Below are 144,179 nucleotides of genomic sequence, written 5' to 3' on the forward strand. Positions count from 1 at the left end.
CTTGTCTGGGTTTTGTTGTAATAGTAATGACTTCAATACAATCATGTGCCAATGGATCTACTCCATTGAGTGGTAATAACGTGGCAGGATTTAATGTGCTGCAGCGTCTGATTTCTATGTGTGGTTGAAACAATGTCAATTCATAACCTGACAATCTTGCTATGGTCAGGTGTTGAGTCTGTGTTCGATTCAAAAGGACTTCCACGGAATGTGGAACCTGTACTGTCAATGGATGTCCTAATACAATGGAATCACTCTGTCTAATTGCTAAAGCTGTCGCTGCGACTGATTTCAAACACGCCGGGAGGGCCTGGGCTACTGGATCTAATGTGCTAGAAAAGTAAGCACACGGTTTGTGTGAACCTGCTTGTTCCTGAGTGAGGACTGACAAGGCAGTACCTTCACGTTCTGTGACAAAAAGTGTAAAAGGTTTACTGTAACATGGTGTTGCTAAAACAGGTGCTTGACATAGGGCTTTCTTCAAGTCTTCAAAAGCTTGTGTATGTTCCTGAGTCCAAGGGAGGACAGTCGAAGTCGCTGCCTCCTGTGTTGTCAACTGAATGAGTGGTTTTGCTAGAAATGCATATTGGGGTATCCATTGTCTGCAGTATGAAGTGAGGCCTATGAAAGCCCGCACCTCCTTTTGTGTTCTGGGTGGTGACATGTTTACAATTAACTGAATGCGATCAGGAGTGAGCTGTCTCCCCACTTTGGACAGCAAGTGACCTAGGTACACAACTTGCTGAACACAGAATTGCAGCTTCGAAGGGGACACCTTGTGCCCCTTGTCCGCCAGGAAGTTCAAAACAGTCAGTGAGGCATGTTCACATTCGGGTTCGCTTCGAGCGGTGATCAGCAGATCATCGACATATTGAAGCAGGGCAGTGTTAACTGGCATGTGAATACTGTCGAGTTGTTTTTTCAATGCTTGACTATAAATGCTGGGGCTTTCTGTGAATCCTTGAGGTGCGCGTGCAAATTTGAAAGATCGTCCATTTAAACTGAATCCGAACAAGTATTGGCTTTCCGGATCAATCGGGACACTGAAGAAGGCGTTCTTGAGGTCAATTACAGTGAAGAACGTCGCTTCTGAATCAATAGCTGTCAGTAATGAAGAGATATCTGGGACCACAGGATACTGTGGTACAATGCATTTATTCAATTCGCGCAGATCAATAACTAATCGATAAACAGGTGGTGCATTTGGGTCAGTACGTTTAAGAACTGGAATAATAGGAGAATTACATACATTGGAGTCAGTTTCCACAACCACTCCTTGTGCAATGAGCTCGTCAATGATTCTCAGCAAAGCCACTACAGCATCTGGAGGTAACTTGTATTGTCGAATACGTGGTAATATCACTCCTGCTTTGAGTGTGACTCGATATGGTGTAATGTGCATACAACCTACATCAGTGGGGCCTTGCGCCCACAAATGTGCAGGGACATCCTGTAACCTGCGATCCATGTCTCTCAATACATAATGGCCTTTGAAATCTCGCAAAAACAATCGCACTCCTTCCGGAGAACAGCATATAATAGCTCCTAGAGCTTTTAATGTCTTTATGCCTAACAGGTTTTCTGGGCATGATTTCGTGAGCAATAAATCTGTAGTCCGTGTCAAAGGACCAACTGCAAGAGGAAGAGGTTGTGATACCTCATTAATAATGGGTTTTCCTGAAAATCCAAGGGATACGTTCTGTGAGCCTGAGAGGGGTGCCCCTGGTACTTCATTGTGACTTATCGTGGTTCTGCTTGCCCCTGTATCAATGAGAAACTTTCTGTCTTGTCCCAATACTTGACTGTGTACATAAGGACCCCTTTGATCTACAGGAACCTCAATAAGAGGCAAGCGGAATTCCCTCTCTAGGCTGTTTCATGTGTATCGTTGATAATCGGGGTAATCATTTTGTGCATACTGGTACATCTGCTGTGTCGTGTTTTGTGTTGCAGTGATAGGCTGTTGTTGGGGTATCGCTACGGTCTGTGATGAAGCTGGCATAGGCGGAATATGTTGTATATTCTGGGGTACTTGTTGTTGAACCTGATCTTGCCTAGGTGGACGCGGCCTCTCCTTGGTCTTACCCGTGGCGATATTGTGTTTCAGAACTGCACAATCGTTTATATAATGACCTGGCTGCTTACAGTAGTTACATGTTCCCTTTACAGGAACCGTTGAATTACCGGGCTGGGTCGCACCCTTTTTGTGACCGTCGGCAGGAACCGACTGAGCAACTAACATTTTCATTTTCGTATCTTTCATACGTCTTTGTTCGTGTTCTTGTTCTTCTCTAAGTCTATTCTGATGGTACTGTAACATTTGTAACATTTGTGAAGGAGTATTAGCTTGCCAAGTGCTTTCTACTTTCAGTACTCTGTTCTTAACCTGCGGCAGGGAATTCTCGACTAATTTCGTTACAAAAAGATGTGGATATGACTCGCTACTTGCTTTCAGACCGCTGTTAATACCAAAACATTTCTCAAATCGGGTGTAGAAATCACTAGTGTCTTCATCTGGTTTCTGTTTGCAGGCTGAGATTGCACCCCAATCTTCCTTTTTCGTACTCAATAAACGTGGCAATACTTGTACTAACAACCCTGGTAACGCCTTGACTTTGTCTCCAAGCCCTAGGCCTGGAACTCGAGTATTTTCTTCATCTTCTAATGCAGCCCAATCAATCTTTGTGTCTCCCACCTCCCACTCTTTTTCTTTGAGTTTCTCGTATATACCTGGAGGCAATAATACTTTCAATATTTTCATAAGGTCTGGAAAAGTGTAATCGCCCATTAATAACATATCCTTTATTTCACGGTGAAAACCTGCGGGATCTTTATCATGACTAGGTACTAGTTTCTTCATCTCCAATAATTCCATTTTAGTTATGGGTGTGTACACAAACACGCGTCTAAGCGTATTGTCTGCGTTCTGTACTGGGTGCACTTCTCGCAACGGATTCTGTCTGTCCATGTAATACATTTTTCTTTCCATGACACGTGTTGAGTTGATCTGTGGACATAAGAAGGTACTATACTTGTGACGATGTTCTAGAATTACTTTAATTAGGTCAGTACCTAGACCACTCCATCTGTTCATGAGCAGTTCTATTAATATATCAGGAAGGGGGCCTGGATCGGAATGTTGGCTTCTATACAATAAGAGCAAGTGTTGTATCATGTATATACCAGCTAAACGCTGTTCACTCGGTGTCAGGTTCAAAAACGTATGTGCTAACGCATCGTCACCATATTTCTCAGAATTGTCAGCCCATTGCACGGCTGACCTAGCTAGTTCTTGTTCGTCCATAGAATCGAGTACATGGTACCCCATTCGCTCTTGAAGTACTTTATCAGTGGCCTGGAATAAGTGTTCGGGGGTTCTCGGATTACACATGGCTTCCTGAAAAACCCTTTTACTTTCTGGACGTACTGGGCGCATTGAGTTATTGAATGGCCTTCCTTTACCTACATAAGCTATCAGTTCTCTAGCTGGTAACTGTGTGTGCTCTGGTGTCTCTTCTTGTTCGTTCTCCTCCTCAGAGGATTCAACCTTGTCTGAATCTACTTCCGGTAGTGGCTGTCTTTTCTCATGCATTTTATTTATTGCAGTTCTGATTCTTCGGTACATATTTTCTATACAGGCCTGTTTGTCATGATTCCCATCTGCTATATTCTGGCCCCACCTGTGGAGTGCTTTTACGTCATCCGGGTTCATACCCGGCCTATCCACTTCTCTTATGAAACAGTTTATAAGAAACCGTAATATCTTGGCTTGAGTATCTACTTTCTGGTAGGCCATGGCCTCCTTAATACTTTCGGGCCCTACTCCTGTCTGGACAAACCGATATATTCGATCTAGATGATCTATCATACCAGGTAGTGTTAATAAGAAGTTCGTGACTCTCCGCAATCGTACTGATGCGAGCAACATTCTTTCATCATTCTTTTTACCAGGTACTGGATCATATCTACAGTCTGCAAGACGATCTCCATAGATGGTAATATCGCCTGTTCTAGGTGTACGTTGTTGTGCTTGTTCTCTAAAAGTCATCCGATGGGCGAGTGGCGGGGTCTGGAAACCTACGGATCCTCCGGACGCGCCACCTGAGGCGCCGGCTCCGAAGGGGTTAGTTGGGGCCATATCAAGGGGTGCAGGTCCAGGGAGAGGTGGAAGGAGGATTGGAAGACCAGGAGGAACAGCGGGAGGAGGAGTAGCTTGTCGGGGAGGTGGGGGCTGACCATCTTGACCGCCAGGCGGAGGTGTGCGTGGCGGTACGGTATTAACATATACAGGAGCTACATCGTCTAGATAGGAAGAAAGGAAAACGTCCTTTGCTGTTTTCGGGTGCTTTTTAGTCGGGAGCAGTGGGGGTGGTAGGTTTTTCGGGACTTCCGGGGTGGCTTTAGGCAAACCCTCAGTCAAGAGGGGATACATGCCATTCATGAGTGTGTTTCGCTGTCTGTCTACTTGTTCTAATTTTGCTCGGATACCTTCCTCAACTAATGCGTTTTCTCGGGTCTTTTCAGGCTCCTCCTTATTTTTCTCTTCTAGTCTGTGTGCTTTTTCTGTGCGCCTATGCGATTCTTTACGCCATAGTTCAATGGCATCTTTCTGTGACTGTCTGGCTTTCTTTTTCCATAATGCTTCCTCGACTCTCATGATGCAATCTGCATCCCATGTCCCAGCAGCGGGCCATCTCTGATTCTCTGATAGGTCTTTAGTGTAATCCACCCATAAGTCGAGAAATAAAACGGCATCTAGGCCATGTTTGTGGTACACAAAGTACCCTGGAGTGTCCCTAGGTGGAATGGGGACGGCTTCTTCTAGTACTCCTTTTCTAGTTTTAATTTGTCTTAATTTGGAGAATAACGGCATCCTGAAATCTAGTTGCTTGGTCCTTACTCAGATATGAACACACTGAACACAATAACCACAATAAAGAAGATCGGACATTCACTCATACCACGACATCTGAATGACACATTAAAACATTTCACAACGAACAACGATTATAACCAAACCTACTAACTGCGTGAAACTAGATATACTGCTAAACAGTACAGATACACTGCTAAACAGTGCAGACCAGGTCTGTGTACCCAAACCTGTCTTGACCGGCGCAAACTAATGCGCACGTCTAGATGCGTCCCTAGCAACGGTACTCACCGGGAAGCACGGAAACAGAAGGCCTCGGAAACTCTGGGCTGGACTGGACTCGGACTGGATTCGGACTCGACTCGTGACGCAGATACTTCGGAACTTCGGAACCTGGTGGGCCTCCGTATACCTCGGATCTTGCTCTCTCAGCTAGGCTCTGGTCGGGATCCTCCGCACTCCTCACCGCCTCGTCTGGGTGTCGATCGCAGCCTCAGTCACCTCCGTTGGCCTGAGGGAGATACAGGAAATCCTGCGGGTACGCGTAGTTGTCCGTCCGGCTGTGGCAGGGGGCCAGGCCTGCAACGCACCGCCGGCGCGTGAGATGGGGGAGGGGTCCCTATTCGGGCGCCAGTTCTGTGGTAAAATCTAATTACCCATGCTTAATTTATACGGTAAAGTCAATACGAATAACTCAGATAAATAAGAGGCAAAATCCGTGATATTGAGGTTTACTCAAAAGGGTTTTATTCCTTAAAGAGGAATTGGGTATTTGGCTCGAGCCAAGGTGGCATACCATTCCGTCACCACACAGGTTCGGGAAGGGACTGACAGACAACATTTTATTGACAGTTATTCATATATATAGTCAATGTATTACAGTAAAGACATATGTGGAAGGCGTAACAGCTGAGAAAAGAGATAAAATGCTCATACGTAACAGAATAAAGGCGTTGCAATAGGCGTGTACTAGAAACGTCATTTATCATGAGGTCACAAGTAGGTGGATCCATAAGAGAATCCCACAGTGTCAGCAGAATTACATGGCAGAGATGCGCGCGCAGCAGCATGACGTGCGATTGACGTATAACTGGAGGGTGAAGGGGACTTGACATTTAGCTCTACAAGTGCAGACATAAGTCTGGGATGTCAGACCAACCTAATCCCAAATCGTATCTGATATCTTATGTTAAAGGAACTGTAGTATCTGGAAGGGAAAGGTCTCTCGAACGGAGGCTATTCTATACTAGTTGTGAATGCGTGTATAAGCGTCTTGTGTCTACGTGTCTACGTGTCTGCATGAGAGGTGAGGGGGCATGAGCCTACCATGGCAACGGAGTCTATGAATTACTTGCACGGAGACAGAAAAGCCGGGCCCATTGCTCTTGCAGCTGGGAGGATGTTTACTTGAACGACGAGACAGGAATGTATTTTCGAGGAGTGGAACAGATAATTCGAAGGTTGAATACAGTCTTGGCAGGCAGAAGGCTGAGCTAAGCGCCGTGAGCCGCGCAAGAAGTAAGGCAGGGGTCACTGGTACAGAGGGAGCCTGGGCTGAGGCCCTCAGAGTCAGAAGGCAGGAAAAAGAGGCTCGATGGCAGAATCAGGGCCTACTTCGCCAGAGCTGAAAAACGTGTAAAACATACCACAAAAAGACGTTGGCATAGCATATTTAGAAACTGAATATTCAATCCGTTCATGGCGGATCTGAAAGAGGACATGTTAAAGATGGACGCAAATGTATTTGCGTCTTCATAGCTGGCACAGGAGGGAAATTACATGCACTTCAAGCTAGTACATGGAGACGGTGGGGTACACGTTAGGGAACATTTCTTGACCAAAAATCTATATTTCCTCAGAGGCGAGAATATCCGGTCAGGGGAATTAATGAGCCCGAGACCCGCCGGGGCAGGAATCGAACCCTGGTCCCTGGCCAGAGATCTGCATCGAGGTCTGCCCGCTCTAACCATTGAGCCACACTTCTCATTAAAGGCCCTAGGCTAACAAAGGCAATGCCACAGTCAACCATTGAAGGTTCTCGTCTCCTGCTCTAGAACTGCAGGCTACCATTGTCAAGGCTGTAGTCTATCACTAAAGGCCCTAGGCTAACAAAGTCAATGCCACAGTCAACCATTGAATGCCCACGCCTACAGCTCAAGAACAGCAGGCTACCACTGGCAAGGCTGTACTCTATCACTAAAGGCTCTAGGCTAACAAGGGCAATGCCACAGTCAACCATTGAAGGCCCTAGTCACCTGCTCAAGAACCGCAGGCTAAAATTGAAAAGGTCTCAATCTACAGCTGAAGGACATCTGACTAGCGTTGTTTATGCTGCAGCATTTCAGCTATTTTACAAACTATTCAGATCAAAACTGGTAGATTCTGTGGGACACATCACATTAAATGAGCCGTGTTGGCACTCACAGTTTTAGACTAACTGGTGTCCTAAGTGGTTGAAGAGCTGCAGGAGCAAGACTCCCTAAATAGTGTCCATTAAACATGTCTTGTGGTATGACCCTTGTCTTGACCTAGAATCCACTTACTTTCTAACATCAATTAGATTGGATAAAAATATATGATCTCATTTCCCCAATGCTCATACAGCTTGCAATGTGGAGGTGCTGTGGTTGTAGGAAATCAGACATGAAATAGCCACATTGGTGTATTTCCACTCATGGCTGCTCCGCTACACCACACTACACAGAGGGTGCATTTGCTTGCACCGACTGCTGACTAATATACCACGTCCCACACACCATGCCTGCATCACCCAAAACAACACACAGCACACCCTCATCGCCCACCAACAAACACACATCCCAGGACAACATTTCATGCATGCCCTTCAACAACACCAAATCACCTAGTAAACATACCATGAAAATCGGGTACACCCAGGACACAGACACCCCAGATCTTTTCTCTGTATGGAAAGCTGGCTGACCTCTGAGTTGGCACCTTGCATTGCCATAGTCTTCCCAACAGAGAACACGATTGCACAACTGGACCACTAACCAGAAGGAGGAACAGCAATATTATTCCAAGATTCTTTAAACTGCATTACACCAAGAACGCTACAGCCTAAACGGAGCACCTACACTACAAACTACAAATCACAGCATCCTACACCCATCAGTGAAACCGTTGTATACTGACCACCCGGACCATGAGCCACTTTCACACATTGCCACTGACTTTTTTACTCCCTCTCCATCAATTCTAACTGGTATGTCATCATAACTATGAGTTTTCAACTTCCATCTGAAAGATAAAAAGGACACCAACATCTCTGCACTCCTTGAAAGCCTAGAGAACCTGGAATCAGCACAACATGTCATTGAACATACACACCAACAAACACACTCTTGACCCTGTCTTCACCACGATCAACAACATTGAAATCATCACAACCAAGCCTCTCACCTGGACCGACCATAGTTTCATACAGTGTCCAATCATCATTCCTTGCCCAACAAAGCCTGCCATCCGAAGCCTGACCAGACACAGCTAGAGCAGCATCTAAGAATCCAATTTGCTCAAAGCCCTGCACCTGAACCAGCCAAAACTTATCAATGACCTCAACACCGACACCAAACATATCAACAAATGGATCACAACACCTGCTAACTCCCAGGCACCTCATAAACACAATCCACATAGCATGGAACAAAAGCACGTGAACTGGTATAATGAGGAACTCCATGCAATAAAACAACACTGCATAAAATTAGGAGGATAAAGGAGAACAAACCACTGTGAAAATAACAAAGAGATATGCAGAGGAACCTTCAGATGCTACCATCAGCAAATTAAAAGGGTCCTAGCAGAACACAGAGAAAACAGCTTCAATGGTGACAAGTAAATCTTCAGAAACATCAGATTTCCCCTCATGAGCATTCACCACAAATAACAACATCTCCTAGCATGAAGTATGTGTCAGCCTTTCAAACCTCTTCATCAACAGAATAGAAGCCATCTATAAAAACTTCAACCTCACAACTAGACCTTTATTCATTCACACTGAGCATACCCAAAAACACTCATGGAAAAACCTTTATCACTTGGGAAAATGTAACCATTTAAGAAACAGCCAACCTCATGATGACCATCCACTTTGGTTCTCCAACAGATATCTTCACCCATCACATCTATAATATAGCTGCCTCCCCTATCAGCAAAGTCCTCACCCGCATGGTGGACAACCCCAACACCTGTGAAATGTTCCTGAATGCCTGGAAACCCAGAAGGGTCAATGCACTGCAAAGGAAAACTTCAGCAAACCCCACTCAACTCTCAAGCCACCGCCCTATCTCCCTTTTACCCTACACAGCCAAGGTCATGGATTAAGTCAGCAATAAGCAGCTTGGTCACTACCTCAGTGCACAGCAACTCCTGGACACCACACAATCTGGTTTCCATCCCAACCACAGTACTCAGACCACCCTCATCGCAGCCACAGACAACATCCCGGCTGAAAGACCCAAGATGTCTTATTATTCCCCCGGAATCATCATATCCTCACCGGATGCCACACTTTAGCCAAGGAACGGGTATTGGCTATCACCATCCAGACCCTGGCTTTGAGGAGAACATTCACATCTAGCGGCAGGGAATTCGCTCACGCAGATTGACCTGCAGGACCTCTGGGAACATATCAGGAAGCCCGGGCCCAACACAGAAAGAGGTATCACTTTCTAATTCTCACCTTAGAGTCCTCCTTTGAGAAGAAGGGCGCGGATGCCAGCTACAAGGAAGAGCAGTGTGTAGCTAATCTTCATGCTGGGTGCTCCATTGCAGAAGTCTGTTTGGCAACAAGAAACTGTACCATTAACTCCGTTTACAGTACCATGTCCTTCCCTGCATTCTCCTGCACAGAACTTGGCAACATCTACAACTGAGCCTGTAAACAAAGACACAAAGACAGGAAGTTGTATTTAAAAAATGTGTTCAGTTTTCTAATAGAATATTTTGCATGGAGACAGACAAGCATACATGCGGCAGTAGGCAGGGATCTCCTTGCCCATTCACTCTGAAATTTGTCTGTAGTCCCCCATGATCTCCAGCTTTATCCTTCATCACGATGCATCCCCTGTTATTTCTCAGCAGCTTATCGAGAGGGACAGTAAGAAAGGATATTGTGGGAGGTGTGATGCATGTTCTCTAGGTTCTCCAGTTTCCACTGGAGGTGATTGTGATTGGACAGTGCCTTGGTGGTGCAATGGTTTACCATGGGGTTCTATCACTTTGGATTACACTGAACTCTAATTGCAGTGTCTGTGAACTCTAATAATACACCGGACTCCCCAGAGGTAGCTCAGGTGATTAGTCCCTGCTCATTGAAGTCTTCTCAGGGCTGAATATTCTTTGCACACGCCCACTGTGCATCCCCAGTTGCACTCACTTTGGGGCATTGAAATTCTTCTCGGTGCTCACTCACTCATAAGATGCAAGGAAGGCACATTTGGATCTAAAGAGGAGGGTATGCAAGCAGTATCTAGCAATGTTCCCCAGCTGAATGCTGCCAAAACTGTGATTCTGCTATTTGGCACCACTCACACCATTTGGTACCCAAATTGGGGGCCTCCCACACTTGGTCCTGCCCCTATCCCGAAGCCTACAGCTAAAAATTTGGGAGTACGACTGTAAAACTATCTATCTATGAGTGACCTCAGGCTCCGGCTACCACACACTGAGTCTTCTTCGTAGAGTATTCCAGCTGCTTCCCTTACCAGTCCACAGGACCTTGATTCAAGCCCTGGTCATTAGCCGGCTTGATTACTGTAACGCTCTTTTAGCCTCGGCCAATGAATCCCTTTTAAGTAGAATGCAGATGATCCAGAACGTTGCTGCGCGTTTAGCTCTTAATATGTCTTTTTGAAATTCTTCCTGGCCTTTACTGAGGCAGTGTTACATTCTATATTTAAGGTTATATGTATTTCCCCTTTAAGTTTTCCTGTCATCTAGTTGCATGCCTCTGCATGCGATATGTTATTATTCCAATGATGTTCTAAGTTCTACCTGTTTTAGCTATGCCTTAAACTACGGGTATAGTCAGTTGTATTTGGATTCATGAAGCTACATGTTCTTCATTTGCCGTGTTGCAATAAAAGGAACTTTTTTCAAAATTGGATTATTCATCTATTTAATATTGGCAATGAGGGAAGCCACTCAGCAACACGGATATCGAGTGGTAATTTGAACCCACCCATTTTTACATTTTATGTTTTTTCGGAAATGACAGTATCGTGAATTCATGCCTACCACATTCAACTTGGATGGTATGTTTTTTTGTATTCTTTTTTCATTAATGTACACTGATGGTACCTGCGGCTGGATTTAACTTTTTATAAGAAGTGTTTTGATCGCACCTGCGGCTGATTTAATTCATTTTCTCAAATATTTAAAAATCCTACTTTAACAATATTTTTTAAATACGGTTGTACATGCTCCTTCAATTTATTTACGATCATTTAGACTTCTGGCTATATCTTCATGTTAAACCTTCATTGTCTTCTTTCACCGAGGATTTACCGTGTACGCAAAGTTTTGAAAATAAATACCTTTCATCCGCGACTCAGCAACATTCCAACTACAGCTCTGTGGCATGACAAGCTGTTTTTTTTTTTTTTATTTATTTTTATTGCAGAATTAGAAACAAGACCTCAGTATAGGCCAACCAGTACACTTACGGCATCACAAAAGTTGAAGTGACATAGAGATCGTACACAGCCATTTAGCCCACTTCCCGGAGGCTGGGCGGCGCGCCAAGTCTTCCGTGCTCAAGAAGATACCACAGTGTCCGCCTTTCCCGGGCGTTCGGTCAGCTTCACCATTCAGTATCAGCTTTTACCCCCCTAAAATCCCACCCTCCATGTACCCTCAAACAGACACAGATTTCTCATGGGGACATCGTCAACAACTCTTACCCACTCCAATGCAGTCCCACCCATTTCTCTCCAGAGACCTCCTCCTGGATCTCCCTAGTAGTACTTCCCGGGTGCCTGCCTGCGGTCCTCGGGAGCCCCACTCATCGTGGACCAGCCCTAAGTCCCATCCACCGGTACTCTCCTAAACTGTGTCGCAGTGCTTAACTACCTCCCTTAAAACACCCCCCGTCTCCACCCCCCCCCCCACTGCTGCTGACGTGGGCATACATAATCCGTTCCAACCCTGGAGCAATCTACTTATCAGGAGTTGCTTGCAATAACTTAATCTACATGGAGCCCTGTTCAATCATTGCTCCTCCACTTCATCCTCTATCATGTAGTCACGCAGTGCCTGGACCACCATCTCCCAGGCTCTGGCCATTTCCAAGCATTTCTCATTGCCAGATCTAGTAGCCTGTCGCATTCTGATAATACTTTCACAGCCTGCCCATTTCAACAGCTCATTCATCTATCTCCTCACTGATGGGCCTTCCTTGGACTTCCAGTGCCAAGTTATCTCTCTCTGAGCCAACATGAGTCTCAGGTCAATAAATTTACTCGTGATTTTCGTCTTTTTAGTATGGGGGAACCAGAGCAGTAGATATGCCGCCATGTCAAAATCCACTTCCCTATCCGTTACCGTATTCAGGAGTTCCCCCACTTCCGGCCAGTACGCCCCTAGTTTCGGACATCCCCACAACAGGTGATCCAGATCAACCTCGGGCGCCAAGCATCTCGGGCACATTGCGTCAAGCACTTGAAAGTACCGCTTTATCCTCTCCGGGGTCAGGTATGCCCTATGTACGATGAAGAAATGCACCTGCTGAAATTGTGCGTTCCTTGTACCCTTCCATGTCCGTCGCAGCACATGGCTCCAGACAGTGTCCGGTATGGGCTTGGCTATACTGTCCTCCCATCGCGACTTCAGTGCTAGCAGTGGCACCAGTCCCTCACTCAACATTCTAGTGTGGAGGCAAGTTACCGCTTTAACAGTGCCCCCGGCCATCACCACGTACTGGCATGCCATGGTCACTTCCGGCTCGGCCAGCCCTCCCTTCCAATGCCTCTGCATCGCCGCAACCACTGCTGCGTGCAGTAGGAAAGTCCCGTCTGGCAAGCCAAACTGCTCCTGCAACGTCTGATAGGGGACCAACACCCCATCAATGTACAGATCCCCCACCATCTGCAAGCCCAACTCTTCCCATTCTAACAGCCGGGACCAATCGCCCCCATGCGGCAGCGCGGTCAGCATCCCCAGCGGTATCTCCGGTGCATATGGCCGGTCTCTTTTCGCTCTTTTTAGGCTCCTGTGCCAACATAATTTAAGTGTCCTTTCCTCCACCGTAAAGTCCCTCGTATCCAGTTTCTGTTGCATGACTATATATGACAAGACACACCTCTGAATACCAGTCTCATGGTCGGGTTCAGGACCCCTGAATTCTCTAGCAATATTTTGCGTTAATATCTGCAGTTGTGCCGCCAGGTAGTATAATTCAAAGTCGGGGACTGCCATCCCCCCTTCAAACTTGGGTCTAGTCAGGGTACCCAACGCCACCCTACGCCGTCCATGACCCCAAAGGAAGCCAGTCACCAACATCTTCAGTTCTTTAAAGACCCGCTGTGGGATCCATATCGGCAGTGTTCGGAAACAATAAAGTAGCCACGGAAGTGCCACCATCTTCAATAATGCTACTCGGCCCAACACCGACAGAGGGAGGGAGGCCCAAAAATCCATGCAAACTTTAGCACGCGAATGCAACGCCCTACGTTCCCCTCCAATAGGTCTGCAGCCTCATGGTAAATGCGCACACCCAAGTAGGTGAAGCAGGAGGGCTCCCACACCACCTCTCTCGCTAGTGGGGGACAGGGTGTACCTGCCCGCAATGGAAATACACAGGTTTTGGTCCAACTCACCCTAAGGCCTGGCAGCTGCCCGAATCTAGCCAGCATATCCACTGCTCCCTCTAGGGATTGTCCAGTGTCCGCTAGGTACAATAGCATATCATCAGCGTATAATGATATATAATGCGATTCTGTCCCTTGCGCGATCCCACTGTACATGGCCCCTGACCTTGCCTGTGCCGCCAGGGGGGACAGTGAGCAGCCCTGTCTCGTTCCCCTACAAACAGGGTAAGCCGAAGATACAATCGGCCCCAGTCGTACCCTTGTCCTCGCCGACGAGTAAAGCACTTTTGTCCACCTCCGAAATCCTTCCCCGACTCCGAATTTCAGTAACACCTCATCTAGGTACTCCCACTCGAGGCTATCGAAAGCCTTTTCGACATCAACTGCTAACACCACGGGGTCAAGAGCCGAGGCCCCAGCACCATCTAAAATCCGGACCAGTCGACGTATATTCATCGAAGTGTTCCTAGTCGGGATGAATCCCGCTTGGTCTCTATGCACTAATGTGGTCATGTGAGGCAGTAACCTGGTGGCCAGGATGTGACTCAATATCTTATAATACACCGTCAGCATAGACAAAGGTCGGTAGGATGTCACATCCAACGCATCTCTGCCTGGCTTCAACAGTGGCACCACTAGTGCCATCCTCATTGACTCAGGCAAGCATCCCAACCGCTTTGCCTCCGAGTACACCACCAATAGTTTGGGTGCTAGGATATCAACAAATTGGGCATAGAATTCTATCGGTAAGCCATCCACCCCTGGAGTTTTATTTCGAGCCATCTGTTTAATAGCCACTCTAATCTCTGCCAATGTTATGGGACCCCCTAGTTCCTTTGCCTCCTCGCCATCCAGCACCGGCAGTGAAATCAAGTCCAAGTATTCGCCTATCTCAGAGACCTCTGCTTCCAGTTGGCATTCATATAATCCCGTGTAATAGGACTGAAAGCGCGCCAGGACTGCTGATTGCGAGTAGACTACTTCCCCCTCCTCTGTTCTTATACTCATGACCGGACACCCCCTAGGCTCTGGATCGGCAAGCTTGGCAAGGAGTGTACCCACTTTATCTCGTTCCGTGTGCACCTTAATGGTGTACAACTTATAATCATAGACCCGCAGCCGTTCAGTCTCAGTCGCCACCACCTCCTTAGCCTCCATCAATCGCTCCTGTAGATCCGGTCGCTCAGGCCTTTGCTGTTCCAGCCCCCTTAATACCTCTTCCGCTTTCGCCAGATCATTCAAGACTGCCGTCCTCGCATTCGAGAATCTACCCATGCACACGCCTCTCACCACCACTTTCATCGCATCCCATTCTACTGATCTCGACGTGGCTGAGCCTTCATTCACCTCAAAATAGTGGTCAATGCCCTGTTGAACCGTGTCACTAAACACCAGATCTTCTAGCGTATCAGGCCGCAGCCGCCATGATGGAACCACCAACCTCGCCTGCTGCCACTGCACTGACACCAATAAGGGGTTATGATCCGAAATGGTCCTGGTCAGATATTCAGTATGAGTCACCACAGCCGCCAAGGGGCCACTACACAGCACCGAGTCTAGTCTAACATGCAATTCGTGTATTGTGGAAAAGTAGGAATAATCCCTAATCTCAGGATGCTGCTTCCTCCACACATCTACCAGTCCCCACCTCTCCTGCCAATCCTTCCTATGAGCTGCCAGCCTGTGCACTGGGGAGTCGGCTAATGGCGGATGCGATCTATCCACCAGCACATCAGTGATCGAGTTAAAGTCACCCCCCAATAAGACTGGGCCAGCCAGGAAATAGGCCAGCGAGCTTGTCAAACCATCAAAAAAGCGGGCCTGATCGGAATTGGGGGCATATACACTACACAGGACCACCTCCCTACCGTAAAGTCGTCCCTCAACCGCCACATATCTACCCTCAGGATCAACCCGCTGGTTCGTGACCTGGAATGGTGTCCCCGCCCTTATCCATATTAGCACCCCTCTGGCAAATGCTGAGTATGTAGTGCCAAACACCTGACCCCGCCACCTCTTCTGTAGGGCACCGCATTCCTTCTTGGTCTAATGAGTTTCTTGTAGCATTGCTATCTGAACGCCACGCCGCACCAAATAGGCATGCACCTTATGACGTCTCACCATCGTTCGAAGTCCACGAACATTCCATGTAATGCATTTTAAATTAGGTAACGTCCCCATAATGTACGTTTCTGCTCAGTATTATTAACAGACAGTTGTCCCCCGCATCGCAGCAGTTGTATCCCCCCTTCAAAACACCCCACAAAATTCCCCAAACCCCTCTCCCCAGTACAGGACCTAATAACCCAGCTTCAGCCCCGTTCCAAACCATCAACACCACACACATTACACTAATCTGTGGTCGTCACCACAGAAGGCCTTAAGGGCCACAAGATGGTGAAGGAGCGCCGATCCAGGGTAGGCAGAGCTCCCACCCCGCGCCCTCAATCCCATGCTGCTTCCACAGCCCCATACCTGATAGTCCACCAAAAATCTGGAGAGTCTGTCCCAATAGGCATCTAGGAGTTGCTCAGGTCTCCGAAACGTCACTCGTTAAACAGTCCATGCGAGGTCTGCGGGGTGACCGCTGGTCCCTTTGCACTCCCCGTGTCCGATTTGTCTCCTCCAGATTTCTCTCCCTCCTCCTCCGAGTCCGACCCCCCTGATGTTCTCTTCTGCTGTGACCCGTGATGATCGCCGTCGCAGCCAATGCTCCCTTCCTGTCAGCCGCCATCTGAGCTTCTCGCACGGCCCTCTTGAGTTTGTTTCGTGTGCGAATGCGCTGCGGCTTCCTAATCTGGACCGGTTTTTGCCTTTCCCTTCCACTTTTGTTCGTGCGATCCATTCCAGCACGGTACAGTTCAAGCCACGACCATGCCTCATCCGGGGTCTGGAAGAAGTGGGTCTTGTCATCCAGGATCACCCTTAATTTGGCAGGGAAGAGCAAGGAGTATTGGATCCCCTCTTCCCTCAGTTCTTTTTTCACTGACAAGAAGGACGCTCTGCTTTTCTGAACTTCCTGCGCATAATCCGGAAAGACCGTAACCTTATTATTGTCCACTAGGAAGGGGCCCTGAGATCGTGCCCTCTGTATTGGCAGATCGCGGTCCTTATAGTGCAGTAGTTTTACCACCATCTGCCGAGGTGGTCGGCCCTCCAGGGGCTGTCTGGTCGGAACCCTATGTGCTCTATCCAGGGAGAAGAAGGGAGACAGACCCTCCGGTGCCACAACCGTTTTAAACCAGTTCTCCATATAGGTCACAGCGTCACCTCCTTCAATTTTTTCTGGTAGGCCCACCACCCTCACGTTATTCCTCCAGTTACGACTTTCAGCATCCTCCGCCCGTCGTTCCAGAGTCGCCAAGCGGCCAAGAATATCCGTCAGTTTGTGTTCTGCAGTCACCACCGCTGGTTTCAGCTCCCGAAGCAATTGTTCATTCTCTTTCACTCTGTCCAAGAGCTTGGCATGGTCTGCCCTCAGTAGTCCCAGCCCCGTTGCGACCTGCGCTATGTCTTGGTGCAGCGATTCCTTCGTCGCGGTGATCGCCTCCAGGATGGTGTCAAGACGCAGGTTCAGCCTCTGTTCTGGCGTCGATGCCTCCAATGGGGTTTGGGTTCCGCCATCTTGGACTAAGACGGTCGCGTCGTCTCGTCCCTGTGGCTTATTCAAAGCACCGCCAAGAGCGGCCATCTTGACCGTGTCAGGTATTGCTCGCGGGCCACCGCCAAAGGCCACGCCAGTTCACAGAGCTCCTAGCACAGGCACACCGCCCACTGACACCTCCCAGTGGGGACTAGTGTTTGTTAATACAGGGGCTCAGCACTCACCATCAAGGACCGTCCATGCCCCTTCCTCCTTTCTTCTGCACCCTCAGAGCACAGTGTTATCCACGGGCTGCTATAGATGGTTTATGGCCGTGTGCTGCATGGGTCCACCAGCGCTCCAACAAAGACCCAGGGAGCTTCCAAACCAGCCACAGCGAGCCAGCAGCACAACCCCGAAAGAGCAGGTGGGCACCTTTCAAAGCCGATCCCGCCGGCCGCCCAAAGATAGTACACTGTAGTAGGCTGAAGTTACTGTCCCAGCCCTCGCTCTGCGTTCGTTCCACCACCACACTATGAGCTGTCCAGAGGGGTGGGGTTCGCCGCTGATAATGGCTCCCCGCAGTCCCTACCGGTGTGCAGTGCAGGTCCAAATCTGGTCCCTGCCACTCACTGTAGTTGCAGCGCCTCTCGGTAGCCAGAGTCCTGAAGCGTTCGCGCACTGGGTCCGCTCTCGCTGCTGCGTCGGAGCCCGCCGCCCGCCTGCACCGTTCCTCGTGCAGGTGGCTGAATCTGCCTTCCCATGCGGCGCCCTCCAAAGGATCTCGGCCAGTGCTCCGGGTATTGGACCGCTGCCGGCTGTAGGCGTCGCTGCCCAGGAGCAGCCCGCTGTTTTCTCGGCCACTATGTCGGGGAGCGGGAGGGGAGGGGCGCCGCACTCACCGAACCCTGGGGTTACGATGTCCTCGCGTCTCTGGTTCAGCGCCGAAGGTACCCTCTGTCGAGCCCCCGCTCCGCTTGCTCTGCCAGACAGCCGCCGGAACTCCGACTCAGTCCGGGTGCGCTCCGTCCCTGGGTCCTTCAGGCCTCTCACGCCGCCATTTTCCTTTGTTCTCGGCCCGGCTCCTCCGAACTCCGGGACCGGACCTCCGCACTTTCTCCGAAGTCCCGTTGGCGCTCAGACTCTCCCCTCCGCTCGAGCAACACCTCGTGCGGTAAATCCGCACCTCCAGGGACACCAATGGCAGGGATACCAGGATAAATGTCGGGACTCGGCGCGGAGCTGCACGCTCACACCGCCATCCCGGTCGGGCTCAAACCACGCCCCCGTGGCATGACAAGCTGTTAATAACAAAGACAAGCGCTGCATATATGTAGCTGCGCGAGGCACTGTGGATGACAAATACAAGGCTGCGTGTGCGTAGTGGCGTGATGATGTAAGACACCACAAACATCCAAGGCAAACTATGGGTCATGGGTGATCCTAATGTAAGTGAAACTATAGCTACAGCCAAGGCTCAAGAACAATTTGATTTGTAGATGGACACTGTCAGGAAAAATACGGAAAATAAATCTTCAGACGAAGAAGTTTGTGCCAGTGGACACAAATTTGAACCTAAGCAGGATAACACACAATTTTAGGAAAATGCAATGGTAACAGGTTGAAACAATATTCAAATCAGAAATAAAATGAAGGGTTTAACAATTTTGGCATGTGTTACAGATGTGGAAACAAGACTCACTATGTTTCCTTTCCAGGCTGTCCAGCTTTAAAAAGTGAATGTAAAATTTTCAATAGAATTGGACATTTTAGTAACATGTGTAGGGATAGACAGCCACAATCTCAGAGGCGAGGAGCAGTTTCTTTCCTATCTGAAGAAAATATATGCATGATTAGAGATGATTCTCATAATGTTCACAAAGGTTTTGTGGTGTCAATTTTAGATAACAAAACACAGGTACATTTGAAATCTCCAAAGTGTACGTTATGTGTGGTATGGATTTGTTTCTAATGGTTGATTCTGGGTCCCCATGGTCCATTATTTCTCATGAATATTTCATTGATACTTTGGTGAATGCTATCTCATTTGATAGCTTACAAGAATCTGATATTGTGGCTGAAAGTTTTTGTGGTACGAGAATTGACATTTTTGGTTTTTTCCCTGTAGAATTACATTTTAAACATAGAAAAGCCAATGTAAAACTTGATATTTCTCAGAAGGGAGTAAACGTATTAGGGTGGCATGATCAATGGAAATTGGGAATCAAGTTGAATTCTTGTTCCAAAGAGCCTGTGTCCTCATGGGATGACTACCTAATGGATACAGTCACAGTAGTGGAATATGCTGTTAATGATAATTAATTACAAACTGAAAAGAGATCTATTCTGGTAAAAAATGTTGAGAATGTTTTCAGTGCCAAATTAGGGAAACTCAAAAACTTCTCACACAAAATTGTGCTAAAGGAGAATCATACACCTGTAGTTCAAAAACTCAGAGGTGTTCCCATGAACATCAGGTAAGATCTTAAGATGATGTTAGATAAATTATCTAAGGAAGGCATTGTTAAACCCATAGAATCGTCCGAATGGGTATCTCCCACAGTTTTAGTACGCAAACCGGATAAAAAATTAAGAGTGTGTGTGGATTAAGGGCATTAAATTCAAACATAATTATTGGCTGTCATCCACTGCCAAACATAAATGAATTGATTTCTTTTTTAGATGGTGCACAACTATTCTCTACACTTGATCTCAGGCCAGCTTACCACCAAATAGAACTGACTGAGGGTTCTAAAAAATATACAGTTTTTATCACACCACAAGGTTTACTTCAATAAACACGCATGCCATTTGGATTGGCATCTGCTTGGTCAGTCTTTCAAAGAGTCATGTTCCACATTTCCAGAGCTCTTGATAATTACGTGAAATGCTTCCAAGATGACATACTAGTTTTTTCTACGAATATAGTTGAACATAAAAGCACTTACAAGAAGTTTGTAAAAGGTTAGAACAAAGTGGCTTGACTTTAAAAGCACACAAGTGTAAATTGTTTCAAAAATCTGTCAAGTACTTGGGTCATACTTTATCGGGAAATGGTGTTATTCCAAAAAAATCAAATGTGGAAGTCATTATCAAGGCTCCCTCACTAGACAACAGGGGTCAACTTCTTTCATTTGCTAGTATGTGTGAGTATTACCGCAAATTTGTTTACAATTTTGCCACAAAAATGGAACCTTTGAGAACCTTTTTAAGACAAGGTGTCAAATATGAATGGTCTGAGATTCAACAACGTTCTTTTGAAGAGATTAAAAATGATATCATCAATGCCACCACGCTCAAACCTTTCCGCATCAACAAAGCATGTATTATTATGGTCGATGCTAGTTTGTATGATTCAGGTGGTGTCCTCTCAAACAAAGAGGGAAAAGAGGAATGGAATGTAGCTTTTTCCTCCAGAACGCTAAATCAATGTGAATGCAAATATTCTGTCATAGAAAATGAAACCCTAGCTTGTGTTTGGGCAATAGAAAACTATAGATTGTATGTATGATGAACCAAATTCACTCTTAGAACAGACCATAAGCCCCTGGTTAACATGTTGTATGCTGGTGGGGGTTCGAAATCCACAGCCAGAATTGCCAGACTAATTTCCAAATTACAAGAGTACAATTCTGTCACTGTGTATGTTCCTGGAAAGAGAAATGTCACAGCTGATTGTCTACCACCTTTACCATGTGATGAAAACAAAGTTAGTGTGATTAATGAACATGATTTTTTGCTGATCATTGAAGGTATACTCCAAGAAAAATGTCAAGACATTACTGAAGTGCAATGCATGAATGTGAACAGAAAGATGATAAATGGGGTGAATTACAAGATTACATCAAAAATGGTTGGCCTATAAAAAACAAGATAAGGCCTGATCTCAGAAGAGTTGGAATTAGAAAGTGAGTTTATTTTCAAGTCGGGAAAATGTATTCCCCCAGAGGATATTTATGTATTCATTTTAAAAATTGCACATAAGACTCACCCTGGTATTTCTTCAATGAAACATTGGTTTAGAACATATTTTTGGTGGCCTGGTATCGACAAGTTTATTGACTGGGTAGTTAGAGAATGTTCTGAATGTGGTTCAAGTGAACGAATGCTTAAGACACACACTCCACCATTAAAGATGGTTAAGTGGCCATATGAACCGTGGAAAAAAATTGCGTTTGATATTTCAGGTCCTTTCCATATTTTGCCAGAATCTTCACTATATGCCTTAGTGATTATTGATTATCACTCTAAGTGGCCTGAAGTAAAATTTGTTCCAAAGGCTACTACAAGTTCTGTTATTAATTTTGCTGAAGACATTTTCACTAGAGAAGGTTGTCCATCAATGTTAGTCACAGATAATGGTGTACAATTAACCTCTTCGGAAATGTCAGAGTTTCTCAAAGAATGTAATGTCACTCACAGGTTAACATCACTGTATGAACCACACGAAAATGGTCAGGTGGAATGATTTAATCGTGTTTTGAAGAGTTTCATAGTGGATTCCCTTAAATTTGGTGCACATTGGTTGAGTGCTTTAAGAGAACTGTTGTGGATCTACCCCATCACACCTCACACCACCACTGAAGTTAGTCCTTTTAAACTTTTTAAAGGGAGAAACCCTGCATCAAAAATGTTCCCATGGTGGCTGAGAAAGAAATCACACTACTTTATTTCTGATACAGAGCATGTAAGTGATATTGCAAAACAAGTGGAGGTTAAACAATTAAAAAACGAAAATTGGTATGATAACAAATGGAAGACAAAACAACATTCTTTTCAGGTAGGAGATTGGGTGAAAATCATCAAACCTGGTTTGACAAGCAAAGGTACAAATAAGTTTAGTGAAGCCATCCAATTAAAAAAAATATTTACGAATAGTGCAATGACGCAAGATGGTAAGATTTGGAATGTCGGAAGGATGGCTAAGTGCCCCATGATGGCTAAGTGCCCCATATTTAATCTTCCTGTAAAAAGTAACTCTCATGCTAATATACATGTTAACAGATATGATTCCGTTGCCCGCAGAGTCAAGGATTCAAGACGTACTATACATGTGCCAAAAAGATATGACGATTTTATGTAATTTATCAATTGTTGTTATTCTCTTAATGTTTTTTTATTAAATAAGGGAGCTATGTTACATTCAATGTTTAAGGTTATATGTATTTCCCCTTTAAGTTTTCCTGTTGTCTAGTCGCATGCCTCTGCATGCGATATGTTATTATTCCAATGATGGTTTAAGTTCTACCTGTTTGAGCTATGCCTTAAACTATGGTTATAATCAGTTGTATTTGGATTCTTGAAGCTACATGTTGTTCATTTGCCGTGTTGCAATAAAAGGAAGTTTTAAAACAAAATGGATTATTCATCTATTTAATAGGCAGCTTCACTGGCTCCCAATCCCGCAGAGAATTAAGTTTCAAATTTGCTGCCAAGCCCTCAAGGCACTCTATGATGGGAGTCCGAGCTACCTGGCGGAAAAACTTAAGTTCTACTTCCCGGGCAGAGTGCTTTGTTCAGAGTGCTTGATGTCCCCAGCTATAGGAAAATACGAACCAATGCATGGGGGACACATCAGATGTTGTGCCTGGTGGCCCGTATGGGCATAAAGCCTGACTGGGTCACATGAACAAACAAGTAGATTACTTTAAATAGACATTTGGCACTGTGACCTCCACGTTCAGGAAGGAGATGAGACAGTAGGAGGAGCATCGATTGGGGGGATGGGCAGGTTTAGGGATGCGTCTTTTTCGGACATACTGAGGGGAACAACTCCCCCTCCGGGGTCGGAAAGAAAACCTTGCTGAGAGTCTCTTCCAGACGTTACATGGAAGCCTTAAATTCAACCTGAAACCCAATGGGGTCCAGTGTCTTACCTGACTGTAGTTGAACCAGTGCCTCTCCAAGTTCCTCAACAGTAATGTTTCTTTCTTGGAGCTCCCTGTCCTCTATCGTCAGATACTTAATTGGGGGATCAGCCATTAATTTGGGCTACTCAGTTGCTGAATGTGTAGTGGCTGGGGAATACAGCACAGCGTAGTAAGTTGCACATCTTTGAGAAATGTTGTGCTCGCCTCTCCCCTAATTTTCCTTAGCATCCTTTGTAAAAAAACAATGGGTGCCCGTCGGTTTGTGTTTGTGCAAAGCCAGTGGCATATTTTGGTAGCCTTGTGGCCGACTGGTAGGTCTGGCTGAATATATCTGTCTGAAACCTGAGATTCCCTCACTGAGCTAAACTTGCTAACAGCTTGTCAAATATTGTGGCAAGTCATCAATCAGTACCAAAGTTATTAGTACATGCCAGGTTCTATGGCCAACCCACGCCCGCTATGGCTAAAGGCTGTGCACAGCATCTCGCGTCTCTCATCTCCAGTTTTCACTGCTTGAACAAAGAATACTTCACCTGATTGATTCGGAATTTGGACATAGATTATAAAGTTTTTTTCGCGCAGTGCCATCACCCGATTCGGTAATTATATAGACCGTGTGGCACATCAGCTTCCTGGACCATGAAGAAGTCCCCCTTGTTCTCCTGATTGGAGTCATCAGCCCCTATCCATGTCTTCCCCACGTGTGAGGCAACAGTGGGTTTAAGGTTGCTCCCTTCTTGTCCTGATAAAGACCCCCCTGCGCGGTTTAATTGGCCTCTCCCCCTTTTAGGGGTCGAAATATCGACATTCCCAACTTTACATACCAGGACTGAGAATTTCTTCCACATCTAGATAACACAGAATTGACATGCTGTATCTGACAACCTGTGGAAATCCCAATAAGCATCAGCCAGGCTTTGTTTGACTGGTTTGTTTACACTGTGTACATAAACTCACTTGTAATCCTTATTTTCTTCCTTTCTACACACGAGCACTGAGTCACATGATTTAATGTGTTTTGAAGTGATTACTTGATATTCCATATAAATCATTTTAATATTAATTCATTAAGGTGTTTTGGAGTTAATGATATTGGGTACAAAGTAATACATGTCTTGAATATTACCATTGGGACCAACTGTTTTCTGTACCAATTCTCACCCAGGTCCTACGGCCTTCTGTGAATTGGCAAACATTGTTCCTGGGCTCCCTTGGTGAATCGGCATACATTATTACTGTGCCCCCCCCCCTTGGTGAATCGGCATACATTATTACTGTGCCCCCCCCTTGGTGAATCGGCATACATTATTACTGTGCCCCCCCCTTGGTGAATCGGCATACATTATTACTGTGCCCCCTAGGTGAATTGGCATTTATTATTACTGTGCCCCCCCCTTGGTGAATCGGCATACATTATTACTGTGCCCCCTAGGTGAATTGGCATTTATTATTACTGTGCTACTCTTGGTGAATCAGCATAGATTATCACTGTGCCACCCTTGGTGAATTAGCATACATTATTACTGTGGCCCCCAGATGAATCAGCATACATTATAACTACCCCCCCCCCCCCCAGGTGAATCGGCTTACATTATAACTGTGTCCCCTTGGTGAATTGCCATACATTTCAACTGTGGTCCCCAGGTAAGCATGGGCGAATTTTGCGAATCTCGCGTTCGCGAATTTTGCGGATTTGCGAACTCGCAAATCCGCAAAATCCGCGAATTCTCGCGAATTTGCGGATTTTTTTTTTGTGTTTGCGCGGGTTTCTGCGAGTTCGCGAGGGTTTTGTACAATGTCGCAAATTGCGAACTTACCTGTCGGGTCGCAAGTTTCGCGAACTTGTTGTTTCTACGTGTCCAGCCTGTTTGGGACACTCTTCTTCATCACTGCCACTCTCTGTCACCACTGCCACTCTCTGACTACTCATGCCACCCTCTGGCCCACCCATGCCACCCTCTGTTTCATCACAGCACCCTCTGGTTGTCCAGTCAGTGTACATTATTGTGGCAACAAGCACACCTTCCCTGCCTCAAGTGACCTGAATTAATTTGGGGCTGATTAATGTGTCACAGAATATTTTTTTAGCTGGCACCTGCTTCCTTACTGCTTCCTGATTAGTGATCTTTTGAACTTGCTAAGTGCTTTCATTGTTGCAAAATTAGTTACAACACCTGCCCTGCCCCAACTGACAATAATGAATTAGGGGCTGATTAATGGATTTGAACCTCCAGCCTGGCTCCTGCTTGTCTCCCTTAGCTGTAATTCAGGACCTTTGTGGCATATGTGTAACTATTCTGAGGTTCAGAGCAGGGTCACATAATAGTTGCAACTGGCAACTGAACTCTGGAGGGGCCCCTCAGGAAGCACTACAGGAAATGGCTACTAATGATGAGCCTGAACTTTTGAACCTGGTAAGTAGTTTCAGTTTTGCTAAAATCGTATTTCTGCAATTTTGCACTTATTCGCGGGGCGCGAAGTTGTACTGGGAAGCCGCGAACTCACGCGAACAGTGCGAGCAAAATCCGCTGCTCGCGGATTTGCGGATTTTGCGGGAGATTCGCGAATCTCGCGGATTGCGAATTTACCGAAAATCCGCAAAATCCGCGAGCGAAACGGATTTTCCGCCCATGCTTATCCCCAGGTGAATCAGCATGCATTATTACTGTGGCCCCCAGGTGAACCGGCATACATTATTACTGTGCCCCCTAGGTGAAATTTTCTTTTGAAAAATCATCAAATAAATACGAAATAATCAGTATAAATAAAAATACCTTGTCGATCTTGACAGACAGCGTCTTCGACATTCCTTAAGTGTGGATATAAATATAGGTGGCCAGGCACTTTCATGTGTTTTCTCATTTAAATAGGGTCCAGCCTATCCACCTGTCCTTAAGGGCCTGACTCCTTAGGTTTTCCAACCCCTAGGTGAATCAGCATACATTATTACTGTGCCCCCCCAGGTGAATCGGTATACATTATTACTGTGCCCTCCAGGTGACTAAACATACATTATTACTGTGCCTCCAGGTGAATCGGCATACATTATTACTGTGCCCTCAGGTGAATAGGCATACATGATTACTGTACACCCCTTAGTAATCAGAATACAGTATTACTGTGCCTCCCCATGTGAATCAGCATACATTACTGTGCCCCCACCAGGTGAATCGGCATACATTATTACTGTGCCACCCTTGGTGAATCAGCATACATTATTACAGTTCAAGTTCAAGTTCAGAGATTTGTATAGCGCGCTACTCACCCATAGGGTCTCAAGGCGCTTGTGGGCGGGGGTGCATTATTTATCGAATAGCCAGGTTTTAAGTTCCTTTCTGAAGGAAATCTGGTTCTGTGTGAGGCGGAGGTAAGTGGGGAGAGAGTTCCAGGTCTTGGCCGCCAGGTAGGAGAAAGATCTTCCTCCCATGGTGGATCTGTGAATGCGCGGAACTGCAGCAAGTGCTTGGTTGGAGGATCTTAGTTGGCGGGTGGGTGTGTAGAAGGACATTCCTGTGTTGAGGCATTCGGGTCCTAGTTTGTAGAGGGCTTTGTGGGCGTGTGTTAGAACCGGCTGTCTCTAGTTGGCTGAGGTATGCACTTCTGACAAATAGGGACACACCTTTTCTAGTCAGGGCAAGGGTTTCACCCTTTGATAACCCCTGCTCACCCCCTTGGTAGCTTGGCAGAGCAGAACAGGCTTATCTCAGAGGCTGTGTGTTAAGCATTTATGACCACATACAGTAATAAAGTGAATACACTACAAATGGACACAACACAGTAGTATTATAAAAATAAGTATTTTTATATAAGGCTTAGCACAAGACCAATTAAACAAAAATGTACACAATCTTAATAAATACTTTGGGAAGGAAAAATAGTTCAAGGTAGTTTCTTCTTTAGCACAAAGTCTTTCAAAGTAAATCTTCTTCTTGGAAACACAGTTTGTAGCAACAGGGTAACCCACATGGGGGCTACACGACGTCGAGGCAAAGTTAATCCAAAGGTTCGGCGTCGACTGCGAGGAGCGCTACGTCGAGCCCGGAGTCACACGGACCCCCAACAACACAGTACCTTGGAAAATGAAGCACACGATGGTCAGCGGCGTCGAGCAATCCGGCGTCGCGTCTTCGGTGTCGATCAGGCCTCAGCAGGCGTCGTCGTCGATGATGCGGTTGCAAAGTGTGAGCAGCGCTCACGGCGTCGAGAGGGCACGAGGGCGATGCGATCAGCAGCGGTGCAGACACGAGGTCCCTTGGAGCTGGAGCCGTACTCCCACTCACTGGCGTTGCTGCTGGCGTCGTTCGGGCCCGGCGGCCGGTCGTCGAGGAAGCGGGACACTGGGGCCGTTACCCACTACGTCGGGCTGGATTCGGCGACGTCCGTCGGCGTCGAGATTGCTGGTTCTTTCAGAGGTGCTGGATTCACAGGTTCCAGCCAATAGCACGTGTAAGCAGATGAAGTCCTTTAGCCCTGTGACTTCAGCAGGAGACTGGCACTCTTCCAGTCCTTGGAGATTTTCTTAGCAAGCGTGAGAGTACACACACAGTTCCTCTCTCCTGGTTCCTTGGCAAAAATAAAGAAGCACTGCAGGATTCCCCGAACAACAGCACACTGGCAGAAGGGGTAGGCAAGTCCTCAGATCAGCAGGCCTCTTGTCCTTGGTTACAGGGTTCCTTGTCAGAAGTGATCTAAATTCTTGGTTCAGGGGTCCTCTTATACCCCTTTTCGTCTTTGATCCCTTTGTCCATGCCGGGGACTTTCCCAACATCCGGGGTCTGTTGTGGGTGGAGCCAGGCAGAAGTACCTGGCTCATTCACTGAGCAGTGCTGGGTCCTCAGACGCCCAGCAGGAGGTGGAGCCAGCATTGATACTGGCAGGAGCAGAGCTATCGGCCTCCTGGCAGGAGGTGGGGCTACGATCGTCCATGGCAGGCACAGAGCCATCAGCCGCTTGGCAGGAGGTGGAGCCAGCATTCTATCAGGCAGGGCAGGCTATCAGCAACTACTCTCCCCCCACTCTCAACGCAAATGTCCCACTCATCCCACACTGACTCATCCAGACCTCCGGAGCCACCCAGCTCCTGTCACACACACGCAAGACCAGCAGAAACCAGAAATGGTTAGACAAGAAAATAGACACTTTCTAAAAGTGCTATTTTCGAACCCAGAGTCCAAAAACCATCCACACCAACGGATGCGTAAATAAACCCAGAGTTCAGGGATACCAAACTTCACATTGCACCATGCTCCCCGAGCCAGCTAGGATCATAGCACTAATAATCCCGGCGGCCCATTCTAACTAATGGAGAGCAGGTTACCTCGCAATAGTGAAGAACGAAGATGGCGGTAGTTCACTATTAGGACATGCCAACTTTGTCAGGCGTGTCCTACCTTATACTTACAATGCACCCTGCCCGTGGGCCTACCATAGGGGTGACTAACATGAAGTCAAGGGAAGGTTTGAGGGGCTGGCAAGTAGGTATACTTGCGCAGCCTGCGTGACAGCACTAGGCTGCACGTGGGTCTCGCAATGACCGACCCGTAGACATTCTTTTACGAGTCCGCTCTTGTGGGTGGCACAACACGTGCTGCAAGCCCACGAGCGGCATTTGTATTTACAAGCCCCGACACTCCGGTGCACTAGACTAGGGACTGACAGTAAAACAAATAAGCCAAACATGGATACAATCGATACAACAATTTAACATCGGAAGCACTTGCGCTGTGGCACTGATCAGCAGTGGCACGGCGCCCAAAGCATATACCAGCAAAACATCGAAAAACAGTGGAGGCAAACAGAAAAAATGGAGGAGAGACTCAAGCCAATGATGTCAGGTCTAACACGTGTCCCCTCCAGCTGAAATGTGGGGAGAACTACCCTTGACCTAGGGAGTCCTCATCACTAAGGCGGAAAAATCTGGACAGACCATCAGCATTGGCGTGATCGGTACCAGGGCGGTGTTCCACCGTAAAGTCCATCCCCTGTAGGGAAATGGACCACCTCAACAGTTTCGGATTCTCACCCCTTATTTGCATCAACCATCTGAGGGGCCTGTGGTCTGTCTGAACCCGGAAGTGAGTCCCAAACAGGCAGGGTCTTAGCTTCTTCAGTGCCCAGACCACAGCAAATGCTTCTCTCTCTATCGCACTCCACCTCGTTTCCCTGGGAAGTAACCTCCTACTGATGAAGGCTACAGGCAAGTCTCGGCCCTCTTCATTTACCTGAGCTAGAACAGCCCCCACGCCATGCTCTGAAGCGTCCGTCTGGACAATAACTTCTTTCGAAAAGTCGGGTGCCTGGAGTATAGGTGCTGTGCACATTGCAGTTTTCAGGGTGTCGAAGGCCGTTTGACAGGCATCAGTCCAGATCACGTTTCGTGGCTGCTTCCTGAAAGTCAGCGAAGTCAAGGGGTGCACAATGTTACCGTAATCCTTGACAAACCTCCTGTAATAAACCGTGAGTCCTAAGAAGGCTCTAACCTGAGTTTGGGTTTTGGGCAGTGCCCATCCAGGATGGTATCAATCTTGGGTTGCAGGGGGGCAACCTTGCCGCTCCCTAATTGGTGCCCCAAGTACACCACAGAACCCTGCCCAATCTGGCACTTACTGGCTTTGATTGTGAGGCCTGCTCCGCGCAGGGCCAACAACACTTGCTGGAGGTGGCGTTAGTGTTCCTCCCAGCTGGCGCTGAACACTGCGTTGTCGTCCAGGTAGGCGGCACTGAAATCCTCCAGTCCAGCCAAGACCTGATTGACCAACCTCTGGAAGGTGGCAGGGGCATTCTTCATCCCAAAGGGCATCACCCAAAACTGGTATAGCCCATCTGGTGTGGAGAATGCTGACCTCTCCTTTGCCCCATCAGTCAAGGCGATCTGCCAGTACCCAGACGTCAAATCAAACGTACTAAGGTACCGGGCAGCCCCCAACCGATCGATGAGCTCATCAGCTCTGGGGATGGGGTGCGCGTCAGTCTTCGTGACTGAATTGAGTCCTCGGTAATCCACGCAGAACCGAAGTTCTGGTGAAGCACCAGGCGCTGCAGCCTTTGGGACCAAGACCACTGGGCTGGCCCAAGGACTGCTAGAGGACTCAATCACCCCTAACGCAAACATTTTGGAGACCTCCTCCCTAATGTATGCTCGGACCTTGTCAGTCACCCTGTAAGCCTTGTGCTTCACAGGAGGGCTGTCTCCGGTGTCAACGTCATGGACGCACCAATGAGTGACACCCGGAACCAAGGAAAACAGATCCGGGAATTGTCCCAACAGATGGCGACAATCCTGTTTCTGTTCAAGGGTCAGTGTGTCAGAGAGGACCACACCATCCACTGACTCGTCTTGCTCTTTAGCACACAGGAGGTCAGGAAGAGGCTCACTCTCCTCCTCCATTCCATCATCCGTAGCTAGGAGCATGCCCACTTCGGACCTTTTTAAGTGGGGCTTAAAACGGTTGACATGTAGGACCCGCAAGGGGTTCCTAGGAGATTTCAAGTTCACCAAGTAGGTGACATCGCTCTTCTTCTCCACAACCTTAAACGGTCCAGTCCACCTGTCCTTGAGCGCACAAGGTTCCACAGGGGACATGACCCATACTTCTTGACCAGGCTGAAGCTCTACCAGAGTGGCATTCCGGTCGTACCAACGCTTCATCTCCTCCTGGCTGGCCTCCAGATTTGCCTGAGCAAGTTCTCTGAAGCGCCGAGTCTGGTTCCGAAAGGCCAGCATGTAGCTGTATACATCCTGCGGAGGTTTCCTGGGAGATTGCTCCCAGCCTTCCTTGACCAGACTCAAAGGCCCTCTTACCGGGTGACCGTACAAAAGCTCAAAGGGGCTGAACCCTAGAGACTTCTGCGGCACCTCTCGGTAAGCAAACAACAGGCATGGCAAGAGGACGTCCCATTTCCGCCTCATTGGTTCTTCAAGACCCATGATCATGTTTTTAAGGGTCCGGTTGAATCTCTCAACCAGCCCATTTCCTTGGGGGTGGTAAGGAGTGGTGAACTTGTAGGTTACCCCACACTCCTTCCACGGAGACTTCATATAGTTCGAAATGAAGTTGGTGCCTCGGTGCGACACCACCTCTCTGGGGAACCCCATCCGGGAGAAAACACCCATCAGTGCCCGTCCCACCACGGGGGCCGTCACTGTTCTGAGAGGGATGGCTTCCGGGTACCTTGTGGCATGGTCCACCAAGACCAGGATGAACCTGTTGCCCAGGGCTGTCTTGGGGTCCAGGGGCCCAACAATGTCAATGCCTACCCGTTCAAAGGGGGTACTGACCACTGGAAAAGGTTGGAGGGGAGCCTTCTGCTTCCTTCCGCTTTTCCCACTTGCCTGGCAAGTGTGACATGTCTTGCAATGGATGTCTACATCCCTTCGCATCTGAGGCCAATAAAAATGGGTGACAAGCCTGTCATAGATCTTGTCCTGCCCCAGATGTCCAGCTAACGGAACGTCATGAGCCAAACCCAGTAGGAAGGCTCTGAAGCGCTGGGGTACCACCAGCACACGGGCTGACCCAGGCTCAGCAGCCTTAGGCTCGCTATACAGGAGATCGTTCTCCCAGTACACAAAATGTGACCCTGACTGATCACCTGAGGATTGGGCTGAGGCCTGCTGCCTCATGCCCACAAGAGAAGGGCACACTTTCTGTTCCGCACAGAATTCCTCCCTGGAGGGACCACCATCCTGCTGCCAATGGGTCAGCTCGGGCAGGTCTCCCAGTTCGGCAATTTGTTCCCCTGTGGGCTCCAGGGCATCCCCCGCAGGGTCTACCTCCTCCTGGACCACGGGAACTACGGGGGCTGGTTTCCCGTGCCTCCTGCCTCTTCTCGTCACAGCTGGGTCCTGGGCCGTACTTTCAGGCTCTGGGACCCCATCAACACCCTTACTCGCTGTCATCGATCGAGTGGTTGCACACACCCACTCCGGCACGCCCAACATCTTCAAGTGCGCCTCTCTCTCCACCTTAGCCCAAGGGGAGTCTTCTAAATCATTGCCCAGGAGACAATCGACAGGCATGGCGGGCCTCACAGCAACCTGAAGAGTACCTGAAACTCCCCCCTATTCAAAGGAAACCTGAGCTACCTCACACTCTTTCTGCGAGTTGTCAGCAGCTATCACAGGGTAGAATGCGTGGGGAACCACCTGCTCTCTGGACACTAAGTGACACTTGACAGCTGTCACACTCGCTCCGGTGTCTCTGAGAGCTTCCACTCTATGGCCATTAATGGTCACCCACTGCCTATATTTACTAGTGTTACTAGGCAGAGGGGGTGGAGGGACCATTTGCATGTCTCCTAGCGAGACCAGGGACATTTCTGCGGGACCCCTCCCACCATGGACAACCATCTCCTCCCCTGCCAGGGCTACACTCGCCAACTGACGGGGGGGTGCACGCGGCTGTGCATTCGAATCCTTTTTGGGACACTGGGGGTCATAAAACCGGTGTCCCACCTGCCCACAACCGTAGCAGGTTAGGGGGCCCCTATGAACAGGTTTACCCGTTGGGGCCCCTGGCTTCTTCTCAGGGGGAGGCTGGGAACCTTTCCCTTGGTTCCCTTGGGGATTACTTTGGGGCCCTTTCTGAGACTCCTTCTGTTTACCCTTGTCCCCCCCACTCTTCGGCTGGGGACCCTGCCCACCTTTGGCTGAGTCTCCCACTGGACCCTTGTGGACCCTGGTACTGACCCAGCAGTCCGCCTCCTCAGCAAGTTTTCTAGGGTTAGATATCTTGCTATCAATAAGGTGCTGGCGCAGCTCTGGAAAACAGTTATTAGACAAATGCTCCCAAGCAAATAAATCATAAAGAGCTTCATTACTTTCCACTTTGCTGCCCTTTACCCAACCATCCATGGCTCTGCAAAAATAAGACACATATTCAACCCACGTCGTACCAGGCAACTTCTTACATTTTTTAAAAGTTTCTATGTACTTCTCGGGGGTTAGGCCATACCGTAACATTAAAGCATCTTTCATATGAGCATACGACACCCTATCCTCAACAGGCATGTCTAACAGGGTATCTCTCCCCTCATTCACAAAGCGACCCCACAACCCCACTCCCCAATCCTTCTCAGGGACCCGGTGGGCCAACAATGCTAACTCATATGCTTTAAACCATTGACCAATATCTTCATTCCTCTGATAATCTTTTATCACATCTTTCGGGAAATAAAACCTACTTTCCGCAGGCCCAGATGGGATGCTGCCACCAGAGGGATTCCACTCTAACTTCTTAGCTTGGATGCCCAACTCCCTCAACTTGGTATCACGCTCCAAAGCTAACTTCTCTCTTTCAAAATCTAACCTTTTGGTCTCCAAATCAGCTTCTCTTCTACCTCTTGCATTTTCTAACTCCAACTGCCCATTTATTTTCAGCCTTGCCATTTCCATGTTGTATGCACGCTCCTTCGCCCTTTCTTCCCGTTCTTCAGGGGAAAGACCTTTGGAGGAAACACTGCTTCCGGGAGAGGACTCAGGCCCATTCACTGGCGCCTCCTCTTCCCCTTCCACTGGCGGTACCACCACTGGATCAGTGGGCTCTCTGGATTCTAACCAGGCCTCCAGGGCTTTGAGATATTCCTCCTTCAACGAGAGGCCTTTGGTAGGGACTTTAAACTGCTTGCAGAAAGATTTCAGTTTCTTCAAGCCGTAGTCGTTTATCTTCGCTCTGTCGAATTCCTCCTCAACAACAACAGGGGTAGTGACTCCGTTGTCACTCATGGTCAAAACTGGCAGTGTTAAAAAAAAAATCAAGTTTCAGAAAAGCGGAGAACCAAAAATAGGATCCTTCCCAATTAGATTGTGACTGCGCTATGGTCTGCTTTCACTATGTAGCGCACACTAATCACTGCACATGGGTCATAAATGCAAGGTTCAAATCCTCACCGCTGCATCCAATGTTAGAACCGGCTGTCTCTAGTTGGCAGAGGTATGCACTTCTGACAAATAGGGACACACCTTTTCTAGTCAGGGCAAGGGGATCACCCTTTGATAACCCCTGCTCACCCCCTTGGTAGCTTGGCAGAGCAGAACAGGCTTATCTCAGAGGCTGTGTGTTAAGCATTAATGACCACATACAGTAATAAAGTGAATACACTACAAATGGACACAACACAGTAGTATTATAAAAATAAGTATTTTTATATAAGGCTTAGCACAAGACCAATTAACGACAAAAATGTACACAATCTTAATAAATACTTTAGGAAGGAAAAATAGTTCAAGGTAGTTTCTTCTTTAGCACAAAGTCTTTCAAAGTAAATCTTCTTCTTGGAAACACAGTTTGTAGCAACAGGGTAACCCACATGGGGGCTACACGACGTCGAGGCAAAGTTAATCCAAAGGTTCGGCGTCGACCGCGAGGAGCGCTACGTCGAGCCCGGAGTCACACGGACCCCCAACAACACAGTACCTTGGAAAATGAAGCACACGATGGTCAGCGGCGTCGAGCAATCCGGCGTCGCGTCTTCGGTGTCGATCAGGCCTCAGCAGGCGTCGTCGTCGATGAGGCGGTTGCAAAGTGTGAGCAGCGCTCACAGCGTCGAGAGGGCACGAGGGCGATGCGATCAGCAGCGGTTCAGACACGAGGTCCCTTGGAGCTGGAGCCGTACTCCTACTCACTGGCGTTGCTGCTGGCGTCGTTCGGGCCCGGCGGCCGGTCGTCGAGGAAGCGGGACACTGGGGCCGTTATCCACTACGTCGGGCTGGATTCGGCGACGTCCGTCGGCGTCGAGATTGCTGGTACTTTCAGAGGTGCTGGATTCACAGGTTCCAGCCAATAGCACGTGTAAGCAGATGAAGTCCTTTAGCCCTGTGACTTCAGCAGGAGACTGGCACTCTTCCAGTCCTTGGAGATTTTCTTAGCAAGCGTGAGAGTACACACACAGTTCCTCTCTTCTGGTTCCTTGGCAAAAATAAAGAAGCACTGCAGGATTCCCCCAACAACAGCACACTGGCAGAAGGGGTAGGCAAGTCCTCAGATCAGCAGGCCTCTTGTCCTTGGTTACAAGGTTCCTTGTCTGAAGTGATCTAAATTCTTGGTTCAGGGGTCCTCCTCTTATACCCCTTTTCGTCTTTGATCCCTTTGTCCATGCCGGGGACTTTCCCAACATCCGGGGTCCGTTGTGGGTGGAGCCAGGCAGAAGTACCTGGCTCATTCACTGAGCAGGGCTGGGTCCTCAGACGCCCAGCAGGAGGTGGAGCCAGCATTGATACTGGCAGGAGCAGAGCTATCGGCCTCCTGGCAGGAGGTGGGGCTACGATCGTCCATGGCAGGCACAGAGCCATCAGCCGCTTGGCAGGAGGTGGAGCCAGCATTGTATCAGGCAGGGCAGGCTATCAGCAACTACTCTCCCCCCACTCTCAACGCAAATGTCCCACTCATCCCACACTGACTCATCCAGACCTCCGGAGCCACCCAGCTCCTGTCACACACACGCAAGACCAGCAGAAACCAGAAATGGTTAGACAAGAAAATAGACACTTTCTAAAAGTGCTATTTTCGAACCCAGAGTCCAAAAACCATCCACACCAACGGATGCGTAATTAAACCCCGAGTTCAGGGATACCAAACTTGACATTGCACCATGCTCCCCGAGCCAGCTAGGATCATAGCACTAATAATCCCGGCGGCCCATTCTAACTAATGGAGAGCAGGTTACCTCGCAATAGTGAAGAACGAAGATGGCGGTAGTTCACTATTAGGACATGCCAACTTTGTCAGGCGTGTCCTACCTTATACTTACAATGCACCCTGCCCGTGGGCCTACCATAGGGGTGACTAACATGAAGTCAAGGGAAGGTTTGAGGGGCTGGCAAGTAGGTATACTTGTGCAGCCTGCGTGACAGCACTAGGCTGCACGTGGGTCTCGCAATGACCGACCCGTAGACATTCTTTTACGAGGCCGCTCTTGTGGGTGGCACAACACGTGCTGCAAGCCCACGAGCGGCATTTGTATTTACAAGCCCCGGCACTCCGGTGCACTAGACTAGGGACTGACAGTAAAACAAATAAGCCAAACATGGATACAATCGATACAACAATTTAACATCGGGAGCACTTGCGCTGTGGCACTGATCAGCAGTGGCACGGCGCCCAAAGCATATACCAGCAAAACATCGAAAAACAGTGGAGGCAAACAGAAAAAATGGAGGAGAGACTCAAGCCAATGATGTCAGGTCTAACAGCGTGGGTGAGGAGATGGAACGTTATTCTCTTGTTGACGGGAAGCCAGTGGAGGCCTTTCAGGTGGCCGGTGATGTTAGCTTGGCGAGGGATGTCCAATATGAGTCTGGCTGATGCGTTTTGTATGCGTTGGAGTTTTTTCTGTAATTTGGCTGTGGTTCCGGCGTAGAGAGTGTTTCCATAGTCCAGTCGGCTAGTGACCAGTGCGTGGGTTACCGTCTTTCTTGTTTCGGTGGGGATCTAACGGAAGATTTTTTTGAGCATACGGAGTACGTTGAAGCAAGAGGATGAGACGGCGTTAGCTTGTCTGGTCATCAAGAGGGAGGAGTCGAGGATGAATCCCAGGTTGCGTGCGTGGTCTGTGGGTAAGGGTGCTGTGCCCAGTGCCGATGGCCACCAAGAGTCATCCCAGGCAGAGGGTGAAGATCCTAGGATGAGAACTTCCGTTTTGTCTGAGTTAAGCTTTAGGCGGCTGTTTTTCATCCATTCAGCTACTTCTTTCATGCCTTCATGAAGATTGGTTTTGGCGGTGTTAGGGTCTTTGGTGAGGGAAAGGATCAGCTGGGTGTCGTCTGCGTAGAAGATGATGTTGAGGTTGTGTTTGGCATACATTATCACTCTGCCCCCCCAGGTGAATCGGCATACATTATTACTGTACCTTCCTAGGTGAATCAGCATTAATTATTACTATGCCCCACAAGTGAATCGGCATACAATATCACTGTGCCCCCCCCCGGTGAATCGGCATACAATGTCACTGTGGCCCCCCCAGGTGAATTGGCATACATTATTACTGTTCCCACCCCGGTGAAGCAGCATACATTATTGTGGAAATTTGTCAGAGATCGATGTTAGCATTTAGCTGAAGCTATCTTGTTTCCGGCAGCCATTTTGTCTGCCATGTGCTCGCCATGTGCTCTTTCCTTTTTCTCTGTCGTTTGCCCTTGTGCCTTGCTCAAAGAACTGGCTATACTTAGCCTATGCTACTCTGCACAAGCGCAGAGAAGTCTGTAGCTGCCCATGCGCCTGTTTATGTCTGTTACTGTCAGGATATTTCTACTGAAGTCAGCAACTGTTAGCTCCTCCTTCTTTGTTGACTGTGCATTTCTGTATGACCACTTATGTATGTAACTCTGTTATGTGTGCCTGTACTGCCTTCTTTTGAGCCCCTGTGTGGTTATAAAAGACCCATGGTTCTTCTACTGCTTGTGCTACTTCATACTCTACCAAAGGGTGTTTTGTGAATGTAGTTCCACCTCATGAGGTTTAATAAATATCTCTTTTGACATTTCATTTTCCGTGCCAATGTCTATTTACTGGTCTGAGGACTTGTGTGCAGAAAATGGCGAACCCCTAGCACTGGTAGACCTGTCTGAGGCCCACCTCAACAGATGGGCGCCCAACCAAGTGGGGTTCATAGGCGACACGGATGCCCGAAGGAGTGGTTGAAACGAAGGATTGGAATCTCGCTGCCAATGATCACTGCCCGAGGAGACCCACGTCTTGGCATCCATGGAGTTGTTCCTCTCTGTCGGATCTGACCCTCCAGATGGTGCCGGTCCTCGACCGAGATCTTTTCTGGTGTTCCCGTGCAGAGACCATTTGGACAATTGAGAACTTGGCAGTTGGAATCTGGAGACTTTTTGTTTGGTGAGGATGTTTGATGCGACACTATGTATATGGAAATGGAAATTGGCCAATATATGGAATGATTGGATATTTATGAATTGCAATTTAGGCAGGGAATGAGAGGACTTTTCTCCAACTTATGAATAATATGTAACAGCACACATCAGGTTAAGTGCCACTGCTGTATAGTATTGTATATGCTGCATCTTTTGGCAAGCCTGTTTCAAGCACACTTCATAGAATGTGTTGCCTCTTTGGAGGTACCAATGTGAGTATTGAGCGAAGTCAGTTGGCTCCCCCCGAGGGGACACCCAATAGAAACATGTATATTATAAATGGTATTTCTTCTACAATGTACAGCACGTTATGGAATAAATATACTAGCAAGTATCCTGAGTTGCGATGGCCTACACACGGGTCATTTGATCTTAGAAAAATTCGGTATGTGGAACAATATATGTTTAAGCGCAAAAGTAGACAAGATATGTTCGACTGTGTAACGAATGTGGGAGAAAGAAGCGTGTGAACGAGTGAGAAGAGAACAAGCTTTGATAGATAAGGAACAACGCAAAAATATCCATGCGAAAGAGCTGGAATTGGAAAATAAAGAAATGAAGGAGATAACGGAGAGAGAGGATAAGGAGTGTCGTTTATAGTTAAATGGCCAATACCCTGTCCGGTGCCCCCTCTACCCTCTTCTTAATAAACCACAGGAGGATTCAATTTTGCTAGATCATTCTCTGCCTCCACATACTTTTCTTTCTGCTCCTGTCCCTGATTCTGATGATGATATTTCTCATTCGGATCAGGATAAGCCAGGATCAGCGAGAGCCTCGCTCTATGCTGACCGCTGATCGTGCTGCTACCCTTAGATCTGCTGCTCGTAAAGCTGCCCGTGATAGCATTTCTGCTTCTGATCTTTTAGCTGACGTACATCAATGGCAGGAAAAGGAGCAGTTATATTTTACAGAAAGGTTTGACATAGAAGTAATTGACCAGTTTAGGAAGCATTCCATAGAGTTAGAGCCTGCTGATATAGCAGAGGATTATAAACAATTGCGTGATGGTCTTTTTCTCCTCCCTCAGGTGGCTTAAGGAGGACATGTGGTTAAACTGCGAGCTGATGCATTCCGTTTGCGAGTGGAGAAAAAGGCAGCTGCACAAATATTTCAGACCACCATGCCGAACGCCAACGCTTCGGAGACAGATAAGACTGTTGTAGTTCATGAGAGACCCATGTGGGAAGCGGCACCTTTGTGTTTCCCTCCTAGGGGTACGGGAACAGATGATAATAAAAGTTCAGTGGATGTGAAGTGTGGCTCAATGTTTAGAGCGGCAGACCTTGATGCAGAACGCTGGCCAGGGACCAGGGTTCGATTCCCGCCTCGGCGGGTTTCGGGCTTAAATTCCTCTGACCGGATATTCTCGCCTCAGTGCCGATTCTAAGCATGGGTCCCACGCTGCAACTCTGGGCAATAGCTTGCTTAGTCTCCACAAAGGCCACCTGATACACAAGGGATGCCTGGTTTCACCATGGGATGCCCAGGAGTGGACACCCCACAAGGAAAAGCCAGGAGGGGTTCCCTTGTGGTAGGAGTACAAGCGCCGGGATGCCTCCGGGTCACTGTTCGCGCTATACAAATACGCCACATTTACATTTACATATTTTATTCATAATTGGGTTTATACTCCTTGGAGTAGAGCAGATGTCATGGCTCTTAAAGCTGCTTTGCCTGACTCGCGGAAAAATCTGGCCACTTTTTATGAAGAAGTTGAAGGAGTCATTAGTTCTTGTACCATGGCTTTATCAGATATTGATATGTTTTTGGGCTTATTTGACCCCCTGATATTTGGAGATCTATTCGTAAAGTTGCTGATTGTACAACTTTTGGGGATGTTTGGAAGGAACTAGAATGGGTTGATGCGGAAAGGGAACCCGCACAGAAACCTCAGCAAGAAATTTTAGATCTCCCTAAAGCTATACTAGTTAAATTGAAAACTCTTATTCCTTCTAAAAAGATAGATTGGACTGTGTTAGCATCCTGCAAGCGAAAGGTAGATGAATCGGTCTCTGACTTCTTCACATGTGTTGAGGAGGCATTCAACCACTTTAGTGGATAGGCATTGACAGATGAAACAGGCAGGCATCTGTTGTTCGACAAATTTGTCGCGAACATGGTGCCAGGAATAGCCAGTCACCTAAATGCCAGCGAAAGTTCGTGGACTACGTCTTCCCCAGTCTCTCTTTTGACTATGGCCCAGTATTATGAACGTCAATAATTAGAAGCTAAGGGCTATGAGGATACGAAGAATAAGGAGCTGAAAACTAAGGTTATGATTGCTCAGGTTTATGGTCCATCTTACGGAAATAGTGGTCCATACGGATGTACAATGTATCATCCAGGTACACCCTCTTTTTCCCGAGCTACTTTGTCTGCTGATTAGTGCGCTTACTGCAGAGAGATTTGACATTGGGGGGCTTTTGAATATCCTCGTTCGCGCACTCAGCAGTATCAGCGTGGTGGGGGACAAATGAGAGGCCGCCCGGGGAATCCAGGACATAGGGAGGTATGGATGATTGTGCTACATTTGGGACTGTTGAGCATCCTCCAAGTTCTTCAAATACATTTGATAGGCGTAACCAATACCAAATATCTGATTATTTGAATTCGTATTTGAAGGACTCTGCTTATGCATAGGAATGCCTAGGAAGGGGTAAGGAATCAGTTGAAGTCCCAGTCGATCAGTAGGGTACCTACGTCCAAGCACATGTTTTGGGTTCTACTGGTCAGTTTCTGGTTCATACAGGAGCTATTCGTAGTGCCTTGTCTAAACAATTGGTTCCAAGGGCTCCCCTGTCTGGTTTAAACATTAAATTGATAGGTTTCGATGGGACACCTTCCCTTAGCCCACTGTCACAACCACTTGCATTCCATGTTGATACATTTATTGCATGTATCAAACAACTGGAGAGTAAGGGAAAGGGAATCACTCTTCTTCCCCCTAACAAGATGCCTTAACAACAAAAGAGTGACTAGTGGTGCAAAAAAAACACAAATTGTGGAGGAAGAGCAAGTGCTGGGTGTGATGGGAAAAAACATCTGTTTTTTAAAAGAACCCTCACTCACCAACCGGGTTGGTGACATGCTTCATCATCGGGTTCCCACCAGGGAAACCGAGTGTCTCCCTGGTGTGCTGCGATGCCTAAATTACAGTGGAACAGGTTTTTTAGACAGTGTGATAGTGCTAAAAAAGAAAAATGAGTAGTGTGGGGATGAAAAGATGGCGAGCTGCACCCTATACCAATTTTAATAGAAGGGCAGCCAGCAATCAGTCCGTTGTATCCTAAAATTACTGTTAAAAGTGGTTGACATGTTTCTGCTTATATTTGCTAATTTAGCAAAGCTTTCATCAGGACCGAATAATAATCCCCGGCGGTGTACGCACGCTAAGGTGTACCCTAACTTGGGGAGTATGTGTGTGTGCTAAAACTCACGGTTTTACCCGGTGGGACCTTCTGGCATGTCCAAAGGCCCTAATGTGAAGAAAGGAATGGCTTCACGTCATGGGGTCCGCAGCGGAGGTGTATTACTATTCGCCATGTAACATTTGTTTTTAGGGGAGTCCCTCACTCGACCTGTATTTCAAACATCGCGGCCTGAATAAATACATTTATTGCTCCATGTCCATTTTTGCTTTCCCCTAACACACCGGACAATATTGTGGGTCTTGATTTGCTCAAGTATTTTAAGGCTACGATACGCTGTTCCCCAGAATGTGTGAGTGTTATTTTGAATGATAACTATCCGGTGGTTCAGACGTCCTGTCTTGTTAGGGAGGATGTTGCATTGGCCTCACTTCCTAGTACTTTTTAGGCTACTTCGGACACTGATGTGGGGCACATAGGTATTCCACCAGTGCACATTCATGTCAAGGAGGGAGCTTCATTGCCAGGATTGCCTTAATCCAAAATTTCTCAAGAAGGTGAAGAGGCACTTGTACGCATTGTTCATGATTTGATTGAAGTGGGGGTTGTGGAAGAAGTCCCTTACAATATTTGCAATAGCCCTATCATTCCTATTTTGAAGAAAGATACTGATACTAAGGTCTACAGGTTTATCATTGATTTACGAGAGGTTAACAAGATTGTAGTGCCACAATACACGGTAGTCACTGACATCACAACACTTCTTACTTTGGTTCCTATGACTGCTACTACCTTCACCGTGATTGATTTGAAGAATGCTTTCTTCTCAATCCCTATTCATTCTGGTAGCCGATATTTGTTCGGCTTCACTTTGAATAAACAATCACTTAGATTCTGTAGAGTTCTCCAAAGGTATACAGAGAGTCCTGATATTTTCAGCCAAGCATTGAAAAGACAACTTGATTCTTTCCCTGTGCCGACTGGAGTGGCTCTCATACAATATAGTGATGACATCTTGTTGGCAGCTGATACGCCTGAACAGTGTGAAGACGGAACGCTGTCATTGCTTTCCTTCCTTGCATCACACCATTATAAGGTTTCACAGAAGAAATTGCAATATTGTAGACAGAAGGCTACCTATTTAGGTCACCTCCTGTCTAAGGAGGGGCGTGCACTTACACCAGACTGCATTCAAGCCATTTTAGACACACCAGTGCCTCGTACTCAGAAAGATGTCTGTGCATTCATTGGTCTTACTTCTTTTTGTAGGCAATGGATTTTAGGCTTCTCACACATTGTTAAACCCTTGTTGGCTCTTCTGACTAAAGACACCCCAATGCCCCTTCCATGGACCAATGAATGTCAGAATGTTTTCCATCAGTTGCGTCAAGATCTTTGTTCTGCACCAGTGCTAGGAGCTCCAGATTATACTAAGACTTTTACACTCTATGTACAAGAGAGGGATGGGTGTGCACTCTCAGTTCTCACACACAGTGACAAGCAACGTCTTTGTGCATATTTTTCAGTTGGTCTCAATCCAGTTGCCTGTGCATTGCCTGGGTGTTTCCACCCTGTTGCAGCGGTAGCTGTGTCTATACGTCAGAGTCTTGCCACATAGACTGGTAGTTTTAGTACCCCATGCAGTTGATGCCCTTTTGAACCAAACAAAAAACAGCATTTAACTAGTGCTAGGTTGACAGGATATGAATTGACACTTTTGGCCCCTCATATCACTTTGCAAAGATGTTAAACCCTGAATCCAGCTACTGTGTTGCCATACCCAGTGACTCAGTCTCACTCACAGGAGCCTCATGATTGTATATTCCTTACTAAGGAACAGACAAAGGGTCGTGTCCATTTGCAAGATACGCCCCTCTCAAATGTTGATGGGGAAATGTGGGTTGATGGGTCCTGTTTGAAATTACCAGATGGCAAGACATCAGCTGCCTATGCAATTACAACACTTCTGACGGTAGTTGAGACAGCTCGTATTCCACAGAAGTCAGTTCAGGCACCTGAGCTAATATCTTTGAAACAAGCATGTGAACTTAGTACTGACTTATATGTGAACATTTATACAGATAGTCGCTATGCTTTCGGAGTGGCTCATGATTTTGGGTTACTCTGGAAGGAAAGAGGGTTCCTTACATCCCACAGGATGCACATAATGCACGGAGAATTGGTGCATAATCTTCTGACTGCCTTGACATACCCGAAGAAAATAGCAATTGGTAAATCTAGCACACACAAGAAAGTGACCGATAAAATAGGACAAAGCAATGCCTTCGCAGATCACACAGCCCGTGAAACTGCAATGCAGCGAACCACCACATCCATGTACGTAATGAAGTCACAGGCTGAACATTGGCATGATATTAGGCAGGAAGTGCTAGATTTGCAGAGATCTGCTTCTGATTAAGAACTTGAGCAATGGTCTAAAGAGGGAACATTGGATGATGAGGGCTGTTGGCGAAATAAAGACATTACTAGGTTGAAGCTGCCCACAGCCTATTTACAATCTATAATTCATATGGCACATGGGCCGGCACATGTTGGAGCTTCCTTGATAACTAAATTGCTCACACAAGTATGGGAGCATCCAGAAATTGTCGGCACAGCTAAAAAGACAGTACATTCCTGCTTGATTTGCCTCCAGTACAATCCTGGTAAAGGGAGAAAAACTCCTACAGGAGGGTTTGCTACACCAACTGCACCTTTTGAAGTTTTGCAAATGGATTACATCCAGCTTGAACGCTGTAACAATCTGAAGTATGTTCTAGTAGTGGTATGTGCCTTCAGTAAGTGGATAGAGGCATACCCTACGAAGGATAATACAGCTCTTACTACAACAAAGGTGCTTCTGAAAGAATTCTTCACCTGATTTGGTGTTTGCAAACTTTTATGGAGTGATAACGGACCCCATTTTTTTATTAGGCAAGTTATGAATATGTCCTGAAAGGATTAGGGATTAAGCAGAAGTTTCATGCTGCCTTTGAACCACAATCAGCAGGGCTAGTGGAGAGATACAATGCTAATCTCAAGTTGAAGCTAGCTAAAATGCAGGCTTCCACATCCTTGAAATGGCCTGATGCATTACCTTTGGCCTTGTTGTCCATTAGATCAGTGCCACATTCACGATCTGGTCTTACTTCATATGAGGTGGTATTTGGAAGACCTATGAATATTTGGGGAATTCCTAAGCCACGCACCATACATGAGGTACCATGTGTTTTGATGAGTGACTATCTATCACAGTCAACTGACAGTTTGATTTCTATTTATCAATAGGTTCGAGAAGCTCTTGCTGACAGGTCTGCAGGTGAGGGCCATGGAATCCGACCTGGGGGTCATGTAATGGTCCGATCCTTCCAGTGGTTGAGCAGCTTGGAGCCCAGGTGGCGCAGCCCAGAGCAAGTACTCCTTGCAACAAGAACTGAGGTTCGAGAGACGAACAGGAGGAACTGGGTGCATTCTACTCACTGCAAGAAGGTGCTGTCTACCCTGGTGGAACCAGCTGCCCTGATCGACCATCAAGACATCCTGGATACCGAGAAAGGCCAAGTCATATCACCTGAAGAACCTGTGGAATTCTTCCCAGACCACACGATGACTGGTGTATCCCAATACCAACTGCGACCCCGGAAAGAAACTTCCTTGTCAAAAAAGACTGGTTGAGCAACCGTCCTGGGTTGGGGAGAGACTGAGCTGAAGGGGGGGATCTTTTGGGGTAGTGACACCCATCTTAACCCACAGTGAAGAAACCAACGGCTGCCCAGGACTTTAGAGGTCCAATGATTTTTGTTACTTCGACAATGAGATGAATATGCCTAAGGAGAAAACATCAACTGCCGCAAGAATCTGTGATAAGAAGATAATGTGCATTTCTGGCTGTATTGTCACTGTGGTCACTATGGCAGTGAAAACTTGGGTTGTAGAGGAAGTGGCTCCTGCTCGACCAAGTTCTGACTGCCACTACTCCAGCACCCATTGAACACCACTATTTTACTCTCCCTAATTATGAGCAGAAGCATAGACAATCTTATCTGAACAATACGTTCATCCAGATGTTGCACCACACGCACAATGCTATGAACATTACTGACTGTTGGGTGTGTGGAATGATGCCAGCTCATCAGAAAAAGGGAGGTACATCTTTCATTCCTCTTCTTGTCTAGCTTTGTTCGCACTTCTATTGTCTTCTCAAGTGGCTAATATCACTGATATGGCTGTAGGAAGAATAAACTATTACCTTAACAAAGCGTGTTACCCTGATGAAAAAGCTGATCCACAAGCTAAAGGGACTAAGTGGGAGATGGAGGAGTACCGACCCGGAAATGCTTCTACACTTTATGTTTACCCAAATACACGAACTACCAAGGGTAATGGGCCATTTTTAATAGCTGTCACTAGAGCCCGAGCTGACTTGTGTGTGAGCAGTGTTGGAAAAATTCCAGTAGGAAGAAGAGAATGGACTAGGGTTTTGACCATTGAGGGTAGCAACAATAGCAGCTTTACGCCTTCCCATAATACGTATTTCATCTCTGGGAACAAGGGATACTATCATCTACCTGTTGGATGGTCGGGAGTCTGCTATGTGTCCTTTTTGCTACCTCCTGTGATTTTGGCACCTGCATCATAGCACAAGGACGTTAGATTGTTTGATGATATTTCTAAAAACAGATACAAAAGAACAATAAGTAATGATGAGGTAGATCAGACTGACACTGCACTACAGCAATACGATGATTTCGATTTGAGACGGTTCTTCTTTGTTGGTGCTGCTTTGAACAGTAGGAAAATCAGACGATTGACTTGTGTCGTAGAAGCTGTGACCAACCAGACAGCTATGGCACTTGGAAACATCACAGAGGAACTGCAAATTGCAAGGATTGTGGCACTCCAAACACGTATGGTCCTAGATGTAGTCTTGGCTGATCCAGGTGGTGCATGTTGCATTATCGGAAATAGTTGCTGTGTGTACATTCCGGACCATGCCCCTTCAGTTTTTGATGCGATCTCCAAATTGCATAAAATTGCTGCTGAAATCCACCCAGATACTGGCACATCGACGTTTGCCAGCTGGTTTAAGACATTACTTGTTACCTGGGGCTGGAAAGTGTTACTATTTGCAATTCTGCTGACATGCTGCCTATGTATAGAATGTGGTCCAATGCTTTGCTCTATCTGTATTACTGCCTGTACACCTGCTAAATGTAATGTTACACAAATGAATGCCCAGCACATAGTAGTGAAAGAAATTGATCAATTGATGTAAATCAATGTACATGACGTCTATTTAGACTCCTCTAGAAGGTGAATGTCTTCAGCTAATTCTAAAAGGGTAATCTGTGGAAATTTAGCAGATATCGATGTTAGCATTTAGCTGAAGCCATCTTTTTCTGGCAGCCATTTTGTCTGCCATGTGCTCGCCATGTGCTCTTTCCTTATTCTCTGGGTGAAAATTGCAAAAAAAACAGTTGATGGACAGAATGTAGAACAATGTCATACATTCACCCCAGTACAAGGATCTGGGCCTAAATCCATCTTTTTTTGCACTCCACACCACCCTGGGTTAGACACTGGCTATATGCAAATCAGCTCTGACCCTGTGCCCCATGGGAACAGTCCAGTCCGAACTACCAAGCCATGTCTTTCCCAGATCGGAATCAAGCATCCAAGGACCGGTTTCTGGCTATCAGCCTTCATTCAGCCTAGATAGCTTAACTCCAGTGGTGTGGAGAGCCTGGGACTCACGTCTGAGTATACCCAGCACACTCGGGGTGAAAATTGCAAAAAGCACAGTTGATGGACAGAATGTAGAACAATGTCATACATTCACCCCAGTACAAGGATCTGGGCCTAAATCCATCGTTTTTTTGCACTCCACACCACCCTGGGTTAGACACTGGCTATATGCAAATCAGCTCTGACCCTGTGCCCAATGGGAACAGTCTAGTTCGAACTACCCTTATTACCCTTAACATTCCTTATTCTCTGTCATTTGCCCTTGTGCCTTGCTCAAAGAACTGGCTATACTTAGCTTCTGCTACTCTGCACATGCGCAGAGAAGTCTGTAGCTTCCCATGCACATGTTTAGGTCGGTTACTGTCAGGATATTTCTACTGAAGTCAGCAATCATTAGCTCCTCCTTCTGTGCATTTCTGTATGACCATTTATGTACATAACTCTCCTATGTGTCCCTGTACTGTCTTCTTTTGAGCCCCTGTGTGGGTATAAAAGTCCCATGGTTCTTCTTCTCCTTGTGCTACTTCATACTCTACCGAAGGGTGTTGTGTGAATGTAGTTCCACCTCATGAGGTTTAATAAATATCTCTTTTGACATTTCATTTTCCGTGCCAACGTCTATTTACTGGTTTGAGGACTTGTGTGCAGAGAAGGGCAAAGCCCTAGCACTGGTAGGCCTGGCTGAGGCCCACCTCTACATTATTACTGTGCCACCCTTGGTGAATCAGCAAACATTACTGTGCCACCCTTGGTGAATCAGCATACATTATTACTGTGCTCCTTGGTGAATCGGCATACATTATTACTGTGCCTCACAAGGAGAATCAGCATACATTATTACTCGGCCCCCCTCGGCGAATCGCATACATTATTACTGAGCCACCCCAAGTGAATCAGCATACGTCACTACTGTGCCCCCCTAGTGAATCAGCATACATTACACTGTGCCCCTCTTGGTGAATCGGCATACATTATTACTGTGCCCCCCAAGGTGAATCAGCATACAATATTACTGTGCCCCCCCAGGTGAATCAGCACACATTATTACTGTACCCGCCAGGTGAATCTGCATATGTTATTACTGTGGCCCCCAGGTGAATTTGTATACGTTATTACTGTGGCCCCCAGGTGAATTGGCATACATTATTACTGTGGCTCCCAGGTGAATCAGCACACATTATTACTGTGCCCTCCAGGTGAATCAGCACCCATTATTACAGTACCACCCAGGTGAATCTGATTACGTTATTACTGTGGCCCCTAGGTGAATCAGCATACATTATTACTGTGGCTCCCGGAAGAATCTTAGTACACAGATTCAGGTTGCCTTCTGGCTTTAAGATTAAAACAGTAGGGATATTCTATCCTTCCAAAAAGGAATGGCTGAGAAGGACACCTTATCGTTTAGTGAAGAAAGGATACAGAATCTGATTGCTTCCTCTGCATTCTCAAATTATTACAGTGCCCTCTAGGTGAATATGCATACATTATTACTGTTCCTCCCTGGTGAATTGGCATACATTATTACTGTTCCTCCCTGGTGAATTGGCATACATTATTACTATGTCTCCAAGGTGAATCAGCATGCATTATTATGTTGCCTCCCAGGTGAATAGGCATACATTATAACTGTGGTTCCCAGGTGAAACATCATACATTATTACTGTGCCTCCCAGTTGAATAGGCGTACATTATTACTGTGCCTCCCAGGTGAATAGGCATACATTATTACGGTGCCCTCTTGGTGAATCAGCATACAATATTACTGTGCCCCCCTAGTGAATCAGCATACATTATACTGTGCCCCTCTTGGTGAATCGGCATACATTATTACTGTGCCCCCCAAGGTGAATCAGCATACAATATTACTGTGCCCCCCCAGGTGAATCAGCACACATTATTACTGTACCCGCCAGGTGAATCTGCATATGTTATTACTGTGCCCCCCCCAGGTGAATTTGTATACGTTATTACTGTGGCCCCCAGGTGAATCGGCATACATTATTACTGTGGCTCCCAGGTGAATCAGCACACATTATTACTGTGCCCTCCAGGTGAATCAGCACCCATTATTACAGTACCACCCAGGTGAATCTGATTACGTTATTACTGTGGCCCCTAGGTGAATCAGCATACATTATAACTGTGGCTCCCGGAAGAATCTTAGTACACAGATTCAGGTTGCCTTCTGGCTTTAAGATTAAAACAGGAGGGATATTCTATCCTTCCAAAAAGGAATGGCTGAGATGGACACCTTATCGTTTAGTGAAGAAAGGATACAGAATCTGATTGCTTCCTCTGCATTCTCGAATGTTGCTTTGAGCTCTTCGGCTCAACAGCAAAACGAATCGGACAAACTAATAAGGCTGAGTAGAAAACACTTACGGAGAGAACTACATGGGCACTTTCTATTAAAACATTTGAGAGGTGGAACTATTCCCTGGGGGTTACAGGTGAAGAATGTCCCTGTGATCTTTACCTAGGACACTGAATACAGAAAGGGATTTAGCTGAATTAATACAAAATGCAGTAGGGACCTGATTGTCCATACGATAGAAACTGCTCAAAGAATCAGCTTAAAAGAACTCGAGGAAATAGAAACACTAACCCAGGCGATAAAAGACAGTCCCACAATTTCTGACGCTAATGCGCTATTAGAAAAAATAGACAAAGAAATTTCTACATTTAAAGATAACACACTGAATAATAAATTCGCACAATACGAGAGAGACTCTAAGGCATTCACGCTCGAGAAAGCATACCCGAGTAGAGCAACGAGTGCCATACTCACTCCGTCTGTGCATAAAAAGCGCGTAAAACGTTATTCTCATTATTTTCAGGCTGTAATACAAGACTGAAAATTAACTCCCATTTGGTGGAAACGTAGGATCACGAGCATGATCGAATAAGGTATGTTGATAACATATGTGCCCGATTCTGGTCTTAGAAAGTGAGCAAGAACAGGTCATGATACCTGCGTTTGTTTTTAGATCCCGAAAAGAAAAGAAACTCAGTCAGAACTAATACCCTACCCTTGACCGGCGGCTGCTGGTTCAACAGGTAATATGAGGAATCCGAGTTAAATGTAGTTGGAAGCTAAACAACTGTCAGAAATGTAGCTAAAACAAGTTTTATTTTATACACTTGCAGATATCCCGTATTAAGACAGAGCCCTGATGAGAATCCGTGGAGTTGACATACCGGATTCGAAACGCGTTGGCGTAAAAAGATTAGCCATTTATTGGTTGAATGGACTGAATGAATTAATTTTAAGTCTATTTTTCCTTTTTTTAACTGCCTACATTCAACTGTAGTTCATTGATTTATGATTGTCATCAAGTTTATACTTTTGACTCTGGTCTTTATGGAATTACGGATGATTTTTTCTTCATGGTATGAATATTTGAGTGTATATACATCAGAGCAATTCACTTTGTATAATACAACTAGTTATGTGTATGTGTTTGTGTTGTAAATAATCGCGAATTGTAAATAATTGTATATAAGGTGTACAAAACGATAAGGTGTCCCTTTCATACATCAATACTTAAAAAAAGACAAAAAACAAATAAATAACAAAAGGGTTTGAGTGATATACCCGTACTAACCAGGAAGTTTCTTATGGTTTGTTCCCTCAAAAATAGAGGATTTAAGTAAGTGTGTGGCTGGCAATCTGTGTACTTAGTTATATTAATGGTCCAGCTAGCCCCACGTCCCAGGACCTGACTCCCCCATTCTTCAAACTCCCGGAAGAATCGGCACACATTATTACTGTGCGACCCCGAAGTGAGTCAGCATACATCACTACTGTGCCCCCCAAGTGAATCAACATACATTATACTGTGCCCCTCTTGGTGAATCAGCACACATTATTACTTTACCCCAGGTGAATCTGCATACAATATTACTGTGGCTCCCCAGGTGAATTTGCATACCTTATTACCGTGGCCCCCAGGCTAATCGGCATACATTATTACTGTGGCTCCCAGGTGAATCAGCATACATTAATACTGTGCCCCCAGTGGAAGCAGCACCCATTATTACTGTACCCCCAGGTGAATCTACATACATTATTACTGTGGCCCCAGGTGAATCGGAATACATTATTACTGTGGCTCCCAGGTGAATCGGCAAACATTATTACTGTGCCCCCCAAGTGAATCAGCATACATCACTACTGTGCCCCCCACCAAGTGAATCGACATACATTATACTGTGCCCCTCTTGGTGAATCGGCATATATTATTACTGTGGCCCCCAAGGAGAATCAGCACACATTATTACTGTACCCCCCAGGTGAATCTGCATGCGTTATTACTGTGGCTCCCAGGTGAAAAGGCATACTTTATTACTTTGGCCCCCATGTGAATCAGCATAAATTATTACTGTGGCTCCCAGGTGAGTCAGCATACATTATTACTGTGGCTACCAGGTGAATTGGCATACATTATTACTCTGGCCCCCAAGTGAATCTGCATACATTTTACTTGCCCCTCTTGGTGAATCGGCATACATTATTACTGTCGCTCAAAGGTGAATCGGCATACATTATACTGTGCCACTCTTGGTGAATCGGCATACATTATTACTGGGCCCACTAGGTGAATCGGCATACAATATTACTGTGCCCCCCAGGTGAATCAGCATACATAATTACTGTGCCCCCCCAAGTGAATGGGCATACATTATTATTGTTGCCCCAGGTGAATCAGCATACATTATTACTGTGGCCCCCAGGTGAATCTGCATAAATTATTATTGTGCCCCACAGGTTCAGACATGGCTATATGCAAATCAGTCTGACCCTGTGCCTCATGGGAACAGTCCAGCCCGAAGTGCCAAGCCGGGGCTGAAGACGGCTGGAATGCCAGAAACCGGCCTCGGGAGCTTGTTTCCAGTCCTGGGAAGACATGGCTTGGCAGTCCGAGCTGGACTGTTCCCATGAGGCACATGGTCAGACTGATTTGCATGTGGCCATGTGTGAACTGGGGTGGCAGAGTGGGCTAAAGAACGGTGAGGGATTAAACCCAGATCTTTTGACTAAGGGTGGGCGTAGTTCGCGAAGTAGCGCTACGCGAAGCTACGCGAAGTGCACTTCGCACTACGCGAACTTCACGTAGCACTACGCGAGCTGCGTAGTAGCATGTTCGCACTGTGCAAGATGCGTTTTCAATGATTGCACAGTGCGGACAAGCATCCAGCACTGTGCAATCATTGAAAACGGCATCTTGCACAGTGTGAGTTATAGTTTTCTGCTGCTCGAGTAGATTTTCACTCGAGCCGCAGCTTTCTCAATGCGAACTGATAGTTTCTCATCATGCGCAACCACTCGCAATGGCAAACCTGACCTCCCCGGGTTGAGAATCTCGCCGGGATGTCATTTTGCTTGCTCGCGGTCGCGAACATGACGTTGGGGACCGCGAACAATCAAAAAATGACTGCTGCACTATGGTACGCTGCACTACGCGTGTTCGCACTGTGCTACGTGCAGCTCGCGTAGTGCAAAGTTGCGCGAACTACACGAGCATAGCGTAGTGCTTCGCCCAGGGTTACTTTTGACTGGGTGTGTGTTTGATTGATTCAGATGCTCCGTCCATCACCACCCCCTTTTGTACCGCTTTTGGCCGCCATAAGTGTGGCAGGGTATGCTCAGACGTGAGTCGCTTGCTCACTTTGCCACTGGATTCAAGCAAGCCGGGCTGAAGACGGCTGGAATGCTAGATACCGGTCCTCGGAAGCTTGTTTCCGGTCCAGGGAAGACATGGCTTGGCAGTTTGGGCTGGACTGTTCCCATGAGGCACCGGGTCAGACTGACTTGCATATAGCCATGTCTGAACTGGGGTGGCAGAGTGGGCTAAAGAACAGTGATGGATTAAACCCAGATCTTTTGACTGGGTGTGAGTGTTTAATTGATTCAGATGCTCCGTCCATCACCACCCCCTTTTGTACCGCTTTTGGCCGCCAGAAGTGTGGCAGGGTATGCTCAGACATGAGTCCCTTGCTCACTTTGCCACTGGATTCAAGCAAGCCGGGCTGAAGACGGCTGGAATGCCAGAAACCGGTCCTCGGAAGCTTGTTTCCGGTACAGGGAAGACATGGCTTGGCAGTTCGGGCTGGACTGTTCCCATGAGGCACAGGGTCAGACTGATTTGCATATAGCCATGTCTGAACTGGGGTGGCCGAGTGGGTTAAAGAACGGTGATGGATTAAACCCAGATCTTTTGACTGGGTGTGAGTGTTTGATTGATTCATATGCTCCGTCCATCACCACCCCCTTTTGTACCGCTTTTGGCTGCCATAAGTGTGGCAGGGTATGCTCAGACGTGAGTCCCTTGCTCATTTTGCCACTGGTTTCAAGCAAGCCGGGCGGAAGACGGCTGGAATGCCAGAAACCGGTCCTCGGAAGTTTGTTTCCGGTCCAGGGAAGACATGGCTTGGCAGTTCGGGCTGGACTGTTCCCATGAGGCACATGGTCAGACTGATTGGCATATAGCCATGTCTGAACTGGGGTGGCAGAGTCGGCTAAAGAACGGTGATGGATTAAACCCAGATCTTTTGACTGGGTGTGAGTGTTTGATTGATTCATATGCTCCGTCCATCTTCACCCCCTTTTGTACCGCTTTTGGCTGCCATAAGTGTGGCAGGGTATGCTCAGACGTTAGTCCCTCGCTCATTTTGCCACTGGATTCAAGCAAGCCGGGGGGAAGACGGCTGGAATGCCAGAAACCGGTCCTCTGAAGTTTGTTTCCGGTCCAGGGAAGACATGGCTTGGCAGTTCGGGCTGGACTGTTCCCATGAGGCACAGGGTCGGACTCATTGGCATATAGCCATGTCTGAACTGGGGTGGCAGAGTCGGCTAAAGAACGGTGATGGATTAAACCCAGATCTTTTGACTAAGGGTGGGCGTAGTTCGTGAAGTAGCGCTACTCGAAGCTACGCGAAGTGCACTTCGCACTACGCAAACTTCACGTAGCACTACGCGAGCTGCGTAGTAGCATGTTCGTACTGTGCAAGATACGTTTTTAATGATTGCACAGTGCGGACAAGCATCCGGCACTGTGCAATAATTGAAAACGTCATCTTGCACAGTGTGAGTTATAGTTTTCTGCTGCTCGAGTAGATTTTTACTCGAGCGGCAGCTTTCTCAATGCGAACTGATAGTTTCTCATCGCGAGCGGTCGCGAGCATGCGCAACCACTCGCAATGGGAAGCATGACCTCCCCACGTTAAGAATCTCACCCGTATGTCATTTTGCTTGCTCCCGGTCGCGAAAATGACGTTGAGGACCGCGAACAAGCAAAAAATGACTGCTGCACTACTGTATGCTGCACTACGCGTGTTCGCACTGTGTTACGTGCAGCTCGCGTAGTGCGAAGTTGCGCAAACTTCGCGAACTACGCGAGCGTAGCGTAGTGCTTCGCCCAGGGTTACTTTTGAGTGGGTGTGAGTGTTTGATTGATTTAGATGCCCTGTCCATCACCACCCCCTTTTGTACCGATTTTGGCCGCCATAATTGTGGCAGGGTATGCTCAGACGTGAGTCCCTTGCTCACTTTGCAACTGGATTCAAGCAAGCCGGGCTGAAGATGGCTGGAATGCTAGATACCGGTCCTCGGAAGCTTGTTTCCGGTCTAGGGAAGACATGGCTTGGCAGTTTGGGCTGGACTGTTCCCATGAGGCACAGGGTCAGACTGACTTGCATATAGCCATGTCTGAACTGGGGTGGCAGAGTGGGCTAAAGAACAGTTATGGATTAAACCCAGATCTTTTGACTGGGTGTGAGTGTTTAATTGATTCAGATGCTCCGTCCATCACCACCCCCTTTTGTACCACTTTTGGCTGCCATAAGTGTGGCAGGGTATGCTCAGACGTTAGTCCCTTGCTCACTTTCCCACTGGATTCAAGCAAGCCAGGCTGAAGACGGCTGGAATGCCTGAAACCGGTCCTCGGAAGCTTGTTTCCGGTCCAGGGAAGACATGGCTTGGCAGTTCGGGCTGGACTGTTCCCATGAGGCACAGGGTCAGACTGATTTGCATATAGCCATGTCTGAACTGGGGTGGCAGAGTCGGCTAAAGAATGGTGATGGATTAAACCCAGATCTTTTGACTAAGGGTGGGCGTAGTTCGCGAAGTAGCGCTACGCGAAGCTAGGCGAAGTGCACTTCGCACTACGCGAACTTCACGTAGCACTACGCGAGCTGCGTAGTAGCATGTTCACACTGTGCAAGATGCGTTTTCAATGATTGCACAGTACGGACAAGCATCCGGCACTGTGCAATCATTGAAAACGGCATCTTGCACAGTGTGAGTTATAGTTTTCTGCTGCTCGAGTAGATTTTTACTCGAGCGGCAGCTTTCTCTATGCGAACTGATAGTTTCTCATCACGAGCGGTCGCGAGCATGCGCAACCACTCGCAATGGGAAACCTGACATCCCCGCTTTGAGAATCTCGCCGGGATGTCATTTTGCTTGCTCCCAGTCGCGAAAATGACGTTGAGGACCGCGAACAAGCAAAAAATTACTGCTGCACTACGCGTGTTCGCACTGTGCTACGTGTAGCTCGCGTAGTGCGAAGTTGCGCAAACTTCGCGAACTACGCAAGCGTAGCGTAGTGCTTCGTCCACGGTTACTTTTGACTGGCTGTGAGTGTTTGATTCATTCAGATGCTCCGTCCATCACCACCCCCTTTTGTACCGATTTTAGCTGCCATAATTGTGGCAGGGTATGCTCAGACGTGAGTCCCTTGCTCACTTTGCAACTGGATTCAAGCAAGCCGGGCTGAAGACGGCTGGAATGCTAGATAACGGTCCTCGGAAGCTTGTTTCCGGTCCAGGGAAGACATGGCTTGCCAGTTTGGGCTGGACTGTTCCCATGAGGCACCGGGTCAGACTGACTTGCATATAGCCATGTCTGAACTGGGGTGGCAGAGTGGGCTAAAGAACAGTGATGGATTAAACACAGATCTTTTGGCTGGGTGTGAGTGTTTAATTGTTTCAGAAGCTCCGTCCATCACCACCCCCTTTTGTACCGCTTTTGGCCGCCATAAGTGTGGGAGGGTATGCTCAGACGTGAGTCCCTTGCTCACTTTGCCACTGGATTCAAGCAAGCTGGGCTGAAGACGGCTGGAATGCAAGAAACCGGTCCTCGGAAGCTTGTTTCTGATCCAGGGAAGACATGGCTTGGCAGTTCGGGCTGGACTGTTCCCATGAGGCACAGGGTCAGACTGATTTGCATATAGCCATGTCTGAACTGGGGTGGCGGAGTGGGCTAAAGAACGGTGATGGATTAAACCCAGATCTTTTGACTGGGTGTGAGTGTTTGATTGTTTCAGAAGCTCCGTCCATCACCACCCCCTTTTGTACCGCTTTTGGCCGCCATAAGTGTGGGAGGGTATGCTCAGACGTGAGTCCCTTGCTCATTTTACCACTGGATTCAAGCAAGCCGGGCTGAAGACGGCTGGAATGCCAGAAATCAGTCCTCGGAAGCTTGTTTCCGGTCCAGGGAATACATGGCTTGGCAGTTCGGGCTGGACTGTTCCCATGAGGCACAGGGTCAGACTGATTTGCATATAGCCATGTCTGAACTGGGGTGGCAGAGTGGGCTAAAGAACGGTGATGGATTAAACCCAGAACTTTTGACTGGGTGTGAGTGTTTGATTGATTCAGATGCTCTGTCCATCACCACCCCCTTTTCTACCACTTTTGGCTGCCATAAGTGTGGCAGGGTATGCTCAGATGTGAGTCCGTTGCTCACTTTGCCACTGGATTCAAGCAAGCCGGGCTGAAGACAGCTCGAATGCCAGAAACCGGTCCTCAGAAGCTTTTTTTAGCTGTCCAGGGAAGACATGGTTTGGCAGTTCGGGCTGGACTGTTCCCATGAGGCACAGGGTCAGACTGATTTGCATATAGCCATGTCTGAACTGGGGTGGCACAGTGGGCTAAAGAACGGTGATGGATTAAACCCAGATCTTTTGACTGGGTGTTAGTGTTTGATTGATTCAGATGCTCCGTCTATCACCACCCCCTTTTGTACCGCTTTCGGCCGCCATAAGTGTGGCAGGGTATGCTCAGACGTGAGTCCCTTGCTCACTTTGCCACTGGATTCAAGCAAGCCGGGCTGAAGACGGCTGGAATGCCAGAAACCGGTCTTCGGACGCTTGTTTCCGGTCCAGGGAAGACATGGCTTGGCAGTTCGGGCTGGACTGTTCCCATGAGGCACAGGGTCAGACTGATTTGCATACAGCCATGTCTGAACTGGGGTGGCAGAGAGGGCTAAAGAACGGTGATGGATTAAACCCAGATCTTTTGACTGGGTTTGAGTGTTTGATTGATTCAGATGCTCTGTCCATCACCACCCCCTTTTTTACCACTTTTGGCTGCCATAAGTGTGGCAGGGTATGCTCAGACGTGAGTCCGTTGCTCACTTTGCCACTGGATTCAAGCAAGCCGGGCTGAAGACAGCTGGAATGCCAGAAACCGGTCCTCAGAAGCTTTTTTTTAGCTGTCCAGGGAAGACATGGTTTGGCAGTTCGGGCTGGACTGTTCCCATGAGGCACAGGGTCGGACTGATTTGCATATAGCCATGTCTGAACTGGGGTGGCAGAGAGGGCTAAAGAACGGTGATGGATTAAACCCAGATCTTTTGACTGGGTTTGAGTGTTTGATTGATTCAGATGCTCCGTCCATCACCACCCCCTTTTGTAACCCCTTTTGACCGCCATAAGTGTGGCAGGGTATGCTCAGACGTGAGTCCCTTGCTCACTTTGCCACTGGATTTAAGCAAGCCGAGTGGAAGATGGCTGGATTGCCAGAAACCGGTCCTCTGAAGTTTGTTTCCGGTCCAGGGAAGACATGGCTTGGCAGGTCGGGCTGGACTGTTCCCATGAGGCACAGGGTCGGACTCATTGGCATATAGCCATGTCTGAACTGGGGTGGCAGAGAGGGCTAAAGAACGGTGATGGATTAAACCCAGATCTTTTGACTGGGTTTGAGTGTTTGATTGATTCAGATGCTCCGTCCATCTTCACCCCCTTTTGTACCGCTTTTGGCTGCCATAAGTGTGGCAGGGTATGCTCAGACGTTAGTCCCTCGCTCATTTTGCCACTGGATTCAAGCAAGCCGGGGGGAAGACGGCTGGAATGCCAGAAACCGGTCCTCTGAAGTTTGTTTCCGGTCCAGGGAAGACATGGCTTGGCAGTTCGGGCTGGACTGTTCCCATGAGGCACAGGGTCGGACTCATTGGCATATAGCCATGTCTGAACTGGGGTGGAAGAGTCGGCTAAAGAACGGTGATGGATTAAACCCAGATCTTTTGACTAAGGGTGGGCGTAGTTCGTGAAGTAGCGCTACTCGAAGCTACGCGAAGTGCACTTCGCACTACGCAAACTTCACGTAGCACTACGCGAGCTGCGTAGTAGCATGTTCGTACTGTGCAAGATGCGTTTTTAATGATTGCACAGTGCGGACAAGCATCCGGCACTGTGCAATAATTGAAAACGTCATCTTGCACAGTGTGAGTTATAGTTTTCTGCTGCTCGAGTAGATTTTTACTCGAGCGGCAGCTTTCTCAATGCGAACTGATAGTTTCTCATCGCGAGCGGTCGCGAGCATGCGCAACCACTCGCAATGGGAAACCTGACCTCCCCACGTTAAGAATCTCACCCGCATGTCATTTTGCTTGCTCCCGGTCGCGAAAATGACGTTGAGGACCGCGAACAAGCAAAAAATGACTGCTGCACTACTGTATGCTGCACTACGCGTGTTCGCACTGTGTTACGTGCAGCTCGCGTAGTGCGAAGTTGCGCGAACTACGCGAGCGTAGCGTAGTGCTTCGCCCAGGGTTACTTTTGAGTGGGTGTGAGTGTTTGATTGATTTAGATGCCCTGTCCATCACCACCCCCTTTTGTACCGATTTTGGCCGCCATAATTGTCGCAGGGTATGCTCAGACGTGAGTCCCTTGCTCACTTTGCAACTGGATTCAAGCAAGCCGGGCTGAAGATGGCTGGAATGCTAGATACCGGTCCTCGGAAGCTTGTTTCCGGTCTAGGGAAGACATGGCTTGGCAGTTTGGGCTGGACTGTTCCCATGAGGCACAGGGTCAGACTGACTTGCATATAGCCATGTCTGAACTGGGGTGGCAGAGTGGGCTAAAGAACAGTTATGGATTAAACCCAGATCTTTTGACTGGGTGTGAGTGTTTAATTGATTCAGATGCTCCGTCCATCACCACCCCCTTTTGTACCACTTTTGGCCGCCATAAGTGTGGCAGGGTATGCTCAGACGTTAGTCCCTTGCTCACTTTCCCACTGGATTAAAGCAAGCCAGGCTGAAGACGGCTGGAATGCCTGAAACCGGTCCTCGGAAGCTTGTTTCCGGTCCAGGGAAGACATGGCTTGGCAGTTCGGGCTGGACTGTTCCCATGAGGCACAGGGTCAGACTGACTTTTATATAGCCATGTCTGAACTGGGGTGGCAGAGTGGGCTAAAGAACGGTGTTGGATTAAACCCAGGTCTTTTGACTGGGTGTGAGTGTTTAGTTGATTCAGATGCTCCGTCCATCACCACCCCCTTTTGTACCACTTTTGGCCGCCATAAGTGTGGCAGGGTATGCTCAGACGTGAGTCCCTTGCTCACTTTGCCACTGGATTCAAGCAAGCCGGGCTGAAGACGGCTGGAATGCCAGAAACTGGTCCTCGGAAGCTTGTTTCCGGTCCAGGGAAGACATGGCTTGGCAGTTCGGGCTGGACTGTTCCCATGAGGCACAGGGTCAGACTGATTTGCATATAGCCATGTCTGAACTGGGGTGGCAGAGTCGGCTAAAGAATGGTGATGGATTAAACCCAGATCTTTTGACTAAGGGTGGGCGTAGTTCGCGAAGTAGCGCTACGCGAAGCTAGGCGAAGTGCACTTCACACTACGCGAACTTCACGTAGCACTACGCGAGCTGCGTAGTAGCATGTTCACACTGTGCAAGATGCGTTTTCAATGATTGCACAGTACGGACAAGCATCCGGCACTGTGCAATCATTGAAAACGGCATCTTGCACAGTGTGAGTTATAGTTTTCTGCTGCTCGAGTAGATTTTTACTCGAGCGGCAGCTTTCTCTATGCGAACTGATAGTTTCTCATCACGAGCGGTCGCGAGCATGCGCAACCACTCGCAATGGGAAACCTGACATCCCCGCTTTGAGAATCTCGCCGGGATGTCATTTTGCTTGCTCCCAGTCGCGAAAATGACGTTGAGGACCGCGAACAAGCAAAAAATTACTGCTGCACTACGCGTGTTCGCACTGTGCTTCGTGTAGCTCGCGTAGTGCGAAGTTGCGCAAACTTCGCGAACTACGCAAGCGTAGCGTAGTGCTTCGTCCAGGGTTACTTTCGACTGGGTGTGAGTGTTTGATTCATTCAGATGCTCCGTCCATCACCACCCCCTTTTGTACCGATTTTAGCTGCCATAATTGTGGCAGGGTATGCTCAGACGTGAGTCCCTTGCTCACTTTGCAACTGGATTCAAGCAAGCCGGGCTGAAGACGGCTGGAATGCTAGATAACGGTCCTCGGAAGCTTGTTTCCGGTCCAGGGAAGACATGGCTTGCCAGTTTGGGCTGGACTGTTCCCATGAGGCACCGGGTCAGACTGACTTGCATATAGCCATGTCTGAACTGGGGTGGCAGAGTGGGCTAAAGAACAGTGATGGATTAAACACAGATCTTTTGACTGGGTGTGAGTGTTTAATTGTTTCAGAAGCTCCGTCCATCACCACCCCCTTTTGTACCGCTTTTGGCCGCCATAAGTGTGGGAGGGTATGCTCAGACGTGAGTCCCTTGCTCACTTTGCCACTGGATTCAAGCAAGCGGGCTGAAGACGGCTGGAATGCAAGAAACCGGTCCTCGGAAGCTTGTTTCTGATCCAGGGAAGACATGGCTTGGCAGTTCGGGCTGGACTGTTCCCATGAGGCACAGGGTCAGACTGATTTGCATATAGCCATGTCTGAACTGGGGTGGCGGAGTGGGCTAAAGAACGGTGATGGATTAAACCCAGATCTTTTGACTGGGTGTGAGTGTTTGATTGTTTCAGAAGCTCCGTCCATCACCACCCCCTTTTGTACCGCTTTTGGCCGCCATAAGTGTGGGAGGGTATGCTCAAACGTGAGTCCCTTGCTCATTTTACCACTGGATTCAAGCAAGCCGGGCTGAAGACGGCTGGAATGCCGGAAAACGGTCCTTGGAAGCTTGTTTCCGGTCCAGGGAAGACATGGCTTGGCAGTTCAGGCTGGACTGTTCCCATGAGACACAGGGTATGACTGATTTGCATATAGCCATGTCTGAACTGGGGTGGCAGAGTGGGCTAAAGAACTGTGATGGATTAAACCCAGATCTTTTGACTGGGTGTGAGTGTTTGATTGATTCAGATGCTCTGTCCATCACCACCCCCTTTTGTACCGCTTTTGGCCGCCAAATGTGTGGCAGGGTATGCTCAGAGGTGAGTCCCTTGCTCACTTTGCAACTAGATTCAAGCAAGCCGGGCTGAAGATGGCAGGAATGCCAGGAAACCGGTCCTCGGAAGCTTGTTTCCGGTCCAGGGAAGACATGGCTTGGCAGTTCGGGCTGGACTGTTCCCATGAGGCACAGGGTCAGACTGAATTGCACATAGCCATGTCTAAACTGGGGTGGCAGAGTGGGCTAAAGAACGGTGATGGATTAAAACCAGATCTTTTGACTGGGTGTGTGTGTTTGATTCATTCAGATGCTCCGTCCATCACCACCCCCTTTTGTACCGCTTTTGGCCGCCATAAGTGTGGCTGGGTATGCTCAGACGTGAGTCCCAGGCTCACTTTGCCACTGGATTCAAGCAAGCCTGGCTGAAGACGGCTGGAATGCCAGAAACCGGTCCTAGGAAGCTTGTTTCCGGTCCAGGGAAGACATGGCTTGCCAGTTCAGGCTGGACTGTTCCCATGAGGCACAGGGTCAGACTGATTTGCATATAGCCATGTCTGAACAAGGGTGGCAGAGTGGGCTAAAGAACGGTGATGGATTAAACCCAGATCTTTTGAATGGGTGTGTGTGTTTGATTGATTCAGATGCTCCGTCCATCACCACCCCCTTTTGTACCGCTTTTGGCCGCCATAAGTGTGGCTGGGTATGCTCAGACGTGAGTCCCAGGCTCACTTTGCCACTGGATTCAAGCAAGCCTGGCTGAAGATGGCAGGAATGCCAGGAAACCGGTCCTCGGAAGCTTGTTTCCGGTCCAGGGAAGACATGGCTTGGCAGTTCGGGCTGGACTGTTCCCATGAGGCACAGGGTCAGACTGAATTGCACATAGCCATGTCTAAACTGGGGTGGCAGAGTGGGCTAAAGAACGGTGATGGATTAAAACCAGATCTTTTGACTGGGTGTGTGTGTTTGATTGATTCAGATGCTCCGTCCATCACCACCCCCTTTTGTACCGCTTTTGGCCGCCATAAGTGTGGCTGGGTATGCTCAGACGTGAATCCCTTGCTCACTTTGCCACTGGATTCAAGCAAGCCGGGCTGAAGACGGCTGGAATGCCAGAAACCGGTCCTCGGAAGCCTGTTTCCGGTCCAGGGAAGACATGGCTTGGCAGTTCGGGCTGGACTGTTCCCATGAGGCACAGGGTCAGACTGATTTGCATATAGCCATGTCTGAACTGGGGTGGCAGAGTGGGCTAAAGAACGGTGATGGATTAAACCCAGATCTTTTGACTGGGTGTGAGTGTTTGATTGATTCAGATGCTTAAACCTAGATCTTTTGACTGGGTGTGAGCGTTTGATTGATTCAGATGCTCCGTCCATCACCACCAGATTTTGTACCGGTTTTAGCCGCCATAAGTGTGGCAGGGTATGCTCAGACGTGAGTCCCTTGCTCACTTTGCCACTGGATTCAAGCAAGCCGGGCTGAAGACGGCTGGAATGCCAGAAACTGGTCCTCGGAAGCTTGTTTCCGGTCCAGGGAAGACATGGCTTGGCAGATCGGGCTGGACTGTTCCCATGAGGCACAGGGTCAGACTGATTTGCATATAGCCATGTCTGAACTGGGGTGGCAGAGTGGGCTAAAGAATGGTGATGGATTAAACCCAGATTTTTTGACTGGGTGTGTGTGTTTGATTGATTTGGATGCTCCGTCCATCACCACCCCCTTTTGTACCGCTTTTGGCCGCCATAAGTGTGGCAGGGTATGCTCAGACGTGAGTCCCTTGCTCACTTTGCCACTGGATTCAAGCAAGCCTGGCTGAAGACGGCTGGAATGCCAGAAACCGGTCCTCGGAAGCTGGTTTCCGGTCCAGGGAAGACATGACTTGGCAGTTCGGGTTGTACTGTTCCCATGAGGCACAGGGTCAGACTGATTTGCATATAGCCATGTCTGAACTGGGGTGGCAGAGTGGGCTAAAGAACGGTGATGGATTAAACCCAGATCTGTTGACTGGGTGTGAGTGTTTGATTGATTCAGATGCTCTGTCCATCACCACCCTCTTTTGTACCGCTTTTGGCCGCCATAAGTGTGGGACGGTATGCTCTGACGTGAGTCCCTTGCTCACTTTGCCACTGGATTCAAGCTAGCCGGGCTGAAGACAGCTGGAATGCCAGAAACCGGTCCTTGGAAGCTTTTTTTTAGCAGTCCAGGGAAGACATGGTTTGGCAGTTCGGGCTGGACTGTTCCCATGAGGCACAGGGTCAGACTTATTTGCATATAGCCATGTCTGAACTGGGGTGGCACAGTGGGCTAAAGAACGGTGTTGGATAAAACCCAGATCTTTTGACTGGGTGTGAGTGTTTGATTGATTCAGATGCTCCGTCCATCACCACCCCCTTTTGTACAGCTTTTGGCTGCCGTAAGTGTCGCAGGGTATGCTCAGACGTGAGTCCCTTGCTCACTTTGCCACTGGATTCAAGCAAGCCGGGCTAAAGATGGCTGGATTGCCAGAAACCGGTCCTCGGAAGCTTGTTTCTGGTCCAGGGGAGACATGGCTTGGCAGTTTGGGCTGGACTGTTCCCATGAGGCACAGGATCAGACTGATTTGCATATAGCCATGTCTGAACTGGGGTGGCAGACTGGGTTAAAGAACGGTGATGGATTAAACCCAGATCTTTTGACTGGGTGTGTGTGTTTGATTGATTCAGATGCTCCGTCCATCACCACCCCCTTTTGTACCGCTTTTGGCCGCCATAAGTGTGGCTGGGTATGCTCAGACGTGAGTCCCAGGCTCACTTTGCCACTGGATTCAAGCAAGCCTGGCTGAAGATGGCAGGAATGCCAGGAAACCGGTCCTCGGAAGCTTGTTTCCGGTCCAGGGAAGACATGGCTTGGCAGTTCGGGCTGGACTGTTCCCATGAGGCACAGGGTCAGACTGAATTGCACATAGCCATGTCTAAACTGGGGTGGCAGAGTGGGCTAAAGAACGGTGATGGATTAAAACCAGATCTTTTGACTGGGTGTGTGTGTTTGATTGATTCAGATGCTCCGTCCATCACCACCCCCTTTTGTACCGCTTTTGGCCGCCATAAGTGTGGCTGGGTATGCTCAGACGTGAATCCCTTGCTCACTTTGCCACTGGATTCAAGCAAGCCGGGCTGAAGACGGCTGGAATGCCAGAAACCGGTCCTCGGAAGCCTGTTTCCGGTCCAGGGAAGACATGGCTTGGCAGTTCGGGCTGGACTGTTCCCATGAGGCACAGGGTCAGACTGATTTGCATATAGCCATGTCTGAACTGGGGTGGCAGAGTGGGCTAAAGAACGGTGATGGATTAAACCCAGATCTTTTGACTGGGTGTGAGTGTTTGATTGATTCAGATGCTTAAACCTAGATCTTTTGACTGGGTGTGAGCGTTTGATTGATTCAGATGCTCCGTCCATCACCACCAGATTTTGTACCGGTTTTAGCCGCCATAAGTGTGGCAGGGTATGCTCAGACGTGAGTCCCTTGCTCACTTTGCCACTGGATTCAAGCAAGCCGGGCTGAAGACGGCTGGAATGCCAGAAACTGGTCCTCGGAAGCTTGTTTCCGGTCCAGGGAAGACATGGCTTGGCAGATCGGGCTGGACTGTTCCCATGAGGCACAGGGTCAGACTGATTTGCATATAGCCATGTCTGAACTGGGGTGGCAGAGTGGGCTAAAGAATGGTGATGGATTAAACCCAGATTTTTTGACTGGGTGTGTGTGTTTGATTGATTTGGATGCTCCGTCCATCACCACCCCCTTTTGTACCGCTTTTGGCCGCCATAAGTGTGGCAGGGTATGCTCAGACGTGAGTCCCTTGCTCACTTTGCCACTGGATTCAAGCAAGCCTGGCTGAAGACGGCTGGAATGCCAGAAACCGGTCCTCGGAAGCTGGTTTCCGGTCCAGGGAAGACATGACTTGGCAGTTCGGGTTGTACTGTTCCCATGAGGCACAGGGTCAGACTGATTTGCATATAGCCATGTCTGAACTAGGGTGGCAGAGTGGGCTAAAGAACGGTGATGGATTAAACCCAGATCTGTTGACTGGGTGTGAGTGTTTGATTGATTCAGATGCTCTGTCCATCACCACCCTCTTTTGTACCGCTTTTGGCCGCCATAAGTGTGGGACGGTATGCTCTGACGTGAGTCCCTTGCTCACTTTGCCACTGGATTCAAGCTAGCCGGGCTGAAGACAGCTGGAATGCCAGAAACCGGTCCTCGGAAGCTTTTTTTTAGCAGTCCAGGGAAGACATGGTTTGGCAGTTCGGGCTGGACTGTTCCCATGAGGCACAGGGTCAGACTTATTTGCATATAGCCATGTCTGAACTGGGGTGGCACAGTGGGCTAAAGAACGGTGTTGGATAAAACCCAGATCTTTTGACTGGGTGTGAGTGTTTGATTGATTCAGATGCTCCGTCCATCACCACCCCCTTTTGTACAGCTTTTGGCTGCCGTAAGTGTCGCAGGGTATGCTCAGACGTGAGTCCCTTGCTCACTTTGCCACTGGATTCAAGCAAGCCGGGCTAAAGATGGCTGGATTGCCAGAAACCGGTCCTCGGAAGCTTGTTTCTGGTCCAGGGGAGACATGGCTTGGCAGTTTGGGCTGGACTGTTCCCATGAGGCACAGGGTCAGACTGATTTGCATATAGCCATGTCTGAACTGGGGTGGCAGACTGGGTTAAAGAACGGTGATGGATTAAACCCAGATCTTTTGACTGGGTGTGTGTGTTTGATTGATTCAGATGCTCCGTCCATCACCACCCCCTTTTGCACCGCTTTTGGCCGCCATAAGTGTGGCAGGGTATGATAAGACGTGAGTTCCTAGTTCACTTTGCCACTGGATTCAAGCAAGCCGGGCTGAAGACGGCTGGAATGCCAGAAACCGGTCCTCGGACGGTTGTTTCCGGTCCAGGGAAGACATGACTTGGCAGTTCGGGCTGGACTGTTCCCATGAGGCACAGGGTCAGACTGATTTGCATATAGCCATGTCTGAACTGGGGTGGCAGAGAGGGCTAAAGAACGGTGATGGATTAAACCCAGATCTTTTAACTGGGTGTGAGTGTTTGATTGATTCAGATGCTCTGTCCATCACCACCCCCTTTTGTAACCCCTTTTGGCCGCCATAAGTGTGGCAGGGTATACTCAGACGTGAGTCCCTTGCTCACTTTCCCACTGGATTTAAGCAAGCCGGGTGGAAGACGGCTTTAATGTCAGAAACCGGTCCTCGGAAGCTTGTTTACGGTCCAGGGAAGACATGGCTTGGCAGTTCGGGCTGGACTGTTCCCATGAGGCACAAGGTCAGACTTATTTGCATATAGCCATGTCTGCACAGGGGTGGCAGAGTCGGCTAAAGAACGGTGATGGATTAAACCCAGATCTTTCGACTGGGTGTGAGTGTTTGATTGATTCAGATGCTCCGTCCATCACCACCCCCTTTTGGACGCCATAAGTGTGGCAGGGCATGCTCAGACGTGAGTCCCTTGCTCATTTTGCCACTGGATTCAAGCTGAAGATGGCTGGATTGCCAGAAACCGGTCCTCGGAAGCTTGTTTCCGGTCCAAGGAAGACATGGCTTGGCAGTTCGGGCTGGACTGTTCCCATGAGGCACAGGATCAGACTGATTTGCATATAGCCATGTCTGAACTGGGGTGGCAGAGTGGGCTAAAGAACGGTGATGGATTAAACCCAGATCTTTTGACTGGGTGTGTGTGTTTGATTGATTCAGATGCTCCGTCCATCATGACCCCCTTTTTTACCGCTTTTGGCTGCCATAAGTGTGGCAGGGTATGCTCAGACGTGAGTCCCTTGCTCACTTTGACACTGGATTCAAGCAAGCCTGGCTGCAGACGGCTGGAATGCCAGAAACCGGTCCTCGGAAGCTGGTTTCCGGTCCAGGGAAGACATGGTTTGGCAGTTCGGGTTGTAGTGTTCCCATGAGGCACAGGGTCAGACTGATTTGCATATAGCCATGTCTGAACTGGGGTGGCAAAGTGGGCTAAAAAAGGTGATGGATTTAACCCAGATCTTTTGACTGGGTGTAAGTGTTTGATTGATTTAGATCCTACGTCCATCACTACCCCCTTTTGTACCGCTTTCGGCCACCATAAGTGTGGCAGGTTATGATCAGACATGAGTCCCTTGCTCACTTTGCCACTGGATTCAAGCAAGCCGGGCTGAAGACGGCTGTAAAGTCAGAAACCGGTCCTCGGAAGCTTGTTTCCGGTCCAGGGAAGACATGGCTTGGCAGTTCGGGCTGGACTGTTCCCATGAGGCACAGGGTCAGACTGATTTGCATATAGCCATGTCTGAACTGGGGTGGCAGAGTGGGCTAAAGAACTGTGATGGATTAAACCCAGATCTTTTGACTGGGTGTGAGTGTTTGATTGATTCAGATGCTCTGTCCATCACCACCCCCTTTTGTACCGCTTTTGGCCACCATAAGTGTGGCAGGTTATGATCAGACATGAGTCCCTTGCTCACTTTGCCACTGGATTCAAGCAAGCCGGGCTGAAGACGGCTGGAATGCCAGAAACCGGTCCTCAGAAGCTTGTTTCCGGTCCAGGGAAGACATGGCTTGGCAGTATTGGCTGGACTGTTCCTATGAGGCACAGGGTCAGACTGATTTGCATATAGCCATGTCTGAACTGGGGTGGCAGAGTGGGCTAAAGAACTGTGATGGATTAAACCCAGATCTTTTGACTGGGTGTGAGTGTTTGATTGATTCAGATGCTCTGTCCATCACCACCCCCTTTTGTACCGCTTTTGGCCGCCATAAGTGTGGCAGGGTATGCTCAGACGTGAGTCCCTTGCTCACTTTGCCACTGGATTCAAGCAAGCCGGGCTGAAGATGGCAGGAATGCCAGGAAACCGGTCCTCAGAAGCTTGTTTCCGGTCCAGGGAAGACATGGCTTGGCAGTTCGGGCTGGACTGTTCCCATGAGGCACAGGGTCAGACTGAATTGCACATAGCCATGTCTGAACTGGGGTGGCAGAGTGGGCTAAAGAACGGAGATGGATTAAACTCAGATCTTTTGACTGGGTGTGTGTGTTTGATTGATTCAGATGCTCCGTCCATCCCCACCCCCTTTTGTACCGCTTTTGGCCGCCATAAGTGTGGCTGGGTATGCTCAGACGTGAGTCCCAGGCTCACTTTGCCACTGGATTCAAGCAAGCCTGGTTGAAGACGGCTGGAATGCCAGAAACAGGTCTTCGGAAGCTTGTTTGCGGTCCAGGGAAGACATGGCTTGGCAGTTCGGGCTGGACTGTCCCCATGAGGCACAGGGTCAGACTGATTTGCATATAGCCATGTCTGAACTGGGGTGGCAAAGTGGGCTAAAAAAGGTGATGGATTTAACCCAGATCTTTTGACTGGGTGTGAGTGTTTGATTGATTCAGATCCTACGTCCATCACCTCCCCCTTTTGTACCGCTTTTGGCCGCCATAAGTGTGGCAGGGTATGATCAGACGTGAGTCCCTTGCTACCTTTGCCACTTGGTTCAAGCAAGCCGGGCTGAAGACGGCTGCAATGCCAGAAACCGGTCCTCGAAAGCTTGTTTCCGGTCCAGGGAAGACATGGCTTGGCAGTTCGGGCTGGACTGTCCCCATGAGGCACAGGGTCAGACTGATTTGCATATAGCCATGTCTGAACTGGGGTGGCAAAGTGGGCTAAAAAAGGTGATGGATTTAACCCAGATCTTTTGACTGGGTGTGAGTGTTTGATTGATTCAGATCCTACGTCCATCACCTCCCCCTTTTGTACCGCTTTTGGCCGCCATAAGTGTGGCAGGGTATGATCAGACGTGAGTCCCTTGCTCACTTTGCCACTAGATTCAAGCAAGCCGGGCTGAAGACGGCTGGAATGCCAGAAACCGGTCCTCGGAAGCTTGTTTCCGGTCCAGGGAAGACATGGCTTGGCAGTTCGGGCTGGACTGTCCCCATGAGGCACAGGGTAAGACTGATTTGCATATAGCCATGTCTGAACTGGGGTGGCAGAGTGGGCTAAAGAACGGTGATGGATTAAACCCAGATCTTTTGACTGGGTGTGAGTGTTTGTTTGATTCAGATGCTCCGTCCATCACCTCCCCCTTTTGTACCGCTTTTGGCCGCCATAAGTGTGGCAGGGTATGATCAGACGTGAGTCCCTTGCTCACTTTGCCACTAGATTCAAGCAAGCCGGGCTGAAGACGGCTGGAATGCCAGAAACCGGTCCTCGGAAGCTTGTTTCCGGTCCAGGGAAGACATGGCTTGGCAGTTCGGGCTGGACTGTCCCCATGAGGCACAGGGTAAGACTGATTTGCATATAGCCATGTCTGAACTGGGGTGGCAGAGTGGGCTAAAGGACGGTGATGGATTAAACCCAGATCTTTTGACTGGGTGTGAGAGTTTAATTGATTCAGATGCTCCGTCCATCACCACCCCCATTTGTACCGCTTTTGGCCACCATAAGTGTGTCACGGTATGCTCAGACGTGAGTCCCTTGCTCACTTTGCCACTGGGTTCAAGCAAGCTGGGCTGAAGACGGCTGGAATGTCAGAAACCGGTCCTCGGAAGTTTGTTTCCGGTCCAGGGAAGACGTGGCTTGGCAGTATTGGCTGGACTGTTCCTATGAGGCACTGGGTCAGACTGATTTGCATATAGCCTTGTCTGACCTGGGGTGGCAGAGTGGGCTAAAGAATGGTGATGGATTAAACCCTGATCTTTTGACTGGGTGTGAGTGTTTAATTGATTCAGATGCTCTGTCCATCACCACCCCCTTTTGTACCGCTTTTGGCCGCCATAAGTGTGGCAGGGTATGCTCAGACGTGAGTCCCTTGCTCACTTTGCCACTGGATTCAAGCAAGCCGGGCTGAAGATGGCAGGAATGCCAGGAAACCGGTCCTCGGAAGCTTGTTTCTGGTCCAGGGAAGACATGGCTTGGCAGTTCGGGCTGGACTGTTCCCATGAGGCACAGGGTCAGACTGAATTGCACATAGCCATGTCTGAACTGGGGTGGCAGAGTGGGCTAAAGAACGGTGATGGATTAAACCCAGATCTTTTGACTGGGTGTGTGTGTTTGATTGATTCAGATGCTCCATCTATCCCCATCCCCTTTTGTACCACTTTTGGCCGCCATAAGTGTGGCTGGGTATGCTCAGACGTGAGTCCCAGGCTCACTTTGCCACTGGATTCAAGCAAGCCTGGCTGAAGACGGCTGGAATGCCAGAAACCGGTCCTCGGAAGCTTGTTTGCGGTCCAGGGAAGACATGGCTTGGCAGTTCGGACTGGACTGTTCCCATGAGGCACAGGGTCAGACTGATTTGCATATAGCCATGTCTGAACTGGGGTGGCTGAGTGGGCTAAAAAACGGTGATGGATTAAACCCAGATCTTTTGACTGGGTGTGAGTGTTTGATTGATTCAGATGCTCCATCCATCACCAACCCCTTTTGTACCGCTTTTGGCTGCCATAAGTGTGGCAGGGTATTCTCAGACTTGAGTCCCTTGCTCACTGTGCCACTGGATTCAAGCAAGCTGGGCTGAAGACGGCTGGAATGCCAGAAACCGGTCCTCGGAAGCTTGTTTCCGGTCCAGGGAAGACATGGCTTGGCAGTTCGGGCTGGACTGTTCCCATGAGGCACAGGGTCAGACTGATTTGCATATAGCCATGTCTGAACTGGGGTGGCAGAGTGGGCTAAAGAACGGTGATGGATTAAACCCAGATCTTTTGACTGGGTGTGAGTGTTTGATTGATTCAGATGCTCTGTCCACCACCACCCCCTTTTGTACCGCTTTTGGCTGCCATAAGTTTGGGAGGGTATGCTTAGACGTGAGTCCCTTGCTCACTTTGCCACTGGATTCAAGCAAGCCGGGCTGAAGATGGCTGGAATGCCCGACACCGGTCATCAGAAGCTTGTTTCCGTTCCAGGGAAGACATGGTTTGGCAGTTCCGGCTGGACTGTTCCCATGAGGCACAGGGTCAGACTGATTTGCATATATCCAAGTCTGTGATGGGGTGGCAGAGTGGGCTAAAGAACAGTGATGGATTAAACCCGGATCTTTTGACTGGGTGTGTGTGTTTGATTGATTCAGATGCTCCTTCCATCACCACCCCCTTTTTTATCGCTTTTGGCTGCCATAAGTGTGGCAGGGTATGCTCAGACTTGAGTCCCTGGCTTACTTTGCCACTGGATTCAAGCAAGCCGGGCTGAAGACGGCTGGAATGCCAAAAACCGGTCCTCGGAAGTTTGTTTCCGGTCCATGGAAGACATGGCTTGGCAGTTCGGGCTGGACTGTTCACATGAGGCACAGGGTCAGACTGATTTGCATATAGCCATGTCTGAACTTGGGTGGCTGAGTTGGGTAAAGAACGGTGATGGATTAAACCCAGATCTTTTGACTGGGTTTGAGTGTTTAATTGATTCAGATGCTCCGTCCATCACCACCCCCTTTTGTATCGCTTTTAGCCGCCATAAGTGTTGCAGGGTATGCTCAGACGTGAGTCCCTTGCTCACTATGCCACTGGATTCAAGCAAGCTGGGCTGAAGACGGCTTGAATGCCAGAAACCGGTCCTTGGAAGATTGTTTCCGGTCCAGGGAAGACATGGGTTGGCAGTTCGGGCTGGACTGTTCCCATGAGGCACAGGGTCAGACTGATTTGCATGTAGCCATGTCTGAAATGGGGTGGCAGATTGAGCTAAAGAACGGTGATGGATTAAACCCAGATATTTTGACTGGGTGTGAGTGTTTGATTGATTCAGATGCTCCGTCCATCACCACCCCCTTTTGTACCGCTTTTGGCCACCATAAGTGTGGCAGGGTATGCTCAGACGTGAGTCCCTTGCTCACTTTGCCACTGGATTCAAGCAAGCCAGGCTGAAGACGGCTGGAATGCCAGAAACCGGTCCTAGGAAGCTTTTTTCCGGTCCAGGGAAGACATGGCTTGGCAGTTCAGGCTGGACTGTTCCCATGAGGCACAGGGTCAGACTGATTTGCATATAGCCATGTCTGAACAAGGGTGGCAGAGTGGGCTAAAGAACGGTGATGGATTAAACCTAGATCTTTTGAATGAGTGTGTGTGTTTGATTGATTCAGATACTCCATACATCACCACCCCCTTTTTTACCGCTTTTGGGCACAATAAGTATGGCAGGGTATGCTCAGACGTGAGTCCCTTGCTCACTTTGCAACTGGATTCAAGCAAGCCGGGCTGAAGACGGCTGGAAGGCCAGAAACCGGTCCTCGGAAGCCTGTTTCCGGTCCAGGGAAGACATGGCTTGGCAGTTCGGGCTGGACTGTTCCCAGGAGGCACAGGGTCAGACTGATTTGCATATAGCCATGTCTGAACTGGGGTGGCAGAGTGGGCTAAAGAACGGTGATGGATTAAACCCAGATCTTTTGACTGGGTGTGAGTGTTTGATTGATTCAGATGCTTAGACCCAGATCTTTTGACTGGGTGTGAGCGTTTGATTTATTCAGATGCTCCGTCCATCACCACCAGATTTTGTACCGGTTTTGGCCGCCATAAGTGTGGCAGGGTATGCTCAGACGTGAGTCCCTTGCTCACTTTGCCACTGGATTCAAGCAAGCCGGGCTGAAGACGGCTGGAATGCCAGAAACTGGTCCTCGGAAGCTTGTTTCCAGTCCAGGGAAGACATGGCTTGGCAGATCGGGCTGGACTGTTCCCATGAGGCACAGGGTCAGACTGATTTGCATATAGCCATGTCTGAACTTGGGTGGCTGAGTTGGGTAAAGAACGGTGATGGATTAAACCCAGATCTTTTGACTGGGTTTGAGTGTTTAATTGATTCAGATGCTCCGTCCATCACCACCCCCTTTTGTATTGCTTTTAGCCGCCATAAGTGTTGCAGGGTATGCTCAGACGTGAGTCCCTTGCTCACTATGCCACTGGATTCAAGCAAGCTGGGCTGAAGACGGCTTGAATGCCAGAAACCGGTCCTTGGAAGATTGTTTCCGGTCCAGGGAAGACATGGGTTGGCAGTTCGGGCTGGACTGTTCCCATGAGGCACAGGGTCAGACTGATTTGCATGTAGCCATGTCTGAAATGGGGTGGCAGATTGAGCTAAAGAACGGTGATGGATTAAACCCAGATATTTTGACTGGGTGTGAGTGTTTGATTGATTCAGATGCTCCGTCCCTCACCACCCCCTTTTGTACCGCTTTTGGCCACCATAAGTGTGGCAGGGTATGCTCAGACGTGAGTCCCTTGCTCACTTTGCCACTGGATTCAAGCAAGCCAGGCTGAAGACAGCTGGAATGCCAGAAACCGGTCCTAGGAAGCTTTTTTCCGGTCCAGGGAAGACATGGCTTGGCAGTTCAGGCTGGACTGTTCCCATGAGGCACAGGGTCAGACTGATTTGCATATAGCCATGTCTGAACAAGGGTGGCAGAGTGGGCTAAAGAACGGTGATGGATTAAACCTAGATCTTTTGAATGAGTGTGTGTGTTTGATTGATTCAGATACTCCATACATCACCACCCCCTTTTTTACCGCTTTTGGCCACAATAAGTATGGCAGGGTATGCTCAGACGTGAGTCCCTTGCTCACTTTGCAACTGAATTCAAGCAAGCCGGGCTGAAGACGGCTGGAAGGCCAGAGACCGGTCCTCGGAAGCCTGTTTCCGGTCCAGGGAAGACATGGCTTGGCAGTTCGGGCTGGACTGTTCCCATGAGGCACAGGGTCAGACTGATTTGCATATAGCCATGTCTGAACTGGGGTGGCAGAGTGGGCTAAAGAACGGTGATGGATTAAACCCAGATCTTTTGACTGGGTGTGAGTGTTTGATTGATTCAGATGCTTAAACCCAGATCTTTTGACTGGGTGTGAGCGTTTGATTGATTCAGATGCTCCGTCCATCACCACCAGATTTTGTACCGGTTTTGGCCGCCATAAGTGTGGCAGGGTATGCTCAGACGTGAGTCCCTTGCTCACTTTGCCACTGGATTCAAGCAAGCCGGGCTGAAGACGGCTGGAATGCCAGAAACTGGTCCTCGGAAGCTTGTTTCCGGTCCAGGGAAGACATGGCTTGGCAGATCGGGTTGGACTTTTCCCATGAGGCACAGGGTCAGACTGATTTGCATATAGCCATATCTGAACTGGGGTGGCAGAGTGGGCTAAAGAATGGTGATGGATTAAACCCAGATCTTTTGACTGGGTGTGTGTGTTTGATTGATTTGGATGGTCCGTCCATCACCACCCCCTTTTGTACCGCTTTTGGCCGCCATAAGTGTGGCAGGGTATGCTCAGACGTGAGTCCCTTGCTCACTTTGCCACTTGATTCAAGCAAGCCTGGCTGAAGACGGCTGGAATGCCAGAAACCGGTCCTCGGAAGCTGTTTTTCAGTCCAGGGAAGACGTGGCTTGGCAGTTCGGGTTGTACTGTTCCCATGAGGCACAGGGTCAGACTGATTTGCATATAGCCATGTCTGAACTGGGGTGGCAGAGTGGGCTAAAGAACGGTCATGGATTAAACCCAGATCTTTTGACTGGGTGTGAGTGTTTGATTGATTCAGATGCTCTGTCCATCACCACCCCCTTTTGTACTGCTTTTGGCTGCCATAAGTGTGGCAGGGTATGCTCAGACGTGAGTCCCTTGCTCACTTTGCCACTGAATTCAAGCAAGCCGGGCTGAAGACGGCTGGAATGCCAGAAATCAGTCCTCGGAAGCTTGTTTCCGGTCCAGGGAAGACATGGCTTGGCAGTTCGGGCTGGACTGTTCCCATGAGGCACAGGGTCAGATTGATTTGCATATAGCCATGTCTGAACTGGGGTGGCAGAGTGGGCTAAAGAACGGTGATGGATTAAACCCAGATCTTTTGACTGGGTGTGAGTGTTTGATTGATTAAGATGCTCTGTCCACCACCACCCCCTTTTGTACCGCTTTTGGCTGCCATAAGTGTGGCAGGGTATGCTTAGACGTGAGTCCCTTGCTCACTTTGCCACTGGATTCAAGCAAGCCGGGCTGAAGATGGCTGGAATGCCCGACACCGGTCATCAGAAGCTTGTTTCCGTTCCAGGGAAGACATGGTTTGGCAGTTCCGGCTGGACTGTTCCCATGAGGCACAGGGTCAGACTGATTTGCATATAGCCAAGTCTGTGATGGGGTGGCAGAGTGGGCTAAAGAACGGTGATGGATTAAACCCAGATCTTTTGACTGGGTGTGTGTGTTTGATTGATTCAGATGCTCCTTCCATCACCACCCCCTTTTTTATCGCTTTTGGCTGCCATAAGTGTGGCAGGGTATGCTCAGACTTGAGTCCCTGGCTTACTTTGCCACTGGATTCAAGCAAGCCGGGCTGAAGATGGCTGGAATGCCAAAAACCGGTCCTCGGAAGCTTGTTTCCGGTCCATGGAAGACATGGCTTGGCAGTTTGGGCTGGACTGTTCCCATGAGGTACAGGGTCAGACTGATTTGCATATAGCCATGTCTGAACTGGGGTGGCAGAGTGGGCTAAAGAACGGTGATGGATTAAACCCAGATCTTTTGACTGGGTGTGAGTGTTTGATTGATTCAGATGCTTAAACCCAGATCTTTTGACTGGGTGTGAGCGTTTGATTGATTCAGATGCTCCGTCCATCACCACCAGATTTTGTACCGGTTTTAGCCGCCATAAGTGTGGCAGGGTATGCTCAGACGTGAGTCCCTTGCTCACTTTGCCACTGGATTCAAGCAAGCCGGGCTGAAGACGGCTGGAATGCCAGAAACTGGTCCTCGGAAGCTTGTGTCCGGTCCAGGGAAGACATGGCTTGGCAGATCGGGCTGGACTGTTCCCATGAGGCACAGGGTCAGACTGATTTGCATATAGCCATGTCTGAACTGGGGTGGCAGAGTGGGCTAAAGAATGGTGATGGATTAAACCCAGATCTTTTGACTGGGTGTGAGTGTTTGATTGATTTGGATGCTCCGTCCATCACCACCCCCTTTTGTACCGCTTTTGGCCACCATAAGTGTGGCAGGGTATGCTCAGACGTGAGTCCCTTGCTCACTTTGCCACTGGATTCAAGCAAGCCTGGCTGAAGACGGCTGGAATGCCAGAAACCGGTCCTCGGAAGCTGGTTTCCGGTCCAGGGAAGACATGGCTTGGCAGTTCAGGTTGTACTGTTCCCATGAGGCACAGGGTCAGACTGATTTGCATATAGCCATGTCTGAACTGGGGTGGCATAGTGGGCTAAAGAACGGTGATGGATTAAACCCAGATCTTTTGACTGGGTGTGAGTGTTTGATTGATTCAGATGCTCTGTCCATCACCACCCCCTTTTGTACCGCTTTTGGCCGCCATAAGTGTGGCAGGGTATGCTCAGACGTGAGTCCCTTGCTCACTTTGCCACTGAATTCAAGCAAGCCGGGCTGAAGACGGCTGGAATGCCAGAAATCAGTCCTCGGAAGCTTGTTTCCGGTCCAGGGAAGACATGGCTTGGCAGTTCTGGCTGGACTGTTCCCATGAGGCACAGGGTCAGACTGATTTGCATATAGCCATGTCTGAACTGGGGTGGCAGAGTGGGCTAAAGAACGGTGATGGATTAAACCCAGATCTTTTGACTGGGTGTGAGTGTTTGATTGATTCAAATGCTCTGTCCATCACCACCCCCTTTTGTACCGCTTTTGGCCACCATAAGTTTGGGAGGGTATGCTCTGACGTGAGTCCCTTGCTCACTTTGCCACTGGATTTTAGCAAGCCGGGCTGAAGACAGCTGGAATGCCAGAAACCGGTCCTCGGAAGCTTTTTTTTAGCAGTCCAGGGAAGACATGGTTTGGCAGTTCGGGCTACTGTTCCCATGAGGCACAGGGTCAGACTGATTTGCATATAGCCATGTCTGAACTGGGGTGGCACAGTGGGCTAAAGAACGGTGTTGGATGAAACACAGATCTTTTGACTGGGTTTGAGTGTTTGATTGATTCAGATGCTCCGTCCATCACCACCCCCTTTTGTACAGCTTTTGGCTGCCGTAAGTGTCGCAGGGTATGCTCAGACGTGAGTCCCTTGCTCACTTTGCCACTGGATTCAAGCAAGCCGGGCTAAAGATGGCTGGATTGCCAGAAACCGGTCCTCGGAAGCTTGTTTCCGGTCCAGGGGAGACATGGCTTGGCAGTTTGGGCTGGACTGTTCCCATGAGGCACAGGGTCAGACTGATTTGCATATAGCCATGTCTGAACTGGGGTGGCAGAGTGGGTTAAAGAACGGTGATGGATTAAACCCAGATCTTTTGACTGGGTGTGTGTGTTTGATTGATTCAGATGCTCCGTCCATCACCACCCCCTTTTGTACCGCTTTTGCCCGCCATAAGTGTGGCAGGGTATGATAAGACGTGAGTTTCTAGTTCACTTTGCCACTGGATTCAAGCAAGCCGGGCTGAAGATGGCTGGAATGCCAGAAACCGGTCCTCGGACAGTTGTTTCTGGTCCAGGGAAGACATGACTTGGCAGTTCGGGCTGGACTGTTCCCATGAGGCACAGGGTCAGACTGATTTGCATATAGCCATGTCTGAACTGGGGTGGCAGAGAGGGCTAAAGAACGGTGATGGATTAAACCCAGATCTTTTAACTGGGTGTGAGTGTTTGATTGATTCAGATGCTCTGTCCATCACCACCCCCTTTTGTAACCCCTTTTGGCCGCCATAAGTGTGGCAGGGTATGCTCAGACGTGAGTCCCTTGCTCACTTTGCCACTGGATTTAAGCAAGCCGGGTGGAAGACGGCTTTAATGTCAGAAACCGGTCCTCGGAAGCTTGTTTACGGTCCAGGGAAGACATGGCTTGGCAGTTCGGGCTGGACTGTTCCCATGAGGCACAAGGTCAGACTGATTTGCATATAGCCATGTCTGCACAGGGGTGGCAGAGTCGGCTAAAGAACGGTGATGGATTAAACCCAGATCTTTCGACTGGGTGTGAGTGTTTGATTGATTCAGATGCTCTGTCCATCACCACCCCCTTTTGGACGCCATAAGTGTGGCAGGGCATGCTCAGACGTGAGTCCCTTGCTCATTTTGCCACTGGATTCAAGCAAGCCGGGCTGAAGATGGCTGGATTGCCAGAAACCGGTCCTCGGAAGCTTGTTTCCGGTCCAAGGAAGACATGGCTTGGCAGTTCGGGCTGGACTGTTCCCATGAGGCACAGGGTCAGACTGATTTGCATATAGCCATGTCTGAACTGGGGTGGCAGAGTGGGCTAAAGAACGGTGATGGATTAAACCCAGATCTTTTGACTGGGTGTGTGTGTTTGATTGATTCAGATGCTCCGTCCATCACCACCCCCTTTTTTACCGCTTTTGGCTGCCATAAGTGTGGCAGGGTATGCTCAGACGTGAGTCCCTTGCTCACTTTGACACTGGATTCAAGCAAGCCTGGCTGCAGACGTCTGGAATGCCAGAAACCGGTCCTCGGAAGCTGGTTTCCGGTCCAGGGAAGACATGGCTTGGCAGTTCGGGTTGTAGAGTTCCCATGAGGCACAGGGTCAGACTGATTTGCATATAGCCATGTCTGAACTGGGGTGGCAGAGTGGGCTAAAGAACGGTGATGGATTAAACCCAGATCTTTTGACTGGGTGTGAGTGTTTGATTGATTCAGATGCTTAAACCCAGATCTTTTGACTGGGTGTGAGCGTTTGATTGATTCAGATGCTCCGTCCATCACCACCAGATTTTGTACCGGTTTTAGCCGCCAAAAGTGTGGCAGGGTATGCTCAGACTTGAGTCCCTGGCTTACTTTGCCACTGGATTCAAGCAAGCCGGGCTGAAGATGGCTGGAATGCCAAAAACCGGTCCTCGGAAGCTTGTTTCCGGTCCATGGAAGACATGGCTTGGCAGTTTGGGCTGGACTGTTCCCATGAGGTACAGGGTCAGACTGATTTGCATATAGCCATGTCTGAACTGGGGTGGCAGAGTGGGCTAAAGAACGGTGATGGATTAAACCCAGATCTTTTGACTGGGTGTGAGTGTTTGATTGATTCAGATGCTTAAACCCAGATCTTTTGACTGGGTGTGAGCGTTTGATTGATTCAGATGCTCCGTCCATCACCACCAGATTTTGTACCGGTTTTAGCCGCCATAAGTGTGGCAGGGTATGCTCAGACGTGAGTCCCTTGCTCACTTTGCCACTGGATTCAAGCAAGCCGGGCTGAAGACGGCTGGAATGCCAGAAACTGGTCCTCGGAAGCTTGTGTCCGGTCCAGGGAAGACATGGCTTGGCAGATCGGGCTGGACTGTTCCCATGAGGCACAGGGTCAGACTGATTTGCATATAGCCATGTCTGAACTGGGGTGGCAGAGTGGGCTAAAGAATGGTGATGGATTAAACCCAGATCTTTTGACTGGGTGTGAGTGTTTGATTGATTTGGATGCTCCGTCCATCACCACCCCCTTTTGTACCGCTTTTGGCCACCATAAGTGTGGCAGGGTATGCTCAGACGTGAGTCCCTTGCTCACTTTGCCACTGGATTCAAGCAAGCCTGGCTGAAGACGGCTGGAATGCCAGAAACCGGTCCTCGGAAGCTGGTTTCCGGTCCAGGGAAGACATGGCTTGGCAGTTCAGGTTGTACTGTTCCCATGAGGCACAGGGTCAGACTGATTTGCATATAGCCATGTCTGAACTGGGGTGGCATAGTGGGCTAAAGAACGGTGATGGATTAAACCCAGATCTTTTGACTGGGTGTGAGTGTTTGATTGATTCAGATGCTCTGTCCATCACCACCCCCTTTTGTACCGCTTTTGGCCGCCATAAGTGTGGCAGGGTATGCTCAGACGTGAGTCCCTTGCTCACTTTGCCACTGAATTCAAGCAAGCCGGGCTGAAGACGGCTGGAATGCCAGAAATCAGTCCTCGGAAGCTTGTTTCCGGTCCAGGGAAGACATGGCTTGGCAGTTCTGGCTGGACTGTTCCCATGAGGCACAGGGTCAGACTGATTTGCATATAGCCATGTCTGAACTGGGGTGGCAGAGTGGGCTAAAGAACGGTGATGGATTAAACCCAGATCTTTTGACTGGGTGTGAGTGTTTGATTGATTCAAATGCTCTGTCCATCACCACCCCCTTTTGTACCGCTTTTGGCCACCATAAGTTTGGGAGGGTATGCTCTGACGTGAGTCCCTTGCTCACTTTGCCACTGGATTTTAGCAAGCCGGGCTGAAGACAGCTGGAATGCCAGAAACCGGTCCTCGGAAGCTTTTTTTTAGCAGTCCAGGGAAGACATGGTTTGGCAGTTCGGGCTACTGTTCCCATGAGGCACAGGGTCAGACTGATTTGCATATAGCCATGTCTGAACTGGGGTGGCACAGTGGGCTAAAGAACGGTGTTGGATGAAACACAGATCTTTTGACTGGGTTTGAGTGTTTGATTGATTCAGATGCTCCGTCCATCACCACCCCCTTTTGTACAGCTTTTGGCTGCCGTAAGTGTCGCAGGGTATGCTCAGACGTGAGTCCCTTGCTCACTTTGCCACTGGATTCAAGCAAGCCGGGCTAAAGATGGCTGGATTGCCAGAAACCGGTCCTCGGAAGCTTGTTTCCGGTCCAGGGGAGACATGGCTTGGCAGTTTGGGCTGGACTGTTCCCATGAGGCACAGGGTCAGACTGATTTGCATATAGCCATGTCTGAACTGGGGTGGCAGAGTGGGTTAAAGAACGGTGATGGATTAAACCCAGATCTTTTGACTGGGTGTGTGTGTTTGATTGATTCAGATGCTCCGTCCATCACCACCCCCTTTTGTACCGCTTTTGCCCGCCATAAGTGTGGCAGGGTATGATAAGACGTGAGTTTCTAGTTCACTTTGCCACTGGATTCAAGCAAGCCGGGCTGAAGATGGCTGGAATGCCAGAAACCGGTCCTCGGACAGTTGTTTCTGGTCCAGGGAAGACATGACTTGGCAGTTCGGGCTGGACTGTTCCCATGAGGCACAGGGTCAGACTGATTTGCATATAGCCATGTCTGAACTGGGGTGGCAGAGAGGGCTAAAGAACGGTGATGGATTAAACCCAGATCTTTTAACTGGGTGTGAGTGTTTGATTGATTCAGATGCTCTGTCCATCACCACCCCCTTTTGTAACCCCTTTTGGCCGCCATAAGTGTGGCAGGGTATGCTCAGACGTGAGTCCCTTGCTCACTTTGCCACTGGATTTAAGCAAGCCGGGTGGAAGACGGCTTTAATGTCAGAAACCGGTCCTCGGAAGCTTGTTTACGGTCCAGGGAAGACATGGCTTGGCAGTTCGGGCTGGACTGTTCCCATGAGGCACAAGGTCAGACTGATTTGCATATAGCCATGTCTGCACAGGGGTGGCAGAGTCGGCTAAAGAACGGTGATGGATTAAACCCAGATCTTTCGACTGGGTGTGAGTGTTTGATTGATTCAGATGCTCTGTCCATCACCACCCCCTTTTGGACGCCATAAGTGTGGCAGGGCATGCTCAGACGTGAGTCCCTTGCTCATTTTGCCACTGGATTCAAGCAAGCCGGGCTGAAGATGGCTGGATTGCCAGAAACCGGTCCTCGGAAGCTTGTTTCCGGTCCAAGGAAGACATGGCTTGGCAGTTCGGGCTGGACTGTTCCCATGAGGCACAGGGTCAGACTGATTTGCATATAGCCATGTCTGAACTGGGGTGGCAGAGTGGGCTAAAGAACGGTGATGGATTAAACCCAGATCTTTTGACTGGGTGTGTGTGTTTGATTGATTCAGATGCTCCGTCCATCACCACCCCCTTTTTTACCGCTTTTGGCTGCCATAAGTGTGGCAGGGTATGCTCAGACGTGAGTCCCTTGCTCACTTTGACACTGGATTCAAGCAAGCCTGGCTGCAGACGTCTGGAATGCCAGAAACCGGTCCTCGGAAGCTGGTTTCCGGTCCAGGGAAGACATGGCTTGGCAGTTCGGGTTGTAGAGTTCCCATGAGGCACAGGGTCAGACTGATTTGCATATAGCCATGTCTGAACTGGGGTGGCAGAGTGGGCTAAAGAACGGTGATGGATTAAACCCAGATCTTTTGACTGGGTGTGAGTGTTTGATTGATTCAGATGCTTAAACCCAGATCTTTTGACTGGGTGTGAGCGTTTGATTGATTCAGATGCTCCGTCCATCACCACCAGATTTTGTACCGGTTTTAGCCGCCAAAAGTGTGGCAGGGTATGCTCAGACGTGAGTCCCTTGCTCACTTTGCCACTGGATTCAAGCAAGCCGGGCTGAAGACGGCTGGAATGCCAGAAACTGGTCCTCGGAAGCTTGTTTCCGGTCCAGGGAAGACATGGCTTGGCAGATCGGGCTGGACTGTTCCCATGAGGCACAGGGTCACACTGATTTGCATATAGCCATGTCTGAACTGGGGTGACAGAGTGGGCTAAAGAATGGTGATGGATTAAACCCAGATCTTTTGACTGGGTGTGAGTGTTTGATTGATTTAGATGCTCCGTCCATCACCACCCCCTTTTGTACCGCTTTTGGCCACCATAAGTGTGGCAGGGTATGCTCAGATGTGAGTCCCTTGCTCACTTTGCCACTGGATTCAAGCAAGCCTGGCTGAAGACGGCTGGAATGCCAGAAACCGGTCCTCGGAAGCTGGTTTCCGGTCCAGGGAAGACATGGCTTGGCAGTTCGGGTTGTACTGTTCCCATGAGGCACAGGGTCAGACTGATTTGCATATAGCCATGTCTGAACTGGGGTGGCAGAGTGGGCTAAAGAACGGTGTTGGATTAAACCCAGATCTTTTGACTGGGTGTGAGTGTTTGATTGATTCAGATGCTCCGTCCATCACCACCCCCTTTTGTACCGCTTTTGGCCGCCATAAGTGTGGCAGGGTATGCTCAGACGTGAGTCCCTTGCTCACTTTGCCACTGAATTCAAGCAAGCCGGGCTGAAGACGGCTGGAATGCCAGAAATCAGTCCTCGGAAGCTTGTTTCCGGTCCAGGGAAGACATGGCTTGGCAGTTCTGGCTGGACTGTTCCCATGAGGCACAGGGTCAGACTGATTTGCATATAGCCATGTCTGAACTGGGGTGGCAGAGTGGGCTAAAGAACGGTGATGGATTAAACCCAGATCTTTTAACTGGGTGTGAGTGTTTGATTCAGATGCTCTGTCCATCACCACCCCCTTTTGTAACCCCTTTTGGCCGCCATAAGTGTGGCAGGGTATGCTCAGACGTGAGTCCCTTGCTCACTTTGCCACTGGATTTAAGCAAGCCGGGTGGAAGACGGCTTTATTGTCAGAAACCGGTCCTCGGAAGCTTGTTTACGGTCCAGGGAAGACATGGCTTGGCAGTTCGGGCTGGACTGTTCCCATGAGGCACAAGGTCAGACTGATTTGCATATAGCCATGTCTGCACAGGGGTGGCAGAGTGGGCTAAAGAACGGTGATGGATTAAACCCAGATCTTTCGACTGGGTGTGAGTGTTTGATTGATTCAGATGCTCTGTCCATCACCACCCCCTTTTGGACGCCATAAGTGTGGCAGGGCATGCTCAGACGTGAGTCCCTTGCTCATTTTGCCACTGGATTCAAGCAAGCCGGGCTGAAGATGGCTGGATTGCCAGAAACCGGTCCTCGGAAGCTTGTTTCCAGTCCAGGGAAGACATGGCTTGGCAGTTCGGGCTGGACTGTTGCCATGAGGCACAGGGTCAGACTGATTTGCATATAGCCATGTCTGAACTGGGGTGGCAGAGTGGGCTAAAGAACGGTGATGGATTAAACCCAGATCTTTTGACTGGGTGTGTGTGTTTGATTGATTCAGATGCTCCGTCCATCACCACCCCCTTTTTTACCGCTTTTGGCTGCCATAAGTGTGGCAGGGTATGCTCAGACGTGAATCCCTTGCTCACTTTGACACTGGATTCAAGCAAGCCTGGCTGCAGACGGCTGGAATGCCAGAAACCGGTCCTCGGAAGCTGGTTTCCGGTCCAGGGAAGACATGGCTTGGCAGTTCGGGTTGTAGTGTTCCCATGAGGCACAGGGTCAGACTGATTTGCATATAGCCATGTCTGAACTGGGGTGGCAAAGTGGGCTAAAAAAGGTGATGGATTAAACCCAGATCTTTTGACTGGGTGTGAGTGTTTGATTGATTCAGATGCTCTGTCCACCACCACCCCCTTTTGTACCGCTTTTGGCTGCCATAAGTGTGGCAGGGTATGCTTAGACGTGAGTCCCTTGCTCACTTTGCCACTGGATTCAAGCAAGCCGGGCTGAAGATGGCTGGAATGCCCGACACCGGTCATCAGAAGCTTGTTTCCGTTCCCGGGAAGACATGGTTTGGCAGTTCCGGCTGGACTGTTCCCATGAGGCACAGGGTCAGACTGATTTGCATATAGCCAAGTCTGTGATGGGGTGGCAGAGTGGGCTAAAGAACGGTGATGGATTAAACCCAGATCTTTTGACTGGGTGTGTGTGTTTGATTGATTCAGATGCTCCTTCCATCACCACCCCCTTTTTTATCGCTTTTGGCTGCCATAAGTGTGGCAGGGTATGCTCAGACTTGAGTCCCTGGCTTACTTTGCCACTGGATTCAAGCAAGCCGGGCTGAAGACGGCTGGAATGCCAAAAACCGGTCCTCGGAAGCTTGTTTCCGGTCCATGGAAGACATGGCTTGGCAGTTTGGGCTGGACTGTTCCCATGAGGTACAGGGTCAGACTGATTTGCATATAGCCATGTCTGAACTGGGGTGGCAGAGTGGGCTAAAGAACGGTGATGGATTAAACCCAGATCTTTTGACTGGGTGTGAGTGTTTGATTGATTCAGATGCTTAAACCCAGATCTTTTGACTGGGTGTGAGCGTTTGATTGATTCAGATGCTCCGTCCATCACCACCAGATTTTGTACCGGTTTTAGCCGCCAAAAGTGTGGCAGGGTATGCTCAGACGTGAGTCCCTTGCTCACTTTGCCACTGGATTCAAGCAAGCCGGGCTGAAGACGGCTGGAATGCCAGAAACTGGTCCTCGGAAGCTTGTTTCCGGTCCAGGGAAGACATGGCTTGGCAGATCGGGCTGGACTGTTCCCATGAGGCACAGGGTCACACTGATTTGCATATAGCCATGTCTGAACTGGGGTGACAGAGTGGGCTAAAGAATGGTGATGGATTAAACCCAGATCTTTTGACTGGGTGTGAGTGTTTGATTGATTTGGATGCTCCGTCCATCACCACCCCCTTTTGTACCGCTTTTGGCCACCATAAGTGTGGCAGGGTATGCTCAGATGTGAGTCCCTTGCTCACTTTGCCACTGGATTCAAGCAAGCCTGGCTGAAGACGGCTGGAATGCCAGAAACCGGTCCTCGGAAGCTGGTTTCCGGTCCAGGGAAGACATGGCTTGGCAGTTCGGGTTGTACTGTTCCCATGAGGCACAGGGTCAGACTGATTTGCATATAGCCATGTCTGAACTGGGGTGGCAGAGTGGGCTAAAGAACGGTGATGGATTAAACCCAGATCTTTTGACTGGGTGTGAGTGTTTGATTGATTCAGATGCTCCGTCCATCACCACCCCCTTTTGTACCGCTTTTGGCCGCCATAAGTGTGGCAGGGTATGCTCAGACGTGAGTCCCTTGCTCACTTTGCCACTGAATTCAAGCAAGCCGGGCTGAAGACGGCTGGAATGCCAGAAATCAGTCCTCGGAAGCTTGTTTCCGGTCCAGGGAAGACATGGCTTGGCAGTTCTGGCTGGACTGTTCCCATGAGGCACAGGGTCAGACTGATTTGCATATAGCCATGTCTGAACTGGGGTGGCAGAGTGGGCTAAAGAACGGTGATGGATTAAACCCAGATCTTTTAACTGGGTGTGAGTGTTTGATTCAGATGCTCTGTCCATCACCACCCCCTTTTGTAACCCCTTTTGGCCGCCATAAGTGTGGCAGGGTATGCTCAGACGTGAGTCCCTTGCTCACTTTGCCACTGGATTTAAGCAAGCCGGGTGGAAGACGGCTTTATTGTCAGAAACCGGTCCTCGGAAGCTTGTTTACGGTCCAGGGAAGACATGGCTTGGCAGTTCGGGCTGGACTGTTCCCATGAGGCACAAGGTCAGACTGATTTGCATATAGCCATGTCTGCACAGGGGTGGCAGAGTGGGCTAAAGAACGGTGATGGATTAAACCCAGATCTTTCGACTGGGTGTGAGTGTTTGATTGATTCAGATGCTCTGTCCATCACCACCCCCTTTTGGACGCCATAAGTGTGGCAGGGCATGCTCAGACGTGAGTCCCTTGCTCATTTTGCCACTGGATTCAAGCAAGCCGGGCTGAAGATGGCTGGATTGCCAGAAACCGGTCCTCGGAAGCTTGTTTCCAGTCCAGGGAAGACATGGCTTGGCAGTTCGGGCTGGACTGTTGCCATGAGGCACAGGGTCAGACTGATTTGCATATAGCCATGTCTGAACTGGGGTGGCAGAGTGGGCTAAAGAACGGTGATGGATTAAACCCAGATCTTTTGACTGGGTGTGTGTGTTTGATTGATTCAGATGCTCCGTCCATCACCACCCCCTTTTTTACCGCTTTTGGCTGCCATAAGTGTGGCAGGGTATGCTCAGACGTGAATCCCTTGCTCACTTTGACACTGGATTCAAGCAAGCCTGGCTGCAGACGGCTGGAATGCCAGAAACCGGTCCTCGGAAGCTGGTTTCCGGTCCAGGGAAGACATGGCTTGGCAGTTCGGGTTGTAGTGTTCCCATGAGGCACAGGGTCAGACTGATTTGCATATAGCCATGTCTGAACTGGGGTGGCAAAGTGGGCTAAAAAAGGTGATGGATTTAACCCAGATCTTTTGACTGGGTGTGAGTGTTTGATTGATTTAGATCCTACGTCCATCACCACCCTCTTTTGTACCGCTTTTGGCCACCATAAGTGTGGCAGGTTATGATCAGACATGAGTCCCTTGCTCACTTTGCCACTGGATTCAAGCAAGCTGGGCTGAAGACGGCTGTAAAGCCAGAAACCGGTCCTCGGAAGCTTGTTTCCGGTCCAGGGAAGACATGGCTTGGCAGTTCGGGCTGGACTGTTCCCATGAGGCACAGGGTCAGACTGATTTGCATATAGCCATGTCTGAACTGGGGTGGCAGAGTGGGCTAAAGAACGGTGATGGATTAAACCCAGATCTTTTGACTGGGTGTGAGTGTTTGATTGATTCAGATGCTCCGTCCATCACCACCCCCTTTTGTACCACTTTTGGCCGCCATCAGTGTGGCAGGGTATGCTCAGACGTGAGTCCCTTGCTACCTTTGCCACTGGATTCAAGCAAGCCGGGCTGAAGATGGCTGTAATGCCAGAAACCGGTCCTCGGAAGCTTGTTTCCAATGCAAGGAAGACAGGGCTTGGCAGTTCGGGCTGGACTGTGCCCATGAGGCACAGAGTCAGATTGATTTGCATATAGCCATGTCTGAACTGGGGTGGCAGAGTGGGCTAAAGAACGGTGATGGATTAAACCCAGATCTTTTGACTGGGTGTGAGAGTTTAATTGATTCATATGCTCCGTCCATCACCACCACGATTTGTACCGCTTTTGGCCACCATAAGTGTGTCACGGTATGCTCAGACGTGAGTCCCTTGCTCACTTTGCCACTGGGTTCAAGCAAGCTGGGCTGAAGACGGCTGGAATGCCAGAAACTGGTCCTCGGAAGTTTGTTTCCGGTCCTGGGAAGACATGGCTTGGCAGTATTGGCTGGACTGTTCCTATGAGGCACAGGGTCAAACTGATTTGCATATAGCCTTGTCTGACCTGGGGTGGCAGAGTGGGCTAAAGAATGGTGATGGATTAAACCCAGATATTTTGACTGGGTGTGAGTGTTTGATTGATTCAGATGCTCTGTCCATCACCACCCCCTTTTGTACCGCTTTTGGCCGCCATAAGTGTGGCAGGGTATGCTCAGACGTGAGTCCCTTGCTCACTTTGCCACTGGAGTCAAGCAAGCCGGGCTGAAGATGGCAGGAATGCCAGGAAATCGGTCCTCGGAAGCTTGTTTGCGGTCCAGGGAAGACATGGCTTGGCAGTTCGGGCTGGACTGTCCCCATGAGGCACAGGGTCAGACTGATTTGCATATAGCCTTGTCTGAACTGGGGTGGCACAGTGGGCTAAAGAACGGTGTTGGATAAAACCCAGATCTTTTGACTGGGTGTGAGTGTTTGATTGATTCAGATGCTCCGTCCATCACCACCCCCTTTTGTACAGCTTTTGGCTGCCGTAAGTGTCGCAGGGTATGCTCAGACGTGAGTCCCTTGCTCACTTTGCCACTGGATTCAAGCAAGCCGGGCTAAAGATGGCTGGATTGCCAGAAACTGGTCCTCGGAAGCTTGTTTCCGGTCCAGGGAAGACATGGCTTGGCAGATCGGGCTGGACTGTTCCCATGAGGCACAGGGTCAGACTGATTTGCATATAGCCATGTCTGAACTGGGGTGACAGAGTGGGCTAAAGAATGGTGATGGATTAAACCCAGATCTTTTGACTGGGTGTGTGTGTTTGATTGATTCAGATGCTCCGTCCATCACCACCCCCTTTTGTACCGCTTTTGGCCGCCATAAGTTTGGGAGGGTATGCTCTGACGTGAGTCCCTTGCTCACTTTGCCACTGGATTTTAGCAAGCCGGGCTGAAGACAGCTGGAATGCCAGAAACCGGTCCTCGGAAGCTTTTTTTTAGCAGTCCAGGGAAGACATGGTTTGGCAGTTTGGGCTGGACTGTTCCCATGAGGCACAGGGTCAGACTGATTTGCATATAGCCATGTCTGAACTGGGGTGGCACAGTGGGCTAAAGAACGGTGTTGGATAAAACCCAGATCTTTTGACTGGGTGTGAGTGTTTGATTGATTCAGATGCTCCGTCCATCACCACCCCCTTTTGTACAGCTTTTGGCTGCCGTAAGTGTCTCAGGGTATGCTCAGACGTGAGTCCCTTGCTCACTTTGCCACTGGATTCAAGCAAGCCGGGCTAAAGATGGCTGGATTGCCAGAAACCGGTCCTCGGAAGCTTGTTTCCGGTCCAGGGGAGACATGGCTTGGCAGTTTGGGCTGGACTGTTCCCATGAGGCACAGGGTCAGACTGATTTGCATATAGCCATGTCTGAACTGGGGTGGCAGAGTGGGTTAAAGAACGGTGATGGATTAAACCCAGATCTTTTGACTGGGTGTGTGTGTTTGATTGATTCAGATGCTCCGTCCATCACCACCCCCTTTTGTACCGCTTTTGGCCGCCATAAGTGTGGCAGGGTATGATAAGACGTGAGTTTCTAGTTCACTTTGCCACTGGATTCAAGCAAGCCGGGCTGAAGACGGCTGGAATGCCAGAAACCGGTCCTCGGACGGTTGTTTCTGGTCCAGGGAAGACATGACTTGGCAGTTCGGGCTGGACTGTTCCCATGAGGCACAGGGTCAGACTGATTTGCATATAGCCACGTCTGAACTGGGGTGGCAGAGAGGGCTAAAGAACGGTGATGGATTAAACCCAGATCTTTTAACTGGGTGTGAGTGTTTGATTGATTCAGATGCTCTGTCCATCACCACCCCCTTTTGTAACCCCTTTTGGCCGCCATAAGTGTGGCAGGGTATGCTCGGACGTGAGTCCCTTGCTCACTTTGCCACTGGATTTAAGCAAGCCGGGTGGAAGACGGCTTTAATGTCAGAAACCGGTCCTCGGAAGCTTGTTTACGGTCCAGGGAAGACATGGCTTGGCAGTTCGGGCTGGACTGTTCCCATGAGGCACAAGGTCAGACTGATTTGCATATAGCCATGTCTGCACAGGGGTGGCAGAGTCGGCTAAAGAACGGTGATGGATTAAACCCAGATCTTTCAACTGGGTGTGAGTGTTTGATTGATTCAGATGCTCTGTCCATCACCACCCCCTTTTGGACGCCATAAGTGTGGCAGGGCATGCTCAGACGTGAGTCCCTTGCTCATTTTGCCACTGGATTCAAGCAAGCCGGGCTGAAGATGGCTGGATTGCCAGAAACCGGTCCTCGGAAGCTTGTTTCCGGTCCAAGGAAGACATGGCTTGGCAGTTTGGGCTGGACTGTTCCCATGAGGCACAGGGTCAGACTGATTTGCATATAGCCATGTCTGAACTGGGGTGGCAGAGTGGGCTAAAGAACGGTGATGGATTAAACCCAGATCTTTTGACTGGGTGTGTGTGTTTGATTGATTCAGATGCTCCGTCCATCACCGCCCCCTTTTTTACCGCTTTTGGCTGCCATAAGTGTGGCAGGGTATGCTCAGACGTGAGTCCCTTGCTCACTTTGACACTGGATTCAAGCAAGCCTGGCTGCAGACGGCTGGAATGCCAGAAACCGGTCCTCGGAAGCTGGTTTCCGGTCCAGGGAAGACATGGCTTGGCAGTTCGGGTTGTAGTGTTCCCATGAGGCACAGGGTCAGAATGATTTGCATATAGCCATGTCTGAACTGGGGTGGCAGAGTGGGCTAAGGAACGGTGATGGATTAAACCCAGATCTTTTGACTGGGTGTGAGTGTTTGATTGATTCAGATGCTCTGTCCACCACCACCCCCTTTTGTACCGCTTTTGGCTGCCATAAGTGTGGCAGGGTATGCTTAGACGTGAGTCCCTTGCTCACTTTGCCACTGGATTCAAGCAAGCCGGGCTGAAGATGGCTGGAATGCCCGACACCGGTCATCAGAAGCTTGTTTCCGTTCCAGGGAAGACATGGTTTGGCAGTTCCGGCTGGACTGTTCCCATGAGGCACAGGGTCAGACTGATTTGCATATAGCCAAGTCTGTGATGGGGTGGCAGAGTGGGCTAAAGAACGGTGATGGATTAAACCCAGATATTTTGACTGGGTGTGTGTGTTTGATTGATTCAGATGCTCCTTCCATCACCACCCCCTTTTTTATCGCTTTTGGCTGCCATAAGTGTGGCAGGGTATGCTCAGACTTGAGTCCCTGGCTTACTTTGCCACTGGATTCAAGCAAGCCGGGCTGAAGACGGCTGGAATGCCAAAAACCGGTGCTCGGAAGCTTGTTTCCTGTCCATGGAAGACATGGCTTGGCAGTTTGGGCTGGACTGTTCCCATGAGGTACAGGGTCAGACTGATTTGCATATAGCCATGTCTGAACTGGGGTGGCAGAGTGGGCTAAAGAACGGTGATGGATTAAACCCAGATCTTTTGACTGGGTGTGAGTGTTTGATTGATTCAGATGCTTAAACCCAGATCTTTTGACTGGGTGTGAGCGTTTGATTGATTCAGATGCTCCGTCCATCACCACCAGATTTTGTACCGGTTTTAGCCGCCATAAGTGTGGCAGGGTATGCTCAGACGTGAGTCCCTTGCTCACTTTGCCACTGGATTCAAGCAAGCCGGGCTGAAGACGGCTGGAATGCCAGAAACTGGTCCTCGGAAGCTTGTTTCCGGTCCAGGGAAGACATGGCTTGGCAGATCGGGCTGGACTGTTCCCATGAGGCACAGGGTCAGACTGATTTGCATATAGCCATGTCTGAACTGGGGTGACAGAGTGGGCTAAAGAATGGTGATGGATTAAACCCAGATCTTTTGACTGGGTGTGAGTGTTTGATTGATTTGGATGCTCCGTCCATCACCACCCCCTTTTGTACCGCTTTTGGCCGCCATAAGTGTGGCAGGGTATGCTCAGACGTGAGTCCCTTGCTCACTTTGCCACTGGATTCAAGCAAGCCTGGCTGAAGACGGCTGGAATGCCAGAAACCGGTCCTCGGAAGCTGGTTTCCGGTCCAGGGAAGACATGGCTTGGCAGTTCGGGTTGTACTGTTCCCATGAGGCACAGGGTCAGACTGATTTGCATATAGCCATGTCTGAACTGGGGTGGCAGAGTGGGCTAAAGAACGGTGATGGATTAAACCCAGATCTTTTGACTGGGTGTGAGTGTTTGATTGATTCAGATGCTCTGTCCATCACCACCCCCTTTTGTACCGCTTTTGGCCGCCATAAGTGTGGCAGGGTATGCTCAGACGTGAGTCCCTTGCTCACTTTGCTACTGAATTCAAGCAAGCCGGGCTGAAGACGGCTGGAATGCCAGAAATCAGTCCTCGCAAGCTTGTTTCCGGTCCAGGGAAGACATGGCTTGGCAGTTCTGGCTGGACTGTTCCCATGAGGCACAGGGTCAGACTGATTTGCATATAGCCATGTCTGAACTGGGGTGGCAGAGTGGGCTAAAGAACGGTGATGGATTAAACCCAGATCTTTTGACTGGGTGTGAGTGTTTGATTGATTCAAATGCTCTGTCCATCACCACCCCCTTTTGTACCGCTTTTGGCCGCCATAAGTTTGGGAGGGTATGCTCTGACGTGAGTCCCTTGCTCACTTTGCCACTGGATTTTAGCAAGCCGGGCTGAAGACAGCTGGAATGCCAGAAACCGGTCCTCGGAAGCTTTTTTTTAGCAGTCCAGGGAAGACATGGTTTGGCAGTTTGGGCTGGACTGTTCCCATGAGGCACAGGGTCAGACTGATTTGCATATAGCCATGTCTGAACTGGGGTGGCACAGTGGGCTAAAGAACGGTGTTGGATAAAACCCAGATCTTTTGACTGGGTGTGAGTGTTTGATTGATTCAGATGCTCCGTCCATCACCACCCCCTTTTGTACAGCTTTTGGCTGCCGTAAGTGTCGCAGGGTATGCTCAGACGTGAGTCCCTTGCTCACTTTGCCACTGGATTCAAGCAAGCCGGGCTAAAGATGGCTGGATTGCCAGAAACCGGTCCTCGGAAGCTTGTTTCCGGTCCAGGGGAGACATGGCTTGGCAGTTTGGGCTGGACTGTTCCCATGAGGCACAGGGTCAGACTGATTTGCATATAGCCATGTCTGAACTGGGGTGGCAGAGTGGGTTAAAGAACGGTGATGGATTAAACCCAGATCTTTTGACTGGGTGTGTGTGTTTGATTGATTCAGATGCTCCGTCCATCACCACCCCCTTTTGTACCGCTTTTGGCCGCCATAAGTGTGGCAGGGTATGATAAGACGTGAGTTTCTAGTTCACTTTGCCACTGGATTCAAGCAAGCCGGGCTGAAGACGGCTGGAATGCCAGAAACCGGTCCTCGGACGGTTGTTTCTGGTCCAGGGAAGACATGACTTGGCAGTTCGGGCTGGACTGTTCCCATGAGGCACAGTGTCAGACTGATTTGCATATAGCCACGTCTGAACTGGGGTGGCAGAGAGGGCTAAAGAACGGTGATGGATTAAACCCAGATCTTTTAACTGGGTGTGAGTGTTTGATTGATTCAGATGCTCTGTCCATCACCACCCCCTTTTGTAACCCCTTTTGGCCGCCATAAGTGTGGCAGGGTATGCTCGGACGTGAGTCCCTTGCTCACTTTGCCACTGGATTTAAGCAAGCCGGGTGGAAGACGGCTTTAATGTCAGAAACCGGTCCTCGGAAGCTTGTTTACGGTCCAGGGAAGACATGGCTTGGCAGTTCGGGCTGGACTGTTCCCATGAGGCACAAGGTCAGACTGATTTGCATATAGCCATGTCTGCACAGGGGTGGCAGAGTCGGCTAAAGAACGGTGATGGATTAAACCCAGATCTTTCAACTGGGTGTGAGTGTTTGATTGATTCAGATGCTCTGTCCATCACCACCCCCTTTTGGACGCCATAAGTGTGGCAGGGCATGCTCAGACGTGAGTCCCTTGCTCATTTTGCCACTGGATTCAAGCAAGCCGGGCTGAAGATGGCTGGATTGCCAGAAACCGGTCCTCGGAAGCTTGTTTCCGGTCCAAGGAAGACATGGCTTGGCAGTTCGGGCTGGACTGTTCCCATGAGGCACAGGGTCAGACTGATTTGCATATAGCCATGTCTGAACTGGGATGGCAGAGTGGGCTAAAGAACGGTGATGGATTAAACCCAGATCTTTTGACTGGGTGTGAGTGTTTGATTGATTCAGATGCTCTTTCCATCACCACCCCCTTTTGTACCGCTTTTGGCCGCGAAGAGTGTGGCAGGATATGCTCAGACGTGGGTCCATTGCTCACTTTGCCACTGGATTCAAGCAAGCCAGGCTGAAGACGGCTGGAATGCAAGAAACTGGTCCTCGGAAGCTTGTTTCCGGTCCAGGGAAGACATGGCTTCGCAGTTCGGGCTGGACTGTTCACATGAGGCACAGGGTCAGACTGATTTGCATATAGCCATGTCTGAACTTGGGTGGCTGAGTTGGGTAAAGAACGGTGATGGATTAAACCCAGATCTTTTGACTGGGTTTGAGTGTTTAATTGATTCAGATGCTCCGTCCATCACCACCCCCTTTTGTATCGCTTTTAGCCGCCATAAGGGTTGCAGGGTATGCTCAGACGTGAGTCCCTTGCTCACTATGCCACTGGATTCAAGCAAGCCGGGCTGAAGACGGCTTGAATGCCAGAAACCGGTCCTTGGAAGATTGTTTCCGGTCCAGGGAAGACATGGGTTGGCAGTTCGGGCTGGACTGTTCCCATGAGGCACAGGGTCAGACTGATTTGCATGTAGCCATGTCTGAAATGGGGTGGCAGATTGAGCTAAAGAACGGTGATGGATTAAACCCAGATATTTTGACTGGGTGTGAGTGTTTGATTGATTCAGATGCTCCGTCCATCACCACCCCCTTTTGTACCGCTTTTGGCCACCATAAGTGTGGCAGGGTATGCTCAGACGTGAGTCCCTTGCTCACTTTCCCACTGGATTCAAGCAAGCCAGGCTGAAGACGGCTGGAATGCCAGAAACCGGTCCTAGGAAGCTTTTTTCCGGTCCAGGGAAGACATGGCTTGGCAGTTCAGGCTGGACTGTTCCCATGAGGCACAGGGTCAGACTGATTTGCATATAGCCATGTCTGAACAAGGGTGGCAGAGTGGGCTAAAGAACGGTGATGGATTAAACCTAGATCTTTTGAATGAGTGTGTGTGTTTGATTGATTCAGATACTCCGTACATCACCACCCCCTTTTTTACCGCTTTTGGCCACAATAAGTATGGCAGGGTATGCTCAGACGTGAGTCCCTTGCTCACTTTGCCACTGGATTCAAGCAAGCCGGGCTGAAGACGGCTGGAAGGCCAGAAACCGGTCCTCGGAAGCCTGTTTCCGGTCCAGGGAAGACATGGCTTGGCAGTTCGAGCTGGACTGTTCCCATGAGGCACAGGGTCAGACTGATTTGCATATAGCCATGTCTGAACTGGGGTGGCAGAGTGGGCTAAAGAACGGTGATGGATTAAACCCAGATCTTTTGACTGGGTGTGAGTGTTTGATTGATTCAGATGCTTAAACCCAGATCTTTTGACTGGGTGTGAGCGTTTGATTGATTCAGATGCTCCGTCCATCACCACCAGATTTTGTACCGGTTTTGGCCGCCATAAGTGTGGCAGGGTATGCTCAGACGTGAGTCCCTTGATCACTTTGCCACTGGATTCAAGCAAGCCGGGCTGAAGACGGCTGGAATGCCAGAAACTGGTCCTCGGAAGCTTGTTTCCGGTCCAGGGAAGACATGGCTTGGCAGATCGGGCTGGACTGTTCCCATGAGGCACAGGGTCAGACTGATTTGCATATAGCCATGTCTGAACTGGGGTGGCAGAGTGGGCTAAAGAACGGTGATGGATTAAACCCAGATCTTTTGACTGGGTGTGAGTGTTTGATTGATTCAGATGCTCTGTCCATCACCACCCCCATTTGTACCGCTTTTGGCCGCCATAAGTGTGGCAGGGTATGCTCAGACGTGAGTCCCTTGCTCACTTTGCCACTGAATTCAAGCAAGCCGGGCTGAAGACGGCTGGAATGCCAGAAATCAGTCCTCGGAAGCTTGTTTCCGGTCCAGGGAAGACGTGGCTTGGCAGTTCGGGTTGTACTGTTCCCATGAGGCACAGGGTCAGACTGATTTGCATATAGCCATGTCTGAACTGGGGTGGCAGAGTGGGCTAAAGAACGGTGATGGATTAAACCCAGATCTTTTGACTGGGTGTGAGTGTTTGATTGATTCAGATGCTCTGTCCATCACCACCCCCTTTTGTACCGCTTTTGGCCGCCATAAGTGTGGGAGGGTATGCTCTGACGTGAGTCCCTTGCTCACTTGCCACTGGATTCAAGCAAGCCGGGCTGAAGACAGCTGGAATGCCAGAAACCGGTCCTCTGAAGCTTTTTTTTAGCAGTCCAGGGAAGACATGGTTTGGCAGTTCGGGCTGGACTGTTCCCATGAGGCACAGGGTCAGACTGATTTGCATATAGCCATGTCTGAACTGGGGTGGCACAGTGGGCTAAAGAACGGTGTTGGATAAAACCCAGATCTTTTGACTGGGTGTGAGTGTTTGATTGATTCAGATGCTCCGTTCATCACCACCCCCTTTTGTACAGCTTTTGGCTGCCGTAAGTGTCGCAGGGTATGCTCAGACGTGAGTCCCTTGCTCACTTTGCCACTGGATTCAAGCAAGCCGGGCTAAAGATGGCTGGATTGCCAGAAACCGGTCCTCGGAAGCTTGTTTCCGGTCCAGGGGAGACATGGCTTGGCAGTTCGGGCTGGACTGTCCCCATGAGGCACAGGGTCAGACTGATTTGCATATAGCCATGTCTGAACTGGGGTGGCAGAGTGGGTTAAAGAACGGTGATGGATTAAACCCAGATCTTTTGACTGGGTGTGTGTGTTTGATTGATTCAGATGCTCCGTCCATCACCACCCCCTTTTGTACCGCTTTTGGCCGCCATAAGTGTGGCAGGGTATGATAAGACGTGAGTTCCTAGTTCACTTTGCCACTGGATTCAAGCAAGCCGGGCTGAAGACGGCTGGAATGCCATAAACCGGTCCTCGGACGGTTGTTTCCGGTCCAGGGAAGACATGACTTGGCAGTTCGGGCTGGACTGTTCCCATGAGGCACAGGGTCAGACTGATTTGCATATAGCCATGTCTGAACTGGGGTGGCAGAGAGGGCTAAAGAACGGTGATGGATTAAACCCAGATCTTTTAACTGGGTGTGAGTGTTTGATTGATTCAGATGCTCTGTCCATCACCATCCCCTTTTGTAACCCCTTTTGGCCGCCATAAGTGTGGCAGGGTATGTGAGAAGTTGGCCTGGTATATAATGCTCACTAATTCTTAGTGATCACTTTGTACCATGCCAAGCAACCCTTATTATGATGGTTGTAATTCAACCTTGTAGACCAGTTATCCTAGTGGTAACGTGGACAAAGCAGTCTTAGGCTAAACTCTGAAAGGCATGTGAAGCCAGCTGTTATACCATACACAACCCCCTTGAATACCAAATGAAAGGGACACCACACAGATATATATTGAAAATATATATTGATTTATTAACTATTAAAATCCCCTGGACTCTTTATGAGCACAGAAGCACAAGCGTTAAATCACAAGACAGTTTAAAATACACAAAAGTTGCACAATATGGATGAGCCCTAGGGGCCACCTAAACCATATACTAAGAAAGTGGTATAAGAGATACCAAGAGGAAAGTGAAGAGGCCTAGGGCCTTGGGAATCGCTGGAGCTATTCGAGACTAGCAGTGACTAAGTCGGGAGAGGCCCACGGGACTCGGGTGCAGTGTTCAAAGTGCACGCACTTTCCAATGTAAAGTCTATGGTGCGTAAAAAGTTCAAAGTTAGAAAGTTAGGAACCTTCCGAGTGACCTACGGAGTTAAAAATTAAGACACAGGCCCTTGAGATGTGTACCAATGCAGGAGCACTGGCGGAGCTGAGTTACCTCACCCACAGGAAGCGGGTGCACAGGGTCGAAGTAGTGTCGGGTTTCGTCACGCTGGTCGATGGTGCTTGGAGCTGAAGATGCTGCAGGCGGCTCGATGAGAAGAGTTCCGGTGGATCCAAGGGTGGATCTGAAGATGTGAAGACCTGAAAGCAGAGGGGACGGTGTTCAAAGTCACTAGCCAGTGACTACCGTGGAACCAGATTGGAACCATGCGATGTCAGGTGCAAACAGGCGTTGTCGGGTAGCTTCTTTCTGCAGCCACGTGGATACCCGGGGTCGAGGACGTCCAGGAGTCGGTCACGAGCTGTCCCACGCAGGCTTCTCGCTGTTGGCGGTGTTGGCACCTCGATCGGAGCAAACAGGCCTTGGCAAAGGCAAGCCAGACAGAAGTTGAAAGATGCTTAACACTCGGACCAGCAAGGTCAGAGCGGGTGCTCCTTTTCACAGGAGCTTGGGTAGGTCTGGAGCAACCAGACCTGCTGTGTAAATCTTCGGGTTCGTCGCCAAGATGGCCGCTGACCACGTGGCTAGTGGCCGGGATGGCGCGTCGAGTGGCACAATGCAAAAGGGCCCCACGCAGATCGTGGAGATGCTGGAGGGCTGATCTTCGGTGCAAAGACTGCTCGGTGGTGGGGGTTCTCAGTCCCCAAAGCACAACGTCGAGGATGCCTCAGAAGCTGCGCAGTCAGCTTTTCGAGTGTCTTCCAAGAGGTCCGGTCCCACGTCACTCGGTGCCTCCACGGGTCCCTTCTTCGCAGGGACTGTGGATCGGGCTCTGAGAGGTCTGGGAGTCTGGTTCTTGTCAGGCTCTGGGCTCGGTCTCCGGCGGGAGGCGGCGGCAAAGCAGACGTCGAGTTGCTGGTTGGTACCTGTGTTCACAGGGTGGCCACTCCTAGGCCACAAGGGAGATTCTCTTCAGTCTTCTGTGCAGCAGAATGTCGAAGTCCAGTCTTCTTCTTGTTTAAAGTTGATTTCAGGATGATCTGCTGTGCAATGGCACTGCTCCCGCTCTTATTCCCAATCTGAGGGGTGGATCACCTACTAGGTCCCTCCTCTGGGAGGAACCAGGAAGGGGGGCGGTTACACCCCCTTTCCTTTGTCCAGTTCCACGCCAGGCCTGGGTCTGGAAAGTCCCAAGACCGGTTTGGACTGGCCTATGCACGGGGACACCTTGTGTGCCCCGGGCATGTCTGATTCTATTCAGCCCTGTCCTACCCACACACAAAATCCTGTCTGGGGTGGTGCTCGCACCTCCCAAGGCAGGAAACCCTTTGTCCAGGCCACCATCTGCCGAGTTTCGGTCAGCAGCAGGAGGCCAGACTTGTGTCTGTGTTGGCAGCATCCATTTTGTGATGCTGAGGCTCTGTTTAACTTTAACCGGGGTTAAGGCTACCCACATGTCGTGTCCCTCTAGAAGGGTGGAATGCTATCCCCGTCGCCAGAATTGGCGAGGGGATAGTATTCCAATTCGTATGACACCTTACTCGACATGTTTTGATAAAGCCAAACCAAAGATAGCAAATAACCGCGAGGATTATAATGCACTTAAGAGTATATGGTATGGCAATATCCCGGAACAGCTTAGGGAGTGGTTCCCGACAGCTGCAGGCAGGCTCAGCTCATGCTAGAGCACTATTTCACATATTTCCAAGCACTCTGCCTCCAGGATTGATGAGGCCTTCCATAGGAGTGGCTGATAGGAACATATGTGTCCAGTTTAGGGTTAGGCACAGACATACTGTACCTAAGTAAGAGGTGGTTACACCGACTTACCCCAGCTGAGTGATCAGCCAGTTGTGTCAAATATGGAGGCCAGGCCAGGGGTGGCACAATACATGCTGCAGCCCCTGGTAGGCCTTGGATACACCTATGCCCTGGGCACCTAGGGTGCACTACTACAGGGGCTCATAAGGTGAACCAGTTCCAATTCGTAATGCACCTAAAGTGCATTGGCAGTAATTTAGAGAGAGAACAGCAGGCTGTGGGTCTGATTAGCAGGCCCACAGCCACATTAAGTCAGAAACCAGTGAAGCAAAAAGCAAAAATTTGGGGTGACCATAGGATAGCAGACCCTACTCTCCTACATAACCCCCCCCCCAAACGCAGGGACATTAGACTAACCTTGACCAGTTGTGTCTTCATGTTCTAAGTGGAAGTACCTGGAGAGACCATCTGCGTTGCCATGGTCAGTCCCTGGGCGGTGCTCCACTGTAAAGTCCATCCCCTGTAGGGAAATGGACCACCTGAGTAGTTTGGGGTTTTCACCCTTCATCTGATTAAGCCATAGGAGGGGCTTATGGTCGGTCTGAATCTTGAAGTGAGTGCCAAATAAGTATGGTCTCAACTTCTTCAGGGCCCACACCACAGCAAAGGCCTCCCTCTCTATAGCTGACCAACGTTTCTCTCTGGGGGTCAGCCTTCTGCTAATGAAAGCAATGGGCTGGTCCTGGCCATCTACATTAAGCTGTGAAAGCACTGCTCCCACTCCCAACTCAGAAGCATCTGTTTGGACAATGAACTCTCTTGAGTAGTCAGGACTCTTCAGGATAGGTGCAGAGCACATGGCCTTCTTCAGGTCATCAAATGCCTTTTGACAGATTTCTGTCCACTGAACCTTTTTGGGCATCTTCTTAGATGTCAGATCATTAAGAGGAGTCACAATGGACCCATAGTTCTTAACAAACTTCCTGTAGTACCCAGTCAGGCCCAAGAAAGCTCTGACCTGAGTCTGGGTAGTTGGAGGGGACCAGTCCTTGATGGTCTGGATCTTACTCTCCAGTGGTTGAACTTGGCCTCCACCTACACGGTGGCCCAGGTATACAACCTTGCTCTGCCCTATCTGGCACTTTGTTGCCTTGATAGTGAGGCCTGCCTTTTGCAGAGCCTCAAGCACTTCCTTCAGGTGGACCAGGTGATCCTCCCAGGTGGAGCTAAAGACAGCAATATCGTCCAGATAAGCTGCACAAAAGTCATCCAACCCAGTGAGGACTTGATTCACCAACCTTTGGAAGGTGGCAGGTGCATTTTTCAAACCAAAGGGCATCACCACAAACTGATAATGCCCACTAGGGGTAGAAAATGCTGTCTTGGCTTTAGACTCCTCAGCTAACCTGATTTGCCAGTAGCCAGCTGTCAAGTAAAATGTGCTCAAATATTTGGCAGAAGCCAACTTGTCAATGAGCTCATCTGCCCTTGGAATAGGGTGTGCATCTGTCCTGGTGACAGCATTGAGTCCTCTGTAATCCACACAGAACCTCATCTCTCTCTTGCCATCTTTGGTGTGAGGTTTGGGGACCAGAACCACTGGGCTAGCCCAGGGGCTCTCTGAAGGCTCAATGACACCTAATTCCAGCATCTTTTGCACCTCAGTCTTTATACAGTCCCTGACGTGGTCAGGTTGCCTGTAAATTTTGCTCTTTACAGGAAGACTGTCACCAGTGTCCACCACATGTGTACACCAGTTAGTCTGACTGGGTGTCAATGAGAACATATGCCTGTATGCCTGTAGAACTCGTCTGCAGTCATGTTGCTGATGTTCAGTGAGGCTGCCACCTAAGGCCACACCATCAACTGAGCCATCCTCAGGGTTCTGAGTGAGCAGGTCTGGGAGAGGGTCACTCTCTTCCTCCTGTCCCTCATCTGTAGCCATGAGCAAGCCCATGTCTGCCCTGCTGACATATGCCTTCAATCTGTTTACATGGAGCACCCTGTGGGGGCTCCTGGGAGTTCCTAGGTCCACCAAGTAGGTAACCTCTCCCTTCTTCTCCAGAATTGTATGGGGTCCAGACCATTTGTCTTGGAGTGCTGCTGGGGCCACTGGCTCCAACACCCATACCTTCTGTCCAGGCTGAAATTCAACAAGGACAGTGTTAGACCTGGCACCTTGGCGTGAGTCTCCCTTCCACTTTTTGCTGATGTGCCTCCGATGTTTTGCTGGTTTTCCGATACTCAGGGCACTGCGCCACGGCTGATCCGTGCCGCAGTGCAAGTGCTCCCTACTGTAAATTGTACATACGATTGGTATCCATGATTGGTGCATTGGATTTACTGTTAGTCCCTAGTAAAGTGCACGAGAGAGTGCCGGGGCTTGTAGATGCCAATACTGCTGGTGGGCCTGCAGCGCTGGTTGCGCCACCCACCGAAGCAGCCGTAAAGATGTGTCTGGGAACTGCGACCGCAGAACCCGCGTGCGGTCTCGTACTGTCACGCTAGCTGGGCAAGTGTCCCCACTTGCCAGCACCGACCCTTTCCTTGACTACATATGAGTCACCCCTATGGTAGGCCTGCGGGCAGGGTGCGTTGTAGGTGCAAGGTAGGACAAGCCCTGATGTGCGCGGCATGTCCTAGTAGTGACTTACAACGAAGACCGTATTTCACTATTGAAGGCTACCTGCTCCATTAGGCCAGACTGAGCTGCGAGGATTATTACACCCTATAATCCCCGCAGGCTCAAGGAGCATGGTAGCGAGTCATGTTTAGTATGCCTGAACTCAGGATGATAAGATATTTCTTGTAGTCAAGTTTATTTTAGTATCCTGGGTTTGCAAATGCTACTTTTAGAAAGTTAGCATTTGCTTGCTTAACCATTTCAGCCGCCTCTGCTGGTGTGTATCTGACTGTCTGGGATGTGTGAGTGACAGGGCTGGAGGGATGACAGGTGGTGAATGCGCAGATTACACCTTAGTGGGAGGTAGGAGTGCCTCTTGACTCGAGCTGTCACTGTGCTCGACCTCCACAATGCTGGCTCCACCCTCCTGGGGAGCGGCGGATGACTCTGCCGGCACCTGGCCCAGGAAGGGCGAAGCCCCCATCAACAAGGTACTCTGGCCACTCCTGTCCGGACAATGCTGGCTCCACCTCCTGTGGGGCGTCTGATGCGCCTGCCCCTCACACCGAAAGCAGAAGCCGGAGTACCCCCGCGGGGGTACTCCAGAACTGAGAGTGGCTATGCAAAGGCCCCCCTGGCCTGCGAGAACAAAAGAATTGGCCTATAAAAGACGGAGCCCTGCTCCTTGAAATTTAGATCCGGTTTGGGCCACAGAAAGACTCTGCCCTACGAGAAGGACCGTGAGAGACAAGGAAGGGTGCTGACTCTTGCCTGTGTCTGGTGCCTTGCTGCTGAAGGAGAGGAAGACAATAAGACTACGAAAAGACTGTTGTGCTACTTGTGCCAAACTCTGCAAAAAGATCTCCAAGGGCTTGCAACTGAACTTGCCCCCTGACCAGCGTCCCAGGACCAGTGGACGCTACCCCCTTGGAAAGCGACTGCGGGTGCTGACCATCGCCGCAGCACTGACGGAGGAATCTCCTCTGAGGCATCAACCTCCTCCCGACCACCGTGACCGGGGCCCAAAGCAACAGCAGAAGCAAAGTGAGGACCAGCCGCCGCTGGCCCGAACACCGTGACCGCGACTGCACCGGGAGCCCGAGAGCAAAGCGAAGGAGGACCCGTCCGGTCCGAGCTATCGAAGTGACGGCATAGCGAGCCATCACTCACCTGCAAAGACAGACAACTGCCCCACGAGAATCCGCAAGGTCGGTAAGCCTGCCCGACAGCCCAGCTGTGAGCCCACAGCTGCACCGACATTTGGCTGGGTACGTCCTGCACTTGGGGACCGTACTGCTACTTGTCACCACCGCACAGCCGCCGCCTCCAGGGTCGGAGCAGACGACGAGGAGAGGACCCTGCCGCCACAGAACACCGCTGCCCCGGACGACCAGTGACCTGCTCGGCCGAAGAGCCGCAATGATCAGCGACCCCGGGAAGGCAACGCGACGTGGGACAGATCCCTTGGAAGCCGCCGGCTCCACAAGAACATTAAGTAACCCCGGCCTACGGGCCTCAAGAGAACTTCCATAAGAACTGTGGTAACCCGAATTAAGTAACCTGCAACCGTCTTCATAAAGTTATTGACTGTATTCATAAGCCTGCTTAAAATCTATATAAAGATATATATTTTTACAAGAATACAGTCTGGTCTCGTTGTGTGGTGGGTTGGTTGTAAAGGTGTACTGTTGCAAGTGTTTAACCCTATGTGCCCCAAAGATTAGCCTACGACTGCTTAAGCCACACTACCTAGAGGGTAAGCAGAGGTTGTCTGGAAGGTAACCCTCAGCCCTGACGAGGAAGAGAGAGTCCCTGCTTGTCGCTAGTGTTGCACTGCGCCAACTAGAGCCTCCCCCATCCTACATTGGACGCAGCGGTGAGGATTTCGAATTTACACTTGCGATAGTTATACCTGAGCTTCTGACCACTACACAAGGATTACGGTCCAGTTACTTAGCCACAGACTTTGATTTTTGAATTTTGCCGAAAGAAGATTCCGAGCGCAGAAACCATGCCGGGCACAAAGAGCTTGGATGGAGCGGAGTCCACGACCTCCGAGGTGTTGGAGATAGAGTGGGATGCCGCAAAGCTGGACAAGTACTCAAAGATGGAGCTGAAGTTTTTCTGTAGGAAACTAAAGGTTCCGCACGCTGGTTGCAAAAACAAGCCGGAGCTCTACAAGGCCCTGAAAGCCTGGGTGGAGTCCAGAAAGACCCCGGAAGAGCAAGACGTCCTCGCCGAGCAGAATACGACGGAGGAACAGAATGCGCTTGGGGATCTGATCGATCTAGAAAGGCAAGACAGCGAGCACAGCTTGGGTAAAGGCCTGTCGCCAGAGGAGCTGGCGGACAGGAAGGAAACCCGGAATCACGAAAGAAAGTTGGCAGAATTGAAAATCCAGCTGGAGCTGGAAACCAAAAGAATGGCGCTGGAAGAGCGAAAGCACCAGATGGATTATGAAATCAAGATGAGGGAGATAAGTCTCAAGGAGAGAGACTTGGATCGGCCTCCCTCTGGTGGCAGCACATCGCCAGTGCAGGTAGAGTCAAGAGTGCACATCCCGAAGGACGTAGTTAAGGAGTTCTTTAAGGGGGATGACATAGGACAGTGGTTTAGGGCATACGAGGTGGCCATGTCCTCCCACCGGGTCCCTGACAAGGATTGGGGAGCGGGGTTGTGGGGAAGGTTCCTTAGCGAAGGGAGAGATACCTTGCTAGATTTGCCCGTTGAGAATCAGAGATCCTATGCCCACATGAAAGAAGCTTTATTAAACAGGTACGGGCTTACCCCTGAAATGTATAGACAGAAGTTTAGGGGATGTACTAAGCGGCCTGGGAATATGTATGTGGAGTATGTGACTTACTTTTGCAGAGCACTGGATGGTTGGGTGAAAGGTAACAAAGTGAATGATTTTCAAGGTCTTTTTGATTTAATTGCATGGGAGCACTTGTCTGATCACTGTTTTCCTGAGTTACGCCAACACCTGATCGATAGCAAGCTGTCCAACCCGAGGAAGCTTGCTGAGGAGGCGGACCGCTGGCTCAGCACCAGGGTCCACAAGGGTCCCGTGGGAGATTCCGCCAAGAGTGGGCAGGGTCCCCAGCAGAAGAGTGGGGGGGACAAAGGGGGAAAACAGAAAGGGTTCCAAAAAGGCCCCCAAAGTAGTTCCCAAGGGAATCCGCAGCAGGGTTCTCAGCCTCCCCCACCCCCGAAGCAGAATGGAGCCCCGACAGGTAAACCTGTTCCAAAGGGGCCCTTCAATTGTTTCAAATGTGGCGAGCCTGGGCACATATCCAGTGACCCCAAGTGTCGCCTATTTGGAAAACCCGCACCCACTGGTGCTCCGCCCCGACAAGTGACTAGCGTTCACCTGGGAGAAGAAATGATGGTCCCGGGGGGTGGAGATCCCGTTCACATGACCCTGGTCTCGCTAGGAGACAGTGAGATGATCCCTACGAACTACCTGCCCTCTAACACTAAGAAATATGGGCAGGTGGTGATCATCAATGGCAAGGAAGCTGAGGCTCTTAGAGACACAGGAGCCAGTGTGACTGCAGTGAGGCAGCACCTGGTGTCTCAAGAGCAGGTTGTACCCCATGCCTACTGTAGGGTTATCAACGCTGATAATTCTGAGAGTCAGTGTCCGATGGCTCAAGTTCCCTTTGAGTGGGGGGGGGGTCTCTGGTACTCTGCAGGTCTGTGTGAGAAAAACCATGCCTGTTGACTGTTTGCTAGGGAACGACTTGGAGCACTCCCCTTGGGAAAAGGTGGAGAAAGCGACTCACCTGCGGATGGTGGGTCTGCCTGACTGGGCGTGCGTGACCACCCGGTCGATGGCAGCCAGTAAGGGTGATCGAGAGGTCCTGGGGCCTGATGGAGAGGCCCAGGAACCGGCCTTAGGGAGAAGGCGCAGGGGGCGCGGGAAACCGGCCCCTGAAGTTCCTACGGTCCAGGAGGAGGCAGACCTTGAGGGGGATGCCCTGGAGCCTACAGGGGAACAGATCGCCGAACTGGGGGACCTGCCTGAGCTGACCCATTGGCAGCAAGAAGGAGGACCCTCCAGGGATGAATTCTGCAGGGAGCAGAAAGAATGCCCTTCTCTCATGGGTATGCGGCAGCAGGCTGCAGACCAGGCCAATGGTGTTCAGGCCAAAACACATTACGTGTACTGGGAGAACGACCTCCTGTATTCGGAGCCTAAGGCTGCTGAACCTGGGTCAGCCCGTGTGCTGGTGGTACCCCAGAAGTTCAGAGCCTTCCTACTGGGTCTGGCTCATGATGTGCCTTTAGCAGGACATTTGGGGATGGACAAGACCTATGACAGGCTTGTCACCCACTTTTACTGGCCCCAAATGCACAAGAGTTCCGATGCGTATTGCAGAACCTGCCCAACTTGCCTGGCAAGTGGGAAGACGGGAGGGAAGAACAAGGCTCCCCTCCAACCCTTCCCTGTGGTCGGTACGCCATTCCAGCGAGTGGGTATTGACATCGTTGGGCCTCTGGACCCCAAGACAGCCATGGGCAACAGGTTCATCCTGGTCTTGGTGGACCATGCCACCCGGTACCCTGAAGCCATCCCTCTGAGGACAGTGACGGCTCCCGTGGTGGGGCGTGCACTGATGGGAATTTTCTCACGAGTAGGATTCCCTCTAGAGGTGGTGAGCGACAGGGGGACCAATTTCATATCGAAATATATGAAGTCCCTTTGGCAGGAGTGTGGCGTAACGTACAAGTTCACCACACCCTACCATCCCCAAGGTAACGGGTTGGTTGAAAGATTCAACCGAACCCTCAAAGGCATGATCATGGGCCTGGAAGGTCCGATGAGGCGTAAGTGGGACGTCCTCTTGCCATGCCTGCTGTTTGCGTATCGCGAGGTACCACAGAAGTCCCTAGGGTTCAGCCCCTTTGAACTGCTGTACGGTCACCCCGTGAGAGGACCACTGAGTTTGGTAAAGGAAGGCTGGGAGCAATCTCCCAGGAAACCTCCCCAGAATGTATATAGCTACATGCTGGCCTTCAGAAACCAAACCAGACGCTTCAGACAACTTGCCGAGGCAAATCTGGAAGCGAGCCAGGAAGAAATGAAGCGGTGGTACGATCAGAATGCCACTCTGGTCGAGCTTCAGCCTGGACAGGAGGTGTATGTCTTGGCCCCAGTGGAGCCCTGTGCCCTTCAAGATAAGTGGACAGGACCATTTGAGGTTGTGGAGCGCAAGAGCCCCGTGACATACTTGGTGGACATGAAGACGCCCAGGAACCCTTTGCGGGTCCTACATGTCAACCGCCTCAAGCCCCACTTGCGAAGGTCCGAAGTGGGCATGTTGTTGGCAACCGATGACGGAATGGAGGAGGAGTCGGAGCCTCTTCCTGACCTCTTGGTGGCCTGTGAGAAGGATGGGTCAGTGGGTGGAGTTAACCTCTCACCCTCCCTGACCGCCGAACAACAGGAGGACTGCCGCCAGTTGCTGGGGCAGTTTCCAGACCTGTTCTCCCTGGTTCCGAGTGTCACAGATTGGTGCGTCCATGATGTGGACACTGGAGACAGCTTACCGGTGAAGCATAAGGCTTACAGGGTAACTGACAGGGTACGGGCCTGCATCAAGGAGGAGGTCTCCAAGATGCTTGCCCTCGGGGTGGTTGAGTCTTCCAGCAGTCCTTGGTCCAGCCCCGTGGTCTTGGTTCCGAAGGCTGCTGCGCCGGGAGCCACACCCGAACTACGGTTCTGTGTGGACTACAGAGGACTCAATTCAGTCACGAAGACTGACGCGCACCCCATCCCCCGAGCTGACGAGCTCATTGATAGGCTAGGGGCTGCCCGGTTTCTCAGCACGTTTGATTTGACGTCTGGGTACTGGCAGATCGCCTTGACCGATGGGGCAAAGGAGAGGTCGGCATTCTCTACACCAGATGGGCATTTCCAGTTCCGGGTTATGCCATTTGGAATGAAGAATGCCCCTGCCACCTTTCAGAGATTGGTCAACCAGGTGTTGGCTGGACTGGACGAGTTCAGTGCCGCCTACCTGGATGACATCGCGGTGTTCAGCGGCACCTGGCCCGAACACCTGCGACACCTCTGGGAAGTGTTGATGGCCCTGCGCAGAGCAGGCCTCACAATCAAGGCAAGCAAGTGCCAGATTGGGCAGGGTTCAGTGGTGTACTTGGGACACCAAGTTGGGAGTGGCAAGGTAGCCCCCTTGCAGCCCAAAATCGAAACCATCCTGGCATGGGAACCCCCCAAGACCCAGACTGCAGTGAGAGCCTTCCTGGGGCTCACTGGGTATTACAGGAGGTTTGTCAAGGGCTATGGCACGATCGTGACCCCCTTGACAGAGCTGACTTCGAAAAAGCAGCCCAGGAATGTGATTTGGACTGACACCTGTCAGAAGGCTTTCGACACCCTGAAGACTGCCATGTGCACGGCGCCCGTGCTCCTGGCCCCAGATTTCTCCAAGGAGTTCATTGTGCAAACAGACGCTTCAGAGCATGGTGTAGGGGCTGTTCTTTCACAGATGACTGAGGAGGGCTTTGACCAACCCGTAGCCTTCATAAGTCGGAGGTTACTTCCACGGGAAAGTAGGTGGAGTGCAATAGAGCGAGAAGCATTTGCTGTGGTCTGGGCGCTGAAGAAGCTAAGACCCTACTTGTTTGGGTCTCACTTCCGAGTTCAGACGGACCACAGGCCCCTCAGATGGTTGATGCAAATGAGGGGTGAGAACCCGAAACTGTTGAGGTGGTCCATTTCTCTACAGAGTATGGACTTTACGGTGGAACACCGCCCTGGCACCGATCACGCCAACGCTGACGGTCTGTCCAGATTTTTCCGCCTTAGTGATGTGGAACTCCCTGGGGAAGGGTAGTTCCCCCCACATTTCAGCTGGAGGGGACACATGTTAGACCTGGCACCTTGGCGTGAGTCTCCCTTCCACTTTTTGCTGATGTGCCTCCGATGTTTTGCTGGTTTTCCGATACTCAGGGCACTGCGCCACGGCTGATCCGTGCCGCAGTGCAAGTGCTCCCTACTGTAAATTGTACATACGATTGGTATCCATGATTGGTGCATTGGATTTACTGTTAGTCCCTAGTAAAGTGCACGAGAGAGTGCCGGGGCTTGTAGATGCCAATACTGCTGGTGGGCCTGCAGCGCTGGTTGCGCCACCCACCGAAGCAGCCGTAAAGATGTGTCTGGGAACTGCGACCGCAGAACCCGCGTGCGGTCTCGTACTGTCACGCTAGCTGGGCAAGTGTCCCCACTTGCCAGCACCGACCCTTCCCTTGACTACATATGAGTCACCCCTATGGTAGGCCTGCGGGCAGGGTGCGTTGTAGGTGCAAGGTAGGACAAGCCCTGATGTGCGCGGCATGTCCTAGTAGTGACTTACAACGAAGACCGTATTTCACTATTGAAGGCTACCTGCTCCATTAGGCCAGACTGAGCTGCGAGGATTATTACACCCTATAATCCCCGCAGGCTCAAGGAGCATGGTAGCGAGTCATGTTTAGTATGCCTGAACTCAGGATGATAAGATATTTCTTGTAGTCAAGTTTATTTTAGTATCCTGGGTTTGCAAATGCTACTTTTAGAAAGTTAGCATTTGCTTGCTTAACCATTTCAGCCGCCTCTGCTGGTGTGTATCTGACTGTCTGGGATGTGTGAGTGACAGGGCTGGAGGGATGACAGGTGGTGAATGCGCAGATTACACCTTAGTGGGAGGTAGGAGTGCCTCTTGACTCGAGCTGTCACTGTGCTCGACCTCCACAATGCTGGCTCCACCCTCCTGGGGAGCGGCGGATGACTCTGCCGGCACCTGGCCCAGGAAGGGCGAAGCCCCCATCAACAAGGTACTCTGGCCACTCCTGTCCGGACAATGCTGGCTCCACCTCCTGTGGGGTGTCTGATGCGCCTGCCCCTCACACCGAAAGCAGAAGCCGGAGTACCCCCGCGGGGGTACTCCAGAACTGAGAGTGGCTATGCAAAGGCCCCCCTGGCCTGCGAGAACAAAAGAATTGGCCTATAAAAGACGGAGCCCTGCTCCTTGAAATTTAGATCCGGTTTGGGCCACAGAAAGACTCTGCCCTACGAGAAGGACCGTGAGAGACAAGGAAGGGTGCTGACTCCTGCCTGTGTCTGGTGCCTTGCTGCTGAAGGAGAGGAAGACAATAAGACTACGAAAAGACTGTTGTGCTACTTGTGCCAAACTCTGCAAAAAGATCTCCAAGGGCTTGCAACTGAACTTGCCCCCTGACCAGCGTCCCAGGACCAGTGGGCGCTACCCCCTTGGAAAGCGACTGCGGGTGCTGACCATCGCCGCAGCACTGACGGAGGAATCTCCTCTGAGGCATCAACCTCCTCCCGACCACCGTGACCGGGGCCCAAAGCAACAGCAGAAGCAAAGTGAGGACCAGCCGCCGCTGGCCCGAACACCGTGACCGCGACTGCACCGGGAGCCCGAGAGCAAAGCGAAGGAGGACCCGTCCGGTCCGAGCTATCGAAGTGACGGCATAGCGAGCCATCACTCGCTGCTGGGGCCACTGGCTCCAACACCCATACCTTCTGTCCAGGCTGAAATTCAACAAGGACAGCCTTTTGGTCATGCCAAGCTTTTTGTAATTCTTGGCTAGCCTCAATGTTTTTTGATGCCTTTTCCATGTACTCTGCCATCCTGGAGCGGAGACCAAGTACATAGTCCACTATGTCCTGTTTAGGCTTTTTGAGAGGTAACTCCCATCCTTCCTTCACTAGACACAGGGGTCCTCTTACAGGGTGCCCAAACAACAATTCAAAGGGGCTGAAGCCAACCCCCTTTTGTGGGACCTCTCTGTAAGTGAACAAAAGGCAGGGCAGAAGGATGTCCCATCTTCGCCTGAGCTTTTCAGGTAATCCTTTAATCATGCCCTTTAGGGTCTTGTTAAATCTCTCAACAAGCCCATTGCATTGTGGGTGATAAGGAGTGGTGAACTTGTAGTTGACACCACATTCCTTCCACATAGCTGTCAAATATCCAGACATGAAGTTGGCACCTCTATCTGATATTACCTCCTTAGGAAACCCCACTCTGGAGAAAACTCCAAGTAAGGCCCTGGCCACAACAGGAGCTGTTGTGGTCCTAAGGGGAATTGCCTCTGGGTACCTGGTGGCATGATCCACTACCACCAGTATGAATCTGTGCCCAGATGCTGTAGGGGGATCCATTGGACCAACAATATCAATCCCCACTCTTTCAAAGGGAACCCCCACCACAGGTAGTGGTATTAGGGGGGCCTTTGTTGTTCCACCTGCTTTACCACTGGCTTGGCAGGTTTCACAGGAGCGACAAAACTCCTTGGTGTCTTCAGACATGTGAGGCCAGTGAAAGTGAGGGACAAGCCTGTCCCAAGTCTTGTTCTGGCCTAGGTGTCCTGCTAAAGGAATATCATGGGCCAAGGTGAGTAGGAAGCCCCTAAATTGCAGAGGTATAACCAACCTCCTGGTAGCACCAGGCTTGGGGTCTCTAGCCTCTGAATAAAGGAGTCCATCGTCCCAATATACTTTATGGGCACCTTGAGCATTCCCAGCAGCCTCAGCAGCAGCCTGCTGTCTGAGGGGTTCAAGAGAAGGACAGGTTAACTGAGCCTGCCCCAAGTCTGCCCTAGAAGGTCCCCCTGTCCCCAGAAACTCAACCTGATCAGGTTCAAGTTCTTCAGGGACAGTTCCTTCAGGGGTCTCAAGATCAGTTTCCTGTGAAGCCTGATCCTCACTTGTAGGCAGTTGGGAAGGCGCAGCCTTAACCCTCCTGTTCTTCTTCTTGGAAGGTACTTGGTCCATTGTTCCAGGATCCAAGACCTGAGGTTCAGAGAGGCACTTTTTGGCCTGTGACCTGGTCACAGCAAGGACATGTGATGATATCCCTAACATCTCTGCATGAGTCCTGTACTCAACTTCTGACCATAGAGAGTTCTCCAGGTCATTGCCCAACAAACATGCTACTGGGAGATCAGCACTAACCACAACTTTCTTTAGGCCAGTTACCCCTCCCCAGGAAAAGTTAACAAGTGCCACACTATGTGTAGTAGTGACATTGCTGGCATTGGTCACCAGGTAATCATCGCCTGGCATGTATTGTCCAGGGTCCACAAAGTTAGGTGTCACCATAGTGACACTGGCACATGTGTCCCTGTAAGCTTGAGCCACTTTATTGTTGATCAAAGGTGTCTGTCTGTATTTGCCCAGGTTACTGGGACTTATGTCAGGGGTCAAATCTATGTCCCCTTCACAAACCAGAACAGCCTGTGTAAGGGTTCTGACTAGGTCAGAATCTCCTTCAGTTCCCGAAGTGATACCCACTAATCCCTTGGCTTGAGGACCAGCACTGCTAACTGTACTAGTGGGTGCAGGTGCCTTAGGGGCTGCAGTGCTGGGGGCTCCACCCTTTTTACACTCACTTGTCCAGTGAGAGGTGTTCTTACAAGTTTTACACCAGGGTTTCTTCTGACCTTCTTTCTTCTTCTTCTTGGAAGTTTGGGACCCACCCTCTGTCTCAGTTTGGGGCCCTGTTGAAGACTTCTGGTCTTTAGCTTTCTGCTCCCCACCCTTCTGGTCTGTTTTCTTCTGGTCACCACCCTGGTTCTGGTTCTGGTTCTTTTGCTTAACTCTGGTTCTTACCCATTTATCTGCCCTCTTTCCCAATTCTTGGGGAGAGGTCAAATCTGAGTCAACCAAATGTTGATGCAACTGCTGGTTCTGACAATTATTTAAAATTTGTTCTCTCATCAGCAAATTATACAATCCTTCATAGTCTGTAACCTTGCTTCCCAGCAACCATCCCTCCAGAGCCTTAGTGGCACACTCAACAAATTCAGACCAGTCCTGAGTCTGTGTCTTCTGGGTATCTCTGAACATTAACCTGTACTGTTCAGTGGTTAAGCCTAACCCATCAATCAGAGCACTCTTCAGGACCAGGTAGTTTCTAGAATCCCCATCACTAACTGTGAGGAGTCTGTCTCGGCCTCTACCTTCAAAGGAGAGCCACAAGATTGCTGCCCACTGCTCCTGAGGGATCTGCTGTACTCTGCAGGCTCTCTCCATTGCAGTAATCCATTTATGGATATCATCCCCAGCTTTGTAGGGGGGCACAATCTTACTCAGGTTTCTGTTATCAAAAGACCTGTCTTTATCCTTGTGGATATTGCTGCCACCAGTGGGTTCTATTACCCCACTCTCTCTAGGCTGTCTTGCTCTAGCAAGTTTCTCCTTGGCCAGGGCAACCTCTAACTCTTGCCTCTGGATCCTAAGCTCAGCCTCTCTCATCTTGGCCTCATGTTCCCTTCTCTGAGGGCTAGTCATCTCCTTTCTGGAGTGACCATGAGAGCCTCTAGAGACATGGGAGGTATTGGATTCACCTGAGTGATTCCTCCTCCTCCTATGCCCCTGGTTAAGTCCACCTGGGGGTCTGAATGGGTTGTTACCTGATTCATTCCCAAGTTGGCTTAAGTTAGCCTGGTTCAGTCTACTGACCAGCACCTGACTATCTCTGTCATCATCTGACTCACTGCTTTCCACCTCCTCCTCCTCTTCTTCTTCCTCTACATCTACCTGAGGAGCTCCAGTGGTGGAGGCTTCCTCATCTACCAGGATGATAGGGGCAGGGGTGTCTACAGTGTCATCCTCTGAAGGATGGCCTCCTTCAGTATCCCCTGTGGGGTTTACCTTAGAGGGCTTTAGAGTCTCAGACTGGTCTAGGTGGTCTGTAGTAGGGGAAGGCCCTGTCTTCAGACCCCTCAAGACACAAAGATGTCTTAATTCCTTAAAGGAAAAAATAGCAAATTTGGATGGTGCCCTTGGAGGGTCACTCTCAACAGGAGTAAGTCCACTGGACCCTTCTGCTCCAGACATTGCTCTAGTGTGGGTGGATGTGTTGCAATCTACCTACACTGGTGTTTACCTACTAAACCTATCTAGTAGTTGTAGCTAGGGTGTGCTACTCCCTTTGCTCTACAACAACTAAGTTCAGTAGAACTTAAGTATACTAGTCTTGTTTTATATGTACCTAGCAGGTACCTGTATGATCTTTCAAATGATAATCTCAAAGATTGTAATGGTAAAACAACAGCAAGCTCAGATCCCAATCCGCTGCTCACCAATGTGAGAAGTTGGCCTGGTATATAATGCTCACTAATTCTTAGTGATCACTTTGTACCATGCCAAGCAACCCTTATGATGATGGTTGTAATTCAACCTTGTAGACCAGTTATCCTAGTGGTAACGTGGACAAAGCAGTCTTAGGCTAAACTTTGAAAGGCATGTGAAGCCAGCTGTTATACCATACACAACCCCCTTGAATACCAAATGAAAGGGACACCACACAGATATATATTGAAAATATATATTGATTTATTAACTATTAAAATCCCCTGGACTCTTTATGAGCACAGAAGCACAAGCGTTAAATCACAAGACAGTTTAAAATACACAAAAGTTGCACAATATGGATGAGCCCTAGGGGCCACCTAAACCATTTACTAAGAAAGTGGTATAAGAGATACCAAGAGGAAAGTGAAGAGGCCTAGGGCCTTGGGAATCGCTGGAGCTATTCGAGACTAGCAGTGACTAAGTCGGGAGAGGCCCACGGGACTCGGGTGCAGTGTTCAAAGTGCACGCACTTTCCAATGTAAAGTCTATGGTGCGTAAAAAGTACAAAGTTAGAAAGTTAGGAACCTTCCGAGTGACCTACGGAGTTAAAACTTAAGACACAGGCCCTTGAGATGTGTACCAATGCAGGAGCACTGACGGAGCTGAGTTACCTCACCCACAGGAAGCGGGTGCACAGGGTCGAAGTAGTGTCGGGTTTCGTCACGCTGGTCGATGGTGCTTGGAGCTGAAGATGCTGCAGGCGGCTCGATGAGAAGAGTTCCGGTGGATCCAAGGGTGGATCTGAAGATGTGAAGACCTGAAAGCAGAGGGGACGGTGTTCAAAGTCACTAGCCAGTGACTACCGTGGAACCAGATTGGAACCAGGCGATGTCGGGTGCAAACAGGCGTTGTCGGGTAGCTTCTTTCTGCAGCCACGTGGATACCCGGGGTCGAGGACGTCCAGGAGTCGGTCACGAGCTGTCCCACGCAGGCTTCTCGCTGTTGGCGGTGTCGGCACCTCGATCAGAGCAAACATGCCTTGGCAAAGGCAAGCCAGGCAGAAGTTGAAAGATGCTTAACACTCGGACCAGCAAGGTCAGAGCGGGTGCTCCTTTTCACAGGAGCTTGGGTAGGTCTGGAGCAACCAGACCTGCTGTGTAAATCTTCGGGTTCGTCGCCAAGATGGCCGCTGACCACGTGGCTAGTGGCCGGGATGGCGCGTCGAGTGGCACAATGCAAAAGGGCCCCACGCAGATCGTGGAGATGCTGGAGGGCTGATCTTCGGTGCAAGAGCTGCTCGGTGGTGGGGGTTCTCAGTCCCCAAAGCACAATGTCGAGGATGCCTCAGAAGCTGCGCAGTCAGCTTTTCAAGTGTCTTCCAAGAGGTCCGGTCCCACGTCACTCGGTGCCTCCACGGGTCCCTTCTTCGCAGGGACTGTGGATCGGGCTCTGAGAGGTCTGGGAGTCTGGTTCTTGTCAGGCTCTGGGCTCGGTCTCCGGCGGGAGGCGGCGGCAAAGCAGACGTCGAGTTGCTGGTTGGTACCTGTGTTCACAGGGTGGCCACTCCTAGGCCAGAAGGGAGAATCTCTTCAGTCTTCTGTGCAGCAGAATGTCGAAGTCCAGTCTTCTTCTTGTTTAAAGTTGATTTCAGGATGATCTGCTGTGCAATGGCACTGCTCCCGCTCTTATTCCCAATCTGAGGGGTGGATCACCTACTAGGTCCCTCCTCTGGGAGGAACCAGGAAGGGGGGCGGTTACACCCCCTTTCCTTTGTCCAGTTCCGCGCCAGGCCTGGGTCTGGAAAGTCCCAAGACCGGTTTGGACTGGCCTATGCACGGGGACACCTTGTGTGCCCCGGGCATGTCTGATTCTATTCAGCCCTGTCCTACCCAATACACAAAATCCTGTCTGGGGTGGTGCTCGCACCTCCCAAGGCAGGAAACCCTTTGTCCAGGCCACCATCTGCCGAGTTTCGGTCAGCAGCAGGAGGCCAGACTCGTGTCTGTGGTGGCAGCATCCATTTTGTGATGCTGAGGCTCTGTTTAACTTTAACCGGGGTTAAGGCTACCCACATGTCGTGTCCCTCTAGAAGGGTGGAATGCTATCCCCGTCGCCAGAATTGGCGAGGGGATAGTATTCCAATTCGTATGACACCTTACTCGACATGTTTTGATAAAGCCAAACCAAAGATAGCAAATAACCGCGAGGATTATAATGCACTTAAGAGTATATGGTATGGCAATATCCCGGAACAGCTTAGGGAGTGGTTCCCGACAGCTGCAGACAGGCTCAGCTCATGCTAGAGCACTATCTCACATATTTCCAAGCACTCTGCCTCCAGGATTGATGAGGCCTTCCATAGGAGTGGCTGATAGGAACATATGTGTCCAGTTTAGGGTTAGGCACAGACATACTGTACCTAAGTAAGAGGTGGTTACACCGACTTACCCCAGCTGAGTGATCAGCCAGTTGTGTCAAATATGGAGGCCAGGCCAGGGGTGGCACAATACATGCTGCAGCCCCTGGTAGGCCTTGGATACACCTATGCCCTGGGCACCTAGGGTGCACTACTACAGGGGCTCATAAGGTGAACCAGTTCCAATTCGTAATGCACCTAAAGTGCATTGGCAGTAATTTAGAGAGAGAACAGCAGGCTGTGGGTCTGATTAGCAGGCCCACAGCCACATTAAGTCAGAAACCAGTGAAGCAAAAAGCAAAAATTTGGGGTGACCATAGGATAGCAGACCCTACTCTCCTACAGGGTATGCTCAGACGTGAGTCCCTTGCTCACTTTGCCACTGGATTTAAGCAAGCCGGGTGGAAGACGGCTTTAATGTCAGAAACCGGGCCTCGGAAGCTTGTTTACGGTCCAGGGAAGACATGGCTTGGCAGTTCGGGCTGGACTGTTCCCATGAGGCACAAGGTCAGACTGATTTGCATATAGCCATGTCTGCACAGGGGTGGCAGAGTCGGCTAAAGAACGGTGATGGATTAAACCCAGATCTTTTGACTGGGTGTGAGTGTTTGATTGATTCAGGTGCTCCTTCCATCACCACCCCCTTTTGGACGCCATAAGTGTGGCAGGGCATGCTCAGACGTGAGTCCCTTGAAATGAAATGAAATGAAATGAAATGAAATGAATGAAATGAAAAAGAAATTTCTAAAGCGCACTGCGGCCAAGCGGCTTCCTGGCGCTGAGGAACACAACAGATTCTACAGAGGGTCCCATGAGAGGTTAGTCGGGGAAAGCCTGAAGAAAAAGAAAAGTTTTAAGGGCTTTGCGGAAGTGGGAAAAAATGGGGATAGAACGGATGGAGGGAGGGAGATTGTTCCAGATCTGGGGGGCCAGGACAGAGAATCGGGTGCCCCCGGTTCGGGTTTTGCGGAAGCGGGGGACATGAAGAAGAGAAAGAGAAGAAGAACGGAGAGAGCGGCTGGGAGCATGGGGGGAGATAAGAGAGTTAATGAAAAGCGGGGCAGAACGAGCGTGCGCTCGGAAAGCAAGGCATGCCAATTTAAACCGGGACCTGAAAAGAACCGGGAGCCAATGAAGGGATTTGAGGGCTGGGGTGATGTGGGAGAATTTGGGGAGACAAAGGATAAGACGGGCCGCCTGGTTTTGGATGGCCTGAAGACGGCGAGTTTCGTAGGCAGGGATGCCTACGTACAGGCCGTTGCCATAATCCAGGCGGGATGTAATAAGGGCCGTGATGATGGTTTTGAGGGCATCAACAGAAAAAAACCGGGAAATCTTGCGAATGAGGCGGAGGGAAGAAAAACAAGAAGACACAACAGAACTGATTTGGGCGTGGATGGATAGATCATTACTGATCTTGATGCCCAAAGTCCGGACTGAGGGGACAGGAGAGGGGGGGGACCAAAGGAAAGGGGCCAATGAGCAGAGGACCAGGGATTGGATGAACCACCGGTAAGGACAAGCTCTGTTTTATCGGGATTGAGCTTCAAATGATTGAAGCTCATCCACTGGGAAATGAAAAGAAGAGTAGAACAGAACTTGGGAAGAGAATCAGCTGGGGAAGAAAGATCAAAGACGAGCTGGAGGTCATCAGCGTAATTATACACAGAGACCCCCAGCTCGAGAAGAGAGGAGATGAGGGGACGGATGTAAAGATTGAAGAGGAGAGGGGAAAGGGAAGAACCTTGAGGGACCCCACAGGTGACCGGGAGTGGGGGAGCAGAAAAGTCAGAAAGGTGGACTGCCTGTGACCTGCCTTGGAGGAAGGACGCGATCCAGGAGAAGGCGGTGCCTTGGATGCCCGCTGCGCTGACACGGTCGAGAAGGATGGCATGATCGACAGTATCAAACGCAGCGGACAAGTCCAAAAGGACCAAGGCCTGGGGGAGGTTGCTGTCGGCCTTGCCCTTAAGTTCATCGAGGACCGCGAGGACCACTCCCTCAGTGGAGTGGCCAGGACGAAAACCCGCCTGGTGGGAGGCCAGAAGATGATTCTCCTCAATGTAGGCGGAAAGGCAGGATGTTACGTAGCTTTCAAGAATCTTCCCTAGGTAGGGGAGAAGGGAAATCGGCCTGAAGTTAGATGGAAGGGAGGGATCAAGGCCAGCCTTTTTCAAAATAGGAAAAACAATAGCAGATTTAAAGGAGGGGGGAACACAGCCCGAGACCAAAGAAGTGTTAAGAAAAGTGAGGGGGGGGGCCGGACAGCTAGTGTAAAGAGTTCTGAGGATCCGTGCAGGGGCACAATCTACAGGAGAACCGGACTTGACCTTGACAAGCAGGTCAAGGAAAAGCTCAGGAGAGATGGGTTCAAAATGATCTAAAACAGAAGAAGATAGGTGAGAATGATCAGGCAGAGCAGGAGGGGACACAATGGGAATATTAGCTTTAATGGTGATAATTTTGTTGATAAAATAATCATTCAAAGAATGACAGAGGGATTGAGAAGGAGCAGGGGAGAGACAGGCACGATGGGAGGTAGCAAGACTGTGAACAAGTGAGAAAATCTCACGGGACTTGTTGGCTGACAGGGCCACGCGCTCATTAAAGTATTTGGATTTGGCCGCTAAAATGGCTTTTTTGTAGGTATTAAGGAGGGCTTTATATTTGAGACGGAGGGTAGGGAAGTAGTTGCGACGCCAATGACGCTCCGAGCGCCTGAGCTCTAATTTCAGGGATTTAAGGTCACTCGAAAACCACTTGTGAGCGTCATGGGGGCGAGCCGATTTAATTTTTTTGAGAGGAGCGACCTGGTCGCAAGCGGAAGAAAGCCAGGTGTTAATGACGTGCGCCTGACTTTCCAGAGATAGGTGGGTCAGGGTAGGAGCGGATGAAGACAATAAAGATGAAAGGTTATTAAGATCAGTCTTATTCCAGCTTCGGGCCAAGATGTTTTTAGGCAGGGGAGCTTTCTCAACATGACCTAGATGAATAGAAAAGGAGATCATGGAGTGGTCCGACCAAACACAAGGTAAAATAGAAGTGGGCGAGAGTTGACAGCGTAAGGACCAAATTTGGTCTAAAATGTGACCATGAATGTGGGTAGGGGCCAGAACATGGGGTAGGAAATTGAAGCACTGAAGTGTGGCAGAGAAATCTTTGGAAGAGGAGTCTTCCCTCGGATCGCCCGGCCAATAATTGAAGTCACCGAGCAGGAGCAGCGAGGAATTATTTACCGCCAAAGTGGCCAGAAGATCCTGCAGGGTGGACACAAATGAAGGCATGCTTTGGGGTGGGCGGTACACGAGGACCACCGTGAGGGGTGCCGGAAGATTGAGAGAGCGTGCCACCAAGAAGTCAACACTGGATATGCGGGGGTGCGGAAGCAGCTGAAACTTCATAGAAGAGCGGATTATCATCGCCACACCCCCTCCAGTTTTTCCGTCAGGGCGGTCAGCACGAAGGGCATAGTGGGTACTAGGAAGAATAGCGAGGAGGTCAGGGAGTGAGTCGGAAGAAAACCAGGTTTCGGTGAGGAAAAGAAAATCCGGGGAGTCAGTGTCCAAGAGATTGAAAAGGGCAGTTTGATTTTTGGTGGCGGAACGGGTATTAAGAAGGATAGCAGAGGCGGCTGGGGGACCAGAAATGATGCCAGTAGCAGAGGGCATAGAAGGGGTGGAGGGGGAGGAAATGGGAGAAACCGGGGAAGGACAGGGGACGTGGGGAGCATAAATACCATGCGAGGATAGATGATGAACTGCAGAAGGAGAGAGAGGAGCAGAGACAGAGAGGGACAGTAGCTGGGCAGAGGAGTACGACAAAGAAAGGGCAGGGTCTATGGCCCTCGGTCCCGGCCCGTCGCGGACGGGCGCAGACGGGCTTAACTTAGGCGCAACTTCGTCGCGCCTTCGTCGCGCCCGCTGCGCTCGTCCGCTGCGCTGCCGGGACTGACCCACCATTATGTGGGGACACATGAGAGGGAGTGGCTAGGGGGGAGGGGCCCAAACGCTGCAACGCTGACCCAGAGCCGCCCAAGATGGAAGCTCGCCCGTCTCAGGAGACGATCAGTGGGAGGCGCTCTGGGTGGCGTGCAGAAGGGAAAGAATGGAGGCTGCTAAGAAGGGTTTGCTGCCGTGCGCGGAAGTCCAGAGCGCAGCTGGTGGCAGAACAAGCGCTGACCAGGTCGGTAAGGGCTTTAAAAGAAACGTTGCTCCCGGCGAAGCCTCGGGAGTTCTGAAGGCTGATGTGTGTAAGGCGCGATGACCAGCGAGCGCCTAAAGTACTTGTCTTGGGGGGAGGGGCCCAAACGCTGCAACGCTGACCCAGAGCCGCCCAAGATGGAAGCTCGCCCGTCTCAGGAGACGATCAGCGGGAGGCGCTCTGGGTGGCGTGCAGAAGGGAAAGAATGGAGGCTGCTAAGAAGGGTTTGCTGCCGTGCGCGGAAGTCCAGAGCGCAGCTGGTGGCAGAACAAGCGCTGACCAGGTCGGTAAGGGCTTTAAAAGAAACGTTGCTCCCGGCGAAGCCTCGGGAGTTCTGAAGGCTGATGTGTGTAAGGCGCGATGACCAGCGAGCGCCTAAAGTACTTGTCTTGGGGGGAGGGGCCCAAACGCTGCAACGCTGACCCAGAGCCGCCCAAGATGGAAGCTCGCCCGTCTCAGGAGACGATCAGCGGGAGGCGCTCTGGGTGGCGTGCAGAAGGGAAAGAATGGAGGCTGCTAAGAAGGGTTTGCTGCCGTGCGCGGAAGTCCAGAGCGCAGCTGGTGGCAGAACAAGCGCTGACCAGGTCGGTAAGGGCTTTAAAAGAAACAATGCTCCCGGCGAAGCCTCGGGAGTTCTGAAGGCTGATGTGTGTCCCTTGCTCATTTTGCCACTGGATTCAAGCAAGCCGGTCTGAAGATGGCTGGATTGCCAGAAACCGGTCCTCGGAAGCTTGTTTCCGGTCCAGGGAAGACATGGCTTGGCAGTTCGGGCTGGACTGTTCCCGTGAGGCACAGGGTCAGACTGATTTGCATATAGCCATGTCTGAACTGGGGTGGCAGAGTGGGCTAAAGAACGGTGATGGATTAAACCCAGATCTTTTGACTAGGTGTGTGTGTTTGATTGATTCAGATGCTCCGTCCATCACCACCCCCTTTTGTACCGCTTTTGGCTGCCATAAGTGTGGCAGGGTATGCTCAGACGTGAGTCCCTTGCTCACTTTGACACTGGATTCAAGCAAGCCTGGCTGCAGACGGCTGGAATGCCAGAAACCGGTCCTCGGAAGCTGGTTTCCGGTCCAGGGAAGACATGGCTAGGCAGTTCGGGTTGTAGTGTTCCCATGAGGCACAGGGTCAGACTGATTTGCATATAGCCATGTCTGAACTGGGGTGACAAAGTGGGCTAAAAAAGGTGATGGATTTAACCCAGATCTTTTGACTGGGTGTGAGTGTTTGATTGATTCAGATCCTACGTCCATCACCACCCCCTTTTGTACCGCTTTTGTCCGCCATAAGTGTGGCAGGTTATGATCAGACGTGAGTCCCTTGCTCACTTTGCCACTGGATTCAAGCAAGCCCGGCTGAAGACGGCTGGAATGCCAGAAACCGGTCCTCGGAAGCTTGTTTCCGGTCCAGGGAAGACATGGCTTGGCAGTTCGGGCTGGACTGTTCCCATGAGGCACAGGGTCAGACTGATTTGCATATAGCCATGTCTGAACTGGGGTGGCAGAGTGGGCTAAAGAACGGTGATGGATTAAACCCAGATCTTTTGACTGGGTGTGAGTGTTTGATTGATTCAGATGCTCCGTCCATCACCACCCCCTTTGTACCACTTTTGGCCGCCATAAGTGTGGCAGGTTATGCTCAGACGTGAGTCCCTTGCTACCTTTGCCACTGGATTCAAGCAAGCCGGGCTGAAGATGGCTGTAATGCCAGAAACCGGTCCTCGGAAGCTTGTTTCCAATGCAGGGAAGACATGGCTTGGCAGTTCGGGCTGGACTGTGCCCATGAGGCACAGGGTCAGATTGATTTGCATATAGCCATGTCTGAACTGGGGTGGCAGAGTGGGCTAAAGAACGGTGATGGATTAAACCCAGATCTTTTGACTGGGTGTGAGTGTTTGATTGATTCAGATGCTCTGTCCATCACCACCCCCTTTTGTACCGCTTTTGGCCGCCATAAGTGTGGGAGGGTATGCTTTGACGTGAGTCCCTTGCTCACTTGCCACTGGATTCAAGCAAGCCGGGCTGAAGACAGCTGGAATGCCAGAAACCGGTCCTCTGAAGCTTTTTTTTAGCAGTCCAGGGAAGACATGGTTTGGCAGTTTGGGCTGGACTGTTCCCATGAGGCACAGGGTCAGACTGATTTGCATATAGCCATGTCTGAACTGGGGTGGCACAGTGGGCTAAAGAACGGTGTTGGATAAAACCCAGATCTTTTGACTGGGTGTGAGTGTTTGATTGATTCAGATGCTCCGTCCATCACCACCCCCTTTTGTACAGCTTTTGGCTGCCGTAAGTGTCGCAGGGTATGCTCAGACGTGAGTCCCTTGCTCACTTTGCCACTGGATTCAAGCAAGCCGGGCTAAAGATGGCTGGATTGCCAGAAACCGGTCCTCGGAAGCTTGTTTCCGGTCCAGGGGAGACATGGCTTGGCAGTTCGGGCTGGACTGTTCCCATGAGGCACAGGGTCAGACTGATTTGAATATAGCCATGTCTGAACTGGGGTGGCAGAGTGGGCTAAAGAACGGTGATGGATTAAACCCAGATCTTTTGACTGGGTGTGAGTGTTTGATTGATTCAGATGCTCCGTCCATCACCGCCCCCTTTTGTACCACTTTTGGCCGCCATAAGTGTGGCAGGGTATGCTCAGACGTGAGTCCCTTGCTACCTTTGCCACTGGATTCAAGCAAGCCGGGCTGAAGATGGCTGTAATGCCAGAAACTGGTCCTCGGAAGCTTGTTTCCAATGCAGGGAAGACATGGCTTGGCAGTTCGGGCTGGACTGTGCCCATGAGGCACAGGGTCAGATTGATTTGCATATAGCCATGTCTGAACTGGGGTGGCAGAGTGGGCTAAAGAACGGTGATGGATTAAACCCAGATCTTTTGACTGGGTGTGAGAGTTTAATTGATTCAGATGCTCCGTCCATCACCACCCCCATATTACCGCTTTTGGCCACCATAAGTGTGTCACAGTATGCTCAGACGTGAGTCCCTTGCTCACTTTGCCACTGGGTTCAAGCAAGCTGGGCTGAAGACGGCTGGAATGCCAGAAACCGGTCCTCGGAAGCTTGTTTCCGGTCCAGGGAAGACATGGCTTGGCAGTATTGGCTGGACTGTTCCTATGAGGCACAGGGTCAGACTGATTTGCATATAGCCATGTCTGAACTGGGGTGGCAGAGTGGGCTAAAGAACGGTGATGGATTAAAACCAGATCTTTTGACTGGGTGTGAGTGTTTGATTGATTCAAATGCTCCGTCAATCACCACCCCCTTTTGTACCACTTTTGGCCGCCATAAGTGTGGCAGGGTATGCTCAGACGTGAGTCCCTTGCTCACTTTGCCACTGGATTCAAGCAAGCCGGGCTGAAGACGGCTGGAATGCCAGAAAACGGTCCTTGGAAGCTTGTTTCCGGTCCAGGGAAGACATGGCTTGGCAGTTCGGGCTGGACTGTTCCCATGAGACACAGGGTATGACTGATTTGCATATAGCCATGTCTGAACTGGGGTGGCAGAGTGGGCTAAAGAACTGTGATGGATTAAACCCAGATCTTTTGACTGGGTGTGAGTGTTTGATTGACTCAGATGCTCTGTCCATCACCACCCCCTTTTGTACCGCTTTTGGCCGCCATAAGTGTGGCAGGGTATGCTCAGACGTGAGTCCCTTGCTCACGTTGCCACTGGATTCAAGCAAGCCGGGCTGAAGATGGCAGGAATGCCAGGAAACCGGTCCTCGGAAGCTTGTTTCTGGTCCAGGGAAGACATGGCTTGGCAGTTCGGGCTGGACTGTTCCCATGAGGCACAGGGTCAGACTGAATTGCACATAGCCATGTCTGAACTGGGGTGGCAGAGAGGGCTAAAGAACGGTGATGGATTAAACCCAGATCTTTTGACTGGGTGTGTGTGTTTGATTGATTCAGATGCTCCGTCCATCCCCACCCCCTTTTGTACCGCTTTTGGCCGCCATAAGTGTGGCTGGGTATGCTCAGACGTGAGTCCCAGGCTCACTTTGCCACTGGGTTCAAGCAAGCCTGGCTGAAGACGGTTGGAATGCCAGAAACCGGTCCTCAGAAGCTTGTTTGCGGTCCAGGGAAGACATGGCTTGGCAGTTCGGGCTGGACTGTCCCCATGAGGCACAGGGTCAGACTGATTTGCATATAGCCTTGACTGACCAGGGGTGGCAGAGTGGGCTAAAGAATGGTGATGGATTAAACACAGATCTTTTGACTGGGTGTGAGTGTCTGATTGATTCAGATGCTCCGTCCATCACCACCCCCTTTTGTACTGCTTTTGGCCGCCATAAGTGTGGCAGGGTATGCTCAGACGTGAGTCCCTTTCTCACTTTGCCACTGGATTCAAGCAAGCCGGGCTGAAGACGGCTGGAATGCCAGAAACCGGTCCTCGGAAGCTTGTTTCCGGTCCAGGGATGACATGGCTTGGCAGTTCGGGCTGGACTGTTCCCATGAGGCACAGGGTCAGCCTGATTTGCATATAGCCATGTCTGAACTGGGGTGGCAGAGTGGGCTAAAGAACGGTGATGGATTAAACCCAGATCTTTTGACTGGGTGTGAGTGTTTGATTGATTCAGATGCTCTGTCCACCACCACCCCCTTTTGTACCACTTTTGGCTGCCATAAGTGTGGCAGGGTATGCTTAGACGTGAGTCCCTTGCTAACTTTGCCACTAGATTCAAGCAATCCGGGCTGAAGATGGCTGGAATGCCCGAGACCTGTCATCAGAAGCTTGTTTCCATTCCAGGGAAGACATGGTTTGGCAGTTCCGGCTGGACTGTTCCCATGAGGCACAGGGTCAGACTGATTTGCATATAGCCAAGTCTGAACTGGGGTGGCAGAGTGGGCTAAAGAACGGTGATGCATTAAACCCAGATCTTTTGACTGGGTGTGTGTGTTTGATTGATTAAGATGCTCCTTCCATCACCACCCCCTTTTTTATCGCTTTTGGCCGCCATAAGTGTGGCAGGGTATGCTCAGACTTGGGTCCCTGGCTTACTTTGCCACTGGATTCAAGCAAACCGGGCTGAAGACGGCTGGAATGCCAAAAACCGGTCATCAGAAGCTTGTTTCCGGTCCATGGAAGACATGGCTTGGCAGTTTGGGCTGGACTGTTCCCATGAGGCACAGGGTCAGACTGATTTGCATATAGCCATGTCTGAACTGGGGTGGCAGAGTGGGCTAAAGAACGGTGATGGATTAAACCCAGATCTTTTGACTGGGTGTGAGTGTTTGATTGATTCAGATGCTCTTTCCATCACCACCCCCTTTCGTACCGCTTTTGGCCGCCATGAGTGTGGCAGGGTATGCTCAGACGTGAGTCCATTGCTCACTTTGCCACTGTATTCAAGCAAGCCAGGCTGAAGACGGCTGGAATGCAAGAAACTGGTCCTCGGAAGCTTGTTTCCGGTCCAGGGAAGACATGGCTTGGCAGTTCGGGCTGGACTGTTCACATGAGGCACATGGTCAGACTGATTTGCATATAGCCATGTCTGAACTTGGGTGGCTGAGTTGGGTAAAGAACGGTGATGGATTAAACCCAGATCTTTTGACTGGGTTTGAGTGTTTAATTGATTCAGATGCTCCGTCCATCACCACCCCCTTTTGTATCGCTTTTGGCCGCCATAAGTGTTGCAGGGTATGCTCAGACGTGAGTCCCTTGCTCACTATGCCACTGGATTCAAGCAAGCCGGGCTGAAGACGGCTTGAATGCCAGAAACCGGTCCTTGGAAGATTGTTTCCGGTCCAGGGAAGACATGGGTTGGCAGTTCGGGCTGGACTGTTCCCATGAGGCACAGGGTCAGACTGATTTGCATGTAGCCATGTCTGAAATGGGGTGGCAGATTGAGCTAAAGAACGGTGATGGATTAAACCCAGATATTTTGACTGGGTGTGAGTGTTTGATTGATTCAGATGCTCTGTCCATCACCACCCCCTTTTGTACCGCTTTTGGCCACCATAAGTGTGGCAGGGTATGCTCAGACGTGATTCCCTTGCTCACTTTGCCACTGGATTCAAGCAAGCCGGGCTGAAGACAGCTGGAATGCCAGAAACCTGTCCTCGGAAGCTTGTTTCCGGTTCAGGGAAGACATGGCTTGGCAGTTCGGGCTGGACTGTTCTCATGAGGCACAGGGTCAGACTGATTTGCATATAGCCATGCCTGACATATAGTGGCAGAGTGGGCTAAAGAAACCTTCCTCTTCTGTCCAAAATCCGAGAAAGATGCGTACTCCAACAACTAACCCAACAAGTGGACAACATCAACCTCCATCAGTCTGGCTTCAGAAAAAGCTGTAGCACTGAAACCGCCCTCCTCAACATCCTCGATAAAATTCACAAATCACTAGACTCTGACTAATGCTGCCTCCTCATTCTCCTAGATCTATCGGCAGCATTCGATACAGTAGACCAGAAACTCCTCATTAGGGCTCTCCAAGAAAGAGCCGGACTTAGCGTTGTGGTCCTCCAATGGTTCTCTTCCTTCCTACACAATCGCACTCAAAGAATCAAAATGAAAAACTTTACATCCGACCTTCACCAAGTCAACAAGGGAGTCCCTCAAGGCTCAGTGCTCTCCCTGCAACTCTTCAACATCTACGTGGAACCTCTCACCAAACTACTCAAAAAAGCCAACATCCCCTTCCATCTTTATTCTGACAATACCCAGATCTACTTTGAAACCGCCTCCATCAGAGACATTAAAAGACTCAATGATGTATTGAGAGATGTTCGACATGGCTTTCAAGTAGTCACTTTAAATTAAACCCAGACAAAACCTAATTACTCCTCATCTCGAACAAAGAGGAGAACCCCCAAATTGTGAAACGGCTAAAACCCGTTGATGCGCTCAAAGGGTACCTCACCCTGGCCAACTCTGTCAAATCACTAGGCATCACACTAGACCCAAAACTGGACATGGCCATACTCATCAAGATCTCAGCTAGGAGCACTTTTCTTAACCTAAAGCTACTGAACAAAATAAAACCTTTCATTCCTCCCAGTGATCTCATACAGGCCACCCAAGCATTGGTGTTGTCAAGATTGGACTATGGAAATGCTGTCCTCTCAGGAATAGCAAAATCACATCTGGCTACCCTCAAAACAACTCACAATGCTGGCACCCAGAATGGTCAAGGAATAAAGAAATTCAATCATATTTCTCCTGCACTCAGAGAACTTAATTGGCTCCCACTCGAAATGCGGGTTCGCTTCAGAACAGCATGCCTCACACACAAAGCCCTACACACTGGCAAAACCAAATATTTGGCGTCCAAACTCAAAAAAGCAGGTCAGGCCAGGAACCTCAGAAGCTCAAACTCCTTCCTACTCATCCCACTGAAAAATCGAAAACAAAAAACTGAGACACGATCCTTCGCCGGGAGCACGCCTAAAATCTGAAACTCTATGCCCCCCCACATCAGAACGATTCCCTCTTTTGTAAAATTCAAAAGCCAACTCAAAACCCTGTTCCTCGCCTGCTCCCTAGGAAACCAATAGGAGCAGTCGGGGCGATAAAGCAGACACCTCGCACTGCTTCAACCCCTTGTCCCCAAGACTTCGAAACACATCTCCCCACCATCGACCTGCACTGCTAATTGTTTTTCTTTGTTGTGATTCTCTGCAATGTATCTGTTGTAAAGCGTTCCGATACCCTCGGGTCAGGCAAGCGCTATATAAAACGTCTTAAATAAAATAAATAAATAAATAAATATGTGTGGAACTAAGCAATTGCAGCAGGTTAATCAATTTGAATATTAAGGGGTGAGGTTTCCAAATCCAGCAATTTGAAAGCCCGATTGTTGAAATCAGAGCTCACAGGGGCTCATGGGCCGACTTGAGCTTCCAAACGATATAAAGCCACCACGCCAAACACAGAGTCCCCAGTTGTAGAAATATATAGGGCCATGGTGCAGTCAGTAGCCTTATATGGGGCCGTATTATGGGGAAAGGAGAATCTCAAGGATTAGACCATCAAAGGAAAATGCTTTTTAAAAATCTTATTTAGTCTACCCAGGAGTACACCCACACCCCGTGTTTTGATATTAGACTCAAATGAATCGGGGACATAGCAAAAATAAGACCCTTACCATTTTGGGTGAGTTTGGGGTCCTCCCTGGATATGGCCACTTGTAGGTCCGCTCTTGAGGAGATAGGTAATGTAGGGAACAGCAACACTATTCCTTGGCTTGGGTATACTAAGGTGCAGTTTAATAATCTGGGCTTAGTAGTATGTGTTTCTTACTTCCAGTTCTTTGCAATATCCATGAATTGTATTACCTTATTGATTGTTTATTTTTTTTCTTGTTTTTTTTATTGGCATTTATTCAATGAACGAGATTGCACTCAACACAATTACACATCCATTGCAAGAGCATTTTGTAGCATATTATATTCACCAGTTTCTTTTTACAGTACAGTATCTACACATCTCTGAGACAGGACATATATTGCGGTCACAATCTCTTTTTCAAGACTATTTATCTCCAGAGTGACCATCCCCTCTGGTACCAATGCAGTGATAAGATAATCTTTCACTATAGCAGTTTACCCGACAGGGAGTGATCGGGCCTGCTATCAACATTGTTCGTCATGGATGAGTGGATATTCAAGAAGCATAAGTCGGCTACACAAACCAATTGCTCAATAATTGCTTAAGAGAAATGAAAAGCCATATAAAGAAACAAACAAAAGGAACACATTCCCTATCTACACACCAAAAAAAAGGAAACATACAACTACAACTAGTGATAAACTGCCAGGGGTCGTCAATCAGCACACATACCGCCATCAGTTAACCAACGCTACTTTGAGGTTGGGCATTACCCACAAGGTGGGGAGGGGGAATATGAGGGAGAGAAAGCCAATTCAGCTCCAAACGAGCAGGGGTGACACCCAATCTGCAACTCAACCTATTGTACATCTGAATTGTGGCCTGATGTAGAGGGACAGACTCCTACCGCTCTCCAAGAACCTTGACAGACCCACTCATCCGACAAGTCATCCAGGGCCTCATTTATGAGGCCCTGCGTCAATTTTACGCCGCCGGTGTGTCACTTTTTGTGACGAACACCAGCAATGCGTCACTTTTGCACTCATGCATACGTCAGAAATATTGACGTATCTGTAATTCCTTGCGCAATGATGCGTCATATTGTAAATATGACGCATCATTGGGGTCGCAAGGAGGTCGCAATGAAAAGTGACGCATCGCTGTTTTCTCGCAGCGATGCGCCACTTTTCATAAATGAGGCCCCCAGTCTTTAAGGTGCATGTGCCTCTTCCAGCCTTTCAGAATCAATCGAATTAGTGTGTGAGGTCTGTTCACGTGTGTTGCGTATGTCCCATGCCCTCACTGTATCTACCCAAGGCTCTGCCAGCAGTTTACGCCGCTTTGTAATCTTATATTCTTTATTCAAAGCCTTTTCTTCTGCTCTAGCCCAGCAGGACACATCATCCTCCCAGTTCACCATTAGATGAATCTGTTTCGCCTTCCACCTAAGAGCTATTCTCCTCATAGCCAAGAGGAAAGCCAGATCTATGAATCAATGCCCCAGTCTTTAGGATTTGGGTCTCAGGAATAGGCCTGAGAGGCAAATCTCCAGGGAGCACGTCAGACTCTGAGACAAAATTGTAATAAGCGTATCCACAATCTTGGGCCAATAATCTTTGAGCCCAGGACAGGCCCAAACCATGTGGTCAAAATCAGCATCCCTCTGTGAACATCTGGCACAGGCCTGGTATTCACTCCCATATATCACTTTCAGCGGCTGTGGGGTGAGATAAGTTTAGGAGCATATTGAATTGTATCAGTTTAAACGCTGCAATCCTAGACACCTTTTTGGGGCCACCTAGGACCCTTTTCCACTCTTTTTTGGTGAGCTGCCTGTTCAAGGTACCCTCCCACCTCTCTTGTAGTCGAGGTAAAGGTCGATGCATTATTTCCATTATTGACAGATAGAGCCATTTCACCAGGTGTACCGCCAAGCCCAGTGTCACCTTTGCTTGAAGAGTCGTATGGGTGACCAGTTCTTTCAAATCTGGCCCCCAAATTTCCACCAGTGCCCCCCGTATTTTTGTGATTATTCAGTAACTGCCCCAGTGGCAACTCGTGGTATTCCACAAATTCGTCCAGCCGGGGTAGTTCGCCACCACAGTAACAGTCTCCAGCCGTCTGTATTAACGCATCTTCACAGCCCTGCAGCTACCGATGAGAAAGGGGGGACCCCTTCCTACCTGTGGGAATCCCACAAGGGGTATACTTGCTGCATAGAGTGGTGTGTCTTTGGATCGTGCCATACATCTATTTGTGATTATCATTGAGGCTTGTCCTTATTGCCCGTGAGCCCAGACCCAGTTTTGGTTACGGTACTTTAGCAGAAGGCTTTCTGCAAGGTTTTTTCTCAGACCCCCTAGTGGAGCTGTGAAAGTAGTTGGTTTGTTAAGTAATTGTTTAGTGGTTAATGTTTGTTGCTGTTGCTTGTATCTTTTTGTTTCATTTGTGTGCAGTATGTCAGAAAATCAAACATTTGCTTATAGTGAGGAACACATAAAAGAATTGTTAGACAAACCCCCCCTGTTCACTTCAGTGACCTTGAGTGCATCCGCAAGGAATCAAAATGAAACAGATAAACTCTTAAGGCTAAAGAAAAAACAAATTCGCACAGTCCTACATGGTCATTTCCTACTCCAGCACTTGAGAGCTGGCACAATACCGGCAGGACTGCAAATCAAAAATATCCCCGTGATATTCACAGAAGACCCGATTTATAAAAAGGGTTACAGCTACATTGAGACCAAATGTAGCCGAGACCTCATGGTCTTAACGGTCGAAACGGCGCAAAGGATTTCGCTACAACAACTGGAGGAAATCAAAACTTTAGAAACCGAAATACAACAAAACCAATTGATCACGGATGCCAAAACATTATTAGACAAAGTGGAAAAGGACATCCTGGAATTTAAAGACTACACCATAAATCAGAAAGAAAATCAATTTCAAAAGGATAAAAAGAATTTCAACCTAGAAAAAATGTATCCATATTTACAACCCGATTTTTATTCGAGACCAGACTCAAGGAAATACCTTGGCCAATACCAAGGCAGGTCAAATAATAAGTTAATTTCTTTCTTGGATACCTCATCATCATCTTCGAGTGGGAGCGAGGTTGAGGCTGATAATCAGAGAAAAACTACTAATAAAAGAGGGTCCTTCCAACAACAACCAGGCCCGTCTCCAGCTCATTTTTTAGGGAGAGGCCAGCAACAAAACCGAGGACGCCCACGATACAACCAACCATGGGAAATGACAACGCAGAGGCAGAATTACAAGAATTGGTAGTCTCCCCAATTTTCAATCTGTCGAATAAAATCCTTACACCAGCAGAAACTAGCATTCTGGAAAAAGGACTTTCGTTTGTTCCTACCAGACACACCAATTTCGTCAAACTCAAAACAGAGGCCCTGGAATTCTGTAGAAAACTTAAATTAAAATCATTCTTTTCACAAACTACGTACAATCCACCGATAGAGGTGACAGGTCTGAAGAATAAGTCATCCTTCTGCCCACCATCAAATAAAGTGGCAAAAGAAATTGTGACTTTTGAAAAAACAATCTTGTCAGCCATTATTAAGATGGAACAAAAACGAAGTTGGACAAAATTTAATATCTCACAATCAGAAAAAAGTGCCTTAGAAAATCTAAAAAAAGATTCATCTGTCATAATCAAACAGGCGGATAAAGGTGGATCGATTGTAATTTGGGATACCGAAAAGTATTTAGCAGAAGTTATGAGCCAACTGAACAATCCTAGATGCTACAGAAAAATCCAAAAAGATCCTACTGTTGAGTTGCAACAACAACTAAATCCAATTCTTGACAAGGGCCTGGCGGACGGAATTATTAGAAAAAAGGAATTCGAATATCTCAAATGCAAAAACTCACGGATACCCCTCTTTTACGTCCTGCCAAAAATCCATAAGGACATTAATAAACCACCCGAAAGACCTATCGTCTCCGGTTGCGAGTCCTTATTTGAACCGGCTTCGAAATTTGTGGATTTCTTTTTGAAACCATTTCTCCCTAAAGTCAAATCATTTCTTCGTGACACATCGGATTTCATTAACAAACTTCCAACAATTCCCTTTGTCGAAAATGAAGATTTCTTAGTCACTCTGGATGTGACTTCATTGTACACCCAGATCCCTCAAAGCGATGGACTGGATGCGATTCATTATTTCCTTGAAGAAAGAGACAGACCTACCAGAGTGCCAACAGAATTCATAATGCAGCTAGCATCATTGGCATTAAAGAAGAATTATTTCAACTTTAACTGTGAATTTTTCTTCCAAACGAGTGGCGTAGCTATGGGGTGTCCATTTGCCCCAGAACTAGCTGTGCTTTTTATGGCACTCTATGAAGAGAGATTTGTCTACCAGTCTAATCCGTATGTGGACAAAATCTCTAGTTGGAGTTGATACATCGACGATATCTTTATGACATGGAAAGGCAGTGAAGAAGACCTTAACAAATTCCACGATTGGCTCAATTCAAGGACACAAGAGATTAAATTCAGCCTGACTTTTTCAAAAGTCAGAATGGCATTCCTCGATGTTGACGTTTATCCAACAGATCAAGGTCTAGTCACTACCCTATATAAAAAGAAAACTGACAGGAATAAGGCTCTGCATTTCCAAAGCAATCACCCACGTAATCTAAGAGAAAACTTGCCATTCGGGCAATATCTTTGGATTAAAAGGAATTGCCATTTTAAGGATGAATATATTTTTCATGCGAACAACTTGACTGACAATCTAATAGCCAGAGGGTACCCTAAGAAACTATTAAAAAGAACAATGAAGAGAGCATGGTGGACTCCTCGAGACACCCTCTTAGAAAAAAGAGAAAAACCCACCCTTCAGAGAGTGGTATGCGTTTCAACATTCTGTCCAAATTCGAATCTTTTCAAAAAGATCATTTTACAGAATTGGCATCTGGTGGAAAGTATAGATGAATCACTGAAAGAAAAACCACTTTTCGCTTTTAAAAAAGATCAAAGTGTGGCCAACCACTTAGTTCGAGCATCAATTAAGAAGAAACAGCCAACAGTGGGCTCATTGTTGGGGCTGCCGCCCATACAAGGCCACCATAAATGTGGCTCTTGCATTTGCTGTGCAAGCACAGAAGAATGGACTCTCTTTCAGCATAAACAGAGATTCTGGAAACATGAAAAATGTTCTAACTGTAAATCCCGATATGTGGTATATGGCATAAAATGTCCATGTGACAAACTATACATCGGCAAGACGAGTCAAGAGGTCAGATGCCGGATTATGCAACATAAATCGCGTATTAAAAAAGATGTAAATACTGTCCCTTTAGTCAATCATTGGCAGAGCCAAAACCATACAGTGGAAGATTTAAAATGGACAGTGAATGCTAAAATAGAAAAGGACTACTGAGGTGGTGACATTGAAGAAAAATTGTCACGTCACGAGGCTATGCTAATTGTTAAATTCAATACAGCCGTGGATGGCCTTAATGAAATTTCTGAAATTTACCGACTGTAAACACCTAGATGTATACTCCCGTTAGTTACGCAACCCCCAGCTACACATACTCAGATACGTCTTGTCATTCACAACAGAAACGCCTGAAGTTGACATCGTGTGGCCGGCTATATTTGGACCATAGTGGCAAAACAACCCCCTCCTGAACACATGTAGCATGTTGTGCCATATGAGAACATTGGTACCCTTTTTCAACAAATCTTTTTCAACAAATCGTTTTCTCATGTCAGTGAAATAGATTAAAAAACTACTGATCCCACAATTCTTGGCTACAGGAAGTTAGGAAGACGCCGATAGGCGGAACCACAACATCGCACTAATGGCGAGAGTCCTCTGAAGAACCACACGGAGATCGGAAACCCATTTTTTTGCTACACTGATTAAGCAAAAAGGTATGGTCAGTTAGCGATTCTGCCCGGCTCGCCAGGGACGTGCCTCACTCCGCACCGCCGCCGCACAGGACTGTGCCATGCGGGAACATCTTTTAATAATCTGCCCTTGTGTTTGATTTCTACAGACCGAAAAACCTGCCCGCGAGGCGCCAAACTTGTCATCCAAACGTTGGACTGTGGACACGCCAGATTCAAAGTAAGATTCCCCTCCCTGGAGTTCCACTTTTTACCTTGTAGCACAAGACACAATTAAGAACCCTCACTGACATCAGACAATCTAATTTTCTCACAACAGATTTTCACTCCCTATGAGCCATAGGTGGCTTTGACAGCAGAAACATGTGAGTACTTTGGATTTTTTCCCTATGAGAGTAGATAAGCAGAATAGAATTTGGTATTAAGTCTAGTCTGTTTCTGTTGCAGCACCCGGTTCCAAAAGATATCGAGCACCTTTGAGGTAGGATCAGATTTCCCCTGGTTTGTTCTGAAGTGGTACAGGGAGGTTCCTATCAGATTCACTCATGTTTGTCCTTTCCATTCGCAGCTACGTGGTCCTGATGAGATTTCCCCACATCTAGGGGTTATCGAAACGCGTAGACCCCCTCCAGATAGCATTAGGAATGTTGTGTTAAAATTAAAACACTGTATAAAGGTTGAAACAGTCTTTCCAATGCTTCGTTGTTATATAGAAAAAAATGGAATTGTAAATATTTGAAGTATTAACTGATGTAAAGTTCGTTTATATATTTGTGCGGAGTATTGTTGGTATGAGAGTTTGAGTGAGAGTATCTGAATGAGAGAATGAGAGAATTGTTGTTGTACGTTTAATGTGGAGTGAAATAAGCAATTTTTTTTCAATTAATGTGAAGTATTTTTCATTCGGATGTTTTGTTAATTTGATTAAAATCATCGGATTTATTCCGGACAAACAAGTGTCCTGAGAGTTACTGTTTAGTTCAGTAGTTCGAGTGGCCAGTCTAGACCCAAGTATAACTAGTTGGCAATAGTGGTGCTCATGTTGGTTTTTGTGATACATCTATCCCGGCACTTCACTGTGAGAAGTCGGACTGGTATATGCTGTCCACTAGTTATAGTTGTCACCTTGCACCAGTCTAAACAACCCTTATTGATGATAGGTTAAAGACAGCCTTTATTGAAAGCTATCCTAATGGTAGCCCTTAATCTTTAAAATTCCAACCACTTTCTTAATATATGGTTTGGTCTCCCCCTGGAGCTCATCGTGTATTGTAATGGTAGCTGTGGAGAGCTGCCTTCAGGCTAAGTCATGAAGGAATGTAAAGCAGCTTGTTTTACCAGTATATAACCTCCTGAATGACCAAATGAAAGGAGAACCACACCAGGTATATATATAAAATATATGTATGTATTTCTAAACATTCCCTACTAATCTCTGTATGAGATTAGAGGACAAAGCACACCATTTACAATCACTAGATCAATAGTACAATACACGATGAGCTCCAGGGGGAGACCAAACCATATATTAAGAAAGTGGTATAACAACCCCGACTTGACTAGACACAGTGCCTAGAGCAAGTAGAATCACTAGGACCCCAAGGAACTACCCAAGGTAGTGACACAGGGGACCCACAGAGGACGTGGGCAGTGTGAGAACACAGACGTGAGCTCCGTACAATCCTATGGGAAAGGCGCGGTTGGAATTTTTCAAGATTAAGGGGTATAGTCACAAGAACGTGTGATAACTACAGCCAGAGTAGCGTAACGCAACTTTCATTATCGCAGCCTATCGGGGGGAAAAGAACCCAGTCGACAACGTGGAATTTACAACAAGGCCATTTCATGCGATAGCCTCCAGATAACGTGCCAAATGTCTGCATCAAAATCAATTCCACGCAGAAAAAATGCGATATGCGAAAGCAAAAAAAAAAGGCGATGAGGCCAACCGCAGTACAAAAAGTAGCGAAAACCAGCCACAGTCCTGAAAACCCCATGCGTCTGGTGGAACAATGCACCATAATAACCACAGACAAAATACACCAGAAACAAGCCAAAGCATGTAGCAACATGGATGCACCCTGACCCAGCGCGGAGGTCAATGCAAACCCCACAACCCCCACAGACCACCAGCAAGGAACAACGGGGTCCGGGAAGGCCAGCGAGAAGAGGAAGAGGAAGAAGGGGTGCAGACCGCAGGAAAGCAAGACCAGGAGCACGGAGGTGACAAAACACTACCACCAACTGACCGACAAGCAGACCACCTGGAATGAAGTTGGAGTGCCGAGGAGGACAGTCAAAGAGGCCAGGAGGCACCGGCAGGACATGGCAGCCGAAACCAGGCACAAACCCGCTGCCAACAGGAACGCAGCAACAATGACAGGAGGTGGCAGTCAAGCGCCACAGGATGACCTGGAGGAAACCCAGGCCACAGTCATCAGTGTGTAGACGGTGCAAGGAGTAGGGAGTATGGACACAGCTCAAGAGTACCTGACAGGGAGTGGAACGAACAGGAATTGGGGGGACCAGGGGAGATGGGCACAATGATTCACATGCACAACGAGGTGTAGCACACTGCATATCCACTTTTACCCAGGATCAGGTCCCAGATCCCCTTGGCACACTGCAGCATACAAACATAGCAATAACAGCACACTTACATTGATGACAACGTGGTACAATGCCCATAGCCGACTCTGAAGAACAGAGGACACAACTGGTTCAGCACATGCACAGAAACAAGCCTACTACATCTGACAGAGCTGGAAACTGTGATATGGAAATGTACGCGTACAACCTCACATCTGTCATGTAGTCCAAATGTACAGGACCTCCTTAACAGTCACAATGTACATTGCCATACAGTCTACATGTGAACCAGAACAATGTGCCAATATACATGTCAACACAATGTCAACATGCATCTCCCCAACACATTGCAGAGGGCACACTACACCCCCAGAAGAGCACAGAAGACAACACTTCTGCAATGCCGGAGAGGACCACCACACCGTCGACACCGATGCCTTACAACAGCCCATGGATATCCAATGCATCCCACCACCAGAAACCGGGCAGCCAAGCCACTCAGAGGAGAACACAGAGCCTGCAACGGAACACACAGCAGGAAGCACCCGTAAGCACAGCTGGCTCATGACCTCACCCACCCGCACATGGCACCCCAATGTCATGTCTCAGCATTCCAAAAGGAGGTGGCCCAACAGGTGTGGGTTGGGGGCAAACACTTGGAATGAGAACCAGAACACATACGTAGATGTCTATAACCCTCAGGGACCACCCACACCCCACAAAGGAGACCCATATTGCCATAGAGACACATGCAGATGCACATTAACAGTACAGAATCACGCACGGGGGTGCACAAATAGTAGTCCCACACCCATGTTGGCTCTGTGTAAGACGACCCTGTATACTCCCCTTACTATTTGAGTGGGTGACGACATAGCCACATATCCAAACTCCAAACCGCTGCCTGCGGTGACATGGCTGCATCCGATGTATAGAGCAAAATGTGATGTCCTAGGGCCTCATGCATACAACAAGACCACAGAGACACACGTAGACATGATGTTGAACTGGCTACGGGCAGGTGCGCCCAGCCCCTTTATTGGCAGGGCCACATGTACAGTGACACCTGTCCTGGATGTGTGTGGGGTGAAAGTAAGCCAGTCCACATGGAATGCTTGGTGCTCGCCCCCACTTGAACATTGGACACGAGTGCAACGGAAACAGAAGACACATGCATAACAGGGTCAACTGCTGAGCAGCATGGAGCGAGCGGGAGAAAGTCCAGAGGACAGCCAACATCCAAACAGAAGTATTTATGAGTTGCAGTGCACTACATTTGGGGCACTAGAGATGAATGCGCTTATGTGCAGAACAAGTCTCAGATTGTGTCCCTTCGAGACATATTCCTGATGCAGATGCAGTAGGGTGTGTTACACCTGCATCATCTTCCCCATCAACATCCCAGAGCACCCACACTGTATGTGGTGACATTGCTGCACAACCTCTACACAGTACAAAACTCAATCTGTAATGGACAATGGCTTGAGGTGCAGTGAGTCACTGGCACCTGGAGTGCTGAGCAGGAGATCAGGCCAATGTCAGAAACCACGACAGGTCTGAGCAACTCCGCAAGGTTGTCAGGACCACCGTTCCGAATCTGGCAGATGGCGGTTGGTGGTGGTCCTTGCAATGGTGGTGTGTGCCCCCTGCGGTGATGCGACATCCTGGCTGATCATGACTCCATTTGATGTCTGAGCCCTGGTGGGACTCAGTTGGGGATGAAGGCTGCGTACAGCGCTGAGCCACAGAGACATGGTGTTGAAGACCCCAAGGCCAATGCTTCAGTAGCCATCCTATTTCTCAGAAGAAGGGGTCCCGGACTGGACAAGCACAGAGTTAGTGGCCCCGGATGTACTGCAGCTGGCACAGGCCCCCAGCCGCAGGACGTTGAATTGCAGTGAAGTCAGATGGGCCATGCGACCTGAGCATGTCCTCATCAATGTCCAAGGTGTATGTTGTGGAGTGTTTCAGGGGACAGTGGAAGCTGTCCTCCAGGGCAAGATGCGGATGGTCTGATGTTATCTGGAAGCAGCAAATGGAGGAGTGGAAAGCGCATCCCCAGTTTTCACCAAAACAATTTAGTATCAGGTACATGAGGATGAAAACTAGCCCCTAGTCCATAGACTCAAACCCCACAAATGTACGACCAGTAAGTGTCCATGAATGTCGGGTAACAGACTTAGTGGCACAGGTGCTGAGAGGGGGTGCAGTCTGCGATGCTGGCGGTACACTAATATGAACTCCATCATTGCTAAATTAAGACTCTCTACTGGATCGCTGTTTAGGCCAGGGCCAGTGCTAAGCAGTGGCCCACAGCCACGTGTCTTTGCTCTCGAGGCACAGAGTTGGTGACACAAGGGCAGTTATCTTCAGTGTTTGATCACCTCCTTAACGATGATCCTGTTCCCTCCGGACTGCAACGCGTCATCCTCTTACGCATCTCCTTGCATGCGATGAAATGTATTCTGCCCTTGAATAACCAAAATTCAGTTGTAAATCTGTGACATACTTGAGTGGCACCACGTGTTCGGTCACCTCCATGACTGTGACCCGGCTTTCGTCTGGACTGAGCTGCATCTTCTTCTTACTCCTCTCTGTGCGACAACTGGTGTTGACTTAGCCATTCAGATTGATTTGGGACTAGGTGCTGGATGTGGAACCTACTGGTCCGCAGGGTGGTCCTGGTCCCTCATCCACATGTAGCCAGCTGGCATTGACAGGGTTAGTGGCACCATGTGTCGTCGGCTGGCGTTGAACAGGGTTTGTGGCACCAAGTGTAACCGGCTGGCGTTGAGCAGGGTTAGTGGCACCACGTGTCGCAAGAAGCTCATTCAGAACTTTGCCTTACTGATCGAGGGCGTCTGGTGCTGTGGCCACTAGCCCAGATTTGGGGTCACTGTCATTCAGTACTCAGGGCACAGTTTCACATATGGGACCTACTGGTCCGAAAAAGTAGGCCGAAGGTGGCAGTAGAGTACGTCAACGGGAAAGGAATAAAGCGGGCCTGTGTCGTGGACACCGTGATGGACTGAGGAGGCTGCAAAGGTCGCGGCCCTTGGGCTTGGAGCTTGTACTGGCATGTGATGGGCCCTCCTTGACACACGCCAGTGTCAGCAGGTGATCAGTGTGGCCTGGCTGCGCAGGGGCGGGCCTGACGGGTTCGTGGTCCAGCATGCCAGGGTCCAGAAGGCGCACAGCATCGCAGGCCACTCCACTCACAAGGACGGTGGGGTGAAGTGCGCCACCCTGGCAGAGACATTGTGCTTTCCGGAAGAGGACCAAGCCCAGGGCTACGTGCTTTTTATTCACAACCCTACGCTGGCATGGCATACTTCGAGCCATCCTACTCTGGTCACGCTTCGGGGGGCGTAACAGGCAACATTTCCGCGAGGTCCCCCACTGGCTGGGGTGACATGGTTGCGTCCACTGTCCACTAGACTCCATACACCGGAGGTGTATGTCTCCATGGATATGGGTGTGTTCTGCATACTGCGGTCTGTCCAGCACATCTCCACCACTCTTGGCATTGGGTACTTTCCCAATCATGTTTCTACTGCATCCTTCGCACATGCCTGGTTTACACCTCTCCCCACATTCGGATTGTGTGTGGATGAGGTGCCATGCCATTGATGGGTCATGTACAGGGCTTGCCCAGGTTAGCATTGTGAGTTCTGTCATGTCTGGTAGGTGATCTATTATACAAGACAGAGGACCCTAGTAAGTTAGGATCATGCAAATGATAGACATATACTAGATAGTATATATGACCTCTGTCCAGCCGGACAGGAATTTATTAATTAGATATTTTTTACTGGTTCATATTGTAAACATTTATACAAAAGTGGGCACAACCTGTGACCCACAGGAGACAAGACAAAACAAGTGACAGCAAATTATGTAAAGGCGCACAAGTCGGTCTGTACTAGTATTCAGTTTTACAGACTTGGATTCATTTTTAGCAAACCATTGTAAAGGCATTTTGTGACTTTATAAAAAAACATATGGTGCTGTAAAGTCGACGACGTTTCGATGCAACTTAAGAATACATGCATCATCATCAGGACAAAAACCATTAAATCATGTTTGTCTTGAGAATATTTCTATAGTAACATAGCCTCTGCTGGAAAATTATACGAATTCCCGGTGGTAGGTATAGTCCGCCGTTTGGACATTGCAATGAATATTAACGTGCCAAACCCGGGGTATAATTAATAGCGTGGTTCCTGGGTCGCTAGTACGGCGGTCCGAAGCTCCGGCATGAGAGGTTTTAGTAACGTTTTGTCTTGTCTCCTGTGGGTCACACGTTGTGCCCACTTTTGTATAAATGTTTACTATATGAACCAGTAAAAAATATCTAATTAATAAATTCCTGTCCGGCTGGACAGAGGTCATATATACTATCTAGTATATGTCTATCATTTGCATAATCCTAACTTACTAGGGTCCTCTGTCTTGTATAATAGATTACTGCCCAAGGACCCTAGTGTTATTCCTTTTGGGTTTTCCCTTGTTTTGTTAAAACATGTCTGGTAGGTGGGCATGTTGTTGTGCATGTTATTAGTGATTTTGTGACATGTGCATTGCCAGAGTTGTGTGTTGCATGGTTGTGGAGTTGAGGTGAGTAGGGTGTCCATTTGAAACTTGCCAAGGGGCTGTGAATTTCCCTTTTTGCCATCTTGGATAGGCTGGTTTATGATGGACTGTCGGAGGGTGAAGGAATCATGCACACTGGCTGTGTATTTGGATGCTGCATTGATGGAGTTTCCACAGTGCACTGATGTTGCTTGCACATTGATGTGAGAATGTGTGCTTCCTGTTGCGGTTATTGTGTGCTGTGTCACCAGGGGGCACAGGTGGGAAATGTGTGCTGTGGATTGCCCCTAACATGTGCATGCATCCTGCTATGGCATATGGTCCTTGCTTGGTCTCCAGCGGGTCCTGCGCATTGTGTTGGACATATGGAGACTGGGGTACCAGGGAGATGCTGATGTCTAGGACAGGTGTGGGGGACTTGTATATGGCTGGCTGTGAGACTCCTCCCACTCTGGCGGATGTTATTTGGGGGGTGCCAGGTGCAGCCAATCCAGCAGCTTGGGGTGGAGTGGGATATTGGTTGTCCGCTGTGTTGGTGCCGTAGGCCTGTTGGGTGATGATGGTTAGGATGCATAGGGTGGTTGTCCCTTTCAGCCTGTAGTGGACGGTGACACTATCAGATGTTGGATCTGTGAGGCTGGTGCATTTCCTGGGGGTCTGCTGTCTTTGTCTGCACTGCCTCCGTGGTTGTCTGGGGTGGGGTGTTCTGGGTGTGGGTTGAGGTCTTGGGGTGGTGTTGGTGGGGGCTGTGGCCCTCTTGGGTGTTCAGGCCGCATGATGAGTGGCTCCATGGCATTTGTTGCACTTCTGATGTGGACCTGGGATGGGCTCCCTTTTGTGGTGATGACTGCCGTCCGACTTTACACCAGGTCAGAGTAGGTGAAGATTTCCTGCTGATACCGCACCTTATCGCCAGTTTTGTGTTCTTATCGCCGATCTGGCTGCTCATTGAGAATTTTGAGGAGTGGTGTTGTCACAGCTTTTGGCACGGGAACGCCTACTCTGCATCTCATTAGCGATAGTTGCTGGGGTCCTCTGTGGTGATGTTTTTTTGGCTGCTATTGTGGTTAAACTGGTGCTGTGGACTGTTAGCCCCAGCTTGTGAATGGGGAGGTAAATTTATCACGACTTTGGCTGCCATAAAGTGCCGTTAATTTGGCAATAGCTCCTTGGGAATTTGCCCCTAAGGACACTTAGAAGAGGACATCGAGCAAACCCAGCTAAACATAGAAGTTTCTAAGGCCAGCACCCTTGAGAGTACTGAGGTACCAGTGTTACCTATCCAAGAGGAGCCGGGTACATAGGGGTCAAGTGATGTCGGAAACTTTCATCATTTTCAATGGTGTCTTGCAAGAAAGTGCTGCTGCCGTAAAAAGGAAAAGTGTCTGGTGTGATCCAAGCCTGGATCAAAGATGTGAAGATCCTGAAAGCGGTGGGGACAGAGTCTGGGTCACTTGCCAGTCACCAGGGGCAAGATAGATGAATGCCCACCGATGCCGGGGGCTTCAGATTTACGTAGAGGTGAAGCTTGACTCTGCAGCTACGGGGACCAGGAGACCTCGACAACAACCAGGATCTGGATGTGAGCTGTCCCATAAAGAATGTTGAGTGCTGGGGGGTTAGTGCTCAGATTGAACACCAACAACCCTTGGCAACTGCAACCCACGTGGTCAGACAAAAAATGTTTTGGTGAGGACCAGCAAGGCCCTGGGGACTCCCCAAGCAATGGAGGGTCATGGCATGTATGGAGCAACCAGGGAAGACCAATTAAAGTTTTTGGGACCCACAGGTCAACAGGCCAGGGACCTCAAGAGGAATCACAAAATGTTAGCCCACAGAACAC

This window comes from Lissotriton vulgaris, chromosome 4_2 (assembly GCF_964263255.1).
Source record: "Lissotriton vulgaris chromosome 4_2, aLisVul1.2, whole genome shotgun sequence".
In the NCBI taxonomy this organism is placed as follows: Eukaryota; Metazoa; Chordata; class Amphibia; order Caudata; family Salamandridae; genus Lissotriton; species Lissotriton vulgaris.